General features: G+C 26.2%; 19 protein-coding genes across 19 annotated transcripts in view; 13 read left to right on the top strand and 6 right to left on the bottom strand.

Annotated features, from left to right (window-relative positions):
• Window positions 1–39,250, top strand: part of LOC128953970 (RNA-binding protein Musashi homolog Rbp6-like) — a 156,808-nt gene extending 117,558 nt beyond the window's left edge. Inside the window, exons 8-12 of the mRNA XM_054299519.1 lie at window positions 33,369–33,451; window positions 33,883–33,973; window positions 35,513–35,545; window positions 37,630–37,722; window positions 39,128–39,250. Coding sequence (XP_054155494.1) covers window positions 33,369–33,451; window positions 33,883–33,973; window positions 35,513–35,545; window positions 37,630–37,722; window positions 39,128–39,141 — 314 coding nt within the window. The 3' untranslated portion in view covers window positions 39,142–39,250. The remainder of the gene's footprint in view (window positions 1–33,368; window positions 33,452–33,882; window positions 33,974–35,512; window positions 35,546–37,629; window positions 37,723–39,127) is intronic.
• A 21,784-nt stretch (window positions 39,251–61,034) lies between these two features.
• On the top strand, window positions 61,035–63,506 carry LOC128954092 (poly(A) RNA polymerase gld-2-like). The gene is made up of 6 exons (XM_054299659.1): window positions 61,035–61,287; window positions 61,360–61,480; window positions 61,561–62,109; window positions 62,177–62,320; window positions 62,423–62,551; window positions 62,613–63,506. Exons 1-6 carry the CDS (start codon window positions 61,252–61,254, stop codon window positions 63,470–63,472), a joined length of 1,839 nt encoding a protein of 612 aa, XP_054155634.1. The 5' UTR covers window positions 61,035–61,251; the 3' UTR covers window positions 63,473–63,506.
• Window positions 63,507–63,726: 220 nt separating this feature from the next.
• On the bottom strand, window positions 63,727–64,378 carry LOC128953996 (histone H3-5-like). Its single transcript, XM_054299551.1, has one exon. The coding sequence runs from the start codon at window positions 64,283–64,285 to the stop codon at window positions 63,773–63,775; it is 513 nt and encodes a 170-aa protein (XP_054155526.1). The 5' UTR covers window positions 64,286–64,378; the 3' UTR covers window positions 63,727–63,772.
• Window positions 64,379–64,765: 387 nt separating this feature from the next.
• On the top strand, window positions 64,766–67,173 carry LOC128953882 (rab GTPase-binding effector protein 1-like). The gene is made up of 6 exons (XM_054299417.1): window positions 64,766–65,037; window positions 65,140–65,383; window positions 65,459–66,316; window positions 66,394–66,510; window positions 66,606–66,716; window positions 66,829–67,173. The coding sequence occupies exons 1-6, from the start codon at window positions 64,994–64,996 to the stop codon at window positions 66,994–66,996; spliced, it is 1,542 nt and encodes a 513-aa protein (XP_054155392.1). The 5' UTR covers window positions 64,766–64,993; the 3' UTR covers window positions 66,997–67,173.
• A 1,000-nt stretch (window positions 67,174–68,173) lies between these two features.
• On the bottom strand, window positions 68,174–69,675 carry LOC128953905 (methionine aminopeptidase 1D, mitochondrial-like). Its single transcript, XM_054299440.1, has 4 exons — window positions 69,237–69,675; window positions 69,113–69,153; window positions 68,823–68,986; window positions 68,174–68,758 (listed from the first exon to the last, which is right to left on the bottom strand). The coding sequence occupies exons 1-4, from the start codon at window positions 69,615–69,617 to the stop codon at window positions 68,307–68,309; spliced, it is 1,038 nt and encodes a 345-aa protein (XP_054155415.1). The 5' UTR covers window positions 69,618–69,675; the 3' UTR covers window positions 68,174–68,306.
• Window positions 69,676–75,722: 6,047 nt separating this feature from the next.
• LOC128953903 (protein tweety homolog 2-like) lies at window positions 75,723–79,479 on the top strand. The gene is made up of 2 exons (XM_054299438.1): window positions 75,723–75,994; window positions 78,317–79,479. Exons 1-2 carry the CDS (start codon window positions 75,751–75,753, stop codon window positions 79,360–79,362), a joined length of 1,290 nt encoding a protein of 429 aa, XP_054155413.1. The 5' UTR covers window positions 75,723–75,750; the 3' UTR covers window positions 79,363–79,479.
• Window positions 79,480–83,683: 4,204 nt separating this feature from the next.
• LOC128954067 (apomucin-like) lies at window positions 83,684–86,624 on the top strand. The gene is made up of 4 exons (XM_054299633.1): window positions 83,684–83,821; window positions 83,883–84,081; window positions 85,829–86,142; window positions 86,202–86,624. Exons 1-4 carry the CDS (start codon window positions 83,684–83,686, stop codon window positions 86,622–86,624), a joined length of 1,074 nt encoding a protein of 357 aa, XP_054155608.1.
• Window positions 86,625–92,394: 5,770 nt separating this feature from the next.
• Window positions 92,395–94,662, top strand: LOC128953891 (BTB/POZ domain-containing protein 9-like). Its single transcript, XM_054299426.1, has 3 exons — window positions 92,395–92,445; window positions 92,547–93,082; window positions 93,167–94,662. The coding sequence occupies exons 2-3, from the start codon at window positions 92,620–92,622 to the stop codon at window positions 94,624–94,626; spliced, it is 1,923 nt and encodes a 640-aa protein (XP_054155401.1). The 5' UTR covers window positions 92,395–92,445; window positions 92,547–92,619; the 3' UTR covers window positions 94,627–94,662.
• A 1,044-nt stretch (window positions 94,663–95,706) lies between these two features.
• On the bottom strand, window positions 95,707–97,294 carry LOC128953896 (protein tweety homolog 3-like). Its single transcript, XM_054299431.1, has 2 exons — window positions 96,981–97,294; window positions 95,707–96,749 (listed from the first exon to the last, which is right to left on the bottom strand). Exons 1-2 carry the CDS (start codon window positions 97,252–97,254, stop codon window positions 95,710–95,712), a joined length of 1,314 nt encoding a protein of 437 aa, XP_054155406.1. The 5' UTR covers window positions 97,255–97,294; the 3' UTR covers window positions 95,707–95,709.
• Window positions 97,295–101,545: 4,251 nt separating this feature from the next.
• LOC128954066 (TWiK family of potassium channels protein 18-like) lies at window positions 101,546–105,087 on the top strand. The gene is made up of 3 exons (XM_054299631.1): window positions 101,546–101,894; window positions 103,185–103,299; window positions 104,037–105,087. The coding sequence occupies exons 1-3, from the start codon at window positions 101,546–101,548 to the stop codon at window positions 105,085–105,087; spliced, it is 1,515 nt and encodes a 504-aa protein (XP_054155606.1).
• A 2,809-nt stretch (window positions 105,088–107,896) lies between these two features.
• On the top strand, window positions 107,897–109,489 carry LOC128953895 (serine/threonine-protein kinase Nek7-like). Its single transcript, XM_054299430.1, has one exon. The coding sequence runs from the start codon at window positions 107,941–107,943 to the stop codon at window positions 109,459–109,461; it is 1,521 nt and encodes a 506-aa protein (XP_054155405.1). The 5' UTR covers window positions 107,897–107,940; the 3' UTR covers window positions 109,462–109,489.
• A 1,283-nt stretch (window positions 109,490–110,772) lies between these two features.
• Window positions 110,773–113,187, top strand: LOC128953897 (perivitellin-2 67 kDa subunit-like). The gene is made up of 4 exons (XM_054299432.1): window positions 110,773–110,790; window positions 110,867–111,490; window positions 111,713–112,200; window positions 112,548–113,187. The coding sequence occupies exons 2-4, from the start codon at window positions 111,093–111,095 to the stop codon at window positions 113,135–113,137; spliced, it is 1,476 nt and encodes a 491-aa protein (XP_054155407.1). The 5' UTR covers window positions 110,773–110,790; window positions 110,867–111,092; the 3' UTR covers window positions 113,138–113,187.
• Window positions 113,188–114,919: 1,732 nt separating this feature from the next.
• LOC128953893 (perivitellin-2 67 kDa subunit-like) lies at window positions 114,920–116,894 on the top strand. The gene is made up of 3 exons (XM_054299428.1): window positions 114,920–115,576; window positions 115,687–116,174; window positions 116,240–116,894. Exons 1-3 carry the CDS (start codon window positions 115,053–115,055, stop codon window positions 116,830–116,832), a joined length of 1,605 nt encoding a protein of 534 aa, XP_054155403.1. The 5' UTR covers window positions 114,920–115,052; the 3' UTR covers window positions 116,833–116,894.
• A 239-nt stretch (window positions 116,895–117,133) lies between these two features.
• On the bottom strand, window positions 117,134–118,956 carry LOC128953892 (membrane-associated tyrosine- and threonine-specific cdc2-inhibitory kinase-like). The gene has a single exon (XM_054299427.1). It carries the CDS (start codon window positions 118,891–118,893, stop codon window positions 117,145–117,147), a length of 1,749 nt encoding a protein of 582 aa, XP_054155402.1. The 5' UTR covers window positions 118,894–118,956; the 3' UTR covers window positions 117,134–117,144.
• Window positions 118,957–119,198: 242 nt separating this feature from the next.
• Window positions 119,199–120,920, top strand: LOC128953894 (uncharacterized). Its single transcript, XM_054299429.1, has one exon. It carries the CDS (start codon window positions 119,341–119,343, stop codon window positions 120,877–120,879), a length of 1,539 nt encoding a protein of 512 aa, XP_054155404.1. The 5' UTR covers window positions 119,199–119,340; the 3' UTR covers window positions 120,880–120,920.
• A 1,593-nt stretch (window positions 120,921–122,513) lies between these two features.
• LOC128953899 (DNA damage-regulated autophagy modulator protein 2-like) lies at window positions 122,514–124,224 on the top strand. The gene is made up of 5 exons (XM_054299433.1): window positions 122,514–122,839; window positions 123,027–123,148; window positions 123,301–123,800; window positions 123,898–124,090; window positions 124,163–124,224. Exons 1-4 carry the CDS (start codon window positions 122,769–122,771, stop codon window positions 124,081–124,083), a joined length of 879 nt encoding a protein of 292 aa, XP_054155408.1. The 5' UTR covers window positions 122,514–122,768; the 3' UTR covers window positions 124,084–124,090; window positions 124,163–124,224.
• Window positions 124,225–125,030: 806 nt separating this feature from the next.
• LOC128953900 (40S ribosomal protein S23) lies at window positions 125,031–126,009 on the bottom strand. Its single transcript, XM_054299434.1, has 3 exons — window positions 125,914–126,009; window positions 125,726–125,818; window positions 125,031–125,532 (listed from the first exon to the last, which is right to left on the bottom strand). Exons 1-3 carry the CDS (start codon window positions 125,915–125,917, stop codon window positions 125,198–125,200), a joined length of 432 nt encoding a protein of 143 aa, XP_054155409.1. The 5' UTR covers window positions 125,918–126,009; the 3' UTR covers window positions 125,031–125,197.
• A 376-nt stretch (window positions 126,010–126,385) lies between these two features.
• Window positions 126,386–129,544, top strand: LOC128953890 (uncharacterized). Its single transcript, XM_054299424.1, has 2 exons — window positions 126,386–128,754; window positions 128,864–129,544. The coding sequence occupies exons 1-2, from the start codon at window positions 126,529–126,531 to the stop codon at window positions 129,488–129,490; spliced, it is 2,853 nt and encodes a 950-aa protein (XP_054155399.1). The 5' UTR covers window positions 126,386–126,528; the 3' UTR covers window positions 129,491–129,544.
• A 2,675-nt stretch (window positions 129,545–132,219) lies between these two features.
• LOC128954065 (uncharacterized) lies at window positions 132,220–133,233 on the bottom strand. Its single transcript, XM_054299630.1, has one exon. It carries the CDS (start codon window positions 133,111–133,113, stop codon window positions 132,220–132,222), a length of 894 nt encoding a protein of 297 aa, XP_054155605.1. The 5' UTR covers window positions 133,114–133,233.
• Between the last annotated feature and the right edge of the window lie 10,946 nt (window positions 133,234–144,179).

The raw sequence follows: 144,179 nt of genomic DNA, 5'->3' as shown, positions 1-144,179 counted from the left end.
GTGCTCTCTCTCTCTCTCTCTCTCTCTCTCTCTTGCACTCAATCATAATCCCTGTGTGTGGCTCTCTCTCTCTATACAGAAACATTGACACACACACACACACACTCACACACTCACTCACTCACTCACACTAGGAATGCAGTCCAAACGTCAGGTGCATATAATTTTTTAATGTCACTCCTCATTAATAATACCATTCCCTTTGCCACAAAAATTTACTACTACTACTACTATACTATATTAATATATGAAAAAACCAAACTATTATACTAAAGTCACTTATATATATATACTGAGATATATTGTGTACTATTCAATATATCATACGATCACTGGTATTATAATATACATGTTTGCCTAATTGCGTGCCATCATGTAGAGTATATATATATAYATATCTATATAATTTATATCGGTTGATATTAATGCTGACTTATTGTATGTTGTTGGCACTGTCGGTTTTATATATATATATAATTTTTTTATATATATATGCACTTACCATTTCTATCAGTGCACACCATTATATACTGAATCTCTTTACATATAAAGTACAGTAGAATATCGGATCAAATTATAATACCAGTGCTTTTCTTTTGCTATTATTTCTATTGTCATATATATATATATATATATATATATATATATATATTATATAGGATATGGCATATCATACATATGCATATTTTACAGTAGATATATGGCATATTACAGCATATGCTATTTATATATATAAATATGTATACCGTATATATATATATATATATATATATATATATATATATATATATATATATATATATATGTAGTATATTTGTAATTTATTTCCATGTAATCAAATGGCAAAACTTTTTGTTGTTTGTTGTTTAGTGTGTGTTTGAAACATAGTCAGTGAAAATCAAATGTTTATACTTAGTATTCAAATCTCAGATACATTTTCCTTCCGTATCAACTGTCTGTCCATAGGATATGAGATATACTTTCTACATATGTCTATAGTTTTGTTGGTTGTCTTTGTTTTTATATGTCTGAGCCGGGAATCAAATTGAAATAGTTAGTGAGTGAGTGAGTGAGAGAGAGAGAGAGAGAGAGAGAGAGAGAGAGAGAGAGAGAGAGAGAGAGAGAGAGAGAGAGAGAGAGAGAGAGAGACTAGTTTGATAGTATAACATCATCACAATCAGCACTATTAGGTTAAATTAATAGCTATAAAATACATACAAYAATTATTACATGTACTAMCAGTTAGTATACATTATACTGTAGTTTATATTATTAACATCAACACAAACACACGATAGTACAGTAAAATATACAATACATAGGAGTACAGTATCAATATCTACAAATATTTTATTATAAAAAAAAATAATTAATAACAAACCAAAAAAAAAACATACAGTAACATAATCAACATAAATATACATCAGCTCAATGCTAAACATTAATATAACAAAACAATCTTATATTATAKTTTGTATCACTTATTATAATTATAATTACAATTAGTTTTATGTTTATAAATCTCTTATATATAATCAATACATATATTTTGATATGTAAGTGAGATGATGATGATATATAAGAAACAAACAACAAAAATAATTATTGTTAGTTATATATATATATATATTAAATATAAAAAATAATTATCATATGGACAGCATATGGGGCTCTCTATTTGTCTATAAAACTAACTTTTTCTAGTTTGTGGATCCAGTTTCCTGGAAATGCTCTCTCTCTCTCTCTCTCTCTCTCTCTCTCTCTCTCTCTCTCTCTCTCTCTCTCTTCTCTCTCTTTATTTCTTTAACTAAAGAAACTAATAGTTAAATGAAAAGAGTATCTCATTTGAAGATATTTACTTACATTTTTGTTGTTGATATTATTATTTTTTTATTGTTGGTATTGTTGCTGTTGCTGATGATGTTATACTTATTWTATATATATATATACAGTATATTGTATTAACTAAATTTGTACAAATACTACATATAATACTGTATATATATATACTGTATTTTTATTTTTATTTTCTATGCTGTATGTTATTTACAAATATAGTATTRTATTTAATATACTGTGTGCAATATATTTTATATATTATACTAATTCATATGTATAGTAACCGGTATACTAGTAATGTAATACCTGTGCTAATGATTACTGGTTACACAATATACTGTTATATACTGTATACTGATATACCGTACTATACTATTAAGCATTTTTTTGTAACAAATAAAAGTTAGATATTTATATCTATTAATATATTTACAGTATATATAAGTTTAATATTATCTTATATACTGGTAAATGAAGCATTAATTATTAAAATATTTTTTTATAAAAAATTATTATTAAAAATATATATATTGTTTAGATATACTATAATTAAATCGATCTGGTTTTGTTTAATAAAATTTATTTATGCATAAAATTCAATATTTAAAAAAGTATATATTTTTTATTTATTTAATATTTTCATATAATTTTTTGATCAAAATTTATTATCAAATATTTTTATTTTAAATATTTTTTTTAAAACATACAATAATTTATATTATCATTTATTATGTTAACAACAACAAAAAGTTTTTTTTTTGAAAATWAAACATTTACTTTCACTTATCTATTATGTATTATCTCTCTCTCTCTCTCTCTCTCTCTCTCTCTCTCTCTCTCTCTCTCTCTCTCTCTCTCTCTCTCTCTCTCTCTCTCTCTCTCTCTCTCTCTCTCTCTCTCTCTCTCTCTCTCTCTCTCTCTCTCTCACTTACCCACTCACTCACTCAGTAACTGTCAAACATTGAATAAATTTTTAGCTCAAATCTAATGTCATATAAAATATATAAAGCTTTCAATTTTTATATCTAATATTTATCTGACAWAACTGGTATTCATAGCACAAATACATTGAAAAAAATATCAAACCTTTCGGCAATGGTCTCTCTCTCTCTCTCTCTCTCTTTAATAAAACATTTATTTTTTTTGCTTATATATATACAATATATCTAACGTTTTGTATTACAAAACTAGTAGTATATTCAATACATATGTCTATTCAGATACAGTATAAGTACTGTATGAATGAATGAATGAATGAATAGCATAGTATAACATAGCATAGAAACTGTTAGCAAACACACAYACACWCACACACTCAAGCACTGGTAGATAATATGTTGCAATAGGAGTCACAAACACACAGTCAGTCAGATATAAAATTGTGGCTAAAATGAAATGGATGTGCCATTTGTCTCGGTTCTCATCCATATAAACATACATACAATACATATCACACACACAGTTGTATATTAGAAATGAGAGAGAGATTTAACAAAATATAAAAAATAAAAAAATAAAATAAAAAGGGAAATGGATGTCAATAAATGGTTGGCCACTCTAATAAATAAGCAATGCTTAGGAGATCATAGTGTCAATCAAATAAAACAAAAACAAAAAAATAGTTAGTTTAATACAACGAAAACTGCAAAAATTAATTTATTCAACAAAAATATTTTGTTTTGTTTTATAAAACAATATACAGAGTATATAACTTATAAATAGTTAATATTTTTTTTGGTGTTGATATTTAATTTATAGATAAAGTTTTATTTTWTATTTTAAAACTTWTTTTGATGTTGTGAATCATATTATTTATTTTTTTGGTGGCATCTACTGTACTAATAGTTGYGTTAATATATTTGAAAAGTTAGGTTATTTACTTTTATTTGGTTGACTTTACAAACTTTTATTTAGGSAGGAGGGGTAGTGAGACCCCCCCCCCTCTACTCATAGATAAGCCATAACATTAGCAAATAACTAACTGTCCACACACACACACACACACACACTCAAAAAATAAACATATATAAATTGTATTATGTTGTGTTATTTTATTATTATTATTATTGTTTAGTTAGTAATAAAAAAACCATCAATAACTTATATATATATATATATATTTGTTAACAAATAAACAAACACAATTTCAAGTTAATATAATTATATAATAATAATAATTTTACAGTAATAGATTTTTTTAGTTAATTTAATTTGATTTAAAACTATTGTTTATTGTTGTTGTTGTTGTTGTTGTTGTTGTTGTTGTTGTTGTTGTATTATAAGGTTTATTAAATGCCAGTTATTTTAAAAAGTTTTAAAAATTTATTATATATTTCTCACGCACACAAATTTTATTGTTATATAGATAAATACTAATTTATATATATATATATGTAGTGTATTTATAATTTATTTTATGTATTATATATATCTACTATAAAAGTTATACTGTATATAAATATATACAATATATATATAAATTATATATAAATAGTATTTATCAAATAATAACTTTGTGTATGACTTTTGAAATCATGTATCCAATTACTATAAATTATATCATCTCTGATATATTTGATGAAAGACCTAAAACCAATGTATGTGTTAATACCAGTGCTATGGTTTCACTTTTGATATGATTATAATACTCACAATAATAATAATAATGTATAGGCATTATGTATTATACAGATATATATATATATACTGTATTTATAAATCAGTAATTCATTGAATTTATTGCAATCCGTTATTTTCAATGAAATTGTTTGATTCATATCGTGTGGTAATAAWATATTTCTTGTACACTATCATTGAAATCTATATATATTGCTAACTACTAGTCCTCATCAATACATAACTTGATATAAATAATGATTACTATTTGCTCACTGAATGTGTGTGTGTGTGTGTGTGTATATATGAAAATATCCAAATATATCACCAAATTTATTATTATTACAAATAGTTATGAAACAAACACATAGAAATTTTGTACAACAAAGTTTGTATAGTATTACTAACACACATACAGTATATACAGTACTAAACTAATTGTAACTAAAAGTTATATATATATATAAATATATAAAGAGTTAATATTTAATATCAAATAATAATAATAAGTTTTGTATATATATATATATTTATGTATATATACTTTCATAATGAACTATTTTCAACAAAAATAATTGCTASCTAAATAATTAACATCAAATACTTTAAAMATTATATTAATAATATACAGTATATGACTAAAACATTAAAAATTWAAAAAAAACAATTGTTGTCTTATATACTGTACTATTGAAAATAAAATTGTTTTGTTTTAAATAATAATAAAAATAATAATAAAACACACAATAGTAATACCAGAGATTATCTATAAGATATACTTTACTGTAATTTATATGAAATGGATAATAATTGATAACATAAATACTAAATTTTAGTTTAGATTGTTTKGTATTTATTTATTTTTGGTTAAATTATAATCAKTTTATTAATATTGTAAAATTGTTTATTGAAAATTCAAAGAGTCACATATACAGTATTTGTACACTTTTTTTAAATACAATTTTTTATATAATTATTTTTCTGATAAAAGATATCAATTATATGGTTTTCTCTCTCTAGGATTTACTCTCTTAAGTTATTGTATATTATAAACACTTTTAGTTTTTTTATATAACTACCAGTCCTCCAAAAAATAAACTATTTTTTATAGCTTTATATATATATATATATATACACAYAAAAAATCAAATATATAAATTTAAATATATATTTAAAAATAAAATCTCATTTAATATTCATTATGTGTGTGTGTGTGTGTGTGTGTTTGATATACTGTTTAATATATCATTACACACACACACACACACACACACACACACACACACACACACACACAGCACAGGGATTAAGGCTATGATTTCCCATGGATTAAGAGAGAGAGAGAGAGAGAGAGAGAGACGGTAGGTTAGGTACGCACACATCTAACGGTCCAACGGGTATCGGTTTATAACTATCATATATTTATTATATTTATATACTGTATGTTTATATTGTAAACCAACAATTATTATAGGGATTTATGCGCTTTAAAAGTATTTGTGTTATAATTATGATATATATACTGTATATACTGTATATAATATATTACAGTATAATATAAATAATATGAGATTTCAGGTCTTCTATCATTGTGTGTGTGTTTTAACCGCAAAAGTAGTTAAACTATAAAAAAACTAAAAAATAAAAAACTCATTTTAGATCTCTTATATATATATATATATTCTCTTCAATTATAATAATTTTTATGGGTTTTAAAAACGGTTTTATATAAAATGCATTTTAAATAATGATAATAATAATACTATCGTAAAATAGGATTTAAAAGTTTTTTATTTTTGCTATTTAAGTGAGTATTTTATTATATATATATATATACAGTACTGTATATGTGATACCTTTAAAATTGAAATTCATTCAAGTGTTTCAACAACAACAACGAAATATAGTTTATAAAAAAAAACATTATATTATTATTTTTCAGTAGCAGTGATATATGTATACAAAGATTTTTAGTTTAATATTATAAGATAACGTAAATATATTTTTTTTTTAAATATTTATATTAAATTTTTTTAACAAACAAATAAATATTATTATTTTTTTCAATTATCGCATTRAATGTTAATCAAGTAAAAATTTATTATTATTGTTGTAAATATAAATTAGTATTTCTATATATATATATATATATAATCAATTATCTTCAATTTTGCCGGCTCAGTTATCTTATTTGCTATTTGAGGTCCAACCAAATTAATGGCATCAAAACTATTTGCTCTCTYTCTCTCTTTCTCTCTCTYTCTCTCTCTYTCTCTCTCTWTCTCTTTCTCTCTCTTCTCTCTCTTTCTCTCTCTCTCTCTCTCTCTCTCTCTTTCTCTCTCTCATTCATTTGCCAAAAATTGTTTGTATATATATATATACGGTATATATCAGATCAGATTGTTTTGTACTACAATTTGTGACCACAAAATCTGGTAATTTATCAATTGTTTGAGACTCCCTAAGCTTCATTCATTCACAGCTAACATTACATTATAGTATGTCTATGAAAATAAAACCAACTGTCCATATAATGAGTGTCAACTCTATCTCACTCTTTCTATTTCTCTAAATATTTCTTAAATCCAATTTATTATATATTAGATTAGTCTTTATATATATATATGTTATATAAAGTATATATATATATATATATGCTTTGGTATAAAACTTAATATATATTTGTAAATACATTTATAATTGTTTTTAATCAATTAGTTTGTATTAATATTATTAATATCTCCTACAGTATAATACGTGAATTGAATATTAAATTTTGAAAAACTGATTTAATCAAAATCATATTTGTATATAAAATTTTCACAATTATTTTAATGAAAAAAAATAATATTATCTTTTGTTATTATTAACAATAATAATCAACTTTTTCTATATAAAAAATAATATTTTTTTATCATACAAATTATATATCAAATTTTTAATAMATAAAACTAATTCATAATTTTTTTATAGAAAATTTATGCTTTTTTAATAAACTAGTTATTATACTATTGAATGTAAATTTWAAAAAATAATAATTATTATAAATAAAAAAATAWTTAGAAAATAATTAAAAAAAATAATTTTTTATTGATATATTTTTTTATATATACATTGTATTCAATGTAATAAATTACAATAAATATATTAAATTTATTGAGATTATAATGATTATTATCTAAATGTTTTGTATTTAATTGAATTAGTAATATCGATATTACAATATTAAATAGAAAWTTATTGATTATTTTTACTCAAAACAAAAAAACTAATAGAAAACAACATTAATTAAAAATATATATAACTATAACATTAATTATATTAAATATATTTTTGTTTGATTGAATTTGCCTACCAAAAAAAATATTAATCATACAAAATATAATAAATGAAATATTGTTTGTCTATTCAATGTTTTTATATTAGAAAAAATGATTTTCAATTTTGACAAAAAAACATATATATATCTGATATTAATATATGAAAATAAAACATTTTGTTTTGCTGTTTTTATTTGTTGAAAAAAATTTAATATTAAATTTTGTTTTACATATGAAAAAAACTACACGCAATATATTTGTATAACAAAAATATGTATATACTGTTTGTGTATATATTATTACTTTAGAAATTATTATTAAATATATACTGTATATATATATATATATATATATATATATAAAAATATATCAATTTGTTTGCTACCCCATACAAAAAGTAAAGTAARAGTAAATATACAGTAAAATAAACAAATAGTTTGTTTTTTGATAAATATACTTAATATTGAATTTATGAACAACAAGAAAATAAAAAATACAAATTTGAAATACAAATTGTATTTTGATTTTTTGTGGAAAAAAATCTTATTTATTATAAATTAAGTAATATGTATTGACATATGTGTGTGTGTGTGTGTGTGTGTGTGTGTGTGTGTGATGTTATGTAAATTTATATGTCAATGTTTAACAATTACTAATATTTAAATTAYTAGAAAAATATTTTTAAAAATACATTATAATAAATAAACATATCTATTGGGTTTAACTCATTTTTTTATAGTGGTAATAATAAATTGATTTTATTTTTTAAATGTATAACAATAACAATAAAAACAAATATAAAATTTTGGTTACAGAATATTCTGATTAGAAATAAATCATGAATTTCAATAATATTTAAATTGTTAGTAATGTTTGGATATATTTTTTWTGTTGAAAAATGCCATTCAATTGTTTTGGTTAGTACTGTAAATCACTAAAACACATATTGATATTTATGTAAATTATATACAATATTTTGGGCAATTTTTTTGTTGTTTTAAAAACACATAAAATTRGTTATATATATATATATATATAAATTTTATGTTTACTGGAAAATTTATGCGAATTAAATAGTTTTTTTAAAAGTTAGCCAACAATAAAAATTTTTAATATATTAGACAAAAATAAATTTTWAAATAAATCTTTTATAAATAAATAATATGTATGTATGCGTTGGATAAAACAACCAAAAAATAATAATAGATTTTGAAGTAGCAAAAAARCAATTTAAAATTACAATTTTTATTACAAAAAAATGGATYCCAAAAAAAWCATTAAAACAATTTAATTGAATTTTTTAAACTTTTGCTTTTTAATTAAACAATTGATTTTTTTTGTTGTAAATTTTATGTTTCAGATTTCACAATTGAATTGCACTTTTAAAATACATAGAAATTTATTTCACTTTTGTGTCAATTATTGCACAAATATCTTATATATATAGTAAATGCAAATATTTATAATATATATGCTATATTRAGAGAGAGAGAGAGAGAGAGAGAGAGAGAGAGAGAGAGAGAGAGAGAATGTAATAAAATAAAAATACATTACATTTTTATGGTTGACTTACATTCATAGTCACACCATTGAAGCGATTAAAATGATTTACAATGAGATAGCAATAGTGATTGAAGGGTGGAAAGGGATTGATAGGATAGGGATGGGAAAGTTAGTTAAATTAAATCATGGATCGATAGGASTGTCTGTCCTCTCTCTCTCTCTCTCTCTCTCTCTCTCTCTCTCTCTCTCTCTCTCTCTCTCTCTCTCTCTCTCTCTCTCTCTCTCTCTACCCTTTCCCTTCCATATCCAGTACTCGCCAAAACCAACTATTAGACAAAACAAAAATTAAATACTACAGTATATATACTGTAATACATACATATTGTATATACCAAAGAMAYACATATATACATACATACATTATATACACTATACATAAGATTTTGTCTTTTATTTTATTTAATCTCAAACTCTTGTATCAGTCAATCCCTTTTTAGTTTCCTATTAACTAAAATACAAAACCAATGGTATAGTTCCTATCAAGCGAGCACTGGTAGACTACTTCTAGGCTGTAGACAGTAAAMAGTACTTATATATATATATATATATATATATATATATTTCTACTATATCTTCTACTACATTTTTCTCCATCCCTTTCCCTGCCCTCTCTCTCCCCCATTCACCCAGTTTTGCAAATGGCTATCAATTTAATGCATTTTAACTTTATTTCACTTAATTTTCTTGAGACAATCATTAGTCGGGCGGACATTATTTTCAAAGTAAAAGTCAATCTATAAGACACTATAGACGGGTTGTAATGAATGAATGAGTGAGTGAGTGAGTGAGTGAGTGAGTAAGTGAGTAAGTGGATGAGTGGGTGAGAGAGAGAGAGAGAGTATTTTTGTTAACTAAAACACTATTATTATTATTATTGTAAAACAAACTATTATTATTATTATTATTATTGTATTGAAAGCAAACTTTTAATTCTCTTTCTCTCTCTCTCTCTCTCTCTCTCTCTCTCTCTCTCTCTCTCTCTCTCGCTCTCTCTCTGTTTGTGTGTGCAATAAAATCACAAACAAAATAATGTAATGTATTGCCATTTGGCTATAATAACAATTTACTGGCCTTTCAATTGTTAAACAGCTTTTCTATATATCTTTCTCTTTATCTTTCTCTCTCTCTCTCTCTCTCTCTCTCTCTCTCTCTCTCTCTCTCTCTCTCTCTCTGTTTGTGTGTGCAATAAAATCACAAACAAAATGATGTAATGTATTGCCATTTGGCTATAATAACAATTTACTGGCCTTTCAATTGTTAAACAGCTTTTCTATATATCTTTCTCTTTATCTTTYTYTTCTCTCTCTCTCTCTCTCTATCTTATTATATATAATTAAATTATACTTTAATGGTTGAAAATAACAAATATTACAATTTACTTCAAGAAAAAATAGTCTATATTGCAAACTAATAGGAAAATAAAACAAAATTATATATACGATATATCAATATATATTATATATATACTCTGCTATTATATTGCTACTAATAATGTCTACTATATATGTTTCTATACATTAATCTTATTTATAGTGTTTTTTTTWWWAAAAAATATTATCATTTATTGACACAATTCTCAAATAATATTTTAGATTATTATTATTAACTAWTAAAAATAGRAATAATAATTATTTATTTTTTCAAAAAGATACTAGTTTAAATTTAAATAACACACATTTGTATTTAATGTAAAAATAATRATAAATATTTTTACATAGCAGTTTATTTTGTAGATAAATATTTTTCAGCATGGTTGATTAACTTTTTAAATAGTGTATTACATAATTATAGATAATTATTTGACTAGAAAATTACTTTTATTTTAAAATTTATTAAACTATTAATCAATATTATCTATATATATACAGTATATCCTATATATTTACTCAAATGACATACAGTTAACTAAAATTTTATAGATATATACTGTATCTAACCTTTAGTCTCTCTCTCTCTCTCTCTCTCTCTCTCTACTTACTAGTAATTGTAAATTTAATTGAATTAAATAATCATTAGTCTCGGATAGAGTGGGTGAGTGGGTAAGCACTGATAATCAATTGAGTGTTTTAACTGAGACATACACTACACACACACACACACACAAGTGATTAATTAATTTTGAACCCGACTTTTAGTAGTAGTATCCCATGTATTGATGATATTGTTTTATATATAGGAAACAACAAATTTATAATAAAAAAAATTAATTAATTTACTTTTGACTTTTAACATTACAATATATCAATGTATAACATCACATCAATGACTGGGCAATAATAATAATAATAATAATAATCAATGAGCTGTTCATTAAATGTTTTTACACTACAGTATTTTTAGACCGTATAATATTATAATACTAGTAATAGTAATAATACTGTAATATATTAGTACATTAAATGAAAATACYGTATATATATTAAGTACATATATTGTATCTGATTTAAGTGTTTTAAATATAATAATAGTAAATATAAAACTTTTAATTGTCGTATTAAACAATTTCTTTAAAAAAAGACAATACAGTTAGTTGTTATACATTATATTATCAAAAGTGTTTTGAAAATATCATATATAATATATATAAAAGCGATACAAAAATAAAATAAAACAAACACATTTTCCCAATTGTGTCCCCAAAAAGTTGTTTAATTAAAATTTTGTGTATTTTTCCYTGATTTTAATCAAAAATATAACAGTAATTATAATAATAAACAAAATAAAATAAAATTATGAAATAAGAAATTTATACTAATTTTTCAAGACAAGAAAAATTAATTTCATTTAATTAAAATATTTTATATTATTTATACAAATTATATTTACGACATAAAATAAAATATAATATATATCTGAGATAATACTAGATTATACTAATAATTTTAATAATTAAAATATTAATTAAAAAATGTACAAAACTTATATATATATATAAAATTAAGACACTAATAAATATTATCATAATTAGCATTAATGTAAACTACTATTAGATATTTTAACTTAAATAATATTAATAACTGTAAAATTTTTTACATTTATATTTATTGTTTAATACTATACAATATCTAAATAAATAATATATGAATATAAGTGTCTTAAATAAATTTATAGGATTATACTCCTAAAAATAATACTGACACTTAAATTATATTATTTATTATATATAATATTAAAATATAAAAATATAAAGAGAAATCCAGAGAAAATAATATATATATATAAGCAACAAAAAAATGGGAAATAATTAAATCATTGAAAAATATAGTATAATATTTCCTTATTAATATTATATATCATACAGTATTAGTACTGTACTATAAAAACAATAGTTTCAGTAATAATAATAATAATATTAAGACACAAAACAGAAATTAGTGAAACTGTAATTATAATGAGATATAATATATATATATATTTATATATATATATATATATATATATATATATATATATATATAATATAATTATAAAGAAAACTTAAGAGAATATTCTCTCTCTTTTTCTCAACTCTATTGAGAATATTCAATGTATTTATTTAAAACACTTTATTTGCTTAATTTAAAAGAGAAAAATTGTTATTTCTCTCTCTCTCTCTCTCTCTCTMTATATATATATATATATATATATATATATAATATGTAATATCAGATTTATAAAATATAAATTATAGACATATATATATATAGCTAAATGTATTATATAATTATATAAATACAGTAAAAAATTAAAAAAGATATGCATATATTATGATTAGTATAAATCTAATAAATACTTTATGCATATAATGATATATTTAGTTTAATGTCATTACAGTATTTAATAAAAATGATTTTAATTTAATTAAATCTCTCTCTCATTATTTACAGTATATATATATATATATATATATATATAAGTATTATTTTTTTCTTGCGTAACACTCATACAAGAAAATACTTTATAAACTCTTCAAAAAAAAGTATAATATAATTTATTAAATAAATATATAAATAAATATATAAATAATATATAAATAATATATAATTAGTTTGATTTTCTAGTGAATTGAAATTAAAAAATTTAAGATAAATTTATATTTGATTTTCCACTGAATTTTTATTTATTATTTGTTTACATTTTTATCTGCAATCAAATTACTAATTTTTTAAATCTCTCTCTCTCTCTCTCTCTCTCTCTCTCTCTCTCTCTAAATTATAGTAAATACAAATAAATTAGTGTCAAAATTATTATATTATATATTTACTGTACAATATATATATATATATATACATTATATATTAAATTACATAATAAAATAAATATTTAATACAATATTTATCAATAATTTGTCGTAAATTATATAAGAGTATTAACTATTAACTGTATTATAACTTATTTGTCTCAATCAAACCAAATACAACATAACAGCAACAACAATAAAAAATATATATATATAAAACAAACTTTTGATATAATGATATTGCCATTAGAGGCTGACATTATTTGATATGTGTGTAAATTATCTCATTTAACTGATTACCGAGAAAATAAAGTTATATAAAATAAAAACTAAACAAATAGTGTCAGACATAATATCTTTCAAACAACAAACAAACATAAAGTATTTTAAAATACAAATACAAATATATATACAGTATATACACTGTATGTTACAATAAGCAAACATTAGGGTTATATTTGTGTGTCACAAAAAAAAATAATATATATATATATATAAATTGGACACCAATTTTGTAATAGTAATGTCCAAATATATACTATAAAAAGCACTATTGTGTGCATTTTTTTGTTGAACTATTATTTGTGGCACCCGGGCCACTATCATGATGATGATGATGATGGTTATGATGATAATAATAATAATACTAATAATAATAATGATGATGACGGCGGCGGCAATGGTGGCGATTATGATGACTGTGCCATTATTTAACTGTGCATTATGTGTGTGTGTGTGTGTGTGTGTTTGTGTGAGTGTGAGTGTCCTAACTATATAAAGTCATATATACTGTGTGTATATATATATTTATTTGAGTAGTCCATTAGCCCTGCCGGCAATTTTACATTTACAGTAATAGTATATACTATTTGTATGTGTGTTTAGTATAGAAAATGGACAGTTATCGGTACCGATACTTACCAATATTGTTCACTATTTTTTTAGTATATATATATAGTAAATGACTTATTATTGTTAGTTTTGTAGTAAGTGTTTAGTATTAGTTACTAAATATTATATGTAGTTATTTATACCGTATATAATTTATAATACAGATAATTTTTTTTAGCCACAAAATCAATATACAGTTACTGTATTACAGTATATGCTAAATAGTTTATTTTCTTGAGGGCTTATATTAATATATATATATATATAAATGTTTATATAACTGAATATAGACTGTTGTATAGTTAGTTTTTTAGTTAGTTATCGGAAATATAAAACATCATTAAATGGCAACAATTTTTTTTCTTTTATTATATTTGAAACACACAATTATTATCGTTTTGGTGTCTTATATAACAATATTTTGTTATACAATATATATATATATATATATATTAAATACATAATATACTGTAACTTCATATAATACACGCTAACGAGTGATCACTTAAAGTTAAATGTATAAAAATAATAATTTTATTTTCTATATTATTATTATTATATAATAGTTTTGTCAGTAATTTTCAGCATTCAATGTCTAATACATTAACTTATTATTATTATTATTATTAAAAGTTACATTTACACTGTTTGTGTGACTTAAGTATATTAGCTTAACATATGTTATATAAAAAATATAAAAATAATAACTTATTTTTTCTTGTTTGTTATGTTTGTTAACTATTGATTCAATAGTCATTTAAACCATTATTTTAACCAATTTTTTTCTCACTTTATTAAGTTATTAGTATTTATTATTATTATTATTATTATTATTATTATTATTATTATTATTATTATTATTATTATTATTATAAGTAATAGTAATATTTTTCTAGTGTATAATAACAATATTATTTTTAAAAAACACTTTTGACTATTATAAATCATATACACTATTATATTAACTTAGAGTATATTATAATATCAATTGCGAAACTGTATATTAATGTAATCATATTTATAAGAAATATTATTATCGATATTATTGAACAATTTTATTGATTATTTTCAATAATAATATATATATAAATCTAAATATTTTAACATTATAATGACTATTACTATTATATATACGGTACATGAATATATTTAGTAAAATTTAAAAATATATATTTTGTTATAGCATTGAAATAAATACTGTACAATAAAAATAAATAATAATAATAAATTGTTGGTATATTATAGTTAAGTATGTTTTGAGAGGCCATATATATATTTGTCTCTTACTTATAGATAAATTTATATATAATACATATAAAACATATTATATATATAACTTATATACTCTTTCATCATAAGTAAGACAAATAACTTTCGCTTACAATACTTAGTGAACCAATCAGTCATATCATAAGTAAGTGTGAGTTATATAAAAAATACAGACAAAAAATATATTGAAAGAGAGAGAGAGAGAGAGAGAGAGAGAGAGAGAGAGAGAGAGATACGAAACTTATATATATATATATATATATATATATATATATATAGGAATTACTGATGAAACAGACTTTTTTTGTTAGTAAAGTAATAATAATAATAGTAATCAATGGATAACAACAACAACAACACACATAAAATACTGAGAAAATCAAAGTAAAAGTATTGCAATATATATATAGTATTTAAGAATATTATTTATATATAAATCATATATACTGTACTATCTATTTATTTATATATATATATATCATATTTATATATATTATAACTTATGAGATTAATTTACACATACAGTACAGCATAGTATATAATATATATATAGAATCAATAGTTACAATAAAAAATAGTTAGATTTATATATCGTATAATAAATTTACAGAATATTTTTTTTGGGAAACATTTTGATTAAATCAAAGTTAATAATATATAACATTATAAACTAAATATTTAGCTTAAATGGCTTAAATACTTGTGCAATATATTTATTATTTATGAATTGTGTATTTATTTATTTATTTAAATAATTTATTAGATTTTTTATTTATTATCATACAAAATACTGTATTATTATTGTATATGTTTAAAAATGTATATTTTATCCTTAATATAAATATTTTATTTATTTATTTCAAGCATATTATTTACAAATATATAATATATAAAAAAAATTGTTAATTATTATCACTATTAAAAAAGTACTTTATTAACAGTTTTTTTTTCTTAAACAATACTATTTATTTAGTTAAATGACTTTTTCAAGTAAAAGTCAAGTAAGTGGCAAACCATTCAAAATAATAAATTAAATGTAATTTTTTTCAATAAAAACTTTACTTTTCATTTAATTACATTTTGTTACAGTATTTCCCACTCATTGTGTATTTCCGTTAAGTTAGTGTATTGTATTTGTACTGTCTGTTTGGTTTTGGCAATGTGTTTGTTTGTCTATAACTATTCAATGTATATATAAAACTTTTTTAGTCTATCATATAGACTACTATTAATGTAATCAAATAAAACTATAGAAACTTATATATATAGTTACTTTATAATGTATAAAATGTTTTTTTTCAAAGTAACTAATTCAATGATAAATATCATTTTCACAGTTTGACTACTTTTAATATACACTCTATATATATATGTTGTATACTTTATTTGATGAGAGAAAGAGAGAGAGAGAGACCTATGGCTCCGGTATTTAACTCTAACAATAAATGGCTGTATTTAGTGAATAACATTGAAAACAAAAATACAAGAAAACTTTAAGAGATAGGGATTTCCAACTGGAAATACACACACAAAAAAATATTGACTAAATTGACATCAATTGACATACAATTTAATGCTAACTTTCTCTCTTTCTTTTTTCATGTATATGTATGTGTGTGTGTGTGTGTGTGTGTCTCCAATATTTTATTTTTATCCAATATAATATAATATAATACCAGTGCTCTCAATCTATCTGTCAATTTAGACAACAAGAAAAAAATAAGAAAGAAAGAAATACCAACTTTTGTCGCAATACATATAAATACCGTATATATTGAGCAAAATCACGACTTTCCTCTCTTTCTCTCTCTCTCTCTCTCTCTCACTCATTCTGAGCTTTCACTTTTGTAATGATTTATATTGTGTTATAGTATATATTTAAGAGAGAGAGAGAGAAAGAAAGAAAGATAGAGAGAGAGAGAGAGAGAGAGAGAGAGAGAGAGAGAGAGAGAGAGAGAGAGAGAGAGAGAGAGAGAGAGAGAGAGAGAGAGAGAGAGTATACAGAAAACTAGTCAACTCTTGAGAGACATTAGCCTCAGACAAAATCAGACAACAGTTCAATATTTACTCAATCATTCAATTTGAGCCGTCATTTTGTGGCTGTGAATCACCAGTCCTGGACTAACACACACACACATACACACACATATATACATACATACACACACACATACACACACACACACAAACACACACACATATACATACATACATACACACACACACACAAACACACACACATATACATACATACATACACACACACACACACAAACACACACATATATACATACACACACACACACACACACATACATACATACACACACACACTTAAAAACAAAACTCCTGGTTAGTTGTCGTTATACAAACTTGATATACATATTCAATACATTATAAATAGTGATATACATAAATATTTTTATATAAATCAGTAATAGTATTATTATTTGTTATCAAAACTTATTTGTTATTAAAAAATTACATTAAAAATATATATTATTTTTTAGAAAAAATAATACTTAACAAAATATTAATCAATTTTCTATATATGTGTTATATGTGTGTGTATTTTAAAGCAACTAAAAAAAGTGATGAAAAGGTCTATTATTATTATTGTCATCATTAACATCATTAATGTTTTCAAGACATGACTTTCAGTATTACTATATATATATATATATATAAAATGAGAAAATAAAATAAAAACTATTTTCTATAGTTTATTAAAGTTTTACTATAATTTTATTTTTTGAAGAAAAAGTAAAAACAATTTTTTATTTTGCCTGAAAATGTTCGGAATTTATTTTATTATTGTTTTTTTCTTAACTAAAAAAATATAATATATATTTTCACAAAATAGATGTAATATTTTTTATTATTAATATTATTATATTGTTGCGTTAGTGCCAACACACACACACACACACACACACACACTCACTCACTCACTCACTCACTCACTCACTCACTCACTAACACACTGTAAAATCAGTGAAGCAATTATTAATATTCTCATTATTATTATTATTATTCTCATTATTAGTATTAGGAGTATTACACTACTATTTTGCTAATAAAAAATGCATTTTTCTTTAAATGAAACTTTAATTAAAACTCTTTATCTTTTGAAGAAAAAAATTTCTCTCTCTCTCTCTCTCTCTCTCAAAGCTATTACTCACTTACCCGAGCTTTATCTCATGAAAAATTTAATGTAATTTATTTTGTTAGCTCTCTCTCTCTCTCTCTCTCTCTCTCTCTCTCTCTCTCTTCAATCTCACCCTCTAATAGTTATATATATTTAACAACAAAAACGTTATTTTAATGTTTATAACACATACACATATATACAGTAGGTATAGTAAAAGTTATATAATGTATATGTGTTGAATGTATTAATTATTTTTTTCAACAATAATTACAGTATAATATATATATATATAGTTTATAAAAATAATATATATCAATTTATTTAAATAAAGTTTTTAGATAATGTTTAGAATTATTTTTTTTAAATATATTAAATCAGTATTAATTAGACAATAATTATTATATAATTAGCACTATAAATAAATACAGTATATATATATATATAATAAATCTAATTATTGCCAGATTTTATGTCAGTTATGTACAGTTCCTGTTGTGTCTACCAATAGTAATAATAATAATAATAACTGCAATAACTTGACCTAACCTTCCAATAGCTGGTATACTATACTCTACTGTATGTGTGTGTATGTATGTGTGTGTGTGTGTGTGTATGCGGCAGTATTTCATTATGATTAGTGACATAACTCATGGCTCATACCTACTCACACACACACACTCGGGGATATAGTTTAGTAGTAGTAGTAGTAGTAGTAGTAGTAGTAGTGTTAGTAGTATTCAATCTATTAGACAAATGTCTTTCCCTTCCGTAATAAACTCATTAGTCTATGAGCGAGTGTGTGTGTGTGTGTGTGTGTGTGTGTTTGCTTATGTATGTATGGATGTCTATAGCCTGTAGTGAGCACTGGGAGCTTTCAATCCTTTTCTAGTGGTCATTCATTTTCAAAACTACTACAGTAGTCCCCATGTATTCATTTATTGTTAATCTTTATTAACTATCAGTTATTTGCACAGATAAACACACTTATAGTAAGATTTTATATAAATATATATATATAAGTGATAAATAATTTTTGTTTTCTAAATATTAATATTTACACAAAAATTAATTTTATTTACATATTTGTTGTGTTTTATTTAAAATAAAAAACTTTAAATTATAATCATAAAAATATAACAATAAGTAATATACATATATTTTTCTATTAATTATATAATAATATAGTAAAAAAAATAAATGATAACTAAGATAATAATTTATTTATATTTATATATATATATCAATTTATTATACGGTAATTAAAAACAATAAAAATTAGTATAATTAAAAATATTATTTCTAATTAAAAAGCGGGAAAAAAAACTTTTTCACAAAACACATTACTATTAAAATTATTACAATTAAATGTAATTATTTTCTTTGCCACTTAAATATATATGTAGTTTATATATATATATTAATATAATTTATAAGTAGTTATTTAGTTTATCCAATTAAACAAACAAAAAACTTTATGCCAACCTTTGAGTTGAGATTAACAATACTTTTAGATTTTAGATTATATAATAAATATATTTGTATATATCATATATATACATACTGTATATCATAACTATTGAACAATAAAGATTTCATATTAATTTCTATGTAATCTATTATTTGCACAAATATTTATGGTAATAATAATTATATTTTAAGCCATATAATTTTTAGATATCAAAACAATAATAATTATTATTATTATCATATTATAGATATATTAGCAGTTTCTGTTAAATACATGCTATTTTAAGATTTTCAGAGAAAAATATTAATTAATTAAATGTAATTAATTAGTTAATTGGCTTTGAATGTTTGTTATTTAGCTGAATAAATTTTAATAAGTAATTATTATTAAATTTGAGATTTATTTTTTTTATAGACTATTTATGATGATATTTTTAATAAAAAAAAATATTAATATTTTTCTAAAAATATAATATTTTTATATTACAAAAAAACTATATGACGCATGCATCTTATGAATATATTATAGACAAATTATAATAATAGTAATAATAATAATGTTATAAAAATAATTAGGTTTTATTAATAATTTATTTTTTGTTATTATCATACATTAGTATTTATATATAGCCTATACAGTATATATACAGTCGTATTTAATATACAGTATATTATTAATTTGATATTTTTATGTGTGTTTTAAAAGTTAATTTAAGCGTAAATATTTGTTGTTATTATTTTGTATTATTTTTTTTTGAACGGACAGTTTCAATAATATTTAATATTTGACAATCACACCCACCCGTCCATTAAAGTTAAATAAAACAAAACAAAAATCAATTGTTTTGATTATATACAGTATATATTTTAATGCTAATAAATGTTAATATACAGTATATATACTTTTAAATTGTATTAAAGTTTTGTCACAACAAACATCACACTACTATCCCAAGTGTAAAAATATACAGTATATATATAATACTGTAAATATAATGTAAATTTTGCATTAATATAAAAATCAAGAATATTCTATATATTATTTTGTTATTTTATAGTCTATTGTCATAAAAATTAGTCAACTCTATCAATAAGATTGTAAATAAAATACTATAGTATTGTATATGTTTGTTAATTAGCGTTGTTATACTACTCTTGTTTATTATATAAATTTAAATATATAGTTATATTATTTTTACTTAAAATTTTTGTATACATTGTATAACAAATATCATTTTTTGTTATATAGAAAATAACTTATTGTTTGTATGTATTGTTAAACTAGTGAGATGCCCCAGATTTTAGCATATACGGTATATGTATATATAATGCTAGCTTGATTTTTGCAATATATATATATATATAGGGGTATATACTGTATAATAATACATATATGTATGTACTTTATAAATCTGTTGGGAATTATTTTTCGGCTTTAAATCAGATCCCAGAATAATGCCAACCAATTGATGGGAAGTTTACTTATTTTGCTTTTTATTTCAATGAACAGAATATTCTGTATATACTGTAATAGTAGTGTTGTTTTGATGAATACACAAACAGCGCGATAGTGTGTTAGTGTTTATATTTGCTGTTTGAAAATTACATATAACACACACATATCTATATATATAGTAACATCAGAATCAATATCATAGACACTGATGTTTATCGCATAAATAATATGTAAATATATAGATATATATATATATATATATATATATAAAGTAAGGAAAACACATACAAAATGAGAGACAATTTTGGTGTTTGGGTCACGTATTTGAATAGCTTTTGGTTTGCATTAAATTGATTTTATTTTAGTGCACAGATTTCATAGTTATCTCAAACACATACAGTACTCACCCACCCACCCACTCACTCACCCAGTCTTTTATAGTGTGATAAAAAAATCGCAAATAAACTGTGATTTTTTTTTGTATAAAACTAAAATTGAAAGTTTGCTTACAATTTCACTATCAACATACATATACAGTACTAACCAACAATAAGTCCTCTCTCTCTCTCTCTCTCATCACTATTACTACAGTTAAAAAAATACTACTGTACTAACAATTACACTAACAATGATATTATTTTACTGTATATACATTTGGTGTTTGTTTGTGTGTGTTTGAAAAACAAGTACACAAATGTATTTTTAAAATTTTATATAAAATTTTATATTGTCTTGTATTTTTCTACAATCTAAGCTAAAATATTATTTTACACAAACACACACACACAGAGAGAAAAACCACAAATTTTATAAAAGCATTTAATGGAGCACTGGTATGCTATGGCGTTTGTATATATATGCGGTATGGGTATACCCCCAATGGAATAGCCATACATATGGTGCTTACCATTTATCTTGTCTGCAATGTGATGGGCTGTTAGCTCTCTGAAAGCTCAGTGAGTTTTTTTTTAAAAAAAGAAATGGTTTGTATGCCAGTGAGCGCATACACATCACACTACTAGAGTGAGTTAGAAGAGAGAGAGAGAGAGAGAGAGAGAGAGAGAGAGAAATGCCATTCAATTGATTGCATTTTATGTCACAAATATTTTTGATTGCCATAAATTTGACGCAAACTATGTATTATATTATATGATAAAAAAAATCTGGACATAACTGCGTGTATATGTGGCACAGTTAGCCCTTTCCTTTAGTGTATAATATATATAAGCATTTTATATCATATATAGTACAGTATATATATATATATATATATATATATATATATTATTATATGTCTAAAGTGGCCAAAAAACTTATGTATTCTACAATTCATTTGACAATACAATGGGCTTATGAAACGGCAATTTATTTATTTATATTTTTATCCAAAACGACTTCACATTTATTTATATTATATCCATTAGTTATGTATAATAGTTATATATATAGATAATATATATATATAACATTTATATATACAATTTAAAGCTAATAAATAATGAATAATGTTATGTCTAAACATATAAAAATGTACGTTTTGTTTGTATTATATTCAATATATATATATATTTATATACATATTAGTTGTATAATACTGTATGTAACTTTGACTATATTGATATATATAAATATATCTATATGTGATATTAATATTATGCTTATAAGTTATATAAATACAGTAATTATTATTATTATTTTGTAAAATGTTTTTTTTGGTAGAATTAATCAATGCTATAAATCTAAAATTTAAAATTTTAATTTAATTTTTCACTTAAAATATAGCTAATATAAAGTAAATTTTATTAATAACTATTATATATAATCTATTTAACATATTGTGATATTGCTGAAAATTATTACATAAACAATAGTAAATAAATTATACATAAATCACAAGTGTATTGAAAATTTAATATACATATTTAATTTTTTTTTTTAAAAATACATGTTTATTATACATAAAATCATAATAATTAATTAATTTTTTTTTATTTATTTAGGTAAGTGTATCAAAAAACATTTTCTGGATACTATTTGGATAGACAGTATAAAACGGATATATTAATAGTATTATACATAACAATTAAAATTTTTGTGATAAACAAATTTGCAATCAAACTAAACAAAAAAATAACTGTAAGAAATTGTTTGTTTTTTTCAAAAATATATTTATTAATTATAATATTTTCATTATAAATAAAATAATCTAAATTAATTGAGGTTTTTTAGATAAGTAATAAATAATATTTATTTAAATAATACACTAATATTATTATTATTAAATATTTAAATAATTTCCAACTAAATAAGATTTGATTTATATAAATGCGATACTGAAAAAAATATAATCAAAAAAATAATAATTTATAGTTACCCCACAAGTTATTAGACTTTCAATCTTTTAAAAAATCTATAGCTAAATATATGATAATAATAATAATAAAAAAATATATTTGCAAAAAAAAGTGGCTGTAAATGATGGATAACTGTGTTTGGTTTTGACATATCAATTATGATGCTATCGCACACTGTTATTGTTGTTTATATAACCAAACTATTTTTTATTGTGAACATTCAAATAGCTGGTCATCCAAATACACAGTTAGGTTTTATGTATGTATGTATGTGTATGTATGTGTGTGTGTTTGAGTGTATATTTGTATGAATGTGTATATGTATATGTCTATGATGTTTTAAAACCTTGCGATAATATTGATATATATATACAAATAGTATAAAGTTGTGCATAAATGATCAACAAAAAAATAATATTTTTTAGCTCCCATATTTCACATGTAGACTACAGGCTCTTATATAACTATCAGTATTTTTTATTATTATTATTATTTGGAAAGAGAGAGAGAGAGAGAGAGAGAGAAAAAAAAACTATATAATAGATATAGCTAACTGTCTCTCACTTGACATTAACGTATATATCATATAATATAATATATATATATATATATATAATACTGTATATATATACGGTATATATATATATATATATATATATATTGTTAGGCATACAAACTTATGATAATCATGATTCACAACACGCTCTTTGTCTCAACAATTTTATGCCTTTAAGCCTCTCTCTCTCTCTCTCTCTCTCTCTCTCTCTCTCTCTCTCTCTCTCTCTCTCTCTCTCTCTCTCTCTCTCTCACTCACTTACTCACATACATAACACACACACACACACATTCAATGATATGCATTATAATTTATACACAAAATCCCCTACAATTTTCCAGTAAATACAATACAAACAACAACAATAACACTACAAAAACTTTATATTTATATTCAATGCTAAAAACAGTTTTGAATCAAATATAATGGATTGAATGTGTGTGTGTGTGTGTGTGTGTGTGTGTGTGTGTGTTAGGAAAGTACTTGAATTTCAATATAATATATATATATAACGACTTACATTGTATATATAATATATACTGTATGTGTGAGTAAAATAATTTTTATCTATCAAAGTATTTAAATATTATAAATTGTTTAAATAAAACGAGTAAAATAATATATTTGATCTATTAATTGTGTTTATATACTGTATAGAAAATTTATGTCTACTATTTATAAATTCATTTTGTATAGAATTTAAAGTAATTATACTCTATTTGATAGTACAGTATAATCTTTTTTTTTTAATTCATGAATAACCAAAAATATAATAATAATAATTTAAATCTAGATTTTTGTTGAGAAAATTTACTTATTATTAGTTAGTAGTATTATTTTTAATAATTGATATACTATATACTCTCTATACTGTATATATATTATAATAAAAATGAAATTTAAGTTTTTATTTTAAATTTGTATATTGTAATAATTGAAATTGAAATAAATAGATAAATAAGTAAAATAAATGAATACAGTAAATACATTGTTTTATTTTTATATAAAGCATTGCATGTATGTGTGAAATAAATTTAGTAATTAAATTGTATTGTTTTATGTATAGTATATWTATATAGACATATACTGTAGATATTTGATAATAAAACATAAGGGAATGGGTAGACGACACCTACACTAATGCCTTCAACAACTTGTAATACCAAACCAATAGGTAGTGTCTAAAAACATATTGTCACCAAAATAACAAAACAAATTTTTAAAAAATCAATTCAATTATTAAAACTTTACTTATTATTTTACATTAAAAGATATTCATTATATTTTTATGACCGATTGAAGATTGAATTTCTATTTTATTTATAATATTTTCTGTTAATAGCTATTATTTTTGTAAAATTTTTGTTTATCAATTATTATTATTATATAAATTTTTTATATTGTTTGTTTATAACTGATGTTACAATAATAGTGGCAAACATTGTATCTAAAATCCATATGCAATGCACACACATACATATATATATATACCTGACCTGAAACCTAAATGAGTGTCACAACTAGTGATATAATAATAATAAACTAATAGACAAACAAATTAATACATTATGTATTTATGTAATGTGTGTGTGTTTATGTGTATCAAATTAAACCTTGAATTACATAAATAGTTTTATTTGCAATTTTTTCGTAACATAAATGCAATAAAATCTAAATAACAACAAAACAGTTATTCGCACGTATTTTGATAATAATGTAAAATATTTAATAATATACAGTTATAAATTTTTAATCATTACTTTTACAACTATTAGTTAATTATTTATTAATTAATAATTTATAATAATTATAAATTAATAAATAGCTATTTTTAGTTTCTATACTATAACATAAACTATAAGTTATAAATATCATACTATCAATATATATACAGAATTTTTTTAAACAGTTATCTCAAATATACTGTTAGTAGTTTTTTATGTATAAAATCTAGCAATTTATATATATTAGACATATTAGTAGATATCATGAAATATAATAAAAAAAACAACATTATATCAAAGCTAACAGTCTGTAGACTACAAACGTATAGCACATATATTTTTATATACTGTATTGTATATACATTTGAAATATGATTTATTTGTTTCTATAACTTTAGGCAATCAATCAAATAATTTTCGGCAATTTTTGCAACATTTTTATCCCAATTCGTCTATAATATTGTCTATAATTTGTGTGTTTGTGTKTGTGTGTGTGTGTGTGTGTGTGTGTGTGTGTGTGTGTGTGTGTGTGTGTGTGTGTATTACTGTATATAATATATATATTGTATATAACTTTTGTCTGGTTGGCCCTCAAATAAATTGATGAATGATTTGAAAATGTTTGACTTGAATGCCAGTTAAATATGTTATATTCAGTAGAATAAGGGTATAGTTTTACTTAAACTATATATTGTCTATACGTACAGTAGAAATACCATACTGTATACACAGTAGAAGTACAATACGTTAGCTAACGGCACAGTTATTTTTAAAAAGAAAATACCCGTTCATTATGACCCTCTCTCTCTCTCAATATATATATATATAGTATATCTAGTATTGATTTGCTATTATATGTTTTTTTTTAAAAAAATTAGTTTTATTTTCAAAATGAAACTTTTCTATTGTTTTACTTTCTCTCTCTCTCTCTCTCTCTCTGCCAATGATTTATAGTTTAATTTAAGACACTAATCGTTAACTAAAGAAAAACACATTATATTATTCAATATATCTTTTTGTTTGTTGCAATCAATTAACTTTCTCTCTCTCTCTCTCACTCTTTCTCTTTTTAAAACAATTTTTTATACAAGATTTTTAATGTTAATTATAAATTTATAATTAAATTTTAGGCCTAAATTAAAAACAAAAACAAAATTATCTTTAAAAAGTATTTGATGTATTTTAATAGCCAATTTTTTTGAGGCAATTATATTTTTTTTGGGGTATAATTTTACTATTATTATTATGTATTATTAGTATTATAATTATTAGAAACATTATATCAAAATAAATGATTATAGTTTTCAGTATATATATCATATATATACAGTATATATATATATTAAATTATCTAAATTAATGATCCAATGAGTAAATTAATTGAATATTATTACTGAACAATAAAAACAAAATACAAAACTCAAACTTAATTATAATTATTATATGAAAAAAATATTAAATACTAATTTTTTTTAATATTTTTTTTCTGTAGCAAAAATTAGCATAAATAATTAATTTATTTTTTAATATATATATATATCATTTAATTTTTAAATATATATTTATTATAATAAACATTATAATAATAATAATAATATTTTTATAAACTGTACACATTTAATATATTTGCTTATAAACCATGCCGTAAAGTGTCATTATAGGGGTATATGGGTTATTAGGTACATGTACGTTTTTTAATATGTTTGAAAATTTTAAATTTTTAACAGTAAAAAAAACACAAATAACACACAAACACATTGTGTGTAAATTGTGATTTTTTTTAAGTATAAAAATATTAGTTTTTATAAATTATCATCTATTAATGCTAAGTTTTACACTATATGTTTAGACTCACTCACTATTTATACTAAAAAATTATAAAATAATATATAAAATACAGAAATTTTTTGCTAAAATATATTATTGAAAGAAAACTTTTCCATTTATTTTGTGACAATTTTTTTTCTTATTTATTGTTCACATGTGTAGTGTTGTTGTTGTTGTTGTTGTTGTTGTTGTAAACCTTATATTACAGTATGTCTATGTACTCAACAAAAAAAAACTTTATACACAAAATGTATTAACAATCAAAATATAAAGTTTATCTATAAGTGTGTGTCTATGTGTTTGTATGTTTTAGTTTGTTATATGTATATAAAATTTTATTTGTGTTTTGCCCTGAAAAAAATGTATTTCAAATAATAAATGACACTTAATACTTAAACACACACACACACACACACACACACACACACACACATACACACACACACATACATACATACACACACACACACACACACACACACACACATACACACACACACACACACACACATACATACATACATACATACATACATACATACATACATACATACATACAAACACATAGATATAAGCATAAACAGTGAAAATGTATATAAAATTGCCTCAACTTATTGTGTTATATTTTTGCACATYTCTCTCTCTCTCTATATATATATATATATATATATATATATATATTATACAAATTTTAATACATTTTTAGTTTCATTTTCTTACTTATTGAACACACATTTACACACACACTTTCTTTGTTATATAAGTAACAAAATATTTTTGTATATAAAAAATAGTTTGGCAAATATAATATACAAAAAAAATTCACTCAAATTTTTACGTTAAAAACTGATAAGAAGTTTTACTGTATATATATATATTGCCTCAAATAACAAATATATATATATATATTATAACTACAAACTATAATATTTATTTATACAAATGATTTTATGCAACATTTATGCATAGCTTTTACAGTATTTGTACTCTAAAATCACAACAATCTATATATTATATATAATAGCAAAAAAAAATATTTTTACAAATACTTAGTTTAGTTTACTTTTTTTACAATACAATACTAACAACACATAAATATATAACAAACTCTTTTACTACACACACACACACACACTTCACGAGCGATTGAATATAAAAAATATAAAAAATAATGAAAAATATCTGACAAACAATTGTTAGAATTTATTCTCTATATATTTCTATATGTTTTTGTTATTATATAAATCTCTCTCTCTCTCTCTCTCTCTCTCTCTCTCTCTCTCTCTCTCTCTCTTTCTATATATATATATATATATATAGTTTATATATATATAATATGTCAAAACATTTGCATTTTTAACAATACATAAAAATAATATAAAAAAGTTTAACTTATTTGTTATATACGGACCAACATTTTTTTTAATATTTAACAACAAAAAATGTTTATATGTTTGTAGAGTGTCTTATGTTTGTGAGATAGACATAAACATACAATATATAGATTTTTTTTCATCCCTTTCCCCTTTCAAAACACTAGAAATCTCAACAATGAAAATATAGTGAAAAATATACTTTTTTTAATATATTAGTTGTAAACTAAAAAATATTTATGAAATAAAGTATTAAACTTTTGTTGTGTCGACACTAGAGATAGTGAGTCTCTCTCTCTCTCTCTCTCTCTCTCTCTCTCTCTCTCTCTCTCTCTCTCTCTTTGATATAAAAATTATTTTATACTATTTCTGATGCATTTTATAATACATTTATCATTTATGCTACAAAAATAAATACCAAACAAACAAACAAAAATCACTGACTAATAGTATATATTGTGTTTTTATAATAAGTGTTTTTATAGTTATATACAGTAGTTTATACATTATTTTTTGATTTGTAACAAATTGTAGACAAATTTTTTAACAATTTATTTATTTTTGTTGTTGTTATATACTATGTGTGTGTGTATGTGTTACATAAGTATAACAATTGTTATTGTATATTTATTTACTAATATATTTTTCAAAATGTGCTATTTTTATATTAGTTGTAATGTTAAAAATAAGTTATTTTTTTGAATTAAATCAAACACACAAACTTTATTATAATATATATATTTTTCAAAGTTATCTATTGTAAGATAAAAAGTTTTCTAATATATATATATATATATTGTTTGTCTAAGCAAAATGTGTGCACCAGTGAAAAAAAATCATTTATCTTTTAAACATTATATACATGTATTTTACAACAAAAATAGTATAGAATAATAGCCACCAAAAAATACAGTTAGTTTTTTTGTATACACATAAAAATGTATCAAAAGTTTTCATCAGTACTGTTGTATTGAATTTTTTTTTGTTAATAATTTGTCGGTAAATATTTTTTTTTATTTTTTAATCAATTTTGTTGTCAACGTAGAAAAATTTATTATTATTATTTTTTGTCAAAAAAATACGAAAATATGTTTTTACTTATGTTTGCATACATTATAATAATAATAATAATAATAATACTAATACTAATAATACACAATAATTGATTAAATTTTATATAAATACAAAAATGTATAAATATTTTACTGTATTCATTGAATTCAACAAAAAAAATGTTATTGACGAAAAATAGTAGTAATGTTTATTTAAACACAAACAAAATTAAATTAAATTTTTATATTAAAACTCTAACTTATACAGTACAGTATATTACTAATAATAATATTATTTAAATAATATTTTTTCAATACAATTTTATGTATATAATATATATATACAGTATAAATTATTTAAATAAATTTATAAAACATACAATGTTTACAATAGTTACTATGATTAAAATAATATATTAAATAGGAAAAAATTACAGTAATATAAATAAAATATATATATATATTATAAATATATGCAACAAAATAAAAAAACTTTAAAATATATGAAATCTCATTTTGAATAATATTTTTATTTGTTTTAATAACATTAGTTATTTGCATACAAAACTTAAGTATCTCTCTCTCTCTCTCTCTCTCTCTCTCTCTCTCTCTCTCTCTCTCTCTCTCTTACTCACTCACTCACTCACTCACTTACTCACTCACTCACTCACTCTCTCATTCACTCACCCGCTATTTCTTTAACTTTAAATTTGAATTATTATATAATTCAAACAAATGACTCATAACTAACAATACACAAAACACTGGAAAGATTTATACAAATTTCTAAGTAAAACAACAATATATATGTATAATAAAATACATTTTTATTTTATATATATATATGTATATATCATACATATGTTACTCTTAAAAATCTACAAAATATTAAATATATATATTTAATAACATTATATATATATATGGATATAATTTAATGCTTAGAATACATAAAAAGGAAATACTATTTTGTATTTTCTTTGTACTGTATATTATATATAATATTATTACATATAATAGATATAATAAAATAATAATAATAATGATTTTAAAAGATTTGCTAAAATAAAACTTTAATAAAAACAAATAACAGGAGATTTTGTTTTAAAGCCATAGAGTAAACTAGTTTTTTTACATTATATAAAAAATTATATATATAATACTAAATGGGCGTAGAAATTAAATGATTAAAATATATTTAAAAAAAATCCCAACATATTATATAACTAGTACTATAAAAATATTAATAACTTAAATATACACACAAAAACATAAATATTGAGAGAAATTAAAATAATAGCCATGGATTTTTATTAATACTAAAAATTAAATATAATTATATACAATATCTTTAATATTTTATAATAAATAGTTTACAGGACTACACGATTAAAATATTAATAGGCATTTTAGACACTAAAAATTGTTTATCGTTGTTGTTGTTGTTGTTGTAGCTTTTATAGCTGTGTTATATATATATATATATAATTTATAATTTAATATAACATTTATATACTGATATTATAAATTAATGTTCATAACATAGTTACTGATACATTAATAGGCATTAATATATAAATATTAAATACTATATAAAGTTGTGTTTACAGAATATTCTGTATACATATACAGTATATATATATACAGTTGATATGAAACAATTACATACATATTTGTATTAATTATTTATATTTAAAAAAAAGATATATACATACTATGCTTTTAGATATTTTTATATACAGTTATTTTATTATGAGGTATGATTGTATATATATATATWTRTATGTGTGTGTGTGTGCTTTTACAACATACAGGTGTGGCTCTTAATTGTTTAATATTGTAGCTCCGGGTGTGTGCGAGGAATACGTTATWTATATTTATATAACAAATCTGGTTATTCTCCACATATTTATAATGTGTATAACATTTTATTATTATTTTTTTTGTTTAATCTTCTACTAAACTCTCAGCACATGTAAGTCAATGATGATGATGGCTATGTATGTATGTGTGTGTGTGTGTGTRTGTGTGTGTTTTGTGTATCTATCGGTGCTATATTATGGTTTTGACACACCCAAGTATTCAATGATTTTTTTTTGTGTATATGTGTATAGTAAACACTGTATATGTTTTATATTTAATATATTACTATTTGATTAGTAATATTTCTGATTAATTACATTATGATAATCTTCTATTAAAAATATGTAAATATAATTATTTATATAAATTATTTATGAATATTTATATAAAGTTATATATGCACAGTATAAACTATATATTAACATTAAATAATATTTATATATAKAAAATTTAATATGAAATACTTGATTATTTGTATAATATTTGTATAATTTAATTTAATAATTAAAATTTTAATTAGTTTAATTTTATTTTTAAATTATTATGTATTTATTAATATTAACATTATTATTATTAAATAGCTTATTAAACAGTATAAGTATATATTTTAAAATATAATTTTAAGTTAAATTATGAAAGAATAATACTAAACTACACTAAAGTAAATGATTGCAAATTTGTTTTTTATGGTATTTTTTCACAAAAAAAATATTGTTTTTAAATATTATACTACTATTTAAAGTATTAGTCCACATAATTACTGTAATAACTACTTATTAAATAACAAAAATTAATTAATAATTTAATTAATTAATTAATTAAAAATAGGTTTTGGTTTTGTAACGTTTGAGAGCGAGGATGTTGTCGATAAAGTTTGCGAAATACACTTCCATGAAATCAATAGTAAAATGGTATATAAAAAAAACACAATTATTTTGATTTATAATATTTATTAAATATATATAAACTACTATTAGATAAATTTATTTAGTAATTTTTTTTTTGAATAATCAATTAAATTCAAAAAATTATTAGTATTATTTTGTGTTTATTTTTACTTAATTACACTATCATTAATTTATTTTTTAATTAGTAATTAGTTATAAATTAATTAATTACTGTTTAATAAAATAAAATTACTAATTTGTTATATATATTATTGTATTTTTTTCTACTCATTTTTTTTGCAAACCATGTCAACAATCATCGTTATCAACATTACAACTAAAATAATAATAATAATATTGGAAAAATTAATAATTATTATTATTAATATAACTATAATATCAACCAACCCTTTCCTACCCACACCCACCTACAATGGGTGGACCACTACCAACAGGTCGAGTGCAAGAAAGCCCAGCCCAAGGAAGTAATGATGCCAAACAATGTGGGTGCCCGAGGAGGCCGGGCAGCTGGTAGGGGCGCTTATGGTAACCGTCACAGAATGCTTGTTATACACCACACATGTATATGTCAGGGATGGCCATACTCTCACTATTACTATTGATGATGAGCGCACATACATACATAAATAAAAGCACATTCACTTCACCTTCACCACCACTACCCGGGCTGTTGTTTATATACAGTGTATACAATATATATGCTATTTTATTGGGCTTTTTGAACAAATAAGAGAAAGAGAGAGAGGACAGGGAGATATATATTTGATATAAAGTAAAATTAATTAATTATAGAAGAAATAGATATATATTTTGTATATTTATTTATTTTTGTATATACAGTGAACAGGGATTTTATTCAATAAAAAAAAGTTATCAAGCTCATTTTGTTGAAAAAAAATTTAATTGAGGTAATTTTTTTAAATGATGGCTTTAAATACAATTTTATTTTTGATAGCCGTGTCTATTATAGCTGTGTGTGTGCATTATTAGCACCCATTAGTAGTAACTATACTATCTATAGATAATTTGTTTATATATATATATTTTACTGTAGCTTAATTAAAAATAACTTTAGTAGCTTTAGCTAGCTAAATAAAAATAAAAATCGGGTTTAGTTTAGTTGTTTTTATTTTGTCTACCTGTGCTTATCATTTGGTAACTACCTATCTATCAAATAGTAATTAAAAAAACTGCTTTCTATATAAGTGTTTTAGTTTATATAAATATATAAATTTACAGTAGTATTTAGTTAATTAAAATTTTCGCTAAAATTATGTGCTAGTGTATGTGTGTGTGCTATTATAAATAGATATTAGTGTAACTGTTGTTTTTTTAGTAGATTAAATAATAATAATAATAATAACTATTACTATTATATATTATAATTAGCTTAGTAATAATGGTAGTAGTTAAATATTAATATTTAACTAATTAAAATCATAATTAACTAGCTTAATTTATATATATAGATATATGGTTGTCCCATGACATATATGAAAAAATAAAAAACCAATCATTAAAATTTTTTAAAAAAATTAACACTAATTTTTTTCACACTAGTTATTACTTATTTAATCATTAATTTGTTTATTATTATTGTTGTTGTTTTTATTTATCCAAATAAAAATAACAAACTAACAATACTAGTACTACTACTACTACAACTAACACACAAAAAATATAAAAACCAATTACATATCGATAAGTTATTATTAAAATTATTTTTAAATAATAATAATAATATGTTATGTTATATGTCTTTTATTTTTTAAAAAATGCTTGAAATCCATTAAACATATGTACTGTGTGTGTGTGTGTGTGTGTGTGTGTGTTGTTTGATATTTGTTTGTTTTATATATATATATGTGAATAATTATTTGTATATATATTTATTATTATAAAAAAAACACAATTTTTATAAATTTTTTTCCCATTTTATTTGTTCCAACTCTCATCCCATCATCAATTTCATTCATCACATAACCAACAACAACAACAATCAATCAAAAAACTACCATGAACAATTTATTATTATTTTTTATTTACAACCAATTGATCTGGCAGATTTAGTTTGGCCACTAGGAGCGCTTACCGATGGTAAGTTTTTTTTATAACTAATTTTGGTTTTTATTTAAAAACAAATACATATATCATAAATTTTTAATATATATGTATCATCTAGGTACATTAATTTATAGTGATATTTTCTTATATAGAGTATATAAAAAATAAATAATTAATGGGCAATAATTAATTAATTGTATAATACACTAAATATATATATATATATATCATGATAAACAAAATAAATTGGGGTTTAATAATCTGAAATAATTAATTATAACAAAAATATCAAATGTATATACAGTATATATATAAAAACAATAATATTTATCTTTTTTTATATACTGTATATATATTTTTTTGTTGGTGAAGTACTGTACATGTTTATATATTTTATTTATATACATATATTGTAAACCATATATAGAAACATGTATATAACATGCACTTCACCAACAACAACAAAAATACAATTATAAAAAACAATACAATTAATAAATACTAGTAATAATCTCAATGTTAGAGCAATCTATATGTTATACTGTAATAGTAGTAATATTATTAAATATCATATATATATATATTTTTTTTTTGCTTACAATCTATACTACTATTAGTGCAGTACTGTTACTAAACTACTACTAGTTTAGTAGTTAGTAGTCTAGTACTAGTACTTCACTACTGCACTGTACTAATGCAATATCATATTTTAGTATTATATGCCAGTGATTTATTTTGTTGATTTATTTTATTAATAACTTAATGTCTTTTCTATATATTTAATAGGATTAAGAATATATAGTGTCTACAGTGTATAGTCATATAAAGTATATATATATATATATAKAGAGAGAGAGAGAAAGAGAGAGAGTTAGGCAATAGTACTGAGAGTGCAAGAAATTTTTCTCCATATATATAAATATATATATAATACAATATTATATATATTACTATTTTTGCTCTCTCTCTCTCTCTCTCTCATCAATCAATACAAATAACTGGGACTAAAGTTATAGATTATTTGTATATAAAAAGGCAAAAGGCTTTTCATTCACTTATGTCATAGACTTTTGCTGTTTTTTATATATGCCTTTCCATTTGAAAAAGCTCTCTCTCTCTCTYTYTYTTCTCTCTCTCTYTCTCTCTTGTATTGATTATTACTTTTGAAAGCACACACACACTAAACATAAAATACTAGTCGATTGTATTGATTTGATAAGTGTGTATATAAATTGCTTAAAGATTTCTTTACTTATGACACACATACATACACACATACAGACACATATATATACACACTCATACACATACATACACATACACACACATATACACACACATACAACTATTGGCATATATGTGAGAGAGAGAGAGAGAGAGAGAGAGAGAGAGAGAGAGAGAGAGAGAGAGAGAGAGAGAGATTGTATTAAATATAATGTTAAATACAATAACAACATTGAACTAAAAGTTTAGTATAAATGTATGCAAAATATATAGCAAAAGTCACATTTTCTTTATGCATAATAACAGTGAATATATCAATAGTTTTTTTGTCTATCAATGGTTTCTTATTATTTTAATTCAAAAAACTACTCCATTTTTTTTATTGAACTACTAGTGCTCTTATCTTACCTTATATTCAATAAATATAATTTACTTATAAAGAGATTACTAATATCATATTAAAATAAAATTATTGATTAACACTTTACTATATTAGAAATATTTATYAAAATCATTAAAAAAATTAGAATATATCAAATTATTTTATTATTATACAACAAAATAACTATTTAATAATACAATTTGATAATTATTTAAAAAAAATAAATAAATAAATTTTATATAAGCAACATAAATATAAATTATATCATATTTATCAAATCATAAAAAATACAAAAAACATATTATAAAACAATTATAAATTTTAAACATRAAAATTTTTATATTATAGATTAAATCATAATTATTATTATTTTTTTCTTAAAAATTCTCTAATTYTAATTTTAATTCACTATAAATTATTATATTTCTAAAAAAAAAATTAATTTATTTTTTTTTAAATTACTTGATGATAATAATTAATTTTTATGTTATTTTTTTTATTATTATTGTTGCTATCGGATGTACAGGATTCCCGGCGGCCTACGCCAGCTACGCGGGACGGGGCGGCTACCCGGGCTATCCCGGTTTTGGCTATCCATTTGCAGGTATGAATTTGAATCATATACCCGGCATCTGTATACCATTGGACCAAACCTCACTACTCAACAGCCATATGCATGCTCTACAGCAGCTCTGATGCTAAATATATATATATTTATATATTTAAAAAAAAAATTAAAACAAAAAATTATTACAATTATTATTATTACATTATATTATATATTATTATTATTATTAAATAATTTTATTGATGATAATTATATAGATATATATATATATAATATTACTATGCAATACATACAATATTTTTTTTCTATAAAAAAAATTACATACATATATAAATTTATTATATTTATATTTGAGATATAAACTTTTATTGATATTATTATTATTATTATTATTGATATACATTTAATATTGATAATTTTACGATAATGATTTTTCACTATCTCATAAATTGATCAAGTACATAAGTTATTTTATAATTATCTTTTTTTTCTCTCTCTATCTTTTTCACATTATTGGATATTTTTAAATAATATTTTGAATACTATTATAATTATTACTACTATTACTATTATCTACTATTACTTTATAAAAAAATATATATAAGTGCTATTTTTGAAATTAAAAACTACAAACAACTGTAGTTTTTGTTATTATTAATATTAAATAATATAAAATTTTCTAAATATGTGTGTATATACAGTATATACATTTATATGCATACAACAAATTAAAACCTAAAAAACAACAATAGCTAAATATTTAATGTTAAATATATCTGAATGTTAATAATTTTTATAATATTAGTCACATTTTTATAAAAAATTTATTGATATAAATATTTAATATTTATTATATAGCAATAAAATTGATTTAACTATTAATGAATAATACTATTGATAGCTATAATATAATATATAATTTAAAATGTTTTTAATGTTGTTTATCACTTTTAATTTGTTAATTAATTTTTTATTAATTCAAAATATTGATTTATTACTTACTAATAGTAATTTTTATTTAATAATAAGTCAGTATAAGTTATTAAACTATAAATATCTTATTATGAGATTTAGTTTATTATAAAATTAATAATAGATTATTATTATTATTATTTTATTATTAATATTATTGATAATTAATTAATGAGCTGATAAAATGACATTTTTTAAAATACAGTTTAGAAAATTATTTACAGGTTTATTATTATTAATTGTTTTTTAAAATATATATATTATGCTAATACATATTTGATAAATATATTTTTGTTTTTTTTGCTAATATAAAGAATAATAATAATAATAATAACTATTGTTAAGTAATTATATTATCCATAAATTTATTGCTAATTAATAGACTAAACATTGATTTTTGTTATGAATGATATATACATTTAAATATAAATATAAATCTATACCAATGTATTGTTTTTAATTTTTTAAGGGTTTGTTATATGAGAGGGAAATGCCGTTTTCAGCGAAACAAACAAAACAAAATACAAACAAAAAATCAATACAAAAATTAATTGCCTACCAGTTCTCCTATTATTATTATTTTAATACAAATAAAACATGAAATTAAAATGATTTTAAATATTGATATATATATTAGATTATATATATATTGTTAAAAATATCTCCTAAAACACAATCTCCTAAAAAAATAATCCAAACATTTTAACTACCGGTTCCTCAAAAAAAACATACATATCTCCAGTCTGTCCCACTATATCTATAAGTCTCTCTAATCAATAATAATAACAACAACATCAACAACAACACCAACACCACCAACAGCTCAACAACAACACCACAACAATAGCATCAACAACAACAACAATGGGCACCTACCTATTTATAGATATATTTTATTTTTGTTAACTGTGCAGTAGTTTCCCAATAATTAAATTTTTTTTCAAAACAAAAAAAACAATATTAATATTTTATTTTTTAAATAACAAAATTATGTTATCTTATAAATACTTACTTAAACAGTATATATTTATATACAACAAATAATATACATACAGACACATAAAAAACATATGCAATTATTAGCAAACAAAACACTAATATATATAGATATTCAATATTTTGTAGATTAATCCCAATTAATATCAATTAAATAGCAATATATACTACACAAACATTTGCAAACAAAAAAAGTCAATTATTTTTTGTTTTGTTTTAAATACTATAATTAAGTTGAAAATTAGTATAAATATTTGATTCAGATATACTTTATGTTTATTTGTTTGTTTAATAAATGTATGTAATTGCGGGTGTGTGGCTGTGTGTGTGTGTGTGGGTGTGTGTCATATCTACTAACTTGAAATTTGAGATAAAAATTATTTTTACTTTTTTCTCACTCTTTTACTTATTTTATGAGATATATCTATCATACATATATATACACACAATGAATATGATTGATTGACACTTAAAATTAAATGCTATGTGTCTATCTATATATATAATCTGGATAAACTATCTATCTATCTATCTAGCTATCTATATATATATATATTATATTCACTATAAATTAAAATATTGTTCACCTAAACGTAAATAATAAACATAMGTCTATCAGACTAACAGTAGAAATTTTTTAATAAGATTTTTTTTATCGTATAATAAACAAAAAATATTATTATATTATTTAATAAACTTATATATATATATTGCTAGTCAGTCACTCAATTGACACACACACATCTATACACACACACATCTACACACACACACATACATACACACACACACAACTATACATATATATATATAATATATTTATAAACTTTGAAAACTTATGAGAACTTGTATTGCATTTAATTAAAAACWAAATGTTTTGGGAAACATAAAGCAATAACTATTAAATAATTATGAATTTTATGTCCATTTTTTAAAAAAAGAAAAGAAAAGAAATTGCATTTAAATTTATATAATTGTGTAAAACATTTCTTAATTTTTATTTATTTAAATTTTGTTTTATTTTTAAAAATAAATAATTATATATATAAATGAAAAACAACAAATATATTGCCTTATATAACATATATTATAAAATACATATGAGATATTATATAAACAATTTTTTTTGAAAATATATGATAAAATGTAAAATTGTTATCACTTATTTTAAATATATTATAAATTTATAYATTATTATTATTATTATTATCATTACTTACTTATAATAACTTTGAATGCAAACAAAACAAACCGAATTTTAATTATTATTATTATTATTATTGAAATTTATAATTTTTACTATAAATAATAAATTTATATAAATATTTTAATTTAATAATAATAATTTTTTAATTATTATATGTTTTATCAAATTTATTGTTAAAACAATTTTATTTATGATATTATTTTTATYTCTCTTTTTTTTGTTTTATTTTTAATTATATAAATATATATATCTCTTTCAATACAACACATAAACCTCTTTCTCAGTTTGTTTTTATGRATAATATTTTATTATATAATTATTATGTTTTTTTCATTATACTTATTATTATTATTATTGTGAATTTTATTTAATTATGACATTTTATTGAAATTATTATTATAATTATAAACAAATTTTTATTTCATTTATAAATATAAATTATACACATGTTATATAATTTTGAAAAAATCAAGAAATCAAATAAAATCAGATTTTTTTTCAATATAATTAATTGTTTTTATTTATTATTAAATTAATTTTTTGTTTTTATTTCATATTTAATATATTAATTTGTTTTAATGTTTAAACTTTTAAAAATTTAATTTTATTATATTAWMATTTTTTAATTAATTTTTTTATGAACAAAATATTATTTTTATTGTATTTATTTTTATTAATGTGTATTACAATATATAAACCTATTATATGGATACCCGTATGATATAAACATAAAACAAATTTTTTACAAAACAGTACATAATATTAATGTAAAAAAATAATAATTGATTAGAAAAATAATCACAAAATCTCTAACTTTTTATATGAAAATATATTTGTCTGTCTATTATTATAAACTAGAATATTCTCTATAGGATTATATATACGATTATTTGTGATAACAAATGTATAGCTATATATAAATTTATAAATAACATACAGTTTAATATCAGTAAGTGTAGTGTAGTTATGTGTGCCTTAAATTTATACACATATATATAAATAAAATTTATTTTTTTTTGTATATTCAAAATTGATTTTCTATGCAAAAATACAATACCAAAACATATTACAGTACATAATATACATATCATTTAAATCTATATTTATATATATATAGTTTTTTCTTATACAATAATGTATAATCAATACATAAAGTTTACAATACTTTTGAAGTAAAAAAAATTGAGTTTTTTTAATGACCCTTTTGATGATATGTGTGTATACAGTATAAACTGTATATACAACTATTGAGATATAATTTTAAATTATATTTTTTTGTGTAAAAATAAATATATATTATACATAAAGCTATTGTATAGTTTATGTACATACATACATACACACACACACACACACACACACACACACACACACACACACACACACACACACTAACAACAAAAACAAAAAATAATAAATTGAGTTTTACATAAAACAATTAATTAATGATTTCGTGTACACAAAAAAAATAAATCAATATATTATACACTCACTCATACACATTGAGGATTTAAAAAATCAATTTCAAAAAAATGTCAACTATTATTTTCAAGTGGATAAAAATATATATAAAAGTGAGTCAAATTGAACAAGCTAATTTATTTTTTTATAAATATATATTATTATAAAGTATATATGTTTTAGTTACATTTTAGTTAGTGGTAGGCATGATAGAAACTAAAAACGTACCCCGGTAAACAAAACAAAAATTATTGTCAAATTATTTATATAATATATAATAGTTGCATATTTAGTAAACAGTTTTGTTTTATTTAGTATTTTAAAAACAATAGCAATTTTTTTTTAAATAATAAAATTTATATAGTTGCCTAATGTTGTTGTTGTTGTGGTTATTATTATAATTATTAAAAACCATTTGGTAATGTTGTTGTTGATGTTACTGTTATTGTTGTTGTTGTTGTTGTCATTGTAATGATTAAAACTTTTTTTTTAAAATCAAATTCAAAATTGTTGGTCTGAACTGATTTAGTTGTAAACCTATTAACAACAAATAATTTTGTTATAAAATTATATTAACATTATTAAAATAAATTTAATAAATAACATAAAAATTAGTAGCATATCATTTACTACTAGAAATTGTTGTGTATGTATGTATGTATGTATTGTATATACAATTTTTTTTTAAAAAAACTAGTAGTTTAAAGTAATTAAAAATATTTGTGATAGTAGTATTAGTAATAATTGTAAATAATATTTTTTAGATATTTTACTGTACTTTATAATCTATAGTTTATAGTATATATGTTTAGATATTTATTTAGTGATAAATTTAAATATATATATATATAATAATTAGATTTTAGTTTTGCTATTTGTAGTTATAATTGCTATTTTTATATTAATATCTAATTAACTTTATTTAATCATAGTATTATATAAATAATATTTTAGTATTTTTTATAGTAATATTAATGCTTAAGCTAATTAACTAATAATTATTTAATATTTTACACAAAAAAAATAATTAATTTCTAAATGCATTTATAACTAAAAAATTTTATTTTCTATTTTTTCTCTTTTTCTTCCTATCTATCTATCACTCTATCACACACTATCTATCTATATATATATATCTCACACAATCTATTGATACCCCTCTCATCAATGATATATATATATCACTGAAAATCTCAACAATGACACACATATATATCAATAATTTAAATAAATAAAAAAAAACAAAATCTAACTGTCCCCATCAAACGATTTGTCGACCATTATCATCACCATACTTTTTTTTAAAAATTGATCTAAATATGCATACACACATACACATACCTGTGCCCAACTAAAAACTATATACTATTAAAAAAAAAACAGGTCTAATATGGAGGGATGCACTACCATTAGAGTTGGTACCATAGATATGAAAAAATCACAAATCAATTGGTGTTTTTTTATATTAAGTATCAAATATGTGTGTCAGATAATGAATATTTGAAAACAACAACAAAAAAATTGTTATAATAAATTGATTATAAAAAAACATTTAAAATAATTACAAAAAATGATATTGCACAAAACAAAAAAAAATGTTACAATTAAACATGATAATTAAATATATATATATAAATTTATATATATATATATAATACGTGTATAATATATGGCTGTTTTGTATTAAGTGAGTGTGTGCCCATTATTATGATAAGCTAGCAATTAAACAAACAAATACAATAATTTTAATGATTGTTATTATTATTATTATTATTATCAAAATGAAAAAAAACAATACTTAATACTTCCTGCAAATTGTGTGCTAAACTACTACTACTACTGATACTACTACTGCTAAAAAACATTTAAAATTCTCACAATTTTACTAATAATAATAATAATTAAAATATTAAATGCTATCAATTTTTTGAAGATTATATTAATGATATATTATGCAAATTTAATTATTGATAAATTGATAAAATAAAAGGATAAAACAATTACTGAGAACATATCTAACAATTTTTTTATTGATTTATATTAAATTTGAAATATTTTTAATTTTTATTGTTAAAATTAATGCTAAATATATTTACATATATATATATATAATATTATATTATATATATATATAAATATCTATTTTGTGCCATCTTTGAAATTTTTTAATTATAACTATTATAATTACAGTATTATTATTATTAAATTAATATGATTTAAAATTAATTTATTAATAATAACATCGATATTTTTGTTATTTACAATATTTTAACAACAACAACAAAATTAATTAATTATGATAATAATAATTTATACGTACATTTTTATTGTAACATACAGTTTAAATACATGAGTTTTTATTATTACAGTATGTATATATTTTTGAAATATATTTATAAAAAAAACAAAATAATGATAATATTTTTATTTTGAAAAAGATTTTGATGTTTTACATAATAATATTAATAATACACTATAACACAAACATACAGTACATAATAAAACACAAAAAAACAGTAATTAATTATTTTAAATATAATAATAATATTATTAATAATAATGTTTATTAAGCGCGTGTATGTGTGGGTCGAAAAAAAACATATTTGATTTAATCTTAGTTTTTTATTTCAATTTTTTGTTTGTTTATATATCATTTAGTTTTGTTAGTGTGATTTTTTTTAATAATTTTTTAGTCAAATTTTTTATTAATTTTAAATTGATAACCAAATTGTAAATTATAATATCATATATTATTTATACTGGGTTATACAGTATAAACAATTTTAGCTAGTTAAGTTTTTTTTGGTATTATTAATTAGTGCAAATTAATAATTTTTTTGACATTTTACCAAATTGAATCTCTCATTTATAAAATATGAAATTTTTTAACAATCGTTATACATATTATTATTATTATTATTATTATTATTAGATTAAAGTTAGTTTTTTATGGTAACATTTGATTAATTTGAATAAAAATTTATTATTTTTTATCTCTATCTCTATGCATATCCTAATGAGGATTAACGCCTTAGACATTGATTTTTATTATAATAATAATAATTATTTATTAAATAATTATATCTCTATATACACTGTCAATCAATTGTATGAGATTCAAGATAATATATATAAACAAATGTAAATATTGTTATCTATAAAAAAAATAATAATTTGTTGCTAATATTGTTATTATTTAATCATTTAATTTTCATTATACAGTAATAATACTTAATAATGTTTATATTATATAATAATAATAATAATAATGGGTTTGTTTATTGGGTTTGTTTAATATATTGTATATATTATTAATACATAAAATAATTAAAAGATATCAACTTTGAAATAATTAATTAATTATTTTTAAAAGGGATAAGTGTTTTAGTTCTAGTCATTAAAATACAAATTTATATATTTTTTTCTAGCTAGATAAATCATAAATATTATCTTAAAAATTTATGATGTTTAAGTTTTATTTTAATTTTTTTTCAATATTAAATTTAGTAATTCAATTAAATCAATTTATTTTAATCGAGTCATAACATATTTAATATTTATATATATATATATTTCAATTATTTTGATAAACATTATCAAATAATTGTAGTCTTAAAATGTGTTTCAAAAGCAATAAGCGATTTTAATTTTTTAAAAAAAATTATTATTATTATTATTATCAATACTATTTAGTAGAAGATTTAGAGTTATATGTTATTATTGAGTGTGTTATATAAGTTTATCAATTGTTTTAAATATCAATGTTAAATATAAAATAATAATTATTATTATCAATAGATTTTTTATGTTGCTTTATTAGTGTAAATGTATATAAATAATATACTATACGAAAAAAATTTAGCTTGGTAAAATACCAACAACAAAAACAAAAATCATCAATTTAAATTGGCAACGAAACAATTACATAATTAAAAATTGAGTTTATTATAGTTTAGTATTATTTTTATTTTTAAGTTTATCATTTAATTTTTTTTTTAAATATTAATATAAATAAATTATTTCATTACTGATAATGGGCCCACACATATATGTTATTTAAGCCCTCCTTAAATAAAAAATCATAAAAATAATGGTGCGCAATGTTTGTTTGTTTTTATTTTTTTAATTTATATACAGCATATAAAAAAAATTATTATCAAATTAAAGATACATAATTTTTTTTGTCCATTATAACAAAACATATATAATATATATAATATATATAAAACGCTATTAACATGTTTTATTAAAAATTTTAAAAACATTTTTTTCAAAACTATCAGTCTGTCCATTGTTAACATTTTATTATTATTATTATTATTATTTTTATTATTATTATATCAATTTTTTCACACAAACATACAAATACATACATACAAATTAATTGTAATCAAATACATTGTTTTTAATCTAATGTAAAAAACAATAACACAAACATTATTAAAAAAACAGTTTAATTATATATATTGATATATAAATATATAAAGTTTGTTATACTTAATTATTATTATCAATAATAATAATATTGATAAATTTTTATTATTATTATTATTATTTACAATTATATATATATTAAATAACTATTATATAAACTAAACCAATATCATTGATAATGACATTTAACATATCGCTGGATATACATAAACAAAAAAATTAATTAAATCAAATTTTTAAAATATATTTAAAAATTATAAACAATTCATATCATGTGTTATTATATATGTATAAAAAAACATATATTTGAAAAAAATCAAATTGTTTTACTAAAATGCATGAAAATAAAGTTGAAATTTATTATTTGAAAAAAACTAAACAAAAAAATTGTCTAAATTTTTGTAGATAGATATATATGTGTAGTTTAGTTTTAGACTAGTAGTATTAACCTATAGAGTAGTCTAAAAAAATGTAGCTAGATAAAATTGTCTATTAGTTGTAGTAATAGTAGTAGTAAAAAAACAAGTAGTTATTTTTAGTATTAGATTTTTTAGAGATACCGGTGCTCCAGTTTTTGTATGGATTAACCCCTATCGACACGGAGCTCATACACATCTAGATCCAGGTATATATATATATACATATATGTGTGAGTATCTAACTGTGCCGTCAATCCACACATTGTATGTGTGTGTGTGTGTGTGTGTGTGTGTGTGTGTTCAGTGCTTATTGTTGCCTAACTGTCCACAACCACAAACATCATCATCACTGTCAACAATAATAACAACAATCCATGTGATAATTATTTTAAATCTCCAATAAAAATGATGGATATATTAATTCAAATATCTATATGTAATATATATATATACCTGTGTGTGTGTGTAATGTGGTGATATTATATTGCCAATTGCAAACTACCGGTGCCTATACAATTTAAAAAAACAATTAATTATTATTAATAAAAAAATTATTTAAAAAAATTGGACAAAATATCAGGTACATATGAAAATTATATTTAAATAAAAATATCTAAAATTAGATAACTAACTAACTAACCATTTTTTTTGATAATGTAGTTTAATGTAGAGGCATAGTAGTCTACTGTAGATTACCCATTATTACTAAAAAAATAATTTAAAAATAAATCCAAAACTAAATCCAATAGTTTGTTTTGACTAAAAAAAAATAACACAAACATTAATTAATTTTTATTGTTGTCGTTGTTATGATGTGATATGAAAACCAATTATTTGTAACATAAAAAAAGTGTAAAAAATGTTTTGAATGTTTTGTTTGTGTAATTATTAATGAATTTTTATTGTAGTTATTATTATTATTACATATTTAAAATATTTACTCTCTCTCTCTCTCTCTCTTTCTCTCTTATGTAACAACTATTTACTTAATATTTAATAATGTTGATATTAAATTATTTTATGTGCAATTAATTAAAAATTAGATTAATATATATATATATTAATATTTTTACTATTCTATAGTAATTGTTTTATATGCTTGTTGTTGTTGTTAATTAGCTGTACATAAATAGATTATAATTAGATTTTAGTATTTATTTTTAGTATTTATTTAGTATTTAAAAATATATATGTAATTGTATAATATTAGTTGCATATTTTTATGATAATATGTTTGTGTGGTGTGTTTATGATGTTTGTGAATGTTTATATTGTTAGTAATGTTATCCAAACTATTTATGTTGGGTTTTAAAATAATAATTATTATTTTGTTAATTAGAAAATTTTGTTTTATAATAATAGATAACATAAATAATACTGATAATTATTGTAAAGCATTTATAATAATAATAATAATAATTGTTATGCTATTTGGTCATTGATCAAAATTATATATTTAATAATTAAATATTTAAAAAAATATACAATATTAATTTATACAAGTATCAATTAATAATTGATATATTTTCTACATTAGTAATTTTTTTAGCATTATTAATTAATTAAAAAAATAATATTAATATTTTTATAGTTTATTTTTTTCCATAACATTAATTATACAACAAATATTTATATATTTTTTTCAAAAAAAGCAGATATTTTTTGGAAAATTACTAATAATAGAGTATAACTATAATAATAATTATTTTTATAAAAAAAATCCATTTTTTGTATCTAAAAAAATATTATTAATAATAATACTAATACTAATAATATATTTTCTAACTAATAATCAATATTAGATTCATTGATTCAATCATTAATTTAATTAATAAATAATATTTTTTTTGATGGGATTTTATGACTACAAATTTTAGACGGGGATAATGTACTCCGTTTATTACTCAAGTATTCAACAAACCAGCCAACACAGGCTCATGACTTATGTGGTAAGTGTGTCGCTAAAAACCTAACTAAACAACAAACATACAAACCTCCCGTACCGTCTGAACTATACAATCAAAAATTAAAAATAATTACTAAATACACACTAAAAATATTAGATACAAAACAAACCCCGGTCATATAGCTATTACCTTAATTAGACCCCCCTCAAACAACTAGTAATTTAAAAAAATCCGATTATAGATATTATTGTGTGAATGTTTGTTATGACATAGTATTAATTGTTAGTATAGATTTTTAAAATATTATTTATTAAGTATAATATCATTTAATATCCAAAATAGTTAAGTTAGTAATAATAATAATGACTGTAACCATATTATAACAAATATACTTATATAGCTTATACACCAATAGTCAAACACAGACACACACACATAGACAATGCATATGACTTTTATCCCATTGAAATATACACATACAATATATTGTTATTATTTATATTATAAATAAAAATTGCATAACTGTGCCGATATGATTGACTGTCTTATATAAACTAAACTAAACTAAATGATACTCTAAATTAATTGTTTGCTAAACTAGTGTTACGATTCAAAAAAAAATGAAAACATAAATTAATTTTTTCAACTTTTTTAACTTTAACTTCACTTTACTGTAACTATTTTTTCAATGTTATCAATAGATATAATTTTTTTTCTCTCTCTCTCTCTATCTCTCAAATAAAATGGTTTGCTGTAGTAATAAAATGCATTAATCATTGTATATATATACTGTATATATACTATATATATATATATATAAATATATATTATATTATATCATGTCATGAGTATAAACTGTGATTATATGTCATCTATATATATATATATATTTTATAAATCATATATTTTATTATATATATATTTTAACAAATAACTTATATATCACTTTTTTATTATTTGATATCTATCAATTATATTTTGATGCTGATAATGATGATAATGATTATGATGATGATTTATGGCCATCTCCTGGGTTAATTTTTTTATGTGTATTTGTACTCTATGTGTGTATATATGTGTGTGTGTAATAATGATAATGTTACATTTATTTTATTATTATTATTATTAACTATTACTTGTATTTTGTCTTTATCTTATAGTATATATAAAAACTAATTTTTTGAAAAATTTATTTTGTTTCCAACTATTAATTATTTTTTTTGTGTGTGGTTTGCGCTGTGACTGATTGTGTTATTGTTGTTGTTGTTTAAAAATTTATTTATTTTTATTTGTGTCTTGCATTATATGATACAGTATTTTATTAAACATTTATATATATATATTTAAGATAATAAATTTTTATAAATATATTGATATTTTTAAATATTTAATATTATATTAATACTATGATGTATCTATGATCTATATATATATATACTGTACTGTTAATTGTTTAAATTATTATTATATACAAGTATTTAAATCTATTTTTTTCTATAAATATATATAACTTTTTTATTTCTAATAGTTATACTGTGGTATATGTATCTGTTTAATATATATTTTTTAATATAGTTATGTATTATTAGTGTTATGTTTTCTGTCATCTATTAGTATTATTGATGTTGTTGTTAATGTTAATGTTATGTATATTAAAAAAAAACTATTAAAAATTTAAATATTTGATACTTGTTTAACACACAAACATACACATATACACACACATATATATTAAGATACAAACTATAGTTGACTTGCACTCACTATTTAATATTATTTTTAATGCTAATGTAGATAATAATAATTAACTACTGTTTGTGCACTAACTAACTAACACTATCCTATCCTATCCTATCCTATCCTATCCTCACACATAACTTGCTTAACACACCCACACCTCCTGGCTTACATAGTTTTCCATCAAAACTAATCAAATTGATATACAATTTATAATATATCGATGCTTTCATATACAAAAAATGAATAAATAATAATAAATAAAATATTTATATTTTTTGTTTTCATTTTTTTTTGTATGTATGCTAACCGTATGCCTATTAGTTGAATTGAATGGACAGCAAACATCACCGCCACTACTAACACAAGCCCTATCAGGTGAGTAGGAGTAGTAGTAATAGTAGTAGTGATTATGGCTGCTAACAAAAACATAGCACATATACTTACATCCCTGTGCTCTCTCTCTCTCTCTCTCTTTTACATTAACACTTTTATCTACCATTTCATACACACATACATATATATATATAGCTATCCTAACTAATAAAAACCGAATTTAACACATAAATCATTTTGAAGACAATTATATCGGTTTCACTGATTCACTAGCAATTCATTTTCTCCCAGTGCGTACAGTACATCCCTGTCCTCCTTATCCCACAAATATAATAGTACACACAGACATAAACGCATACATAGTATAACTCTCTCTCTCTCTCTCTCTTTCTCTCTCTCTTTCTCTCTCTTTCTCTCTCTTTCTCTCGCTTTCTCTCGCTTTCCTCTTTTTCTAACAAATGATTGCAAAATCATATCTTGCATTATATCTATATATCATTTATAAACAGTATATACAATATATATATATATATCATATTATACAGAAACTAAGTGCTTATATACCGTATTAGTTATATACTATGTGTTATGCTTTGATATGCTTTTAATTAATCATATCATTCATTTGGTCGCACATTAAAAGCGGTAATAACTGTCACAAGAAATTAATTTTGTGGTCATTAATACCAACACTTTGCACTCACAAAACACATACACCTTATATCTAATATATTTGTCTTAAATATCAATATATAAATATATATATGCCATAAAATATACGTAATATATATATATATATACCATTAGTGATCAACAATTACGGCGCGGCCACCGGCGCCGGCTTTGGTAACGCCAACTCCGGTGTAAACGGCGTACCAAACGGCCACCACAGGAGTCACTTTGCGACGCCTAACAGTCCCGGTCCCACCATTGAGCTGTACAATTCCAGTCAGGATAGTGTGCCCAGTTATGTTCAGGCTACTAGTCCCCAACCGGCATCTGCCTTTCCACCCATTGCTGTCAGTAGGGTAAGTGTACTCTCTCTCTCTCTCTCTATATATATAACATATACCGAAAAATCTATAACATGAATCATACTGTGTACATGGTTGACCATGGTTATTTTTATATATAATTTTACAAAATTAATTAATATATATACAAAGATTTATATTATTATTTTTGATTATTATTAAAACTGAAAATTAACATTTTTATTAATTTAAATTATTTGAAATTTTAAAATATTATTTATTTGCAACCCTTTCACTACACTCACTCACTAATACATTTTTTTTTACAAATTAATAATTATTTTTTAAAAATACATACAAACACTCACTTAGTTACTCATCAATGCTTGAATAAAACTTAATTTTAGTAATAAATTATAATTATTGTTATGATTTATGTTATTGTTTTTTTTCTTAAATAAATAATTTTTTTTTCAATTATTTAATTTTATTAATATATATATATTTATATATTTTTTAATTATAGGGTCCACTAATTGCGGCCGCATTTACTAATGGTTATCATTGAGTGATTGGTTTATTTGTTTGTTGAAATTGTATACGATTTGTATCGACAACATTGTAATAAAATAATAATTATAATTATAATAATAATAATTATTATTATACTAATAATATTAATTTTAATAATTTATAATATTGACAAAAATTAACTGATTTATAACAACTGTGTTAACGTATAATAATATTATTACAGTATTATTGGGATCTCATTTATTAATTCGTCTATTAATTATTTGAAATACAAAATTCAATATTATAAAACTATTAATATCAATATCATCATAATATTATTATTATTACTGATATTGAATGGCAACAAAAATAAATAATCAACAATTTTTTATTCAAAAAAAAAGTTGATATTAATATAATTAAAAGCAACAAATATTTTAAGCAATATATTTATTAAAATTATTATAATTATATGTATTATTATTATTACAATACATTGTTATTTAAATGGACATAACCTACTGGACTGGACTACCTGGCCTACCATCCGTACACCCAATCACTCCTCACATTACAAAACTTTTTTTTGTTGTTAATAATAATAATAATAAATATATGTTTTTAATCACAAAAATATATAAATATTATTAACGGTGTAATAATATCTTTTAAAATTGTTTTTATTATTTAAAAAAAAATCATCATTGATTTTTATTATTTTATAAACTATATAATCATAATATTTATTAATTGGAAAACAACATATAAAAACTAAAGTATAATTATTAAAAAATATATATATTTATTAATTAATAATATATTTATCTATTTATATATATATATAATAATACTAAAAATTATTATTATTATTATATATATATAAATTATAAAATAATATATCATTTTTCTCTTTTAATGTTATTTAATAATTAATAAACAGTATCTATAAATAAATAAATAAAAAAACACATTATTCGCATATTAATTACAACATAACAAAAATTTTATTAATTATGTGAACTAATCATCAATTTTTTTAAATAAAATATTATTTAAATTTTTGTTTGTTTTATATGTGTGTGTGTTTGTGATCATCAAATAAAAAGTCATCATCGGCATTTATCGTTATTTTAATATTCAATAACAATAATATTAATAATTGTTTAAATATTATCATATTTTGAAGAAAATAAAAATTGTTATTTTTATTTTTTATTTACTAATATATAAAAAATAATAATTAATAAAAAAATACTACTACTACTACTAACTAAACTATTACTATCAATATATTTGAAGTTTTAATAATTAATTAATAATATATTTATATATATATATTTATGATATATATCTATATTTTTTGGTGCAATTATTTTTCAAGATTTTTTTTTTGCTTTTTAAAGGTATTTATTATTATATTTCTATTTTAATATCATTATTATAATAACTAATTAAAATTTAGTAGTATAGTATAGTTGACTAATTAATTATGAATACTAAAAAAAATATTTATCACTTTATTTAAAAAGTAATAAATAATATTTATATATTTTTTGACTATTATATATCACAAATTATAAAATACTGATATATATTATAATTTAAATCTTAAATTAACTGTTATTTTATTTTTTTTAAATCATTAGTTTTATTTAAAACATAATATATATTTATTTAAACTAAAATTTAGTATAAAGTGTATGTCAGTAATGATTACTAAATAATTGCTAAGAAATCACTTAAATATTTATTAAATTCAAATCTACTATTAATATATATATACAGTATAATATAAACATGCAAATATATTATTATTATTAATAATTTAAGTTTTATGATTAATGAGACATCACTTAAAATTATAATATTATATTATAAATGCTATGTCAGTGAATAAGTCATAATTAATTGCATTACCGTATAGTACTGTAGATATATAATATATATATACTGTATATATGGTATATATAAATATCTATATATAAAAATAAGTTTATTATAAATGATATGACTATGAAAGTCGACGCAACAAAAAAATTATTTGAATATTTTATTAAATATTTTTTGTTGTTGTTGTTAATATTCATTATATATATGTATATATATATATATATTTGAATCCTTATATAAATTTATAATTTTTTTTATATTTCATTATATTTTTTTTAGTATTCAATGGGCGCCCAAATAAAAACTCTGTGGACTATTGACTTAATGAACTCAATCATTACGATATATAATAATAAACAGTAATAATATTAATAATATCATTCAAAATATAAATCAACAACAAATACAGTATATATATATATATATAAATTTGGATCTCTGGAAAAATAATTAATTAATTAATAAACATTTTCAATTATCATAAATTGTTTTTAAAAATAAGCAATTAATAATAATAATACATACAGTACATACATATATACAAATATATATATATTTACATTTAAATCAAATATATATATATAATATGTATGGATAAATGCAACGAAATATTTTAATATTATCATTAATACATAACGGAGAGGCAAATAAATGTTTACAATAATTATGATAATGATAATTTTTGAAAAAAACTAATAAAAATAATACCATGGCCAATTTTATAAAATTAAAAAAATATATAGTTGGCTAGATTGCAATAATAATAATATATAAAATAAAACTTAATTAATTTCACTGTTAAATTATTACAAATTAATTTTCCTATATTTGTGTTTTTTTATATAAATAATAAATAAATTATTTACTGTAATTGTTATATAATAATTATTATTATTCCTATATAACTAATACTAAATATTAGATAATCATCACTTAATTATTATTATTATTAAGACCAAAAAATATTAAAAATGTTATGAAAATTACAATAAATATTTATATTATAAATTTATGGATACAAATAATATTGTATAAAAAATTAATTTTGTGGCAATCAATGTATGGTTATATGATATTTGGCTACAAAAATCAATGATTAACCAAATCATAAAAATTGTTTTTATAATTTTGTTTTATCTAACATTAAATATCTATAAGTATTAACTGTTTTTTTTTCAATGTATACAAACCTATGTAAACTTATTGAAATATACTAAATAATTATTTATTTATTATTATTATTATCATTATTTAATTTGTACACATAAAATTAATTGTTTTTATATTTTTAATTTTACACAAATTTGTTGTAAACATTAAATAAATATTTTAAAATAATATTAATTGGAGATAAATAAAAAAAATAATATTATAATTGTTGTCAGTTATAATATTTAAATAATAAATGTTTTTATGTTTAGTATGTTTTTTCTAATCAAACAAAAAAAATTACTGTAAATAAATATATATATATTTGTTATTATTAATTTAAATAATTAATTTATTGCATACACACACACAAACAAAATTTTATTATAAAATTACCAATGGCAATATAATAAATTATAAATTAATGTAAAAAAACAATTGACGTATATATATTTATATAAAATATAATAAGTATTATTATGATTATAATTATTAAATATAAATTATATACGATTCATATCAAATTTTCGAGAAAAAAACACATAAAACATTAATTTTATAATTCAATTTTAATTTTATTATATATATATATATATAAAAAATTATAAATATATACAATCTCTATAAATATCCTAACAATGATGGAAATAAATTAACAAATTAATTATTATTTAATCTAAACTAATCTTGATATTAAATAAATGAAAATTTTTAATTCAATAAAAAAACTGTTTTTCAATCAATCAATTAATCACTTACTCTCTCACTTACTCACTCACTCGCTCACCACTGCTCACTGTTTATTTAATTTTAATTATTATTATTATTATTATCAATAATAATAGACTTTAAAATTTTTATGGTTATTAAAAAATGAGCATGATAAATGTATCCTCTAATTGATTAATTTTTTAAAAAAAACTATATTTAATTAGCACATACAGTACATTAAATTTTATTTATTTATTAATTTTATTATTAGTTTTATCGAGTGATAATGATTTATTGGAAATATGCAGGGTATTATACATATTATGTATATGTTTAATTAATTGATAATAATAATAATAATAATAATAAAACAATACAATATTTATAATATCTTTATGTGTAAACATGGTATAACAATAAAGTATCTAAATTAGATAAAAAATAATTGAATAATTGTTATATAACAACATAAAATATATGTTATTTATTATTATTATTATTTCAATTTAATTGTATCATATTTATATTGTATATAATACGGTTCCTATTATTATTATTATCAATGTTGTTTTATGTTGTTTACTATTTACTACACTTATCATTATTATTAATTGCTTTTTAATATTTTTTTGTGTTGAAAAACAAACAATTAATTGTTTTTTAATTAAATATATTTATAAATACATATTGATTATATAAAAATATATATGTTAATTGATAAGTAATTTCAATATTAATTTATTTATTATTCAAAACTCACTTGATGAAATATGCTTCCATGATAATGTGCAATAATTATTAATTAATGATAATAATATTTTTAAAAATTAATATAAAATAATTCAAATCTAATTGTATTATTTTACAAAAAATGACTTATTATAAAACAAATATATATAAATTATTTATATTATATATATATATTTAAAACTTTTTTGAAATTTCATTATTACATAATATTATTATAAATCTCTTTTTATTTATTATTGAAATAAAGTTTGTCACAAATAAATTATTGCTATTATTATTATTATTATTATCTTTATTATTATTAAAAATAAATTTTTTAATAAATTAAAATAATTCAATAAAGTTTATAATTAAAAAAAAATCTATTCATGTTGACTAAATTTATTTATAGTCTGTAATAAATGTTAATTTAGTTTATTCATTTATATAGGTTTTAAATTTTATTTTCAAAAGTTTTATTTTATTAATTCAAATGTTGAAAAATTTTATTAAATTTTGTATTAACAATAATTTTGATTTTATTATTATTTAATATATAAATATTATTATTTACTATTTAATATTATTTGTCAAATATTTAACTATATCTATAATATTATTTATAAATAAAACTAAATATTTCTTTTATAAATATTTATTTTTTTCTGTAATATTCTATAAATCTTAATTTAATAAATAAATAAATTAAACTTTTTTTTATATATATCTCTCATAGTATTCAATTCACTTAAACATTATTGACAATAATAATAATCGTAATAATAATAATAAAACTCTGATTTTACTAACACTTAAATATATAATAAAAATTTATTTCAAATTGTAGTATATGTTTATTTTTTACTTTATCTATAAATGACATTGCCCCATTAAAATGACAATATTTATCGCACCCAATAAATAACCCCAAGTGTGCATGTATATACAGTATGTACTGTATATAAATTTATATGTATGTATGTATGTATGTATGTATGTGTGTGTGTGTGTGTGTGTGTGTGTGTGTGTGTGTGTGTGTGTGTGTGTGTGTGTGTGTGTGTGTGTCTATGTTTGTATGTTTGTTTGTATGCTTTTTATTGGACTTAAATATGGTGTTTTTATTGGCAAAAAATGTGAGGTAAGATGAGGTGGGGGGGAGGGGGCAGACAATAAGCTATTTGTAAATAAATAAATAAATACAGTATATTTATAGGCCTATAATTTATAGCCTATAAATTTTGACAATAATGTTATCATTTTTTTGTGAAAATATTTACAACCGTTTATTTAGTACTTTTTAAAAATGAGAAAATATACTATCATTTACTTAAAGTGATAAATATTTTGTGTAAACATATAGTTTTCTATATACATACAGTATGATTACCTAAATAAAAAAATATTTAACATTTATATATCATCATAAAAAAACATCTACAATTTAAAAAATAATAATTTTTTTTATTACTTACGATAATTTAATAATTTATTTCATTATATATCTTATTGATCGTTAAATGATATTTAATATATTAATATCAGTTATATACTGGTATATATATATATATATATATAATATATTTCTCATTCAAACCAAATATAATTTTAGAAAAATTATCATTAAGTCTATTATAATATAGTATTAATAAATATCTAAAATAATACTGTATATAAATATCATTACTATACCTAAAGAGAAATAATAAAAAAATCAATGCATATATAAATACTATATGTAAAAGCATTTCACTCTCAGTACATAATCAATATAGTATATCATTGTATTGTATATATAAAAATAACTATACGTATAAAATACTATTGTTGTATTCAATAATAATTACTGTAATAAATACATTGTAATTTATTGAAACTAAAATAAAAATCTATACGATATAACCTATATTTATAGTCTAAATTCTATACAGTGTACAGTACGGTATATATATATATATATAGTGTAGACTATATAATATCATAATTCATATATAAATATATATATATATATACAGTATATATATTTCAATATATAGTGTAATAAAATGTATTAAAAAACAGGGTCATTCAATATAATTCGATTACCAATAATTCAATAGTTAATACCCCCCTCCCATTCCTTCCTGTTAGTGTATACCCCCATCACTAACATACCCGTCTAATATTATATTATTATTATTATTATTATTATGTTTTTTTGTCTACAGTAAACTTCTACTGTATTTAGCAAATCCAATGGAAAGTTGTGTTATCATCAAAAAATCATTTCCCATATCGTATCCTTAATACACAAACACACACACACACACACACACACACACACACACACACACCAAACATAGCATACAAAAAAATAACAGCACAGTTATGTCACACTAAGATTTTGTTTTTTATGTGTTGTTGCTATCGATATACTGTACTATTGTATATAATGATAGTATAGATATCACATTTATCATCTCATATACTATACAATCTATATATATATATATATATATATTATCAACTGTCTATCAATTAATTATTATCTTAATTGAATCTAGATTATTTTTGTATTTTATTTTTTTTGTTATTTTAGTTGTTTCGATGCCAATAGTATTAAGTAATAGATATTTATTTTTTATACGAAATAAAACTGTTTAGTTTTTTTTGCTTTATAAATATAATAGTTATTGATAATTAAATTAATGATATATATATATATATATATATATATATATATATATATATATATCATATATTGTATATAATATATTCGGGTTAATTCAATTGAAATATACTATATTATTATTGTTATTGAATTTATTTTCAATCAATATAGATAAAAAAATGATATTTAATTATTTATGTTTTACAATATGAAATTCATTTTCACCCAGTGMTTACATCCATGTCCTCGTATATTAGAACAAAAAAATATTAATATATAAATAATATTTATAATCTAATATCAATTATATACTAAATAATTATAAGCTGTAAAAATCTAAAAACAAAAATTAAATTTAAATTAAATTTCTTTTGAATTTATGATTAAATCAAATTAAAATTGTTTGCAACAAAACATTTATTAATTAATGTTTAAGCTATTACTTTATATATTTAAAATAATTGTAAAAAATATTAATTTGATAACAATTTATAATTTTATATTATTTTATTTATTTATTAGATATTATATGAATTCAATGTACAGAATCATACAATACAGATATCATATATAAATATTTAAATTCATCTYGAATTCAATATTTAAAAAAATATGTATTTGTTTTTGACAAATATTTAAGTTTTAGATTTTAAATAAAATTAGAAAAAWTTTAACYTTTAATATACACTATATCTAAMKTAAAATTTATTATTAATAAGTGAAAATTTTTATTAAAATAATATCCAATATATACTGTAAATGAGYATTGTATATAATTTGTATTGAGTAGTTATAAATAAAATTATTTGCTAATAATTAAAAAAAATAATATATGTCTTAATAATTAATATTTAGTAATTATATGTTATATATTATTTAAATATGAAAATAAAATTGTTTTATTTTTTAAAAAAATTATCAACTATCATTATTTTTGCGTATTAAAAGTTATATTTATTTTCTTTATAACATTAATATAAAATTTAAGTTTAAAAATTACCATTTGGTTAATATTATTAAAATATATATATATATAATAATTACTGKTTTGTTATTAAGATTTACTAATAGTCTAATTAATTTTTAGTATTTAGTAATAATTTATAACTTAATAATATATATATAAAAAATCACTTTTAACTATTAATAAATTGCAAATAAAAAATATAAACTCTAGTGTTTTGACTAGTGTTTAAGTTATATYAATTAAAAAATTTTCACACATTTAACAAAAAAWTTAATATTATAAATATAGACTACAATCATATAGTAGTCCTCATTTGTTTGACAGACACTTTAGAGACCACTTTAACGGAGTTAAAGACATTATTTTATAGTCAATCAGTTTATTAATATTATTATTAAAAAATAAATATTTCTTTTTTTTCTTCAATTTGTGATATCGCTAATACAGTATAATTAATAATTAGTAGTATTAATTATAAAACTGATTTGACTGSTATATTATTATATAACTACTATGGCTTCTAGAAATATGCCCAACAAAAGAGATCGGGTATAGTATAGTATATATAATATATTTAAATCCCTATCCTTTTTTWWACATAACTTTCCACCAATTGTCCAGTTGTCGCGCGAGGTCTGGAAGTTCTTTGAAGACAACTGTCAAACGACTGATCTGTTGACCCGTAAGAAYCGTTTGCGAGACGCMCTCCAAAAGATATTGACTCAAAACTTTGCCAATTATGGTATGTAATGAATATCCACCCGTGGATGTGGTTTGTATGACTAGATTGTTATTATTGTATGACCCACGATGTTGTCGTAGACGTGCAATTGTTTATCGTCGGCTCGACAAACAAYGGTCTGGCCAGCAATAAGTCTGACGTCGATATCTGTTTGGTAATGAACGAAGCGAATCCAGCAGCAACTGCTAGCGGTTCAGCCGCGACGACCGATGACGACCATAAACCGACGACTGATTCGTTGGATACGACAGCAAAAACGGTAGAAACGCCAAAAAGTCCCGAAAAGTCTGGTCATGAAGAAGARGAAGCCAATCCTAAAGTGGTCGTCGATGAGGAAACAAAAGAGACTGACGGGGAAGTCAAAAAAGAGCCAAAGATTAAGGACGTGGATGTGGTGGTGGAGGAGGAAGAGGAGGATGTGGTAAAGGAGGTAACTGAGCTCAATACGTCCATAAAGGAGGAGAAGATAAAGGAAATCTCCAACGAAGAAAAGGAGGACAAAGAGGACGAGTCATCCAAATTGAATCAAACCATCGACAGYATTGAAGACACTAATTCAGTGAACGGCTCGTCCAATGATCCGTCGCTTCCTGTACTGGAAAAAGTGCGGGAAGTTCTCAAAGGCTACAGTAATCCATTGAATAACATCCCTATCCATTGATTTATAATTTTCTTTATATTTTTTTTTTTAAATAGATTTCGTACTCAATATGCAAATAATTATGGCTAAAGTACCGATCCTTAAGTTTGTGGACCGTATATCGGGTATTGAAGTGACACTTAACGTCAACAAACTGGTATCCATACGYAACACCCAACTGATCCACGACTATACCAAATGTATGAGCGTGTATTGAAACAYCCAYCCAGTGTCAGTCACTGGTGATATACCGGTTTSCTGTTCTAACCCACCCTMTCCTCCCTCCCTCCTATTTAATACAGTGGATTGGAGAGTACAGCCACTGGCAATGGTGGTCAAGGCCTGGGCCCGGGATAATGGCATCAACGACGCCTACAACAAGTCCATCTCGAGCTATAGCCTGGTGCTRATGGTCATCCATTATCTTCAATGTCAGTATACCTGTCCTCCTGTTCTTTCGCCTAATAGCTAACCAAATATTAATCATTTTAGACGCCTGTTCGCCGCCAGTATTGCCATGTCTCCAACAATTGGACGCCGGACGCTATCGGACTGATTCTACCATCCAGTCGCTCCGACAGACAGCCAATCGGCGACCAAAACAATGGAAATCAGACAACACTTCATCATTGAAACACCTGTTGCTTGGATTTCTTGAGTACTATTCGTACAACTTTTGCTATACAAAAGACGCTATTAGTGTCCGATTGGCTCACGTATTGCCGAAACACATTGTCCAGCGATACAAATCCGATGAGAATGCTTACGGCCATTGGAAACTGTTGTCGATTGAAGAGCCGTTCAATCGGACCAATACGGCCCGTTCGGTCTACGACGATGTTATCTTCGAGAGGATAACCAGTGTCTTCCGGGTTAGCCATTACACGTTGCGTCGAATCCAGAAGTTATCATCGATTATGACATCGGCCGGCAAGGGTAACGACTACGACAACGATATCAATCAGTATGTAATGTCCAAAAATGACCAAAAATCGAGCGCCAATGTCCACAATAGCGGTGGTAGAGACGCCATCGGCGGCGGCGGCAGTAGTGGTTATGACCGTCATCGCTCAGACAGTCAACGAAGTTATCAACAACAGCGTTACGATCGTTCAGATAGTCAACAAAGTTATCAACGTTACGGTCGCTCAGACAGTCAACGAAGTTATCAACAACAACGCCGCGATCGTTCCGATAGTCAACGTAGTATCGGTAGTCGTGGCCGACGCGGCAGTATCCGACACGACAGCACATCCGATAAGAACAACAAATCGGCGGCAGCCGCTGGCAGCAGTCGGACACCGCAGAAAAAGCCCGACGCTGGCCAACATTATCTGTCCACTACTGCCTAAACACACTGGTGTCTGAGGCTATGACCGGATATTATATTAAATTTATATAATTAGTATTATTATAATTGAAAAACTATTATACAATTGTATAGAAATTTAATTATAGAAATATATATATGATTTAAAAAAATTAAAATAAAATAATTGCATTAAATAATAATTAAAAATGAATTAATTAAATCAAATCAAAGGTGAATGAAAATTATCGATCAATTATTAATATATAAATCAATAAAACAATTATTCGATGTATTTATTGGTGATAAACCCGCCAATCGGCAGCACCGTTGGCCACCACGTCTATCGGTTGCCGGGATCGCCGACACCGCGAATACGGCGTACGACTCGGATATCGCGTGGCATAATTGTAACACGTTTGGCATTGATGGCCACCAGATTGGTGTCCTCAAACATACCAATCAGATAGGCTTCGGAGGCTTCCTGTAGGGCCAACAATGCCCGCAACTGCCAGCGAATCGGATTCGACGGATACATGTCCTGTAGTACTTCGCGTACCAATCGGGCAAACGGTAACTTTCGCATCAGCAGATCAGTGGTGGCCTGAAAGCGTCTAATCTCGCGCAAGGCCACTGTTCCCGGCCGGTATCGTCTATGTGCTCGACCCGATGCCACTGCCGGTAGCGGATTGCCGTCGGCATCGACCCGGCGGCCAGGCTTTTGTTGTTTACGTTTTTTGGCGCCACTACTCGATCGACCGCCAATTGACTTGCGGGCCAACGCACGGGCACCAGTCGGTGTCCATTTCGGCCCACCTGCAGGCGACGAAACCACTTTGGCCGGTGTTCGGGTCATTAGTTCGGGTGATTATAAACAAACAAAAAAAGTGGTCACTGTTTATATCAAATGTATTACAAACACAACAGTCATTCAAAAACACAAAACATTTCAAATAAAATAACAATTTTTATTTTGTCAAACCTATTCACAAACAACATTACACTATATATATACAGTATATTTAGTTCCCTTTTTATATTAAAAATAAATACTACTATTTAATACTAATACTAATAATACAGTAAACATAAAGTACAACAAATCAAATGTACTTTATATTTATGGTAACGTTTAGTATGAATATGTATGTATGCTGTACGCTGATTGGCTATTAATAAAAAAATAATTTACTGTTTATATTATATATCTATAATGTAATACTGTTTGTGAATGTCATCCGATATTATATATGCAATGATATAATAATAATAATAATAATAATATTTATTTATTTATTAATAAATATATTGTTTTAAACAATTTTATTGATAATTAATCTTAAAGTGTCTTAAAGTGGTAATTGATTTCTACATCTCAAGTAAGTAAGTGAGAGACAGACAAACAGATAATCAATCAATCAGTTTGTTTACCAACCGATTTGCATGAGAATAATCATTGAAGAAGAAAAAAAGAAGAAGAATTACAAGAAGAATAAGAAGAAGATATCGTTTATAGATTATAGCAACAGATGTCCACCGATTCAAGACATTAGTGTTAAAAACAATGGGATCGACGCCTAACATACCGGAGACAGTGTTGGACAACAAGTTAGTGTCAGCGATGTCTTAACGCGTCGATGATAGTGATTGTTATACATATGTATATCATAATTGGTTTGTTCTCTCTCTCTCTCTCTCTCTCGCTCTTAGACTAAGAAAAAGGTCTATTTCGATGACACTAAACGACCCGATCATAGCCACCGACGCCACCACTACAACCAGCGATGACATCGCTACTGACGACATCGATATGATATCCGCTACGGTTAAGAACGACATTACCGACAGCAGTAGCAGCAGTGACTACAGTTGTGGCCCCAATCAGCAGACCATCTGCGACGGTGGTGATGGTGGTGGTGATAATGAGGACAACAGTCATATTCATCAACAAGAGGTTTGTTGTTGTCATATTCAAAGGTCATCGTCAGCTGATATCCAATACTTGTTTGTCTTTCCGATTTACATATAGTCTATCGATAGTACCATTAATGCCGACACTCAGAGTATGATATCTATAGCATCGTCGGCGACAACAACAACCGGTCCGAAGCTGAAAATGTCGTGTGAGATGTGCAACAACTATGAGATTCAACTACAGGAGATGCAGTACAACGAAGTGGTTATTAGTCTTCAGCTCGAAGCTCACGAAAAGACCATTCGTGGACTACGAGACGAACTGAAGAAAGAGCAACACTTTCGATCAGAACTGGAGGAAAAGTTTAACGAAGACTTGAAAAACAATGACAAAGAGATACGCGAACTTTGTCTGAGACTCGATGAAAGTCAACGAAATGTCGATTTGTTGAGCAAAAGTCACTCAGAACTGCGCAAAGAGGCCAACGATATTATTGTCAATCTGATGGGTCAGATGGAGGAAACGACCCGCGAAATGGAACGCCTCCAGAAAGACAACGAACATTTGTTAGCCAAACATGTGGCCAAAAGTCAAGTACTGCAGAACGAGACCATTGATTTGCCACAAGATATTAGCGAAATGCAGTTCCAGTGGCTAAAGATCAGGGAAGAACTGATCACCACTTTGGTGGCCAAAGAGCGTAACGATGAGACACTAAAAAGTGARATACTGTTCCTTAAAGAACAGATGGCCGGCGAACAGGAAGCGAAAGATCGATTTGAAGAAGAGTTGTCCCACGAGAATGATATGCTAAGGTCTACGAAAGAGTCATTGGAGATACAACTYCATGAGCTGCGGCAACGGTGTGACCAATCGGATCGGGAGTTACGCGATTCCCAGCTCTACAAGGAGTCTACTCARCAGAAACTTCAGGAGTTGACCGCACAAATCAATGATCTCAACGCCACTAAGGTATGTCTCATCTATTTTTTTCTTGTTGGGATCAATTGGGAACTAATTGTTGTGTTTATTTTTTTTCAATGACAAAGACAAAATTTGAGTCAGATAATGGTGATCTAAGAAATCGTGTCCAAAGCTTACAACAGGAACTGGACAATAGTGAAGCGGTTCAAAAGGATTTTGTTAAACTGTCCCAATCGTTACAGGTATTGTTGTTGTTGTTGGGTTATCTGTTTGATGGACAGTTGGTTTTAAATAAAACTTAATGTATCTTCTTATTTATTCGACAATCAATTACTAGATCCAATTGGAAAAAATTCGACAATCGGATAATGAAGTTCGGTGGCAACACGAGGACGATGTCGGCGAGTGTAATACYTGTAAGAAACAGTTTCACTCGAAAAAAGAAAAGGTCTGTGTTGTCTATCTCCCAGCCCCCACCTCCCGTCTCCTATCTAATAAATGCWCGACTTCCCCCCTCCTTARACGTGATGGTTAACCATTATTTTTACTCAATATTGTAGTCACATTGTTGTCATTGCGGTCGTGTATTCTGTACGGATTGCAATAGCAAAGTCATCTATAGTGGTCCAAAAAGCCGGCCATTCAAAGTGTGCGGTGTCTGTCATACACTGTTGGACAAACAGACGGCCTGTTGGTTTGTCAACGAAGCTCCACAGAGTCCTACGTGATGGTGATGTGATAGTTACCCGACCCGACTGACGCCTAACCTTCTCACCCTTCCTATTGTACGCATGACTCTCCATATCATTCAATGATTGAATGATTGATTATTGTTTGACTTTTTGATAAAAAGTGTTTTTTTGTTACACTTTATTTTTATTAATATTTTTGAATTTTGTTTTTCGCCCCGTATAGATTTTTATTAATATTATTATTATTTTATAAATCTAATAATAAATATTCCAAGTTTATTTATTAACAATTAATTTACCGTACCGGTAATTGTTTTTGTTGAAATTTATTTTTTATGCATAAAAAAATTAAATTAATATATTTTATTATTATTATCTTTTAGCGTCCATTTAATTTGATTTATATTGATTACCGGTATATCAAATTAATTTATATAGTTAATTAGAAAAACAAATAAGCTTGATAATTATTCCAATAATTTATTTATTTCTATATATATATATTATAATATAAATATTTAGTAGTTTTTTTTAAATTTCATTTTGTTTAGTCAATTGATATATTATATATMTGTTTTCAATTTCTCTCTCATAACTAGTCAATTGATATCTAAATTTGTTTACTATTTATTTTTTTATATATACAGTATATTACGGTATATTAAAATTGTTATTAATCTAGAAAAATGATTTGTTATATTATTATTTTTTTTTTGCAATTTTTAAATACTAGTAGTATTTTATACGGTAATGTTATCATTTAAATTGTGTTTTTTTTAATTATACATTGTATATTTGTTGCTAGATAAAATTATTATTATTAAATTTAACTTGTATTGCCTATCAAGGTAAATGGTACAAAAAAAACACATTTGTATATACAGTATATATATATATATATATCATATATAAATTAATAAAATACATTATATAGTGTATAATACAGCTTAATACTGTAAATATGATATTAACTAAAAAAAATACTAATAAAATAAAATTTTTAATTAACTGAGAATTATAATAATATCAAAAATTTGRTAACTTTTTACTGTCTAGAAAATTCATCTTGATAATTATCATATTTAATATATAAAGTATTTAAAATATATGACAACTTTCAAAACAAAATATTTTTTATTTAATTATTAATTTATAATGATATATTATTTATTAAAAAATTGACTCTAAAAAAGTTATTATACATTTAGGGTAATTAATTTTTTTAATTTAATGATTAATAATAATATAGTGTATATAAAACTACTGTAAATTGAATGCATTGATAATTAAAGTATAGTTTTAACTAACAAACAAATTTATATACAAATATAAGACAATGAATAGTTTCAATCAATTTCGGTCAAAATGATAGCCCCGTCTCGTGTAATACAAATGGTGTGCTCGAACTGTACGGTACGGCGATTGTCTACAGTCAACACTGACCAGCCATCTTGCGAATCGGTGGCCACTTTGTCGGAACCTTCGGTAATAACCGGTTCGATAGTTATACACATGTTTTCTTTTAGGGTAAAACTAGATGGATGATCGATGTGCAACACTTGCGGCAGTTCGTGCAGCTGGCGGCCAATGCCGTGACCGCAAAAATCGCCGATTACCGAATAGCCGTACTCTTTAGCTAGCGATTCGATGGTACGCCCGATTGCCGATAGTTTTACACCGTCGCGGCAAACGTTGATAGCTTCGTACAGTGCCAGTTGGCCAACGTTTATCAAATGGTAAGTACTGTCCGACACATAGTCGCCGATCGGGTACGTATGGGCACAGTCTCCGTGAAAACCTGTTAATCAATCATTAGATAACATTAATAGCGGGAAAATAAAATAAAATCTTTATTTATATACCTTTATAATAGACACTAACATCAACTGTAATAACATCGCCGGCCACCAGTTCCCGCCGATCGGGTATACCATGAACGGCCACATTGTTTACCGATGTGGTCACACACTTTGGAAAGCCGTTATAGTTCAGTGGCGATGGATAGCATCGATATTTTTGGCAAAGACTAATTAAAGACAATCAATACAATTGATTAATAAATAAATATAATAACCTGTCATTGGATCAGTTAGAAAGTGATGTTTTTTTATTTAAGTTTAAACAATCAATTAAAGAATATTTGTTACACAACTCGTAAACCATGTCATCGATGTCTTCGCCGGTAACGCCAACCTATTCATAACAAATAAACAAAAAATAATAATGTCTTGAGAGCTGATCCAATGCTAAACACTACACATACGCTGTCCGCTTACCGTTAATTGTTGACCAACTTCGTTGAGTATAGTTTTGGCCACTTTGCACGCTTCGGCGATACCGATCAGTTCGGCTTTCGATTTGATCAAAACGTTCGGATCTTTGGCAGCTACCACACCCGTATCGGCATAATCTGGCCGCTGAATATCGGCTGCAAAGTGTCGCCGATGTGGTGTCCATTCGTGCGGTTCGACCACTTCGTATTGGTCGCCGCCGATCCAACCGCCGTTAGTCAACTGACGGCGTTGGCCGCAACAGGCAATCAACAACGCCGAGTGTTTACGATGGCCGACAATCTGCCTCTTGAGACAACAAGTGACCGCTGTTTTGGTCGCCGATACAGTCGTCGGTAGTATTAGTGATCGCAGACAACCAAACATTGTTTTGTATATTGAATTTGATTGCAGTGTTTGTTATCTAATGTTTTGTTTGTTTATATACTGTGTATAACATGTGTTATAACAGATGGCACTAACAATAGAGTGATAATTAAATAAAAGTTTTAATTTATAGCTTTTTTTAGCTAATTTAATGGGAATTTAATTATTAGTTAATAATTATTATTAAAAATATATTATTATTATTCAATTAAAAAAAATATGTTTAATTATTATATTATTATTTTTTTGTTGAATAACGCAAAAAATATTTGTATATAAAATTGCTATTATTTTTTGAATTTTTTAAATATAATTTAATTGCTATTAAAAACAAGTTTTTAAAAAAAACCAAATATATATTTCATATATTAAAACAAAATAATTACTAAAATTGTTGAAAACTTGAAAACGAAAGATTTAGTTGAAGTGATCATCAAATGTCATGAGATCTTTGTTAACATATTTATTCATCATTTGTTTCGCTTCAAACATTTTGATATCATTTTCGGCCATCGATTTCGATGATATTGTCTGAAAATCGTTTAAAACTTTGGCCAACAAATCGGTAGAGTGTTTGATGTCGACCACCGGTTCGGTTGATAAGTTGTTGTTGTTGTTGTTGTTGTTGGCGGCGGCGGCGGCGGCTGTTGTCTCCATTGTTGCCATCGATGTCAACAATTTGGCCAACAATTGCTGACACGACTCGTTTGTTCGCAAAAAATAGTCATCCATTTGATGGTCAGTATTGCCATCAGAGACAAGAAGTCGATCGAAATATAGTTTAATTAAGTCTTCATTTTGAATGATTTGTCTGATCTTTGATTTGTCTGATATCAGCAACTCTTCACAAAAATCATTTATCAAATTGTTTTTGTCTTCACGTAATTGTCGACGAAATGAATCCAATTCTAAATCATTCAATTGTATTATCTTTTGGTCCATTTGTTTCATTAAATCAATTGTTTGATTAAAATTATCACTCATTTTGTTTGATTAAATCTATTATTATATTTGTGTTAATATATATAGACAGAGATATTTTGCTTTTAAATGGTTTGTTAGGTTTTAGGACTAAATACAGGTATTATATAGCAATCAGTGTGAGTATAGGGCCTATACTATAGGCTATGTTATGATGTTATCAGGGTTGGGAAAAATACATGGTTTTGAATTTTGACTTTGTATATAATACAGTAAAATACAATGTACTGTACATGTATTATAGAAATTTTAAAACTAATATACTGTATATTATGTCAAAAAAAAATTATTTATTTTATAATATTTAGTAAAAATATAATTTCTAGAAAATGCATTTATTATTATAATAATCGTTATTTTCTAAGTTATAATAATCAAATAATTTAAATTAAGAAAAAAATGAAATTCAATAAAAAATAATAATATTGATATCTATATTTATTATAAAACATGATTTACTTAGCTTATATCAATGCTTTTAGCACTAGGTGGCGCTAAATTTTTTTGTAAATAAAATTGGTCATGTATTTTACATTGTATTATACAAACATTTGTTTGTCTCTGCCAACACAGATCATGATAGATTTTTGAATTTAACTTTTTTACGTAGTGTATAATATACAGTGTAATATAAATTTAGTGTATATTATACACTGTATAGTAATGTTAATCAAATACATTATTCATTCAAAAATAAACTTTTATTAATAAAATTATTTTTTTAACCCTTTATAATATTTAGTTAATAGTTTATAGTATACAATACAATATACTGTATATATAGTACTATTTTTGAATTTTTTATGTACGATTTAAATTTATCTATTTGTCAAATTTATTAAAATTTATATAAATATAATGTTAATATATTTATTAATTTTGATTTAATTTTGTTGACACTTACTGTACTGCAAATTATTTTATTTTTTGCTAATATATAGCAAAACAATGTTTCAATCGACAGTGTAGTTAGCATTCAGTGCTATACTCACACTGATAGCAATACATTGCATTTTAATGTTATTATATTAAAAAAAAACCAGTTGAGAATGCTTCAAAAGCATTTCCATACGAACTCCTTAACTTAAGAAAGAAAAAAATAAAAATAAAAAAAATGTGTAGCAGAGTGTGGATTCGAACCTATGTCCTCGTGGGACACCGGACAGACAGACAAATAGACAGACAAATAGACAGACAAATAGACAGACAAATAGACAGACAAATAGACAGACAAATAGACAGACAAATAGACAGACAAATAGACAGACAAATAGACAGACAAATAGACAGACAAATAGACAGACAAATAGACAGACAAATAGACAGACAAATAGACAGACAAATAGACAGACAAATAGACAGACAAATAGACAGACAAATAGACAGACAAATAGACAGACAAATAGACAGACAAATAGACAGACAAATAGACAGACAAATAGACAGACAAATAGACAGACAAATAGACAGACAAATAGACAGACAAATAGACAGACAAATAGACAGACTTATAGAATTCATATACGATCTCATTTCAGGAGTTCGTGAAAATACTCGAATCCCTGTTCAATGAACTACTGTTGCAGTGGTAGTCATCCTCAGTGTTGTTGGCGGTATAAGTATGGTTTGGATACATATACTGGAAAAAAAAATTTTTTTTTATAATTATTACCTATAGTTGCTATAATCAAATCAAATTTGATATTATTATAATTAACAATCAAAATTTAGTTAAGATTATATATATAATTTGCATTTATCATTTTTGTAAAAACAGTAAATTTATTTATTTATTTATTTATACATAGTCATTTACTGTTTTTAGCAATTAATCATGATAAAATATAATATTATTATTATTAAAACATGTGATACTATGTAAATATATAATAAGATATTTATTTATTTATTAGGTGTGAATTGTTTAATTAAATCTTAAATTTATATAAATATTTATATATTGTTTTTTTATATAGCAAACTATATGATTAATTTTGATTATTTCTAAATAAAATTATTTGCCTAGTACCAATTTTATTTATCCATAGTAACACTTACATAATACAAATATTTTGTTGTTGTTGTTGATTGTAAATCATAAGTTGTTATTACTTAAGTTTTTTTTAAATAAAAAATAGGATATTTTATTATTTATTAGTTTATTTATTTATCAGTTATTATATAATATGAGCATGCTAAAAAATGATGACTATAACCACAAAAAAAATAATTAATTAATTAAATTAAAACTTCAATTGATAAGTACTATCAGGTTATTAACAACATTAATAAATTATTATATAACTTACCTGAAATAGTTTTTTTTAGTTATCTATATATCAATGACTCATACATTTTTTTAAAAATAAATAAATTATGGTTATTGTCGTTGATTTTAATGTAATATATTTTTAGTTCAACATTGCAATGTTTTATATATGATTTGGCAATTATTTTATTTTATCTTTTTTTTATCTATCATTGTATGTATGTATGAGAGAGAGAGAGAGAGAGAGAGAGAGAGAGAGAAGAGAGAAAGAGAAAGAGAAAGAGAAAGAGAGAGAGAGAGAAAGAGAGAGAGAGAGAGTTCATATAAGAAAGTTGATTCACTTTAACTAATATTTATAAACAATTTTTTTGTTGTTAATTATATTTACAATTAAGTCGATATCAAAGGTCTCATAAAACTTATTAAAGCGGAACTAAAATATCATAAAAACGTAAACTAATATTAAGTATAATATTTTAATATAAGTGTAGAAATGCATTGCAATTTGGAAAATAATATTAATTGTATTCAATATACATATGAAATGTCATTTTTCTGCTTAATTTTATTGTTGAAAAAAAATTAATAATTTATTTTGATTATCATCACTACTAGTATTAGTAATTAATAATTTATACTTTATTAACATTGATATTAAATCTCTCTCTCTCTCTCTCTCTCTCTCTCTCTCTCTCTCTCTCTCTCTCTCTCTCTCTCTCTCTCTCTCTCTCTCTCTCTCTCTCTCTCTCTCTCTCTTAATCACTCACTTTTTACATATGATTTATATAGATATAAATTATGATAAGCTTAACATAGCTTTGAAGTACAATACCTGTATTTCAAATATACAGGTATTATTAATTAGAAAAAATAAAATAAAACAATAGTGTGTTTCGCTATAAATATGAAACTTTTTTTAGTGATAATAATCATATACTATTGTAGTACAGTAGAGTACAATAGTTTACAAATATTTTTTTTTTTAAAAACTATACAAGCAAAGTTATTAAATTATTTTTTTAAAACTAATTTAACTTTACATTCTATAATTATAATTAGGTGTTTTATAGTAAATATATTTTTTAAAAAGTTGATTAATAAGTTAACCCTTTTATTGTAAACTTTAAATTTTGGTTATAAATAATTATTTATTTTATTTATTTATTAGTAATTTTTTTTTAAAAAATAGCTGAATACCACTCAATTCTAATTATTAAATCAAATTTTTTTAACTTTTAAAATTTATTAATAAAAAATTTACAGTTTTTTCTGTTATCATTTGTAATATACTATAGATTATTAATAAATTGAAAAATAATTTATTATACTATATTTGAATTATTTATGATATAATAAATTTAAAAATTATATATATTTATGGTGATGCCAAAATAAAATAATCTAGTAAAGTTATTTAAAAATTAGTTATTCAAAATTTATTTTTTAATAAATTTAAAATACTAATTATAATTAACTAATTTTTTTCTTAAATATATATATTAATTATATATCGTTTATACTAGTTTATAATTAATGTCAAATTAAATAATAGAGAGATAAACTATTATTTTAATTATTACGGATATTGTTACTATTATCATCATATAGTATTAAAATAAAAATATTTAATAATAATAAAGTATTTATACCTATTAATAATAAATAAAGTATATTATACTACGTTAGACAGACACACACACACACACACACACACACACACACAGTTGCTATCTACAGGTACAGTGGGTATTGATATTTATTAACAGCAACTGTGGTGTAAATGAACACAAAAAAACAATAGTTTTTTTGTAGACATAAAAAATATCTATTTATTATTAATACTGTATAATAATAATAATAATATCATTACGACAGCAACAGTTGCTTTGGGATACACTATGCAATTGTGATTGATATCTGAAAATGAAATCACAAATAAATGTTTTACAGTATTATTATTATCATCTCTGCATTATATACTCATATGTTTTACAATGTTATTAACAAAATAAATGTATTAATTTATTATTATTATTATTATTATTATTATGATAAATATTATATTCATTAGAAATGTAAAAGTTTTTATTATTATTATTATCTAAACTATATATACAGTATATATATAGTATATATTTATAGTTTTTATGAAATATTTATTAATATAAATACAGTAATATTTTTTTACATAACATTTTTCTATCCTATGTTTGTAATATTTATTGTCAACAGAGATATACAGTACAGTTATATATTTAATTAAAAGTTATTTATATTAATATACATTTCAATCATATAATATAATAAATTAAATGTATATTTTTTTCATGTTTGTGTGATATCCAACAATTTAATCCTCATCATATATTATCATTATATTATAAACTAGACATTCAGTAAATAATTCTTTATTATTGAATTAAATAAAAATAAATGAAACTTACAAAACATAGTTTTATATAAATCAGTGAATCAGTATTCAAACAATTGTCTTTAAATTTAATATTATTATTTTTTAAATATACGTTAATTAAACCAAACTATTTTTTATCATTATATAATTATTATTTTGATTAACTATTTATTATAATTAGTAGTATCAGTATTATTTTGAAACTTGTTTAACCAAAAAAAAAAACTAATAATTGTTTTCACAACATTTAAAGTTCAAAAACAACAAAATTAAATTCAAAATATTTTTATAAATTAATAATAATTATTATAATAATAATAATTTTTTAAACAAATTTTGTGTAAATTATATGTGTGTAATCTATTAACATAACTCAACTCATACTTAAAAAAATAGTAAATTATAATAATAATTATTATATTAATTGTAAATTAAAAATATTTAAAATAACTAATTAATAATTAATAATAATGACACAAAACGGTCGCGGCTATGAGATCCTGGACCTGGCCTACAGGTTTCACGAGTTTCGCCATCTAAACTATAAGCTACAGGTGCTTAAAAATAGTACATTTGATCCGACCAGTCAGGACTATTTAACCAGTTTGGCCGTATTTGCCGGTATACCTATTGTAGTGCTTATCATAATTTTGGTCATCTATTTGCTGATGACTTGTATATCATGTTGTTGTTGTTCAAACAAAAAGCGTGAAAGTAAGTAAATTTAATTTATTTATTAGTTATTATTATAGTAGATAATATTGTATTTAATAAAAATTTAATTTAAGAATAACCTGGATACATTATTTATATATAAAAAGTTATATAAAGTAATAAATGTTTGTTTTAATTATTGACAAATAATTAATTAGTCAATCAATTTATCTAACATATAATTAAGTGACAAAATTTAAACTTGAAATTATTTAAACTACTTTTTTATATATATTTTAGTAATGTTTAATAATATTTGTATGCACCCGCATATAATAAAGCTAATTAATTTAGTAATTTAGTTAAGTGACTCATATATATTTTTATTAATATCATATAAATTTTTATTTATATTAGCCTTGAAAATAATGATAATAATATTTTTCATAGTAAATTATTTTTTTTAAATTGATATAAAAATTTATTAGATTTTAAGTAAAATTAATTTTTATTAATTATATGGTTTAATGTAATTATTAGAACTAAAAAAACTATAGCTAAACAAGTTTATCTAAAGTATTATATTTTGTAATATAAGTATTGAAAACGCGTGTCAAACACTAATTAACACTTATATTAATAGTATTTATAATGAAATATTGATTTTCTTAATAACAATAATAAATTTTTTAATACACATATAAAAAATATTATCTATTACAGTGACAGCAAACAAAATGGTAACGAGTTTGATCTTAAATAACAATTATATTAAATTTATTTTAAATTTCTAATAATTTTAATATGATAGCCCATATGTTTAAATATAAGATAATAATTTTTTTAATAAGAAATAGCGCATTCTGTATATCTTATAGAGGAAAGCGCTTCCACTAAGTTTTGACGGTTTTCCACTGCAATTGTTATCATTTCGTTATCATCTTTTTCGGTAATAAATACATTATATTCGGTAGATATTTTACATGAAAATTCATGCCTCGTCATTGGTGACCACTTTTTCATACTTTTATTTACTATATTAGTTTTCATACAAATTTTGTGGCGTAGTTTTAGTAAATGGGTTCTCTATGTTTAACGTTAAGTGCGTAAACTTGCTATTTAACCAGATCTGGCTTAATGTCCAGCGATATTATTTGCGTTAAAAATTATTTTTTGACTATTTTTTATCTTTTTGTAGTAATATACATATCACTGATTATATATTTAACACTTTTTACAATGCATAGTTTTTTAAAATCTCAAATTATCATATAATAAGAATATTGTTGAGTGGAAAAGTAGCGGAAGGGTCACCCACTCCTGATAATGATAACAACACACCAGACATTATATGATACTCAATATATATAAAAAACAGTTTTTTAATAAATATATTACAGTTTGATATATAATTCATATTTTTAAATAATATATTTCAGCTTAAAATTTATTTCAAACTCGTTACCATTTTGTTTGCTGTCACTGTATATTATTATATAAACTTACTAAAATATAATAGATAGAAATTAGTTTAGTTAAAAAAATATACAGTAATCAAAATTAATTAGAGTATATTACATACAATTCTAGCATCAAAATTATAAAATTTAATATCTAAATCGTATATAACAAAAAAATAATAATAATTGAGCTTGAAACTATATGATAATAATTATTATTATTAATATTCAAATTGATTGGATATTAATCTAATAGCTAATATCAAATATTATTAATAATATTCTGTAATATCCAATTGATTTACCTGGCAATGCTACTAGTAAATAGTTTTACAAAAATTAGCAACAACAAAAATCAATAGTTACATAAATTATTTAAATAATAATAACTTTTATATTAATTTCTAGTTAAATCACTAATAATAAAAATTGATAATAAATTTGATTTGATTCCAGTAAATAAAGCATATACATACTATTATTGTATATTGTTGTCAACCACATTAATAAACTAATGTATTAAAAACAATTTTTTAAATATAATAATGATTATAACAGTATTATACCTGTATTAATTTAATCATAATATCTTAATATTATTTATTGTAAATAAAAGTATTAAACAATTGATAATTTGAAAAAATGCAAATATCAAAGTTTAATCTCTAGTTATAATATACAGTATATTATTTTTTTTTAATATTGATTAATTATATGATTATAGATTACAATATAAATTATTATAATATTTATAGACCATATAATTAATAATTTAAATGCATTGACTCATACAGGCACTAATTAAATAATAATTTTAAAAATTTAAAAATAAATTTTTATAAAACTATTTTTACAATTTAGAAAATTATTTAATCAATTAATTATTATTATTAACTATTTTTTTTTGTTTGTTTGTCAACAGCTATACCAATACAATACAAAGTAGTTGTCTTTCTTTTCGGCCTAATATGTGGTCTGAGTTTTATCAGCGGTCTGTACGGCGATTGGAAACTGTACGACGCTGTCAAAGGTGTCCGCGACAGTACTGACGATGCCGTCAAATGGTTCGATGAAGTCGGCGATAATACCAAAGAGTTGACCAGAGCACTGGACGTTTCGGCAACTATTGTTAGTTTAGAGAATAGTATCGATTTGATAGCCGATAAAACCGGTGTCGAAGCTATCAGGACCTATAAAACCAATTGCCAGACAATCAGATCTAATGTAGCGTCGAGTAGAGCACAGGTATCGGCGGCCAGTGAATCGATAGACAAAGCAAATGTCGACTTTATTCCCAAAGCACTGGACACATACGGCCGTATATTCATCATTGTCGTACTGGCCATACTGTTGTCACTGGCCATTGTCGGCCTGCTCTACGTATTTAGCATATGTTGTTCCCGATGTCTGTTAAGTTGTCTAACAGTTTTGGCAGTCATAGCACTGATACTTTGCTCGCTACTGGTCTCCGCATCGCTAGTTTCGGCAGTCGGTGTATCCGATTTCTGTATAGACGCCAAACCGTGGATCAGATCCCAGATGAACAACGAACTGGTCAACGACTATCTAATTGAATGTGTCGGCGAAAATAAAGTGGACAAAGATTTGGCCAAAGCTCGACTACAGTTGGACAAAGCTGAACAGGAAATGAGTCAACTGTCCACTCAACTCAACACTGCCGTCCAGACGGCCTGCAAGACTGGCGGACCAGTAGATTGCGGTACAACACCGGCCGATTTGGATAGGGATCTGAAAAAGCTGGACAATCAGATTGGTATAATAAAACAATTGATGACAAATTTTGATCAGTTGGCCAAATGCGAGCGTCTGAACGGCGATCTTAATGGTGCGCTCAACAGTGTCTGTACCGATGCTGTCAAAGGTGTGGCCTTTATATTAATCAATACAGTGGTCGCAGCCTTTTGTTTTGCATTGTTATCATTTGTCGGCACGTGTGCTCTCAATTAGCGGGAGGAGGGACTCAATTGGTGATGACTCGGGGTTTTCGGTTTAATTACATATTTTTGAATTTAATAAAAATTATTTATTATGTTTTTTAATTACATATTTTTATTTATTGTATTTTTATATTGGTTTGGTTACCGTAAGCATTGTGTTAATAAAATAAGTACTAAAATTATTTTTAAATTTAATTTATTTGTAATTTTTCAATACAAGATTAATTTAATTTACAATATATCCATTATATTAATTATTAATATTAATTATATATTTATGTAGAGATGTATATAATATAATTTCATACATAATTTCTTATATAATTTTTATATATTATGTAAACTTAGACTTCAAAAAACACTAAGAAATTTTCAAAAAAATATGAAAAAACTAAATATCGAAATATTTGTGTATAATTTAAAAAAAACTATAAAAATAATTAAAGATAAGAAATGTATGAACTTAAAAAAATAGATAAATATTAATATATATATACATCCCATTAATTTTGTTTAACAGTCAAAAATCAGTTTTAAGGGTTCAGTTCATCGACGGTTTAGTCGCCGCCAAACCACTCATCAGTTGGTGGTTAATAGATCTGATGAGATCCATAATAGCCTTCACCGCCATATCGAGTTGGCTTTTGTTTTGGTCGGAACCTCGTATGATAACTGTCCGACGGTCCGACCCGTTGTCGCTGGGTTTGATCAGTATGTGTGCATCATTTTGGTCCCCAATTTCTTCTAACTTTTTCGGCATCGAAACCAACAGTTCGTACTGTGATTCAGTAATCTCTACCTGCAGTTCCATTACTACCTGTTCTTTGCCACCCCGATCCCGATGGCCAATGGTCTGGTAGCGTAAGTTTACCGCAGTCGGCATAAACAGAGTGGCATATTTCCATAGATTTTTGGCCATCTCGTCCAGCAAATCGTTATCAAGGCTCTTTAGCAGATCGGAAACACTAAATAGTTGACTAACGTATGGCATCCCGTAATTTACTATTATATATAGTTACTAATATATAGTTGAAAATAAAATATATATATATAAACTCTCAAATAATTTCAGATATAAATGAATTCAATCAATGATTGAAATTCATTGACTTTGAAAAAAAAACTCAGTAACCATTTAAATCATTATTAGTATTTAAAAGCAAATATTGTATCTCTATTTATAGGAAAAAATTAAGGAATATTAAGAGAATTCAATTTTTTCCTTAACTTTGTATACTAATTATTAATTGGAAAAAAACAATTTCCAAAATTAAATGTCATTTTTTCTCATATATCAAACAATTTTTTTATCAAATTTATTTATAAAACAAATTTAATATGAACTTTAAATTAATAAATAAATAATAAGTACACAAAAAAACCATAACTTTAAGTATTAATACTTAATTTTAAAAATAAAGTTTAAGTTACTTTTTCAAAACATTAAAGTATATTACAGTAGTACACTATATGTTAAGTTTTTTAATACAATAGTTTTTAAACTTTAAATCTTTTTAAAAAAATTACTACTATTAAAATTATCATGGGAAATTTCTAGTTATTTACTTATATTAATTTAGAAAAATTTACTAGTATAGTAACAGTTATATACTGGATATAATTAATAATATACTGTACAGTATTATTAAAACACAAACATATAGTTTTAATTTTTTTTTCACCCATTTATAATGTATATTATAGTTAATAATAAACTTTTATGAATAGTTTACTCAATAATATTTAGTATTTATGGAAAAAAAATCTGATTCTTGACTTTTTTCCAGACATATACTCTTTTATTATCTTTTTATATTGTATTTGGTTTTTTATTTTTGCCACAATAAGTTATTTTTTTGGGACAATATTTTATACACTATTTTACATTTTATGATTATTTTTAAATTCATCTCAATTTTTATATTTGTCTCGTGTAATACTAATTAACTATAAATAATATTATAATGTTTTGTATTTTATATATTATGTATTTTTAATTAAATTACGTATAGTTATAACACTAAAACTTATTCCAATAACCAATAAATTTAATTTATAAATTAACTAAAATTTTATAAATATAAATGTTTATTAAATTAATAGAAATGAACTATTTATTTAAAAATCAAAAAAAAAGTTAGAAAACAATATAATATCTTTTAAACCAAATGTTTTGAGAACCAAATTGAAGAGTATTCTTGAAATTTGTATAATTTGTCTCATATTTCCTGAATTTTGCACTATTTTTCTTATATTATCTCTTAATAAATAATTTTTAGTTTCGACTTTTTGTCGCTAATTTATTGCAATTATTATGACATTCATTGTTTAAATTGGCATTTAATCCATTTATTTCCAGTAATTTATTTTCCGATAATGAATTCAATACGTATTTATTTACTCTTCTTTAGCCATCAAATAATGACTTTCAATAATGAGATGGTGTTCATCACCGGTAATACCATAATTATGAAGCACTCGTATGCCATCAAACAAGTCATCTAAAAGTCCATTGCAGTCGTCTTTTGCAAACATCCCTTTGATTAATCAGTTTTTCATTATAATAACTCTTCAGATCAGATGATTGATCATTAAATGCCAATTTGTCGTTCAATTGTTTTAATCTATTATAAGAGGTGTAACACTTCCTCTGCCATTGAATTCACACAATTTATGGTACGACTTGTCATTGCATTTCATAAATTATCTTTCATTAGATTAATTTGAATTAATAATTATTATATAGTCAACAGATATACAATGTTTGAAGCAAACAATGAAAATATCAATTAAATGGTGTTTTCACGAACTCCTGAAAGGAGTACGTATCTGAATTATATATGTCCCGTCCGTCCGTCCGCATTTGATTGAATTTTTAAATTTTGACTTCAGATTTGGATTAAGCATCAAAAATAAGGTATAGGGGATCAGCATTAAAATTTTGATATCTCTTCGGGAACAAAGAGAAAATGGCGGCCAAAGTAAAAAAATTTTAGAAATTTTTTTATTAAATATAGATTTGAATAGAGCATCAAAAACAAGCATAAGAAATGTGCATTAAAATTTTGATATCTCTTTGGGAACATACAGAAAATGGCGGCCAAAGTAAAAAAAATTTAGGTCAAAATTTTTGAGTATAAATTTGAATAAAGCATCAAAAACAGGTATAAGGATTCAGCACTTAAATTTTGTTAGCTCTTTGGGAACATTGAAAAATGGCTTGTAGTTGAGTTTATTTTGTTATACTGAATCATTTGATACCTCACATGTCTATAGTTGAGTTTATTTTGTTATACTGAATCATTTRATACCTCACRTGWCTATAGTTGAGTTTATTTTGTTATACTGAATCATTTGATACCYCACATGWCTATAGTTGAGTTTATTTTGTTATACTGAATCATTTGATACCCTACATGTCTATAGTTGAGTTTATTTTGTTATACTGAATCATTTGATACCTCACATGTCTATAGTTGAGTTTATTTTGTTATACTGAATCATTTGATACCCCACATGTCTATAGTTGAGTTTATTTTGTTATACTGAATCATTTGATACCCTACATGTCTATAGTTGAGTTTATTTTGTTATACTGAATCATTTGATACCCCACATGTCTAAAGTTGAGTTTATTTTGTTATACTGAATCATTTGATACCCTACATGTCTATAGTTGAGTTTATTTTGTTATACTGAATCATTTGATACCCTACATGTCTATAGTTGAGTTTATTTTGTTATACTGAATCATTTGATACCCCACATGTCTAAAGTTGAGTTTATTTTGTTATACTGAATCATTTGATACCCTACATGTCTATAGTTGTTTATTTTGTTATACTTATTTATTTGATACCTCACATGAGTAAAGTTTACTTTGGATAAGGAGTTCGTATGGAAATGCTTTCTAGCATTCTCAACTGGTTTAGTTATAGTTTTTGCTTTATGTAGATTGTTGTCCAGCATAACCACTAAACTACTTTAAGCTAAGCATAAACATAAAAAATATATAAATTAGTTATAACGAGACAACAATGTAAGACCTAAAGTAAAAAATAATTCAAATAAAAATATTTTTATGTAAATTATATATAATTTGGGCTTAAATCTATATTATAGACAGCCAGCAAAAAAAGTATTGAATTTTCTGCAGTTATACATATATAAAATGTTAGTTTTATTATTAATTATTCTTTAGTTAGGTTAGTTTGGGATGGGTGTGAGGTTAGGAAGTGGTTGGGTGGGTGGGGGTGGGTTTGGGGCAAATAATTTTCTATTGGCTGTCTATAATATAGATTTGTTCCGATAATTTAGGAAATACTTGTTATATGAATAGTTCTATTCAGGCTTTACATGCCATACCTGAGCTGAGAAAACACATATCTCAAATAAATTGTAATAAACCGTTACATTTAAGTTTCAAGAAATTGTTACATGAGTTGGACAGTATGACTGATGAGACAAGTGTTGATCCAATAAATTTTTGGCAAACTTTTGCTGAATTTAATTCTTGAATTTCATGATAAGGAACAACACGACGCTCAGGAGTTTCTTAGATATCTCATCAATGGATTACACGACGAGATTAATACAGTTCAGACAAAACCTAAGACACAAACAGACAATCAAATCAATAGTAATAAGGCCTGGAATTACTATAACAAATATGTGGACAACTCATATTTGGTCGACTTATTTGTTGGTCAGTTCAAGTCAACCGTTAGATGTAATTATTGTAAACATGAAAGTTGTTGTTACGAAACATTTTGGATATCTCTCGATATCCATACCAGAAGTCGACCATCAGATCACTATTGTTGACTGTCTTCGCTATTATTTCACTGATGAACAATTGACTGGCGATTCGATGCCCACTTGCCATACATGTGCTGCAAGACGTAGTTCAACAAAACGGTTGGCTTTTAGACGGACACCAAAAATATTGGTAATACAACTCAAGAGATTCTTGAACGACGGCAAAAAAAATCTCGAGTTTAGTGACAATTGAAACCCAAATTACAATCGATGGACTCGATTATAGCATCTTTGCATTGATCACCCATAAGGGACACACCTGTCTGAAAGGTCATTATGTTTGCTATTGTAAAGTTGATGACCATTGGTATACATCATATGATGACGAAGAAATACATAAGCAATTTGAGATGCATTGGGATGACATACCCGGCTCTTACATACTTTTCTATAGGCAAATACCCGGTCCATCCCATCCTATTTAAGGCATAGTTTATAAATATTGTTGCAATTGTTGTATAAAAAAAGATTAAATTCAATTATTATTTATTACAATAATAAACAATAATTATTAAAAATAATGTTTTATTTATAACATTTAAAAAGTTTATTGTATTATTTATTGGGCATTTGGACAATGGTTTAGAAAATAAAATCTAAAGAATTAAAATAATTTTTCAAAAAAAAAATATCAAATGTTTTCTTTTGCAATGTTTTGCGATTGAATGAAATAATTTCTTTCGTTATTTAAAATGTGTAAAAATATAGTTAAACCAAATGATAAGCAAACTATTGATGACAATATTATTATAATCAATGCTAATGTCGACACTTTATCGGTTGACTTTTGATTAATTGAAATTTCAGGATTTTTATCTATTATTAAAATATTTTGTTTAAGACAAATATCATAAAATTGGGAACAATTGTATTGATTGACACTTTCAACGTCATGTTTCTGTTCATTTGCTAATTGATTGCATATATTAAAAGTATAACTTTTATTATTACTATTATTATTATTATTAACGTTGATATTATCGACACAATCGACTAAATCATTGATACAATTATATGTGCAGTCAATGTGTTTGTAATGAAAGCAACAGAATATCGAGGCATTAAAACTATCAATTGATTGATTATTATTTGCGTCAAAACATTGATAACAATTGTATTCATTAGATATGTTTGTCCGACAATTAACATAACAATAGTTAATATATGTTTTATTGATTTTATCAATTGATGGCTCAGAAAATACATTTTGTGATTTAATAGTCATTTTAATCGATGAATTGTCTGATAATATATTATCTTTATTGAATCCTATTATTGTCACATTTGATTGAAAAGTTGTAATTAGTCCACAACATACAGGTGCTAATAATGACAAATTAATTGTCAATTGTATTAAGACTAGTATTAAGACTAGTTTTGTCATTTTATAAGAAACTTTCAATTGAATTGAATTTTTGAATATAATTCGTTAGTAAAATATTGAATTAGTCTCGAATTGTTTGTTGAAGTAAATTAATTGATATCAATTAAAGACATAATTTAAATTTTGAAAATATATAAATCAATAGTGAAAATTGTTAAGTAGTTGAACCGTTAATACTGTTAAATATTTGAGAACAAACCATAATTGTTTGGTCCATCCATTGAGTGAACAGTTATATTGTGATTAATTTAAGACTAAAAACAATAATCAATAGCTATGGGCGGTTGTTGTGGTAAAGGACAAGAAGAAGCACCTCAGGAACAGCCTCAAGAGGGACAGCCAGCCGAAGGAGAAGCTGCAGCGCAACCGACCGGTTCTCAACAGGGAGAGCAACCACCAGCACAACCATTGGTTGCCCCTCAAGAAGGACCGCCTGCGGCGCCGTCGAAATCAGGCTCTAAGGTCGCTCCGTCGGCCACGTCTGCCGCGTCGGCCGCGTCGGCGACTTCGGGTACCGGTGCGGGTTCAGTGTTCAGCAATACATCGCCTCAATCGTCATCAGCCGGTAATTCAATGGGCGGTTCGAATGTCGGATCTACCCTATCATCGATGAAATCGCAGAGAAGTGCATTGCAACCCAATGCTAGCTCAACCAAAGGCTCTGCATTGAAACTGGATCTGCGACCGGATCACAAGTGGCTAATTCCAGTGCTGGTTCAAAGGCCGGATCGGCTGTCGGCTCTAAAGCAGCTCCGGGATCAGCCACAGCTGGCTCTAAGACTGGCTCCAAAGTGGGTTCACAAGCGGCACCCGTAGGTTCTGCGACTTCACCTGCTCTCCCACGAAGTGCGTCGGGTTCCAAGACAGGTGCCACTCCTGGTTCAGCTACCGGTGCAGCGGCTAGTGGTTCAAAAACTGGAGCTACTCCCGGTTCAGCTACCGGTGCAGCGGCTAGCGGTTCAAAAACTGGTGCACCGCCTGCGCCTCCCGGTTCGACAACCGCTACTTCGACGGCCGGATCAAAGACTGGCGCCACCACTCCATCCAAATCGGGATCAAAGACCACTTAAACAGCAAAAGGCCTCAAAAGATATCAAATGTCTGTTTTCACTAATGATCCATAAATTAGTATTTATTTTGTTTTGTTTTCTGTAAAATACGAACAAAATTAATAAAATGATGACTTGAATGCATTTATAGTTTATAGTAAATCATATTTTTTTTAGAGAAACTTAAAAATAATTGATTTTTTAAAATTCAAAAATATATTATCATTTTTTATATTTGTAGAATTTTGAAATTTATTTATTAAAATAGATTTTTAAAAAAAAACAATTTATTTTACTTGTAAAGTATACAATTATATAATAGCAATTATTAAATTTATAAAATTATAACAAAAAAGCATAATTTTTTAACAATTACTGTAAATATTATCTCTACTCTATCTGATGAGTTGTGACGACAAAATGTTTTTTATAAATATAAATTACACGAGATTTAAATCAAATAATAAACTTTTTAAATAATTTTTTACTTTATTGGTTAAAATTATATTTACTGTAATAAAATAAATTGATTAAACTCATCAAAAATGTTTAGTTGGTTGCAAAAATTTATATAAATTACTCAATTATGATTACACATATGAAAATGTAAAGTATAAATAAAACAAATTGAAATTTTTTTTAAATACATAATTGTTATGTTAATTGCGTATAGAATTTGAAACAAACAGAAAATATTGAAAAATTACAGTTAATTAATAAGTATAATGTAATCAATAAACTTATTAAAACTAATCAATTGGATAAATATCGTAAATTATTGCTTGAATTTTTGTAATCAACAATCAATTCAAACATTTGATGAAGTTTTCAAAAAAAGGTTTGAATAACAAATCTGAAAATATTAATATATAAATATATAATTTAATATATAATATTAATTGTCATACGTTTTGATTACGGCTCTTACTCTGAAATATTTAAGGCATTTGATTCAAAAGTAATAATCAAATGGTTGTCTTAAAAGTGATTCGTGCCTTAAGTGGTCAACTAATACAACAACTCGACAATTCAGAGTCGGGATCTATAACTACATTTGAAGATATCTTTAATGAATTTCAGATAAGCCAGTAATTAATATCATAAAAATTAGATATATTTTTTTATTTCAAATATATAACTAATTTTTAAATATATGTTGAATTATATGCAGAACTCTATCGACTCTTAAACTCTTCATCCGTCGACTTTAGTACCAATTGTTTTCCTCGAGTTTTATCAAAGTATTTGGTTTGCGGACAAATACCACAATATTTTAGTGTATCGATAATCCCAACGTTGAGTTAATGCAAATCAAAAACAATTTTCATAATTTGAATACATTTCGTATGTATTATGAAAATTAGTTATTAAACTATTAATTTTTATAATTGCAAACAATTAATTAATTTTAAATACTTATAATAAATCAATAGCTCATGAATATGCTGTAATCATAATGACATTTGGAGGACTGTCTCTATGGAAAGTCATAGAAGTTATACATCTATTTTAAATAAAAAAAAAATAAATGTAACAAATATTAAAACATTTTTTAATTTAAAGGATAAAAGTATAAATGCAAAGCAATTGCTTAGTGTTTTAAGACAAGTCATCATAGGATTAGCTGTGGCTGAGGCCAGGTTTGACTTTGAGCACAGGGATCTTCACGATTCAAATATATTAATTAGTGAAACTAATTGCGATAAAATTCATTTCATCCATAATTGCAAACATTATTATGTTGAGAGTCGAGAACTGAAAGCCACTATAATTGACACAACTTTTTCAAGGATTACAATTGGTTTTATTAAATTTATATAAATATATGAATAAAAATTACTAACAGTCTATCAATAGATAATACAGTTTATTGTAAAGACTTAACAAGTGTTATGGTATTCACGCCAACAACTAAATTGTCGGCTCAGGACAGGACTTATAAATCAATGGTTACTCTAACTAAGTATATGATCATAATTTTCATTTTATAGTTTTATATATTAATTATAATATTTTTTTTGTTAGAAAAAATTGGAGTCAATTTTGTCCAAAAACTAACATTAATTGGTTGTTATTTATATGCAGAAGACTTTTGAAATCTCAGATAATCATCACTTCAAGTGACCAAAGAAGTAGATATCAGATTAAATACATTTATCAAACATTGAAGACTAAAAACTCATTGCAAGAAATTGATTTCATTAAACTTTGAAATTATGATTATTAATGATTATATTATTAAATATTTATCTAAAAATTTCTAACTTGATATCATAGATTATTGTTTAATTTTAAAATACAGTATTTTATGAAATTATATTATTTTATAATAGTCTATATTATTATTATTATTAAATTAAGTCTCAATTATTAATAGTTATAAATTGAGGATTTTGTATATCTCACAGTATATCTAATATATGTCACAAATAATATTATTTTATGCTAAGCTATGCTTTTATTTAATCATATTATGAATTCTTTAATAAAGCGAATTAATTAATTAATTTAGTTAAGTGACTCATATATATATTTTTATTAATATCATATAAATTTTTATTTATATTAGCCTTGAAAATAATGATAATAATATTTTTCATAGTAAATTATTTTTTTTTTAAAAAATTGATATAAAAATTTATTAGATTTTAAGTAAAATATAATTTTTATTAATTATATGGTTTAATGTAATTATTAGAACAAAAAAACTATAGCTAAACAAGTTTATCTAAAGTATGATATTTTGTAATATAAGTATTGAAAACGCGTGTCAAACAATAATTAACACTTATATTAATAGTATTTGATAATGAAATATTGATTTTTTTAATAATAATAAATTTTTTAATACACATATAAAAAATATTATCTATTATATTATTATATAAACTTACTAAAATATAATCGATAGAAATTAGTTTAGTTAAAAAAAATATATAAAAATATACTGTAATCAAAATTAATTACAGTATATTACATACAATTCTAGGATCAAAATTTTAAAATTTAATATCTAAATCGTATATAACAAAAAAATAATAATAATTGAGCTTGAAACTATATGATAATTATTATTATTATTAATATTCAAATTGATTAATATCCAATCTAATAGCTAATATCAAATATTATTAATAATATTCTGTAATATCCAATTGATTATTTAAAATACCAAAAATTTCAATGTCAAGATAACAATATATATTTTGATTTACCTGGCAATGCTAATAGTAAATAGTCTGAACGGTGATCTTAATGGTGCGCTCAACAGTGTCTGTACCGATGCCGTCAAAGTTGTGAACTTTATATTAATCAATACAGTGGTCGCAGCCTTTTGTTTTGCATTGTTATCATTTGTCGGCACCTGTGCTCTCAATTAGCGGGAGGAGGGACTCAATTGGTGATGACTCGGGGTTTTTCGGTTTAATTATATAATTTTGAATTTATTTATTATTAAATTATGTAATTATAATTTTATTTATTGTAAACTTTTATAATGTAATTTTTATATTGATTTGGTTAAGCATTGTGTTACTTATTTTATTAAGTACTAAAATTATTTTTAAATTTAATTTATTTGTAATTTTTCAATACAAGACTAATTTAATTTACGTTATAAGTATTATATTAATTTAATTAATAATTATTCAATTATATATTTATGTAGAGATATCATAATAATTTCATACATAATTTCTTATATAATTTTTATATATTATGTAAACTTATACACTTCAAAAAACTCTAAGAAATTTTCAAAAAAAAATATGAAAAAGCTAAATCGAAATATTTGTGTATAATTTAAAAAACTATAAAAATTAAAGATAAGAAATGTATGAAATTAAAAAAATAGATAAATATTAATATAGATATACATCCCATTAATTTTGTTTAGCAGTCAAAAATCAGTTTTAAGGGTTCAGTTCATCGACGGTTTAGACGCCGCCAAACCACTCATCAGTTGGTGGTTAATAGATCTGATGAGATCCATAATAGCCGTCACCGCCATATAGAGTTGGCTTTTGTTTTGGTCGGAACCTCGTATGATAACTGTCCGACGGTCCGACCCGTTGTCGCTGGGTTTGATCAGTATGTGTGCATCATTTTGGTCCCCAATTTCTTCTAACTTTTTCGGCATCGACACCAAAAGTTCGTACTGTGATTCAGTAATCTCTACCTGCAGTTCCATTACTACCTGTTCTTTGCCACCCCGATCCCGATGGCCAATGGTCTGGTAGCGTACCTTTACCGACATCAACATAGTGGCACGTTTCCACATTTCTTCGGTCATCTTGTCCAGCCAATTGTTATCAAGGTTCTTTAATAGATCGGAAACACTTAATAGTTGACTACCGCTTGGCATTCCCATAGTTTACTATATAGTTGAAAACACAAAAAAAATGTTCAACAAAAATATATATATATATATATAAACTTTCAAATAATTTCAGATTTAAATGAATTCAATCAATGATTGAAATTCATTGACTTTGAAAAAAAACTCAGTAACCATTTAAATCATTATTAGTATTTAAAAGCAAATATTGTATCTCTATTTATAGGAAAAAAATTATGTATTATTGAATTAAGTGAATGTATTAAGTGAATTCAATTTTTTTCCTTAACTTTGTATACTAATTATTAATTGGAAAAAAACAATTTCCAAAATTAAATGTCAATTTTTCTCATATATCAAACAATTTTTTTTATCAAATTTATTTATAAAACAAATTTAATATGAACTTTAAATTAATAAATAAATAATAAGTACACAAAAAAATCATAACTTTAAGTATTAATACTTAATTTTAAAAATAAAGTTCAAGTTACTTTTTCAAAACATTAAAGTATATTACAGTAGTACACTATATGTTAAGTTTTTTAATACAATAGTTTTTAAACTTTAAATCTTTTTAAAAAAATTGCTACTATTAAAGTTTTCATTGGAAGTTTCTAGTTATTTACTTATATTAATTTAGAAAAATTTACTAGTATAGTAACAGTTATATACTAGATATAATTAATAATATACTGTACAGTATTATTAAAACACAAACATATAGTTTTAATTTTTTTCACCCATTTATAATGTATATTATAGTTAATAATAAACTTTTATGAATAGTTTACTCAATAATATTTAGTATTTATGGAAAAAAGTAATTTAATGAATAATTTAATAATAATAATAAAATTTAATAATAATTCATTGAAATAATAGCCTAATTATTATTAACTTTATAAAACATTTTAAAATTATTAATACAATAGATGTCAGTCAATACAAGTTATACAACACACACACACACACACAATGTAATAAAATAATAGATGTAATTAATGTTACAATATATTAAACGCTATGTGGGCGGAGCCTAAAAACCACAAAATATACTACCAGTATACATTACTAGTCAATTCTATTTATAAGTATAGACTGTATATCTATAAATTTCTATAGAAATCTATGACTACTAAACATGGAGTATATGTACTAATATTATCAAATAACTCAATGTTTATAAATAAATTGTTTACTATTTTTTTTATACTTGTATTTTACAATAGTATGCAATCGATTGCAATATTTATAACATAAAACAAAAAACAGTGATTATTATTGTATTATTTAAAAAAATATAATTAAATCATAACAACAAAACAAAAAGTTTATGAATTAAATTAATTGTTTACTAAAATAATTGTTAATAATTAAATAACGATATCATTAATTAATATAACATTTTGTTTTTGTTTATTTTGTTAACAAAAAAAAATTTGATTTAATTTGATTTAATACAAACTTTTTATTTTTATTTTACTTAATTGAAACAAATTTAAGGTAATTTTGAAAATAAACTTTTAATTAAATAATTTACTTAAACAATAATAATATATTAATTAATTAAATGTTTTTATTTTTTTTTTTTATAAATAAATCAGTGATTATTTACAGACACTTATATACTATGGCTTATAATAGCATTTTTGGCGCAAAATTTTGGTCCATTTTCATATGAATGCAATGCTAAGGAATACATTAAAAATGTATAGCAATAAAAAGCGCCGATTTATCGACGGCGGTAGTGGTTGTGGCCAACTACAAAACGGCCACAACTATCGGGCAACCAGTGGTGGTAGTAGTGGTGGCAGTGGTGGTCACACTATTTGCGAGTCGGTAATGAATCTGACCGATGCTGTTATTGCCAACTTTTCGTCACTGTATTTGTCGACAAAGTTTTCCGATGTTACCATCAAAGTAGACACCGAATCGATTGCCGGCCATAAGTCGGTACTCGGCTCGCAATCAGATTTTTTTGAACGACTATTTGAGTCGGAAATGTTAGAGTCGAGTCAACGTGAGATTGAACTGAAAGAAACTGATCCGGAAGTGTTTAAAATGCTTTTGAAGCTCGCGTACTGCGGCCGACTTGATCTGCACGAGTTGGCCGACCAGTCGGACATTATTCGAGTTTTCGGTAAGTGATTTCAGTTGTCGGGTTTGATTTGATTGATTTTGATCAACAATTTGATCCATTTTTTTGTTTTTGTTTGTTTGTCAGGTCTTATCCAACGATACCAATTCGCCCGATTCGAGGAACCGTTTTTAGCCAAAATCAAGTCCTATATCTCTCCGGACAACGTGTGGCTACTGTTGGAGTCATCGCTGGCCGAATGTCTAGTCGATTGTCAACAACTGTGTCTCGACTATTTGGATACAGTAATCAGTACTGACTTGTTGTCCACCAGTACTGCCGACTATTTTATCGACATCAGTGTCCAAACGTTGAAAACATTTTTGATCCGCGATTCGCTTCGTCTTCAAGAAATCGATCTCTTTTTGCTAACCAAAGACTATGTTGACAATAATCTTCATCGACTCGATGAGTCTGAGCGTCAAGAGCTGATCCAATGTGTTAGGCTATCGCTAATCAAATACGAAGATCTGTTGAATGTTGTACTCAACAGTGGTTTAGTGCCGGAGAAGCAAATTATGGATATACTGAAAGATAAGGCAGTGGTCGATACGTGGGATAAAACAAACAGTTTGGTAGCGATTCGCAACCGAGGACTGTACGCACCGAACACCGAACTCTGTAGGGATCAGTTTCGGTTCGATATAGTGTCCGGTTCGGTGGGCAGTAGTATGGATTTGATGTCACCGATGGACATCGAAAGTTTCGATGAATTGGACGGCAACAACAACAGCAGCAACAATAATGTTAACGATTGGCCATTTGTGTTGCGTTTCGGGTGTCCGCTGAACGTTAACTATGTTGAAATAAAATTATCCGATAAACGTGGCGACCGTTTCTCCTATAGACTCGAATACTCGCCCGACGGTGTCGTATGGAAACCGTTGGTCGACTTTACCAAATACACGACCGCTAACTACCAGAGACTGTTCTTTCAGCCGTTTACTGTCCAAATGTTTCGCATGTCTGGCACTCATCAGTTTCGTATGGATGCGACCACCAAAGTGGCCATTCAGTCGATCCAGTCGTTCAGCTGTTGCTATAATCGAAAACAGTATTCCATCGAACGTATCGACGGCTTTATTACCACTCCGTATTGGATCCGCAGTTCAGTTCAACAACGTGTATATCACGACTCGAATAAGGATATCGCTGTCGGTGGTGGTGGTGGTAATGCTGGTGCTGATGGTGGTGATGCCGATCATAATAATCAACATCATCTTCACCATACTATTAAATACTATTCGCGACAAATATCATCGAGTAAGCCGATTCTTGTAGCACTGGATCAGCCGGTAATGATCGACTCGTTTCAGTTTTATCTATGGGATGACGACGGCCGTGGCTATAGCTATGTAGTCGATGTCAAGTCGGGTGACAACGAGTGGACCGTTTTGAGTGACCGGTCACTAGATGTTTGTCGTGCACTGCAGACAATTAAGTTTAGCCGCCGGCCGATTAGTTTGGTTCGGGTTAGGCCTACGAAAATACATAATGTCGAGTGCAATGAGTTTCGAGTGAAAAAGTTTATATTTCCCAAAGAATAATAATTATCATAAATATATTATAAATATTTGTTATATATATATTGTTTATTATTACCGGCACCGGTACTTGAAATTGTTGTCATATATAGAGAGATAATATTAGGTATGACTCATGCCGTGTGAGACAACACATTCAAAAAATATATATTGAGACATACAGGTGCTTAACATTGAAATGTTAAATGTGATTGATTTAGTGATCGATAATAACAAACTGTGTTTTTATATATTTATATTACGTAATAACAAATTAAATATAAATCTATTGTTTTTTTATAATATGTAATTTATAATACAAATTGAATATGAAAATAGTTTTTATTTATGATTTAGTTATCTAATGATATGTTTTTGACTATATTTTCAGTTATTTATTAACAAATTTAATGTTTTTTAATTACAAAAATAGTTTATAAATTTAGAAATTAATTACTAATAAATGCTTTTTTATTGTTATTTATTAATAGAAACTAATTATATAGTTATTGTATTTTTTAAAATTAATTAATAATTAGCAATTTATATAATTATAAAAAATTATTAACTATTTTTTATATAAAAAAAATTCCACACATTTTTATATTGCAATCATAATTATAACTTATGATAAATTTTTTCACTGAAATATTTATTTATTTTTTGTTTATGAAAGTAAATTATAAATAACTAACTTATCAAAAATTATTAATTTTTTAAAAATAGTCAAATTAATAAATTTTAATTATTATCTATAAAATGATCAGAAAATTACCAACAAAAATATCTATATATATATTTAGACATTTTGACTGTGTATATACAGTACTAATGTATTTATAAATAATTTAATTTTAATTTTAATTATATAAAATAATAATACAGTAATAATAAATTATTTTTAAAAAATTAATAAAAAAAAGTACAATAAAATTATATATATATATATATATATATATATATTTCGTTGAATAATCATAATTATCACAATTTAAATACAGTATAATTGATTATATAATTTTTAATTTAAATAATTAGATAGCAATAGTATTATTGATATAATATTAGATAACTTATTAGTCAACACATACGGTATACTACCGGTGATTATCTCAACGCAAGCGTCGACCCGAAAACCAGAGCCGTGTAACCAATGAGTGCGACGACTGAATTGCAAAATATCAATACTACACCTTTGACACCATTGGTACAGATATTGTCCAATACATCGTTCATAAATCCATTGATGTATCGACACTGAGCCAACTCTATCAGATTCATCAATCGGACAGCAATCTGTCCCAATCGGGTGTCCAGCACTTGTAGATCGCGCTGGACCTTAGATGGTGTTTGGCCGCACCTATTATTTGCGCAATTCTTCTTAAAATAATCCATTATTTTCTCAAATTTTTCTTCTTGTTTGACAGCCTCTGCCACCTGATCGCGAGCCATCTTTATGTCACGGGTCACCTGATCACTGGTCACACAGTCGACAAAATAATCCGTAACATCTTTGTCGTTGATCAACGATCGGATCCACGGTTTGAAATCGATACAAAAATCGGAACCGCCGACCGACAAGGCCAACGATATGCCTGTCAAAGCAGTGGTTACTAAGATGGCCAATATGACCAATACTAATAGACAACCTAGTAGACAACGGGAACAGTAGGCATAGGTATAAAATACGGCAACAATAGCCAGTAGCAGCAATAAGGCCAAAATGACTGCGCATATAATGGCACCCGATTTGTCGACAATATCGGGTACAAAGTTGATGTCGGCCTTACTAATAGTTTTGTTGGCCTGTAGTATGCCATCGATGGCATCGCCGGTCATTAACTTAAGTGATTGACACATTTCTATATAATACTGGAGGTCACGCTTCGGTAGGATATGCTGTTTGATAGCATCGTTCAATTGGTTATCAATATCTCCCAGTGAACTGTCAATCTCAGTGAATGCGGTCAAAATGTCGGTTATGTTGAACCGGATTTCGTCGAACCAATGGACGACATCGCCGGACGACGATTTGACTCCTTTGATGGCTGTAAACATGTTGGCGACGCCGACCAGACCGGCAATAAAACTGACGGCACAAATGACCGCTGAGATCAGTATAAAAATTTTGTAAGATTTACTGATATCTAATGGATTAGAATAAAAAAAAATAATTTATATAATAAATTTCAGATAATAATAATTATTATAATTATAAATATTTATAAAAACAAAGTTTTAGAAAAATTATTATTAATAAAACTTGATAAGTTAGTCCCCAACTTAGTCCCCAAAATTAATTTTAATTATTATTTAATATACTGTATATAACTACAGTAATTGTAAATAATATATATATATTTTAAATAAATAAATACTTTGTCTATTTTTAGATGGTTTTCTGAAACAAATACAAACAACTAATGTTGTGATAATATAGACTACAATAACGATGAGCACCGGTATGATTGGTAACACTGCAAACATTATCAAACTGTTTAGATAGTCATTATTGTCCGGTTCAAACATTGGACTGTCTAACGGTTTTAGACGCTGATTGACATGAGTTAGCCGATGAAAATTAAATGCAATGTCCGCTATTGAATAGTTACGTACATAGCCGTCACTGTCCAGGCCATTGGGATCGGACATTATTAGTATTTTTATCGAGGTAATTTTTCAAAAAAATAATTAAATAAATAACTTGATATACTATTTATAAGTATTTATAATAATATAAAGTATAGAATATATAATTTTTCATGAATATTTTATAAATATTTATATATATATTAAAATGATTTTAATCAATATTAATTAATTATTTCGATATTTATATTATTAATTGACTAGATTAATTATTTTATTGTTGTTTATTATTATTTTTAATATATATAAATTTACAACATTTACGATTATTAAGCACTAAAATAATAAAATAAATAATTAATAAATAATTAAAAATTATAATTAGATGTATGTGTTTTGTTGAACAATGTGCTACTAAAAAACAAACAGTTATATTATTTTCTCGGTTATATAATGCTGGAAAAATAAAAAAAATGTTTATAAAATAATTTATGATTATCAATTATAATTTTATACAGTGCAATTAACTATGAAATTAAATGATAATTGTTAAACAGTTTAGTATCGTAGGAGTAGTAGTAGTAGTAGTAGTAGTAGTAATAGTTATATATATATATATAATATACAGTATATATTTAGTAGATTATTAATTATCAACACATGTGAACTTGTATAGGGATAATATTGTATTATTTATGTTTTCAATATGTCAATTATAATTTATAAAAATATAAATTATAAATTTATATATATCTCGTTCAATATAAAAAATAATTAATTAATTGCACAATAATTTAGCATGCAAGTTGATAATTTATTAGTATTATTTCACTCAAAAAAATTAATTAATGTACATAGATACAATAAGACACATTAGTTAAATACTGATAATATCCAAATAATACTATTGTTTTTTTCCTAAAAATGTAATTTTATCAAATAAAATCAATATTAATAGGTAATGGTGCAACAAAACACTTGAGATACAAAAAAACAAAATATATTATTTATAGATAAAATACTTGTGTGGCAATAATGGTAAATGAGCTTGTTGACTTTTAATACAAACAAAAAATTATTAAATTTATATATGTGGTAAAGTTTTTATTACTATACTTATTATGAATTAATTAATTATTAATAGAGTTATACAATATATTATATATATTGTTGTGTCACGGTCAGGGATCTATTGATGAATCCAGCTGACTGTGCCTATTGTTGTTGTATACCGGTAATTAACTATCGGTAAATCAATACACGGTAATGATTAACCGGTCAGGTATGCAGCGTGGGTCGGTATGAGACCAATACTAGACTGTTAATTACTGATACACGGAGTGATATCACCCAATAGGTCTTTAGAGGACTTCTCAGATGATAGGTGTGATCACTGTGCAGCTGTGGTAACCAAGTGGTGGCCAATTGATGATCCAAATCCTTGCACACGACAATCAGGTAGTGATAATACTATCGGTAAGTAGTTATCAATCGGTAAGCGTTGGCGATACTAATCGGTATAATAATCGGTAGAACTCTTGAGGTTTGACAACAATGATAATGAAGTTAAACAAAGTTATAAGTGAAACACTTTTATTGTAATTTAATGTATATTAAAACAATGGTTAAAATATCGGTATATGAATCGGTAAAATATGTAAATGTATAGCACATGTGGTATGAGTACAGTAGTAATGGCTGAGACTGGGCTCAGATATGAGATATAGTGGCACTGACTGTGAGGTATGTACTGACTGACTGACTGGTGTACTGACTGACTGATGAATACAGTAGTTGTACTGTATTTATAGTCATTGGATATACAGGTAATGTTTGGAGGGAAGGGTAGTCATTGGACTGTTTGAATATAAAACGGTTGTATAGATGATGTGTTGGACAGTGAGGTGCCAGTGATTGGTGTCACTGACCAGGAATTACAGGTAAAAGGATATTTAACGGTCGAAATTAATATGAAGTGTAAATATAAGTATTAATACAATGTATAGAAATAGTTATAATAGGAAATAAATACAAAATATTAATCTTAAATTATCGGTAATTGAATGACATATGGATGTCTTCAACAATATATATATTATAAATATAAAACTTTTTTTTTATCTAACAGTTATTAAAATACAGTATAAATTAAACAATAAATCATATTTTTATTATATATTATATAAATTTTTAGATAATAATTGTTAAAAAGCACACAATGATTTTTTAAATACATATATTTAGAAAAATAATTTATTTCTATAAATTTATTATTTCATATTTAGTATAATTAAAGTATTAGACTTATTTATCAATAAAGTAAATATTTATTTTTAAACATATAATTATTTTCTATATTGCTATGATATAATAATTTTCAATGTTATCAAATTATTGATAATCCGTTATATATATAGAATTTATTTATTGCATTAAATAATTATAATAAATAAATCTATTGACTATTATTTATTATTGAGTTAAATTTTATTTTATTTTTCATTGTGATTTCCGATATTATTTTACTCTAATGAAAAAAATATTAATTTAATTATTAAAAATTTAGTTAAAACTTATTAATCAGATCATTTGTTTTACATTTATTGGTTGAATATAGTTAATAAACAAAAATACAAATACAATAATAATAAATGTATAATAATAGAAAAATTATACAAAAAAAATATTATATTGATAATTTAATTAAATAATATATCGATTATATAATATTAAATATATTTTTGTCATATATGTTTTATGGTTTAATATATTTGTTTTACATTTATTTTTTAAATATTAGTAAATAAATAAATTACAAAATAATAAGAAAATTACAAACCATTATTATAATAATTTAATTTAATTTTTAAACCATTAGTTTATCAATTATGTAATATACTGTATAAATTTATATATTTGCTATACAGTTATGCTATTTATAAACAATTTTTTAATATTTTTGAATTTGTTTTTTTGTAGTGTTTTATGATATAAGTATATTAATAGATCATAATTATAAAATGCAAATCTATTGTCAATTATTTATGGTTATTAAAGCGGAGGCAATAAAAAAAAGTGTCACCCATTATATAAGCCAACAAACAAAATACTTGTATAATTAAAACAATAAAAGTATTAATACAAGTAATTCAATAGCTTGTTTCACAACATTAGTTATATTTTTATAATCGCTATTATTAGCAATTATTGTCGGCAACAGCACTGGTATTATTATAATATTAAGCACTTATAGCAAGCACTGGTAATATAGTTTGTTTTTTATATGTCTGTGCTATTAAAAAAAATTTGGTGGTAGTGGTAATCACTGACATATTAAACATATATACACACAAAATAAATAACACAATACTAGTATTAGTAGAGAGTATTATCAGATAAAACAAATTTTAAGACACTTTATATAAGACATGAGACATATTAGTGATTATTAAGTATTATATATATATATAAAGAGTATTCGTTAAGAATATTCTGTAATAATATTAGTGTAATTATAATACATTAAAGTTTGTGTTTTACATTCAAAAAAAAAATAATTTCGTATATAAATATAGTGTATTATAAGTGTAAAAGTTTTTTTTTCAAAAATACAAATATATATTAACTTAAATGCTTATTCACTAAAAAACATTAAGTGAGTTAATGATTATATAAGAAAAAATAAATACTAAAAAAATTGGTTTAAACTTTTTGTTTATTTTTTGTTTAACTAAAAAAATACGATTTCTTTAACTCTCGTTTTTTTTGTTGTTGTTGTGTTGTATTCAATGATTCAAATATAATAATAATAATAATAAAAGAGGTCTATTATACTGGTTATATCATAGTATATATGTGCCGTACAAATGTGTGTATATAATTTATTTTGTTAAAATAATAACACATTTGCTACAAAATAATTTTTTTGAGTAAATTTGTATTATAGATTTTCTAGTGCTATATTTAAAAAAAGAGATACAATAAGTAATATAATTAAAATATATATATATATAAACTTATTTTTATAATATTATATACTAATAATAATAATAATAATAATTTATTTTGTGATTATTTAATTAATTTTATTAAATATCGAAAAAAATTTATTATAATGATAATAATTTCAGTGCAAACATACAGTATAATAAATTTTTTCAATATATTAAATATATAATATTTGGTTATTATTTCTAATTTTATTATTTTTTGTTTTCATATAAAAATGATAATATACTTTAATTTAATTTAACTCCTATTATATTCAACAACACCAACACCAACAACAACAAAACATTATTATTAAGTGTTTTTTATATTGTTTTATATTTATTGGATGTGAACCCCCCTATAAATGCCGGTAACATCACGTGCACACCATCACCACGAATCCCGATTCACCAAATGTTGTCATTATATCCGATCGATTACCGCATTTATCTTTTCGCATATCGGTCTGTGCGCACTGGTATTCGGCTATTCAATGGTCGGTGCGTTTGTATTTCAGGCACTGGAAGCGCCCAACGAACTCAAATACCGGAGTATTGTTGTCCAAGAAAGAGATGATTTTGCCGATCAGGTCTGGACTATAACACAGAAGAGTTCGGTACTCAAACAGAAAGAGTGGAGCGATGAGGTGTCCCGCGAGCTGGAGAAGCTCGAGAAGTCATTGGTTCGGGCATTCAAATACAATGGTTACGATGGTATGTCAAATAAGTTTTTTTTATATAAATGTTTTTTTTTAAACTAAATAGCTATTATTTTTTTATAATATTATAAGATTTAGATAATTAGAATTTATTTTGTAATATATATTATAAATATTAATGAAAAAAACTAATTATCTAATTATTCAAAAAAAGTTAGTAATTTATATACAGTATATTTATATATATATATATATATTTTTATACAATTATTTATATAATTATATTATGTATTTATATAATGGTTACCATTATCTGTTAAAATCTGTTATTATTATTGTCATCATTATTGTTAAGAGTCATATATAAAAATTTTTGTTAGTATTTTTTTCAACTAAAATATTTTGTGTGAATTCAGTAAATTTTTTAAAATAACTTAAGATTTTTATTACTTATTTTTTTTTGGTTTACGTACTAAAACATAAGATATTTAAACATTATTGTTTTTTATGAAAGATATATATATATATTAGCAATGAATACAAATAGTATTTTTTCAAAAAAAATTAGTGATAATTAATGACATATAAATAGCATTTTTCAAAATAAAATAAACAGTTTTTTTTAAATTTAATATTAATATCATAATAAATTCATTATTCATTTACATTAATGATATCTTATGATAAAATCTTTTAAATTTAATATAATTTAATGACACAAAACTAAAGTGTTAGGAAAAAACTTCAATTATTTTTCATTGTTGAGATACAATTCACAGATATGAGACTTCCTGTTCATCACATGTTTTACAATTATTAAGACATTTGAGTTTGGCATACATGAGCTGCTGCTCTGATGATGGCTTAGTGAGAGGAAAGGGAGTTATAATGCAATTTTTTAATAATAAAAACTTGCCATTGATTTATATATAGATATTTTAAATATATATATATATATACTATTGATATTATATTATACTGTACTGTATTTTTTGTTATTAAGTATTAATATTTATAGTTATCCATATAAAATTCACAGTTGTATACATACTGTATATAGTAGACAACATACATGTAGTAAATTTCACTATAATTTACACTAAAACACATTAAACAACTAATTTATTGGTTAAAATTGTTGTAAAATATGTTGTTGTTTTAAAATAGTTGCAAATTATTTTTTTTATAGAGAAATAGATATATATTTTTTGCATAAGCTTAGCAAAATAAAAAATTAGCAATAATTAGCTATATTTATAGATTATAGTTATTTATAGTTTTATAAATTAAAAAAAATAATTAACTCTGCTATTTTTTTTATAAAAAAATAATACAAATGATCCAGGTAAAGATGATATAATCAATGAGAAGTCATTGCAGTGGAATTTTTTTGGTGCTCTACTCTACTCTATAATTGTTATAACGACTATTGGATTTGGAAATATTGCACCAAAAACTAAGTATTAATAATAATTTTTAAAAATAAATTAAAATTTGTTGAAGATATGATACTTATTAAAAAAAACTAATAACCTCTGCATATTTTTTTTTGTTAATACATAATTTTATACATTACTATCATATATACATATATATATACATATATTATCATGTATATACTGTATTATAGATTTTTAACATAATTAGTTTATTTATTTATTTTTTGTTGTTGAAAAATATTAATTAAAATATTTAATAACTAATATTAAATTGAATGATTTGCACTGAATATAATCTTGCATATAATCAAAATATTATTAGTTTTTTTTTAAATGTATGCTAATTAATGTTGTAATGCATTCAATGTATATTACAGTAGTACAGTATAATAATATCAATAATACAAAACAAATATGCATTTTGCTAAACATCTATTATATATTAGCTAACATTTGCATTTTTTTTCAATAAACAATAGAAAATTTTTAAAAATACTATATTTACAATGTATACAACAAATTAATACAACAAAACTGATTGGGAATGCGATATGAATTAATGCCAAAAAATACTACTCCATCATCACTACCTACCAGTGCTCTGCTGCTAATCTATTGTTAATTACAGTATATGTTAGTTTTTTCATCCTCTCTCTCTCTCTCTCTCTCTCTCTCTCTCTCTCTATTATTATTATTATTATTATTTTTTCTTGATTTGATGTATGATCGGGATTATTATATTTCTCGCCTATCGATAGGATCGGCAAAATAGTGACAATACTGTACGCTTTGGTTGGCATACCATTGATGCTACTGTTCCTGTCCAACATTGGCGACGCTATGGCCAATTCGTTTAAGTTTCTCTATTGGAAGGTTTGCTGTATATTGTGTGTCAATCCACGTAAGCATCGACATCAACACCATCGGCGACGACGACGGCGACACCGCAAACAGCGACAACACGTCGAACGGATAGCCCTACAGAGTCTGTCAGCTAATGTCAGCGAACAGGTAGTCACCCATCAGCCGACAATTCCAGCGTATAATACACTTCCCAGAGCTAACAGTCTAAGACATCATACCATAGATAGACCGGCTCACCGGTCGCACAGCGATCGTGACATAGCCAACGTTCCCATCATATGCAACATATATGCCTTACATGACACGGAATTTAACGATACCGGTACTACTGACCTACAAACTAACGGTCCGTTTAATCCATTCATGAAACTAAACTATTCGACACTACCTCACAATATGGGACTGTCGTCGCCGATAGGCAATAATTTTGTACAACTGTCCCATAACTCAGTAGGCTTTGAAAGAGGAGGAGGATTGAGTCCTGGTATATCATCTACCGGTGCCATTACTACGGCTGTGGCGACGACAGTCGATGAAAGCGATGGCGAATATTATTCGGACGACAGTATTGAATCAGATTCGGTAATCCGTAGTATACCTAACGTTCCCATTGCTCTGTGTGTGGCACTGGTAGTTGGATACATATGTGGCGGCGGTTTTCTGTTCCAGTTTCTCGAAAACTGGACATTTCTGGACGCCTCATACTTTTCGTTCATAACACTGACCACCATCGGCTTCGGTGATCTGGTACCGGGAACTGCCGTTTTTTCGCGCGAAGATGCCCAAACTATTTTGGGTATATGTGCACTGTATTTGTTGTTTGGTATGGCACTGATAGCCATGTCATTCAATTTGGTTAAAGAAGAATTTACTAAAAAAATCCGATTAATTGGTACCCGAATCGGTATTCTGGCCAAAGATGATAGCGATTACGATAGCGATTAATATATTATATAAAAAAATAGTTTTGATATATATATATGTTATTCAATGTTTTGTTTAATTTTTTTGTTGAATTTTTTTTTGTTTAAAAAATTTTGTTTGTCTGATGTAAATAACTTGAAATAAAATGTTTTCATTTTATTATTATTAATATTTATTAATTGTGTTTTTTTAATTGAATTAGTTAACTAAAATTAAATAATTTAGTTAATTGAATGTTTTATTTTTTCTATAATAAAATAAATTTAATATAAGATTTTTTCATTTTAAATACTGTATTATTAAATATTACATAATTTATATGTATCGTTTTTAATAAGTTTGTATAACATTTTTTATAATTAAAAAAAATAATTATTGATTAAATTATAAATTATAGTTTATGTTGTTTGTTAATCATCGGTTGAACACGGTTAACCAGAAACCCGTCGGTAAACCCCAAATTCGGGTCACAAAAAAAAACAATGGAGACCTATATTGGATTTTTCAGTTTTAATAATAAAAAATGTTATAAATAACAATTTTTTTTAATTTTATTTTTAAACAATAAGTTAAGTTTTTTTTTTGTAAACACAAAAATGAATTAATAAATTTAGAAAAACAAAATTAATTTGAAATTTCCAAATGAATATTTCCCAGAAAATCGGGTCTCTTTTGAATCGAAAAGAGTCTAGTGGTCAACATGTAGTCGATCCACAATATAGGACACATTTTCTGAGAGACAGCCGAAAACAAGTCAAATATAGAGAATATTATCCAAAAGATCTCAAATATCCGTACGGTATGGCAAAAGGCAGACAGTTTGAAAATGTTTACAAATGGGATGACAAAGACAAACAGTATAGACCGAGAACACGTCCGACTGGCAGAGCCAGAAATATGCCAATCCAAGGACCGGCAAACTGGGATCAATTGTGGCTAACACCGTGGGAAGCAAAAAAAGATGACTATTCTGATGAACGTGAAGTTAGGCCGCCGAGTGTCGAACATGTAGTCGATTCTCGATATCGGTCTCATTTGGCAGATGTCCGAAAAGATGATGGTATTGATTATAGAGACAACTTTCCCCGGTTTCTCGATCCGTACGGTGTGGGCAAAGGCTATGAATTCAATGATGTCTACGATTTTGATGCCCGAACCGGTAGATACAAACGAAAACAAACGGTAACGGCTCAGCATAAAGATTTGCCTGTCATGGGACCGGCCAATTGGGATCAGCTCTGGCCTACATATGACGAAGTGGGCACCGACTATGAAGAGCTAATACCCAAGAAGAAACCATTGCCTGATTTTGCGCTTAATTATCTAAAAGAAACAGAAGGTAGGATTAAATTTCACAAACAACTCGGTAAAGGTATGTACGGAACAGTTTGGAAGGTTAGTGCAGACAAATGGATCGTTAAAGACAACCGACATATCAGGTATTGGTATGCATGCAAAGTATTATTGTTACGCGGTTTCGGTAATTTACACTACGATTACAATATATTAATGGTAGATATGCATCAGCTCCGGTATCTACGGCATCAGTATATTACACGATTGGACAACACTATAGGTATTCCCGATCGGAAAACCGGGTTTCCCTATGCCTTCTGTCTGGTACTGATGGAGTTGTGTGACGGAGATCTTGAACACATGATTGACAGTCAGGTCGACCAGCGTATTGGCGAACAACAGTGCAAACGAGTTGCCCAGTGTGTGGCCAGTGCTGTACAGTATCTGCATCGTAGGCGAGTAGTACACCAGGACATCAATCCGGCAAACATTATGTATCATCGGGCTTCTGATGCCTACAAATTGGGTGATTTTGGGTTGGCTGAATGTTTTCCAGTTGACCGGGCAATGGTGCACACCAACTACTATGTAGGAACTGCCGAATACATGGCACCCGAAGTGGGCAACGCTAATGTTTCGTGTCAGCCGACCGATGTCTACTCTCTGGGTGCAACTATGGTTCACTGTCTACTAACCCATGACATACTGGAACAAAATGAATTTCGTTTACACATTCCTCAGCTCAGACAATCTGATTGTCAGTTACCTAATCCGCCACAACTGAGCGATGATGTGTGTCGACTGATTATGGCTATGACTGAGGAGAATCCTACTAACAGGCCTACTATCCATCAGGTAGTCAATGATCACTGGCTTCAGTAGTTTGTGTAGTAGTAGTAGTAGTAGTAGTAAAATGTTTTTGATATATTCAATGCAAACAAAAATATCTAATATAACATATATACAGCTAAATTATAATTTTGTTGTTAAATAGTTAATTAATTAAACAGTAATTTAGTAACTATTAAAAAATATTATAACTACTGTAACCTTTTTTTAAAACAGTTTTTTTAAAAACTATATCAAACATTTATTTCATTTTATGTATTATTTTCGTCAAAAATAAATATCAATAGATAAGACAAAATTATTAATTTTTTAGGTAAAGTACTTCCCCCCCCACTCGTGAACCATTATGTACTAACTAATAATAATAACTAATTTTGATGTAATGTTTTTTTAAAAATTTCAATAACAATAACTTATTAAAAAAAATATTATTAATTATACAATATATAGATAATAAAAAACAAATAGTATATTAAATTAGTTTCTATTTCGGTCACTTGGCCACTGGTTGTACACCCCAGAAACCCGACGGTAAACAACAAATTTGGGTCAAAAACCAATGGATTTAATATCCGGCAGAACGTGTATTGGATTTTAAAAATTTTTTTATTGTTATAATTAATTAAGTAATTTTATGTAATTTTATTTTTAATTTTAAACAATGAATTATTTTTATTGCAAACAAAAAAGTGAATTAATAAATCTAAGAGAAAAAAATATTTGACAAAAATGGGGAACGCCTTAAATCGAAAACAGCCGCCGCCTGCAGCACATGTAGTCGACCCACAATATAGGGCCCATTATTTAAGAGACAGACGAAAACAAGTCGATTATGTAGAAGATTATCCAAAAGATCTCAAACATCCGTACGGTGTGGCAAAAGGCAGACAGTTTGAAAAGGTCTACAAATGGGATAAAGTAAAGAAACAGTTTAGACCCAGAAAGCATCCGATTGGCAAAGTCAGCAATATGCCTGTCCAGGGACCGGCCAATTGGGATCAATTGTGGCTAACACCGTGGGAAGCAAAAAAAGATGACTATTCTGATGCACCTGAAGTTCGTCCGCCACGAGCGGAACATGTAGTCGATCCTGAATATAGGTCTCATTTGGCAGATGTCCGAAAAGATGATGGTATCGATTACACAGACAACTTTCCCCGGTTTCTCGATCCGTACGGTGTGGGTAAAGGCTATGAGTTCAATGATTTATATGATTTTGATGCCCGAGCCGGTAGATACAAGCAAAAACAAGCGGTTACGGCTCAACATAGAGATTTGCCGATACAGGGACCGGCCAATTGGGATCAGCTCTGGCCTACGTATGACGATGTAGGCACAGACTATGAAGAACCAATACCTAGGAATAGACCATTGCCTGATTTTGCGCTCAATTATCTAAAAGAAAGGGAAGGTAATATCAAATTTCACAAACAACTCGGTAAAGGTATGTATGGAACTGTTTGGAAGGTTAGTCAATGCAAATGGGTAGTTAATTACAACCGGTATATCAGGTATAGGTATGCATGCAAAGTTTTAGTGTTACGTGGTTTCGGTAATTTACACTACGATTACAATATATTGTTGGTCGACATACATCAGCTCCGGTATCTACATCATCCGTATATTACCCGACTGGACGATTGTATTGGTATTCCCGATCGGAAAACCGGGTTTCCCTATGCCTTCTGTCTGGTACTGATGGAGTTGTGCGACGAAGATCTCGAACACATTATTGACAGTCAGGTCGACCAACGCATCGGCGAACAACATTGCAAACGAGTTGTCCAGTGTGTGGCCAGTGCTCTACAGTATTTGCATAGTATGCGGGTAGTACACCAGGACATCAAACCGGCCAACATTATGTATCATCGGGCCACTAATGCCTACAAACTGGGCGATTTTGGTTTAGCCGAATGTTTTCCTAAAGACCGGGCAATGATGCACAGCAACTACTATGTAGGAACTGCCGAATACATGGCACCCGAAGTTGGCAACGCTAATGTTTCGTGTCAGCCGACCGATGTCTACTCCCTGGGTGCAACTATGGTTCACTGTCTACTATCCCATGACATACTGGAGCAAAATGAATTTCGTTTACACATTCCTCAGCTCAGACAACCCGATTGTCAGTTACCTAATCCGCCACAACTGAGCGATGATGTGTGTCGACTGATTATGGCTATGACTGAGGAGAATCCTAGAAACAGGCCTAATATCAATCAGGTAGTCAATGATCACTGGCTTCAGTAATCTGTGTAGTAGTAGTAGTAGTAGTAGTAGTGCAATGTTTTTAACATTTTTAATTAAAAAAATATCTAATATATAGAATATTTTAAATACAGTTAAATTATTTTTTTTTGTTAAAAAGTTTATTAATTAAATAGTAATTTATTAGGTTATAAAAATACCATAACTATTGATACATAAGCTAAGCATATAATAGCAGTTTTATTTTAAAAATCAAACCAAATATTAATCAGAAATAAATATGTATTTTTGTCGTCAAAAGCTGATAGATTGTTAGACCAAAGATTATTAGTTGTAATTTTTTCCCTATAATTAAAAAAACTACTTTTTATATTTTAAGATTATATTTTAATAGTAATACTTATAATTTAATTTTAAATGAAATATTTTTTGAATATATAAAAACTAGAGTATATACTTTACATTTACTAAAAACGGTATAAAAATTAATAAATTAGTTTTTAAGATATTAACTCTCAAACCTTTCATATATTGTTTTGTCTATTAGTATAAATTTTTTTTATTATTTACTGTATATAAAACTTTACTAAATTGTTATCATTTTTTGTTTGTTTGTATTGTTAATAATTTGTTATTTGTTTATAATTTTTTTTACTATATTAGCTAACTTAGTATTTAATCTAATTTTTGTTGTTGTAAAAAATATAAATATATTAAATAAATTATTATTTATAAAACAATTATGATACTCTATGAATATTATTTTAGTGATAACTAATTATTTTTGTAATATTTTTTTTGTAAAACATTTATAATTATACAGATTATATAAGTAATATAATAAATTATCAATAAATAAATATATTAATTTATTTGATGCCAATTGTAGACATTACAATCTTATTAAAAATTATTAAATAAATTAAATAAACTTTTGTTAGTTAATTAAAAGTAAATAAAATTCAACTTATCTTTGGACTCATAAAAAATATATATTTATATACAGTATATTGATATATATATAAATGCTATCAATGTTTTTAATAATTATAATAAACAATTTTATAGCATTTGATAATATACTGAATATATTATACAGATATGAGAGATAATTTTATTTATTTTCTCTTTTAATAAATAAAACTATTTATAAAGTATATATTAAAAAACTAATGATGTAATTGTTTTTTATCATTTATGTATATACTGTATATATATATTATACAATATAATTAACAAGAAAAATTATTATATAAATCTTATATAAAAAAGTATAAATATAAAAGTAAATTTAGAGTAAAAATAAATTATTAATTTTTTGTTTAACAACAATTAATAGTAATAACAAAGAAAACAAAATACAATATATCTGTATTTATTAATTAATTATGAAAGTTATGCTAACTTTTTATTTAGTAATTGTAATTTTATTATTATTAACAACTAGTGGTGGTTATGGTTTACTTACAGCCACACAATGCTCTAATCTAGCACCGGGTGTTAACAGATTACGGCGAGGCATTGACATAACTAAGCTATCGTTTTTGCCATCGGACAAGTCAAACGACGGCGGCTTCAAACGATCGGTAATTGATTTTACCTGTTTGTCCAACAAAACGTGGATCAGTCCGTACAGAACTGATGGTCAATCATCATCATCGGCAGTCTATCAAATGCCCGATCAAATCGAAATAATCAATTCATTGCCCGGCGGACTATTGGACGCAAAGTTACGCAAATATAGAGATTACGAGGAAATAAAAAAGTCAATGGCTAACGATGCCGGTGTCGACTTACTAAACGGTATGTTTTCGGCCAGTTATAACTACCGGCGCCAACAGCACACAATAACCAATTTATCAAAATTTACGGCCGAAATCTATGGACACTTTTCATCGCACGAAGCCGACCTATTTCCCTATTGGGAACTGTCTTCTAGTAAATCAATGACTAGTTTTGTTGAAAAATTTTTACCAAATAATTATGAGACCAATCCGACAGCTTTTCGCCAATTTATTAACCAATTTGGTACACATTTTATGGCCAAAGCCTACTACGGGGGTGTGTTTAAGTAAGTACTGGTTTTTTTTAAAAAAAACATAATTTTGAAATTATTTGAAATTGTTTTTCTTAAACAATTTTATTAGTTTATATTTTTCTATTGGTTTGACACCAGTATATTATAATAAATTTTGACAATACTATAGGAGGTTCTGGTTTTTTTTTCTATGAAAAATAATTAATTTAAAATTATTTAAATTTTTTGTTTGTTTTTTGTTGATTTTTTTAACAGGGTGAATTATGTTTTTGCTAATGAACTAACCAATAAACTATCGGACAATGAAATTAAAATAGATGCCCATGCTACATTTTTAAATGCCCTAAAACTAAATGGCGGAACCACTGGTAGTTTAGTAGAGATTAGCCAAAAGTTTAGACAGTTTACAGAATTTTCCGAATTATATTACGGCGGTTCGACAAATCTTATTAGTCCCGGTCAATGGCTTCAATGGTCGCAAACAGTACCGAACAATCCCTGGTTGTTTAGCGGTAAACTCGAACCGATTACCAATTTGATGCCAATGGGACCCAAACGCGATGGACTAATAAAAGCGATTGGCATTTATCTGGACCGGACCTACTTAGATGACTTGTCCAGATCGGCCTACAGTTACCTGTTTCAGGGCAAACGTGGTTCGGAAAAAGTTAGACAATATATTAATCAAATCGATTCAATGGCTAATCAGTCGATACCCGATCATAACAGTTTGATTAATCTTGGTAAGTTTTACATTACATTTAGATTTTTTTGTTGTTGAAATATAATGGTTCCTCATATCATAATTTAATGTACTATTAATAGCATTACCATTATTACAAATGTACGAGACATACAATTATTTTTATTTCTATCTATTATTTTTATTAATTATTTTATACTATAAAACCTAAATTATTAATTAAAAATAAAATTAATAACACTTAATCAAACAACAATATAGAAGCTAATCTATATAATCTAACTACTACCTAAAAAAAGCTAAACTACATAACCTAATATAACATACATCATATTGTTTAGCCGATTGGCTTAAATTTAATATTTAATAATTTAAATATGATTTAAGGCAATGAATTGATGTCGTATATAACAATTCCCAACTGGTTTTACGATACCAAACTGTGCTATGAATGGTATGCCGATGATAATGCCGGTCAATGTAGTGGTCCATCGAGAAGTCTATGTGCCCAGGTCAATTCACAGACACAGTGGTATAGAGACGATACAGATAAAAGAGCTGGTGGTTGTCGTATGAAATGGGGTCTGACTGCCCATTCAGGAGCACCCGATTGGTTCAATGGGCTTCAGATATGCTTTCGATGGCATCCCGATGGCGACAGTGGCCAGTGTGGTGGCGGAGCCCCGGCTGAAACTTGTGCACCGGTCGGTCAATTTACGGCTATCTATAGAGACGACACCGATAGACGTGGCGGTGGTTGTCAAATGTCGTGGCGTTTGTTACTACCGAACGATTCGCCCGGTTGGCTATTAAACACTAGATTGTGTTTTGATTGGTTTCCCGACGGCGACGGTGGCCAATGTAGCGCACCGTCACGTAATCTCTGTGCCATTGCCAATGAATGGACTGTTTATTATAGAGATGACACCGATAGACGATCGGGTGGTTGTCAGATGTCGTGGAGTATTAAAGTTTAGCATATTTTTAATATTAATAGATTATTAAATAAATTGTATAATAATGTTAAAAATAATATTTAAGATTTTAAAAACTATATTAAATTTTTAACATTATTAATTTGTAATATTATTGTAATAAAATTATAAATATAACATAATATTGCATTACTGTATATTCAAAATATAAAACTAAAATTAACAATGTTAAATAAAATATCAAGTTATTACTATATTTTTATACTTATAGTTGTTAATAGTTGTTAATAACTACATATATGTTGTTTATTTTTATTTAATATAGTAAATATTTAGTTAATTTACATAAGTAAATAATAATAATAAATTCATATTCATTATAACAATATTTAATAATTACTTAAACAAATGGTAATGATAATTATTTTTTAATTTTCAATCAATTAAGTACATTGAGATAATAACCTGAGATATTAATATATATATTTATATTAGTATTTCATGAATATAATAAAATAACAATAAAAATGTATAATAAAATTTTATTTCCTTAATTAAAACTTAATTTTAACTTTACTCTGGTCTAAGATTGTATTGTTTTTTTAAATTAGGTTTTGATTACAATAGTGAGTCCGTTAATAATGATCAAGAAGTGGGACCAACATATTGATCGGTTAAAACTATTTATTGTTTTAAAATAAAAATTGATTAAATTTTAATTAAATCATTGAATACTATACAATTAAAAAAATACTTATATATAAACTATTTGCAAGTTTAACTATAAAATGACAAACATTTTATTAATACAATTTATAATTACAGATAATATAATAACAAACATAATATTAAAAAATAATTTTTTATTAAATCTTATCAATTCAACAGTTAAGTTAAGTATGTGTTGAAAAATAGATAATATATATATACTAATATGTAAACTAAATAAAGTTTATAATTAACGCATTTCAGAATGTTATTAATTTTTTTTATACTTAATCTAATTTTTAAAACAAAATTAAAATAAAATTACATTAAATAATTAAATGTAATTAAACAAAATTAAAATCAAATCTAAAATACTATTAAACAATTTAGAATTTTTTGCATTGGATAAAACAATAACATTATAAAAAAATACGAAACAAGATAACGAAAAAGTAGAAATAAATATTATTGAATCACTTCAACATTAATTACATGTTTTAATAGATTAAATTAAAATAGTTTCCAAACAATTAAGAGAAACTTGAACAAAGTTCAATTATTAAAATATCAGGATAACATTTTAAGTAATCAGTTTTTAATTTTTGTTTGTTTGTTTGACCCCTTCCCCCACCCAATATCCATAATTTAATAAATTTATAGATCTATTGATATATTTTCAAATTTATTAAAAACGAGATTTCCCTGCTTAAACCGAATAATCTCATTTAATTTAATTAAATATTTTTAAATTTTTTTTTATATATTTATTGCAATAATTGCAAAATTATTATTTAGTGGGAAAAACTAGTAACTTATTAAAATATTATTTCAATAAAAAACAATAATAAATTGTAATCCAATTTTTATATATTATCTTTTTTCTTATTATGAAATTAAATATTTAATCAATTTTTAACGTTTATATATTAAATAAGTCATATGATAATTTTACTATTTTTTTATATTAAACAGAAATAAATTATACAAATTCAATATAACAAAATTATATAGAATAATCATTTAATCACTTATAAGTATATACAGTATATATTACATAATATAATTATTTTGCAAAATAGTATAAAAATAAATGTAAAATAAATTATATATTCGGTTCATAATATAATTAAAAATTTGTATTAAAGAGAAAAATGCTATAGGTTATTGTTAGATATAAGCAATATATATTATTGTGAAATATATATTTTGATAAATAAATTTCATTAAATATTAAACAATAAACTTTATCATGCAAACTATTTACTTATTCAACATAGTTTTATTAGTAACAACCAGTGTTCATAAATCATCATCATCACAATGCTCTAATCTAGCACCGGGAGTTAACAGATTACGTCGAGGCATTGACATAACTAAGCTATCGTTTTTGCCATCGGACAACACCAACGACGGCAATGGCTTCAAACGATCGGTAATTGATTTTACCTGTTTGTCCAACAAATTGTGGTCCAAAACTGATGGCCAAGTCTACCAAACGCCGGATCAAATTGAAATAATCGATTCATTGCCCGGCGGTCTACAGCACCCAGTGGCCAATTTTTCGAAATATACTGGTCAAATCTATAGTCATTTTTTAACTCACGAAGCTGATCTATTGCCGTATTGGGAACTGTCTTTAAGTAAATCTATGACTAGTTTTGTCGACAAATTTTTGCCGATTAGCTATGAGGCCAATCCCAGCGCTTTTCACGAATGTATTGAACAATTCGGTACACATTTTCTAGTCAAAGCCTACTTTGGGGGTGTATTTAAGTAAGTGATAGTTTTTTTTTAAATAAAATAATAATATAATAAAATAGTTAATTAATTTATTCTATATTTTGTTGTTTTGATAATTTTTTTTTAAAAATTTCTTTTAACAGAATTAATTATTTTTTTGCTAATGAATTACGCAATAAACTATCAGATAATGAAATATTAAAAAATGCCCATGATACATTTTTTAATTCATTAAAACTAATTGGCGGAACCACTGGTAGTCAAGTAGAGATTAGCAAAGAATTTCGTCAATACTCTGAATCAGTGGAACTATATTACGGCGGTTCGACAAATCTTGTTAGTCCCGGCCAATGGCTTCAATGGTCGCAAACAGTACCGAACAATCCCTGGTTGTTTAGCGGTAAACTCGAACCGATTACCAATTTGATGCCAATGGGACCCAAACGCGATGGACTAATAAAAGCGATTGGCATTTATCTGGACCGGACCTATTTGAATGACTTGTCCAGATTGGCTCATAATTATCTATTACAGGGTAATCGTGGTTCGGAAAAACTTAAACAATATATCAATCAAATCGATACAATGGCGAAACAGGCGATACCCGATCATAACAGTTTGATTAATCTTGGTAAGTTTTTTTATATACTAAATTAGATTTTCATTTTTAAAAAAATTATTCAAATATAATTTAAGGCAATGAATTGATGTCGTATATAACAATTCCCGATTGGTTTTATCGTACAAAACTGTGCTATGAATGGTATGCCGATGGTAGTGATGTCGATCAATGTAGTGGCCCATCAAAAAGTCTATGTGCCCAGGTCAATTCAAAGACACAGTGGTATAGAGATGATACTGATATAAGAGATGGTGGTTGTCGTATGAAATGGGGTCTGACTGCCGATACAGGAGCACCCGATTGGTTCAATGAGCTTCAGATATGCTTTCGATGGCATCCCGACGGCGACAGTGGTCAGTGTGGTGGCGGAGCCCCGGCTGAAACTTGTGCACCAATCGGTAATTTTACTGATGTCTATAGAGATGACACTGATATACGTCCGGGTGGTTGTCAAATGTCATGGCGTTTGCTACTACCGAACGACTCGCCCGGTTGGCTATTAAACACTAGATTGTGTTTTGATTGGTTTCCCGACGGCGACATTGGCCAATGTAGCGCACCGTCACGTAATCTCTGTGCCATTGCCAATGAATGGACCGATTATTATAGAGATGACACCGATAGACGACCGGGTGGTTGTCAGATGTCGTGGAGTATTCAAGTTTAGCATATTTTTAATATTAATAGATTATTAAATAAATTCATTAGTATATTATGAGGTTAGGAAGTGGTTGGGTGGTGGGTGGGGGTGGGTTTGGGGCAAATAATTTTCTACCGGCTGTCTATAATATAAATTTCTTCCAAAAATATATATTGTATTAATAATCAAAATATTCTAATATAATATTTTTTTTGACACTTAATTACAATATCTATACAATAAATAGTATGTAATAAACTTATTATAAACTTATAAATGGGGGGGGGGGTTAAGGATAATAAAATAATTTATAAGACAAATGTTTTCTAATTTGTTTGATTATTGTAACCAAACATCATTTACTACCTGATCAATGGTAAATCTGTCGGATGGATTAAGTTCAGTCATTGCCAGCAATAGATTGATGGCTTCGGCGCTCAGTGTCGGCGGATTAGATAATAAACAATCGGGTGTATTGAGTAACGAGATTTGATAGACATATATATCTGGCGTCAACTCAGTCATTCCCTCTACGATATGTTCGTAACCAAAAAGACATTGCATAAAAGTCATGCCCAATGAGAAGACATCGCACGGAGGGCTCTCCACTGGATCGGGCATATAATCCATTAATTCCGGTGCCTGATAGAATGGTGTACCTGAATTGCTATCGGTCTCCATGGGTACATTGTCCGCGTAGCTAACGGCCAGTCCAAAATCACCTAATTTGTAGGTACTGCTCAGTGGATGCAAAAAAATGTTCAACGGTTTGATATCAAAGTGGACCACCCGTTGCCTGTGCATATACTGTACGGCACTGGCCATACAGTACATCAAATGGCGAGTGTGGTGTTCATCAATGCGTTCATCCGGCTGTTCTTCAAGCATAGTATGAACGTCGCCTTTGCACAGTTCCATCAATATTAGGCACCGGGCATAAGGAAAACCGGTCACTTGATCGGGAATACCAATAATGTCGTAGAACTTCACTATGTATGGATGTTTGAGGTATCGAAGCTGATACATGTCGAGCAAAAGATAATGCATATCGTATGTTAGTCTATTGCCTGTTGACGAATCCAATCGCAATATCTTAACGGCCAACCGTACATTTTTGTATTGTTTTTTACTGTCATCCCAATGGCGAGCTTTGACCTCCCAGACCGATCCGAAACCTCCTTCGCCCAACATTTTTATAAATTTTAATTTATCGTACGCTTCGCCCGATTTCTTCAAATAGTTCAACTGATCTCTATGTAGAGGTCGCGGCACATTCGATGCATTGGGAGTTGGATCCGGTCTCAGATAGTCTTGACCGATATCATCATAGGTTGGCCACAACTGATCCCAATTTGCCGGTCCCTGAATTGGTCGCCACTTCGGAATTTTGATTCGACCTTTTTTACGTTTATATTGTTGAATAGTATCGTCCCATTCGTACAGATCACTGAACGTATTACCCGCTGCCGTACCAAATGGTGCCTGAATTACATTCTTGTCAAAGTCATTACTATAGTCAGCTAATCCTTGGTGTACTTTCACGATGTGATCCCGATATTGTGGATCCACAACATGTGGACAAAAATTAGCATTCAATGCTCTATCACTTAACTGCCGCTCAATAGGACGTCTACTTTGACTATTGGATGCCTTCTCCTGACTTCGGTCCTCTGGAGCCAAACCCGACGCACTGGAAGTTGGATTCGTTTGCGAATAGTCTTGATCATCATCGGTTGGATACAATTGATCCCAATTGGCCGGTCCCTGTATTGGTCGCAATTCCGGTTTATTGGGTCGACCTTTTTTGCGTTTGTATTGTTGAGTAGTGTCGTCATATTCGTACAGATCACTGAACCTATTGCCCGGTGCCATACCATATGGTATTGGATGTACATTCTCGTCAAAGTCGTCCCTATAGTTAGCCATTCCTTGTTGTTCTTTCATGACGTGATCCCGATATTGTGGATCCACGACATGTGGCCAGAACTCGGCTTTCTGTGCTCTCCTATTTAATTGCCGTTGACGACGACGACTACGACGACGACGACCACCACCACCACCACCACCACCACTACGATTGGATGTCATTGACGAAGATATTTGGTTTAGATCCGATCAATTGATGATTGAATATTTTTTTTCAGTAAAAAATATTTTAAAAATTTCAAACATTATTGAAAATTTTAAAGTTATAGATATTAATAGTTTTAAAATTGATTTTTTTGTTTGTTTCATTAATTCAATCCCAAAGTAGATATCATAGGATTTTATTAAATTTATTCATCAAATTATTTGTTTTTTGTTTGTTTGTTTGTAAAAATTATTTCTATTTTTTTTATTTTTATTTTTTTGTCATAAAAATAAAAGCTATTTTATAATAAAAATTACAAAAAAAATTGAAAAAATAGATACACAACTAATTTTTCAGTTAACAGTCTTAAGTGAGAAATATTGTAGTTTTTTCTCCCATCGAGTCATACCATTCCTGAGCATCACTGGTGGCTAAATCATAATAACAACAATAACAACAACATTATGGCTAAAGTGAAGGCAATTCCCGATCCCGAGCGAAAAGGTAGTAAACCGGTCGAAATGCCGGTGTCTATGAATCTAAAGGATCTGCAGATCAAAGGTGTTGGTAAACCAGCGGCGGCTCAGACACCGACTACAGCCAAAGATACTATGCCTAAGCACATACACACTGGTGTACTGTCGGAACTGGTGTTGACTACCATAGATGAGGTGGTACCACACAAGTCATACTATATCGGTAAAGGCGAAAAACGGCTCAACTGTGGACAGGTATTAAAAGTGGTGGCCAACGGTAGCTTTGTTTCTCTGAAAAAGTCCGGCGATGTAGCCATTGAACAGACTGTTCCCAAAAACTATTCAAAGGACAAACAGATTACCATTAAGATTGGCTCCAATCAGTCCAAAGATGCCGTAATTATTGTCGGAGCCAACGGTTGTCTGCTATTGGAAGCCAATTCGCTGGCCGTACTGGATATGCCTGTGTTTGTCGTAGAGCCGACCGGCGACTACTATGCAGCCGAATCGGGACAGAGAAAGTTTTTGTTGGGCCCCGGCATCCATTTGATTGCTTTTACGGACAAATTGTCTATTTTGTATGTACGGGCCATATCGGTGACCAAATCGGACGAGAAGACAGCATCAAAATCTACGTCTAAAGATAGTGGTAAAAATGTTACACCAAAACCACCGGTGGTGGCCAAAGTGGACAGTAATGCATCTAAGACTGCATCGAAAACGGCGTCCAAAGATAGTACCAAAAAAGTGGACAACAAAGATGCCAACAAAACGGTACCGAAAACAGAATCCAAAGATAATACAAAAAAAGTAGCGGCAAAAGTGGACAACAAAGATACCAACAAAACGGTACCGAAAACAGTATCCAAAGATAGTACCAAAAAAGTTGCGGCCAAAGTGGACAACAAAGATACCAACAAAACGGTACCGAAAACAGAATCCAAAGATAATACAAAAAAAGTAGCGGCAAAAGTGGACAACAAAGATGCCAACAAAACGGTACCGAAAACAGTATCCAATGATACAACAAAAAAAGTCGCGGCCAAAGTGGACAACAAAGATTCCAACAAAATAGTACCGAAAACAGTGTCCAAAGATAGTACCAAAAAAGTTGCGGTCAAAGTGGACAGCAAAGATGTCAACAAAACGGTACCGAAAACAATATTCAATGATACAACAAAAAAAGTCGCGACAAAAGTGGACAACAAAGATGCCAACAAAACAGTACCGAAAACAGTGTCCAAAGAGAACAACAGTCAACAACTGACCAAAAAGTCGTCGACACCTAAACTGAAAAGCGTATCATTGATCACAAGTCGTTCGCAGTCATCAACTGGCGATAATTTGCGAGTCCAGTCACGCGATGGTGGTTCCAGAGGTGGCAGAGGTGCCAGTAATACAATGATTGGCCTCATCTATATAGTACTGGCCGTTATCATAGCCTTAGCTATCTTGTTGTTTGTCTACCGGCGCCGCAAACGTCAGTCGTGCGGCAAGTGTGACATTTGCCACAAATATTTCAAATGAATTATTATTATTGTTTTAATTAAGACATAAAAACAAATATAAAACAATTTCGTAGTTATAAATTATTAATTGGTTTTTTTGTTGGCTAAATATATTCAATTAATTATAGACTATATTTTTTTTAAAAATTTGATTTATTAATTCAATTAGTAATTATTTTTTCATATAGTGTTTGAGATCAATATTTTAATCATAACTATAATTTCAATGAAATAGTGAAAAATCTTTTTTTTATTTAAACTTTTTTGTTTGTTTTTTCTCTCAAAATCACTCTTTAATCAATCAATTAGTTAGTTAGTTAGTCAGTCAGTCAGTCAGTCCAGTCGACTCTTTTAATGCGTTCAATAGTTTAACATTTATACCGATTTGTATTATATTACGGGCACCGGGAGATAGATCTACTGTCACTGTCAAACTGGTATTATTTATGATGGCTTTCATGAATGATCGCCACGATTGCCATGAAATGAGTGCAGTCAATGAACGGACGGGTCGTTTCCAATAGTCGGATCTGACCAGTAGTAATGTTGTCAACCAGATGATGGCCACTATTAGCGTATAGATGGCCAACTTGTGGCCAGTGGACAACGAGCCGATCCATGTGCTCAACTGGCAAAACAACTGAGCCGATAGTTTCAGGTCGACACAAGTTTTCATTGATTTTATTTTTTTGATTTTATTTTTCAATTTTTTGTTTGTTTGTTTTGTGTTTAATTTTTTTTAAAGTTTTTAAATTATTGTTAAAACATTTTTAAATATTTGTGTGTGAAAGTTATCGAAACTGTTTTAAATTTTTTTATTATCTAAAATTGTCTAGCTAAAACAAAAAATTTTCGAACATTAGATAATAATGACGTTATTTATGAATATTTTTTAGGAAAACTTTCATTGAAAGTTGTCTGAAAATATTTATTTATATATATTTTTTTCTATCAACAATTGATTGAGTCATACAATACTACATTTATACTGTATTACAAACCCCCAGCAAATCATATGATTTTTTAAATGAGAGAGTGTTTTCCCCAAACAAACAAACAAAATACACTGTAATTTATTAGATTATTAATTTAAACAAAAAAAAAATTATTTGATATATTAAAAAAATGTGAATATTAATAATTATTTGTCCTAGATGAATCTCCAATACAGTATATTAAATAATTGTTGTTATTTTCTGTTAAAATTAATTAATTAATAATAGTTATTAAGTCTATTACTATAGTACAGTATATTTATTATTATATGCAGTTTTTAAATACAATGTAATACTATGCATGCTAAATGTTAAAAATTTTATTTTATTATTTTATTAATTAAATGCTTATAATGTTAAAAATTACTATTAATTTAATACTAATATACGATATATAGACACATGTGTAAATAACATTGCACTTAATTTTAATAAATAATAATTATTATTATTGTCAAATAGTGTAGTAATAATAATACCTCTAAAATAATAATAATAATAATACAATATATTGTGTTTTTTTAATGAGGCGTTAATTTATTAAATGTGATTATAATTATTAATATGTGATATCAGAATAATATATTGTAATAAATTAATTAATATTTATAACAAATAATATCATCTAATATAACCGTATAATGCATTGATAATTGATAGCAATCTATGTATTAATAATAATAATTTAATTGATATTATCTCCAGTGTGTCTGTCTGTGTCTAAAACAGTTGTTTATAAAAGTTTAAACCCAATTATTATTATTATTAATAATAGTTATCAGTTGTTTTGGCATTTATGATATACCCATAAGTTTATAGTCGGTTGCATCGGTTTATGTGTTTGTGATATCAAATATTAATCTTGAGGACATAATTATTACCATAATTATCATCATCATCAGCAAAAACAACAATGGTTTGGACAAACTTGCATTATATACCACTTGCGGTGTTTGTATTACTGCCGACAACTTTCATTACAACGTAAGTAGTAGTAGTAGTAGTAGTAGTAGTAGTAATAGGCCCGGGGTATCTACTCTAGGCTATTGTAAAATTACAATATCATCTATAGGGTATTAGATACCCTGAGATGAAAATTATTTATATTTATTTTTAAAAGTTTTATTTATAATAATCATTATTTATATTAACCTTTATCAATTTTGTACAGATATATAATAGCCATACTGTTGGGTCACGTAGAGGTAGAGCTGCCATACATATCGGACACTGGTACCCATGTGCCCGAGTCCAGCCTATTCGCACAGCTTCTCAATTTTTGTGCATTTTTAGGTATGTTATTCACATCTACCCACCCCACCATTCAATTAAGAAAAAACACAATAATTATTAATACCAAACATATATTCCCTGCCCATACTCCCCCGCCTACACACACACCTACCAAACCGCTTATTAACCAAATTCCGATCTCTAATGGCCAGTTGGTGTGACAATATACGTACGCTACAAACAAATTGAACAATACTATCGGGACAATTTGACACCCGAGTCGACAAAAATATTTTGCCGCAACCGTATCGCTTTCATTTGCGGACTGATCTCATCGGTAGGCCTGTCGATGGTGGCTAACTTTCGCGAACTGGAACTGTTTAAGATACATATGGTCGGCGCAACCCTGGCCTTTGGTTTCGGTGCCATTTACTGTTGGCTACAGACCATCATGTCGTACGCTATGCATCCGTTGGTCAACTCGCGACAAATGGCACACTTTCGGCTCGCCTTGTCTTCACTAATGACCTGTACGTTCACCGTAAGCTGTGTATGCGGTCCGTGGGCTATGCGATACTTTCACGGCAAAGATCCGACCAATTGGAAGCCCGAAGACGGCGCTTTTGGATTGCATTTGGCGGCCACAGTATGCGAATGGATTACCGCATTGGCCATCGATTTTTTTGTGCTCAGTTATGTCGAAGAACTTAAGGTATTATAGATTTTTGCTTTATTTTGTAGTTGAAAATCAATTGATGTTTTGTTAAAAGTGTTTTATTATAATTTTTATTTCTCTCGAAAACTTACAGAAGATATCGATGTCGACGCCAAAAGTCTTGTTCATTATCGAAGAGGACATCGAAAGATTCGGTGACAATATGAGCGAAACAGATGACACGGTAGCCATCATACACGCATCGTTGCCGTCAAATTTGCGATCGTCGCCGGCCACTACCGAAATGGTCATACACTCGAATCCGCCAATAATTCACTGAAAAAAATGTTTGTTTGTTTTTTAGGATAATATATATTTATGTTATTTATAAAATTAAATTTTATCTTTTTTTAAAAAAGCCAATTACCGTAATTCACTGAAATACTAATAAATAGTAATCATAAGTTACTGGAAGTAATGATTCATAACTAACTTATAAAAAAAATAATATATGATTTGTGGCTGTTTTGAGGTACAATTTTTTATATAACAAAAACAAAGTTCAATTTATTGTCTATATATTTATTTTTGATGATAAGGAGGTACCTCCTAAACAGAGCCGATAAATTAGGATAATTGTTTTTGATATATGATTTTTTTTTATAAATATTACATATTAATATTATTAGAAAAGTTTACAATTGTATTTAATTGTGTAATATATATATTTTATTATAATTATTATTAAAAAAAAAATTGTATTTATCTATAGAATATTTGATGACAATCTATGTTAATGTATAGAAACAAACAAAAAATTTGTAAAATTTTTTTATACCAATTATTATTAGTACCGGGGTAAGTTTTATTATCAATACATAAAAGTACTAGACTGTATCATCAATATAATAAAATAATTTTTATTAAACAAATTACCTTAATTATTATCAATAATAAATAAACTGAAACTTAATGTTTAAATATTACTGTAATAATTTTCAAAAAAAATATATAGCAATATTTAAATTGAACAAGGTAGATTAAAGTTATCAAATGATTATCACTATATAGAGGGTGGACTACACAGTAATTACGGGTCGGGTTTTCTTTTGGGGGGATTATCGCGATTCTGGATCTCTAATCTGATCCAATATTTCATTACCAATATTTCCATATTATATAATCAATAAAAAGATAGTATTACCGGTAAAACAAGTTAAAATCAAAGTAATAATTATTCAGCTGACAAACAAAACAATTAAATCACTTATTAATAATAATAAACACATTGACAACAGTTTAATCAATAATCAGATATAAAACAAAACTTATAGTCGAAAAACATGTATTAATTCAAAACATTTTATTATTATTATTATTACAATTTTTAATATATAATAATTAAATCAATTAAATGAATGGATCAATAAATTCTTCGGCGAACCAATCAATCTTTAACTTCTTGGCCGCTCTTTCTTCTCCTTATACAATGCCAATAGTGAGACATTGGCCACTTTGACAATTTTGAATCGGACGCCGGGAATATCACCGACAGCGTGACCCTTACGACCGAAACCGGCCACCAATACTTCGTCGTTCTCTTCGATATAGTTGAGACAACCATCCCGTGGGACAAAGGCCGTAATCTTTTTGCCGTTTTTGATCAGCTGTACCCGAACACACTTACGAATGGCCGAGTTAGGCTGTTTAGCTTCAACGCCAACCTTTTCCAGGACAATACCCTTGGCGTGAGAAGCGCCACCAAACGGATTGGCCTTCCATCGGGTGCCTATAGTCATCGGGAGACACAAACAAATTAGTCAAACAATTATAAACAACACGTGTTGTTGTCTTTTGGATGGATGTGTGTAACAAATGCAGTGGTGGCCCGACAAGTGTTAACACGAGTTGATAGCAATCACTAAGTGGTTACACACACACCGGTCAGTGACCAGTTACGGGTTGGTCGCCGCAAAACATACCCAAATGTGCTTTCTTGTAGTCCTTGTCGTGCCAGCGCTGTTCGCGGCGATGATTACGATGTTTACGTGCGGTACGGAGTCCTTTAGGTTTACCTGTATTAGTAGAGACCGAGAAAAAAGCATTTATTTAGTGTCCACTTATGTAGAAACTACCCGACGGTACGGTGTTTGGCCACTAAAACACTTACCCATGACTTATATATGTTTGTCGACACCGACTGATAGCAAGGTTTCAGAGGAAAAGGAAATCACAAATCAATGGCAACGCTAACCATACAATTTTCAGCGCATGCGCTTTAGACATATTATATTCATTTGTTTAAGCGAGTCATACATGCAGTGCATAGATTACTACCCAAACATATACACACTAATTGATAATTATTTATTAGTTAAGCTCCGCCCATAACTTGTATAAATGTATAGTAGCGTGCGATTAAAACATTTTTCTTTATTATTAATAACATAAACAACGTTTGGAAATAACAATAAAATTTATAATTGCTTTTTCTATGGGTTTATATAACATTAATAGGGAACTGATAACAATGTTGACCCCATACTTATAGTTAGTTTACGACGTATTTTATGAACGTTTGTCTGTCATAACAACACATGTGTTGTCATTATTATTGTGTTTTTGGTTTTAAAAACATATCTAATGTTTTGATATATTTTTATTGTTAGTCAACAGTGAAGTCAACAACTGTCACAACTTCTTGAGGGATGTCCTCAACACCAACAAGTAATTTGGTGTTTGTTTGATGTCTTAGATAGTGATTCATCAGTCATCCGACGACAAGATGGACATTGTCCAAGAGGTATGCGGCCATTTGAAGACAATATCCCGACTGATGACCACCGCTGCCAACAGTAACCGTAAAAATGACGACCAAAACTACAGCTCATCAACTGATGAAACCATTGATGATGTTGTCGAACGAATTGGCCAATTGTGCCGCCAATTGGACGACCAATTCAACAATATCTACTCAATCGTTGCCGAAGATATTAGTTTAGCAATGATGACGTCGATGTCCATCAACGGTGATGATGATAATGATGGTCAAAACAAATTCAAAAGACGTTTGTGGCAATTGATTGACCAACTGATTAAAGCCGTAATCTTGTTGGACACGGCCACACAAAGTGATGGCGAGATGATATCGGCGCCCAATTATATGACAATTAAGCTATCGGTAATCAAACTCGTGTCGATAACAATCATACCGTACATTAGTCCACACTTCCAACAGATCCAACACCTGTTCATATCCATTGATAGCCATTGTCTTAGTGAACAACAATCTGATAGCAAACAAATTTCTCGAGAATTTATCCGACAATTGACCCAATTGTTGGCCGCACTGTTAACAACCAAATCATTTGTTTCGAAGATACTTATTGATGATTGTTTGGCATCACTAATGGCTTCATTGATGACACTACGCAATGACAGCGATTCAGTTGATGACAGACAAACGGTTAACGACCAATTGATGTCATTGTTGTCATCCATGGATCAGACACTAATAATTCGAAATCTGTTACTATTATCGCGCTGTAAAGCCGTCAAATGGGCCAACAATGATATCTCCCGATGTCTGTCCCAATGTTTGACCTGTGATTTGGGACTCGTGGCGCTCATCAATGCTGTCATCGATTGCGATCAAACATCCGAAAAACAAACAACACTTAACCAGAGATATCAAGCCGTCGGTACTATTGTATCGGCTATACCTGTCCTCTACTGTTCATTGCGTGACTATTACCAGCTTATTGGTGGACAAATATTAAGAACACTGTTGTTGAGTTGCAATCAATATCATCAAACAATTGGATCAATAATACTGACATGTCTTGAGAACAGAAACAAAAAGTTGACACAAGAATTAATTATCAACAAAATAGTCAATATATTTGAAGGAACTAATGGTTTACTAACATTAAACAATGGCATAGATATTGTCAATAATTTATTGAACAACAGATACGATGTGAAAAAGTTTGTGCCAATAGTTCCGCATTTATTCTACTGTCGTGTCGTTCTCGAAGAATCACTATCGCACTACAAGACACTGTTGATGAACATTATGGTTGAGATAATGCTTGCGGTTAAACAAAGTGTTTATCTATTGGACAATCTTTTGTACAATAATTGCCATTTGATTAAAAAATTTAAGAAATGTGTGGCAACTGATGGTACGATTGGTGTACAACACCAGCACAAGATTATTAACTCGATTGATACCAGTTTTAGCAATAGTTGTACCAAACCTGAACTTAATGATAGAGTAGATGATGACAGGGAACTGGATCTCAAACAGTGCGATAGTGTTGTGCAGTTTGTTTTGCAATTGTTAGCAAAATTGGGCGATCAGTTCAAAATGGATTTGTTTTCAATACTTATCGATAGGATGTCGTTCCAGAGGCCGTCCCTAATAACCTGTTGTCTTATAGATTCCATACAGGAAGACGTACTTCAAATTATCAATAATTATCCACAAAAAGCAATCGGTTATGTGATTAACACCGTTGAACGTCTGGCCGATGAACAGCGCATGGAATCAGTTTCTTATGAACGCACCGACAATGGTGTGGAAGATGACGGAGAAGAGAATGAAAAAAGTTTTGTATTAATGAAACAGAATTCGCTGACAATATGTTTGCAAATCGTGAAAATATTGCTTAAAGAACGCAACAAATTGAAAGCTGAAGACTTGAACCAACTGAGACAACAACTATCGCCAGCTTTGGATTTATTACAAAGGAATGAGAGGTTTGATGATAGCACTCGTCGGTTGGCATCTGATATGAAAATACAGTTACTATTGCTTGAAAACAATTGCCAGTTGTTTGCGGAAAATGATGGCAAATCAGTTGATAATGAGTTCGAGACGGCAATGACTGAACTCAATGACCCACTGATGCCCGTCAGGGCTCACGCCTTGATTAGACTTAAACGATTGATTTACGCCAACGATCGACAATTGATGGACAACCGAAATCAATTGATTAATGCATTGAAGGTTTGTTAGATTAATTTTTTTGTGGCGATCTATAGACTATCCCCATTGTTAGCTACCGGTAATAGTTTTAATATACTATATATGTATACATATATATATTTGTGTCCAGATGTGTCTTAACGACAGCGAGTCATACATATACCTGTCCGCAGTTAACACACTGTCAACATTGGCCATCAAGTGTACCGATGAAGTACTTCCGGTTTTGACGCAGGAGTTCACAGATAATGAACGTCCAGTTGAAGATCGTATAAAAGTGGGCGAAGTATTGGTGCGATTATCTAAATCTATCGGCGAATTTGCTCACCACTACTCCAAACAATACATCCACTGTTTTCTTACTGGTGTCAAATCATCGGCACCGGCCATCAGGATCTCTAGTCTATCGAATTTAGGCCAGTTTTGCGGTGCACTCAAACACGCACTGAATTCCTATATCGTTGAACTGATGTCCTGTGTAGAAGCCCTACTCAAAACTGATCCCTATATCGAAGTTAAACGATCGGCAGTAATGTTGTTGTGTCTAATGTTAAGAGGCATAGACAGTGATGTCATCGGCGCAGTTGAACAACATCTGAAAGAAATTTACCGATTGCTGAGACACATCTATTCGACAACTATTGACGATATACTTCAGATACACTCGCAGCTGGCCATCGATGAGATCGACCGCATTGCCAGAGATCTGTTTAGGCCAAACAATACTAGTCTCGTACGAAATATTCAAGTGCTATGATTTTTGGTTGTCTTTATTTGATTATAATTACCGGTAATATTATTATTGAAAGTATTTTTTCAAAGATTATATATCACCCAAAAAAATAAGTAAAAGTATTTTTTATGTCATTTAATAACAATAATAATAATAAATGTTTTTAATAAATTGTTTGGAAAAAATCACTGGTTTAGGACCAATGGAGGGGAATAATAGTTATTTTAATGTGTTTTTTTTTCATAAACATTGGCCATAGCTTGACATATAGTGACAGTAATTTTTTTTTTAAGAGACCATAACATATGTTACTGTTCTAACAATACTAACAAAAGTATATAAACTTTAAACCTAACCACAAAAAAATATAGTGGAATTCCTAGTCAATGATGACAACTACTGTATGTAATACATAACAACTATCCTCCCATTAGTACAGTATTAGTGCAGTTATACTAACCAACAATAAAAATTATGACCGTTTCCCATTGGCATCCTGTATGTATAAAAAAAAAATCTGGTTTATGTAAAGCTTGTAGTAGTAGTAGTGAGGGAGTGATATACAGGCTGTTATTTACAGCTCTCAGAGAGATTTTGTGGGATAGACTTGTTTTGCATAAACCAGTAGTGCCAGGAATGTGTGTGTGAAAGTAGTAGTACTGTCCCCCCTCTCTCTCTCTATCACATCATCCAACACTTGACTATGCATTTAAAAAAAAGAAACCAGTACCCAAAAATACGCACAGTCTATATGCCGGAGGGCATCGCATAACGTCTCCATTGGTTGGTGTCTCTATTATTATTGTCAGCGCCTATTATAACGCACAATAACATACCCCCACTGATGTCTGTCCATACTATCGTGCCGTCCACCGTCTGCAGATACTGACCGATACTAAATATCTACCACCCGGTGCCGTACAACTGTCTACTACGACCGCTATCAAACTATGAAGCTTCGTCAAGCGGTGCTGGTCTTCAAAGTCGTTATACTTGTGCTCACGTGTATCACAATACTGTCCGTATTGGTGGCCTACGCGCTTTATATCAAACGACTAGAGGCCAAGGAGGCTAAAGAAAAGCTAACCGGTCAGACTAATCGCGACGCCTACCAGTTGGCCCGTGCGTTAGCCGGTTTTGGCGCTCTGTTGGGTGTGGCAGCCAGAGGTTTCGGATTGTTTGCCGTTTACGGCGAACGTCTTGTCCACTGTCTGCTCTATGGCGCCGCCCTATTGACACTGGCCGTGTGCTGGATTGTCGGTGTGCTACGATTGACTGCCTTTGACATCACAATGCAGTTCATAATTATCGTACTGACCGCTGTCTACGCCAGACTATTGGTCACCGAAGACACGCATCAATCGTATATCAAAGATACGGCAACTCTGCCGCTGTGATTGTCTGTGTGTGTGTGTGTTGTTGTGAATCACTGCCCGAGTAATTAATTGTTACAATTATCATAACTTTAGTTGATCTCATAATTATTATTGTTGTGAATAATTGTGTGTTTTTTTCTGCACTGAATTTTTTGTTGTCATAATTATTAGGATTTGTTTGTTTGTTTGGTTCAACTGAAAAGTACTTTTATTTTTTTTAATCACAACTTTGTTTTTATTATTTAATAATAATAGATAAATCAAAGTTTTTTATTTGCATATAATTTTGCATTGGGTTTCAAATATACAACGAATTATTTTTTATTAATTATTTGTGTTTTTTTCAATTAATTAATTAATTTAAAAACAATCAAATATTTTGTTTTGTTTTTTTAATTATGTTAATTACACAGATAATTATAATAATTATAAACTCATATCACAAATTATTAAAATTGTATAGCATAATTATACTACAGTATATTGCATAAAATCTCGGCTATTTACTACTATCACTAAAAGTGGTATAACTTTAAATATAAAAAATATAGAAAGGGGTGATATATATCATTGGAAAGGTTTTTATATACACTTTCCAATGATAATAAGCACACCATTCCTAATAGTGAGCGCGACCATTGAAAGTCCGCCCGAAAACATGCCAACCGAAAAAAATAGGGGTAGTGTATGTGCTCTACACATAAATCACTGCTATTGCCCCCACCATCGCTAAAATAACCGAAATTATTTACCCGAATAGCGGGCTTACAGTTAAATTTTTTTAATTAATTATACATATTATTAATTATTATATACTTATTTAGTAATTTTAAAAATTATTTTTTTCCTGTGATTTATTTACCGATTTTTATGAGCAGTTAAAAAAAGCCGAGATTTTATGAAATATACTGTATATTATTTGTAATCATTTAGTTAAATTTGATTAATGTTATTAATTATTTAAGATAATAATAATATTAATTAATAGTATAAGTTGTAAAACTATATATAAATATATATTAATATATTATTGATTGTCTATAATTTTTTAAATGTTAGTGGTGTTATTAAAATAAGTTTAGATAATATTATTTTTTTTTTGTTCAAAACTATTGTATTTTTTGTATTATTATATTGATATTTTCTGCTACATTTGATGTAATTATTTAATTTTTTTTTTTTTGAAAAATCAAAACCAATTTAATCAAAGTTTGTTTTAATACAACCAAAAACTTGAAAGTACATAAATAAATAAAAAACACTCATTAAAACATTATACATAAATAAAATAATTTTATACTAAACTATATTCAATACATTGAAATTTTTAATTATCATCAGTGATTCATCACATATCTATACTAAAGTAATTAATAATTATTGGTAGACAACAATACCAGAGTGAATAAGTGTTTCATCTGATCTGATGCGAGTGTTTGGATTTGGATCGAGTAATTGGTCGACCAGTTGTATGACAGGCGGCGATAATCTTTTTCCTACTTTACTATGGAAGCGATACTCGCGATTGCGTTGTCTCTGGACGTGTGCTCTCTGGTTATTGTAGGCGTCGGTCGAGACGGCAAACGGTTTGTCAAAGTTAAGCATTTCAAACAAACAGACACCCATTGAGTACATATCGGCCGCCTTTGCGTCGTACGGACCGAATCGGGTGTCGGCAAACACTTCGGGTGCCATATATGCCGGATGTCCACACATTGTCTCTTTCATTAGCTCTCCTTTATTGGTCTTCGCTAACGTTGCAAAACTAAAGTCAGTGAGCAATGCATCCATGTCTTCGTTGAGAAGAAAGTTATCTAATTTGATATCCCTGTGCGCTATGCCTTTCGAGTGACAATAGGCAAGAGCTCCCAAAATGTTTGAGAACCATCTTTTGGCCAAAGACTCGGCAAAAGGTTTTGCCTGTTTATGAAGTTCCTGATAGACACTACCATTGGGACAGTAGTCCATAAATATGAAGACACTGTTTCGTGTTTTGATTAAATCATAGGTCCTAACAATGAATGGATGCAATACTCTCTTCAATACTTTTAACTCTAATTTCATACACTTTTGTTTCCACATTTTGGGGGCTGACTCGACATCAATCCATTTACAAACTAACTGTTTGTCCTCCAAATCTTGTCGTTTATTATCATTATTTTTTACTTTAAAAATTGTTGAATACATGCCTTTTCCGATCTCTTTCTGTAAACTATAACCCATATCTACAATAGCTTTCGGTAATTCATCTTTTGATTTCATTATAATCATATGAATCCCCACTTATTTGACAAATAAATCAATATACAGGTAGTTGTAGCACAATATCATGTAATAATATACACACACAACAAGTGAGACATGCAATCAAATACATGAAATTCAAATTTTATTCACATTTAAATCGCGTCTATTTTCTTTAAACTATTAAAAACGTGATGCACGCGCCTGTGGTGTGCATCAAACAAAATTACAAAATTAAAAATTATTAAATTAGAAATTACTAGAAATAAAATTAGTATTTAATAATTTTTATTTATAATACAATAATATCCAATTTGATTAATAAACTTTATGATTTAATCTAATTAGTTTCATTAATAAAGTAAAAAAAAATGTTTGTATTATATAAATATTATTATTGTTTATAGTAATGGAAATTATATTTGAAAAAAACAATTAATTTATAAACTATTTTATGAAATTATGAATTTAATAAAATTAAATAATATAGAAATTATAAATATTTTTTTAAATCAATTGTAAATCATAAATAATAATACTAATATTGATAGCTTTTTAAAAAATGATAGTAAGCGAATGGCACCGGTAGTTTAATGATGGTGTGCCCAAATTTTTTAGTAATTCATTTTTTGGTTGATTTTGGACTGTTGGCACCGCCGGTGACTAGTTTACGAGCGGCTGGACTGCTGGCACTGCTTTTGGCCGATGTTTTAGGGGATTGTTTTGGTGTTTTCATAGCCGCCGAGTCCTGTTGTTTGTCACCGGATTTGGACTTTTTTCTTGACATCAAAAACACCAGACAACAGACGACCAACACTACGACAATAACAATGACAACGATGACAATCCATAGCCAGACCATACTGCCACCACTGTCATCGTCTTTACTATCAGCTACCGATTGCGAGTGACCATCAGTTTTGTCATTACTACTAATACTACTATTTTCAGCCGATGTTGTATTTGATGGACAGTCGACCGGATTTTCAATCTTTAAGAAGTCTTTATGTATGTCCAGTTTGTCGCCCCGTTTGCTAACATTTACATAACCGTTATCATCGACTGTCTTTGTATCGATAGTATAGATCTGATAATAGTCTTTGAAAAAGACAAACAGTTCGGCGCTATTGATTGTAAACATACTGTAGACCTTTTCATCAGTTTGTAGCCAATCCTTTACCGGTATCCATGGCATACCGGTTCCCTCGCCGTGAATATGATCGATGCATACATAGCTGCAGTTAACCATTGCCAGTCTATCGCCCATCAAAAAGTACAGATAAAGATTGTTGACGGCGAACATTGCGTTCACTGGTTGGCCACTTGTCCACTCGATATCGGCTTTCGATATACAGTGCTCTTTGCTATAATCTTGTAGTTTATCGATTGACCATCGATTGCCGCTGCTCATAGCCTCCATGGGCAACAAATTGTGTGTCCCATTATCCCATAACCGTACGGTCCATATGCGATGTTCGTTAACATTAATGCCCTTTCCGTTCTCTGTCTGTTTCGATTTATGACATGTAGTCTGTGAATCAATATAAACGGCCGCATCGACAGTGGGCATCTGTGTCGGTAGCTCTATGACCGCGCCATCGCTAACACTTTTGGGAAACATGCATTCAGGATCGCAATTGAAATACCAGAAGTTGGAACCGCTTGTTATCCAAAACATTTTCTGTACTTCTGCATAGGCTATGGCATCGATGGTCGCCTGTTTGCATAACAGATTGTATGTCTCAACGGTGGCGGCGGCGGCACCGGTGTTATCCATGTTTATGATGATGAGCATCGATACTATCGTCATCATCAATGCCAATGATGTCTTCATCAACATCATTGTATACAAAGGTAATACAGGTGCAGATATTATGCAGTACTGGATCTATATATTGGTTTACGGGTTTTTTTTTGTTAAGAAATACAATTCAGTTTTCTATAAGTTAACTGTAATTTTTAAATTTCAATTTCAAATACGTTAAGTATTTTTCTATTTCTATTTAATTTTACGAATTATTAATAAAATGTTTATAATCGCGTGCAACACATGTTTTGTATTAGAGCGAGACTTAATAGAATTTTTTCAATAATGTTCAATAATTTTTCAACGGGTCTCGCGATTGTTATAATTATTAATAATTAATTAATTTAAATATAAATATATATTATTTATGTATTAAATTAAAGAGAGTGTGAGTGAGAGAAGAAAGAGAGAGAGAGAGAKAGAGAGAGAGAGAGAGAGAGAGAGAGAGAGAGAGAGAGAGAGAGAGAGAGAGAGAGAGAGAGAGAGTGAGTGAGTGAGTGAGTGAGTGAGTGAGTGAGAGAGAGAGAGTAAAAATAAATAATCGTATTGTAATTGTAATTTTATTTGTAATTTTGATAAGATAAAAATATGTTATTTTTTTAAACATATAAAAACATATTAAAATGGGAATGTACTAATTATTATTAATATTATTTTGATAAAACCAAAATGTTTTTAAAAACATAAAATATATATTTTGTGTGAGTTTTGCAATTAATTAATTCAAAATTATAATTTATTGATAAAATAATGACAAATCCTATTCATTATCAGACTCTATATTACGATTATAGAAATATTTTGGTCTCAGATATCTACCGAAAACATTGTTGATTATACGGCAATTGGATTCCCGTAGAGTTATCACATCATTCATGGCATTGACATTAGTTTTAAATATGTTTACCCAATCGGTTGACAACTTTGTCATCTCCTGTTTTATCTCAGCACTGGTATGTCTTTTTGATGGCAACACTTTGAACATAGATTTTATAATGCAAATTAGCCATACAATATGTGGGTGCAAGTCATACGGTGACAGTTCATGCATTTTGCTTAAATTGAAACTATTTATAATAAATTTATTAGTACATTAAAATAACTATCAATTAATTAATTATCGATAAATTAACATTAAATTATTAAAAAAATATTAAATAATGTCTAAAATTTTATACCTATTGATAACGATACCAAATAGCTTTTCAACTGTAACGCCGACACTATATATCTCCGATTGTATTGAATATCTGGCAAATCTAATTACTTCGGGTGCCATATATAGTTGTGTGCCGGCATTTGACTGTTTTTCGTTCATATTTTCCAACAAAAAGGCTAACCCAAAGTCACCTAATTTAAGACCGGCGTCGCGATTATCAATCATAATGTTTTCCGGTTTAATGTCTCGATGTATGATCGGTGGCAACAATTGGTGTAAATAGTGGACGGCATCGAGTAATTGGCAAAACAGTTGCCATAAAATGAAAAACTCTGTAAATTTGATTGATTCCTGTGTTTGCCGTTTAAACACATTACTGGCCATTAGATGTATAATACTTTTTAGATTATACTTATAATAATCCATTGATATGTAAAGGTGTTGGTTTTGGACAAACGATTTACGATATTTGATAATATATTTTGATTGAATTTTGGCCAATAGTTGCACTTCATTTAGTGCACGAAATTTATTTGTTTCATCAAAGTCTACAATATAACAAATAAAAAATGTAAATATTATAATAAATTTGTTTTTATAAATTTTAATAATAATAATACGAACTTTTAATATAAAATTTTTTCATTGCCCAGTTATCAACTGCCTGAGCCCCTAGTCGATGCTTAACAAAATAAACGATCCCAAAACCACCTGAGCCCAGTATATATATTTAATTTTTATACGATTAATATGATTGGGAAATATAGCTAAACAATTTGTCAATTTTAATTGTCATTTATTTTTGAATTGTTGAGATTATAGAGAATGTGGGCCATAATATAAAAATAACAATATTAACAATTAATTAATTAAATTCAAATTTAAAAAACAGATGCAATTAACATACAATCATTAAATACTTCGTAGAAATCTTGCGATAAAATTGTCGGTAAATTATTCATATTATCCGAATTATTAAAGTCGATAATAAAAATATTATAGAAAAAATTTTCTTTGTCATAAATACCACTGTAATTGTATTTAATATCCAATTCATGATACCATTGATTCTGATCCAGAATATTCTGTTCATCAAAATCTATGGGTAATAGTCTATTGCAATAAATATATTTAAAACCATCGTATCGGTAGATATTATCGACATTTGTTATGTAGTCATCACTTATGTTATTATCATTAGTGTTAGTATTATCTTCATTATTGTCATCGCTGTCATCATTTGTATCACTATTATCACTATCGCTGTCGACATCATTTGCTATGCCATACAATTGGTTCATCACATGGCGTACAATACCAGTTACTTTCGGTCGACAAGTGATATCCCATGATATTGTATGGAAGCGATTGGTGTCTTCAATACATATTTCGTAGATATATTTGACTATAAGATAATAATCAAATTGACATAAAAAAAATATTTAAATAAAAAAAATAATTACAAAATTTCTTACATTCGTTTAGAAAATCTGAATCAACAAACAGATTATTATTATTATTTTTTTTTTGTTGATAATACAGTTGACAATTGACGACATCAATGGTCATATGTGTGAACTGCCATTTAGTTAAATACACTGAAACTATATTGCTATAGATTGTCGACGTAATCGCCGACGGGTTGTCATCAATGGTGACAAACTTGTTGTCGTATGTAATCAACAATTTGTTGTCCATATATCTCAATACATTGCGTTTATTCAGGTGCCACCTGTCCTGTATGTCCTCAAAATGCAGTACCTCTTGAAAGTAGTCGATGTTATAGTGTGCCTGAGATAACGGATAGTAACCGCAACAAAATACTCGGCCATCGCGGCCAACAAAATATGACTTTCTATTATCGACAGATTTGTAGACATCGACAATATCGGTCAACCGGGCGACTAGTTTTGGTTCCATTAGATTATAGCTAATCTTATCATTGGCCATCTCCCTCATTAATGGGCTGTCCTATTAAATAAAAATGGTCATACAAGATATATTATTAACTTAACCTAATAACATCCCTATCCTTTTTTTTTGAAAAATAACAATTAAATATAAATTGATATAAACCTTATCTGTTGTTTGTTCAGTGGTATAATGTCCTAACTCGTCGTAATAATTTTCGCCCCAACTATAGACCCGGCCATTGCTAGTCAGGGCGTATGATGAGTCGTAATTACAATAGATTTTAACAATACAATGACCCGGTTCAAATACTAATTGAACTGGTCTTCCACAGTATCGTACGGTGTGTCGACACCTGTTTGGCCAAACAGGTTACGACCCCATCCGTACACTTGGCCATCAATGGTCAGTGCCAAACTGTGTCGTTGACCGCACTATATGGCAATTATTTTAAGCTTATCTAGATTATTATTTTTGTTGATAAACATAATAAATTCACTAATAATAAATTTGCTTGTTTATGTATTTGTGAAATGTAGATATATTAATATAATTATATATACAGTATATACCGAAAAATTGAATCCTATTAGGTTGATAAATATGACTCAATTTATCATAATTAAAAGCTTTAGCTAACTGTCCATTTGGATTCTTACCCCATCCATATACCAAACCATCGTGAGTGAGAACCAGAAAAAAGTCCAATCCGTGTGCGAACTGTTTGATATTAAGTCCACACAATTGGCGAACCAGTTGTGGTGATTCGTGTGGTATGTCATTACCCAAACCAAGCGAACCGTTTTCATTGCCTCCCATACCGTAAACCTGGCGCTCGTCGGTCATAAACAGTATGTTTTCGTAGACATTCCGGTCAAACGTATAGTTAAACACATAAAACAATTTGATTTTTAATTTTATTGTTTGCGGTATTTTCTCGCAAATACGAAACGAATCTAATATTGAGGAATACATTTATATTGTGTATTAATAGTATACTAACAATAAGTTTTATAAATTTTAGTTGTTATTGTTATTTTATAAAACAAATAAAACTATTGAACAATTAGTTTTTAGTAGTACTAAAAATACTGTATACTTCAAATAGCAAATAAAATTTATTTTATATAGTATTTAAGTTAAATATAACTAATAATAAACACTCATTGATTAGCATTACAGCATTACTTAATAAAAATATATTATGTTTGTGTTATGTAATCATATCTATGTTTAAAATTTTTTATGTATTTCTTAAAAATGAAAAATACTGTATTTATAGTTTTATTATATAATCACATAAAAATATTAAATGAGGTAATTAATCATGAATTGAATAATTAAAAAAATTGTAAATGTAATTAAAAATAATTAATATACACTTAACCAACAAAACAGTCCACCCCAGCTCTAACTCAACCTAAACATATATTAACTAATTAGTATTATTACAATATTATTATTAAATTTGTTAGTCTAATCTGGGATCAATTAGTTTTTTTTAATCAATTACTATTCAGAAATCTAAATATTATCTCAAAATATAATATTTAAATTCAATTTATTATAATATTACCCAATAATTATATTTCCGTCTATTTTTTTTAATTTTCTCTTTTCTTCGGGTTATTAAATTACAATTATATTTAGATTTATTTATTAGTAAAAAACATATACATATAATGATCACTTCAAACTTTACACACCTGTATACACCTGTGCTCTGTCCTGTCATTGATTAGGGACCCAAATCAGGATAACATTGTCGGTGTGTCTGCAAAAACATCACCCAATGGATCAACGAATCTCTGAGTTCATTGAAATCCATTTGTTCTTCAATTGTAAGATTTGTCGTATCGGGATATCTTTGGTCAATCAGTTCTCTGATTGCGGCCACCATTTTGCGACCCTCTTCGCGCTGTATATATGGAATCGGATCGTAGATAAACACAGATCCCGTTTCGTAGCGACCCGTTTGGCCGTTATAGTCGCGAAACTCGATAAGCGGAACACTCACTTTCGGATCCGACTGTTGGCGCCATTGTCGATATTCTTGGTAATATTCGCGAAGGTCACGAAATAGTACACCGCCGACCAATCCCAACACTGCCGCCGGCAACAGCACCGGCGGTCCATCAATGGTGTCTGGCAGCCAATCCGGTAGTATACGGTACTTGTGAATAGCATACAGAAACGGTATGGACAGTGCCGCAAGTTTTGTTACATCGACCGGTGGCCGCCGATGTTGAATGTATTGCATGAGACTGTTTCGCGGAACTATCCGAATGCGTCGGTCACAAAACGGTTGACGACATACACTGCACTCGCGAATGAGTACATTGTCCGGATGTCGTATGAACTGAACCAGACATCTGTAGTGATAGCCTTCAGTACATCGACACGGATAGCATTTAGGGTCGTCCGGCGAGTCGTGTTTAAACTGACATATAATGCAAGCGCCTCCCTCTTCGCGGTCATCCCTTTCAATTGCCTCTTCCATCTCTCGGTTCTCTTGTTCCCGGCGTTTGAATGCCAAATATTCCTCAATTTCTGCTTTGGAAAAATATCCAGGACTGGTGCCGGGAGGTTCGCGATACGGCTTCAATCCCTTATCCCTGACCTGTTGAGCTAACTGAGCTCTATCTCTGTCCCTTAGATGTTCATGTATTGTTCGACGTCTCCATTGATTAAAATTGTTCATATTTTAGATGATACTAATAATAATACAGTAATAATAATAATACTGATAATTTCTGCACAATTATCTACGAGTGTCTGTCTTAGTATTTTCTATTGATTTTTTAATTTAATTAATTAATTTTCTTTTTAAATATTTTTTTCAAACAATTAAAAAAATAAATCTATTGTTATAAATTTTCAATAATTATTTAAAAAAAAACAATACGTCAGCCCATATAGACATAGACACAAACACAAAGTGAAAAGTAATATAATAATTTCAGTCGTTTTTTTCTGTCCCACAAATTAGATCCCAATACAAGAGAAGTCTTCAAAAATAAAAAAAAAAATAAATAAAAAATAGTAAAAAAAATTTTTGACTAAAATTATTCACAAAAAAAAAACATATAAAACATTTAAATTATTTATTACATATTATATACTGTAGTATTAGATGAATGATTAATTTTTTTTTAATTTTAATGTAAATTTGGGCAAATGTATAGTAGTTAGTTGTAATTACTTATAAAAAGTAATTTTTATTATTTAATAAGTAAATAATATCTTTATAGAGACATACCAAACAACCAAACCAATCAAATTGAAAAATCATAAACATACCGGTGCTATATATAAATATATATATATATATATCAAGGATTGGTAATATAAATTTTAATTTAGTTGTTTAAACAACAAAGTATAAGCTGATTCAATAATTTGAAAAATTTCGATTTTAGTAAAAATTACAAAAATTAATTTTTAGTTTTTATTTTTTTTGAAAATTTTAAACAATATCTTTACAGACACCAAACACCATAAACATCAGACCAATCAAACTCTTGACCACTCAAAGACTTTATATACAGTACATACAGGTTCTCATATGAAATGACCGACACTCAGTCTATAGATCAATGGCTAGACAATGGATATGAACAGCTGAAGCACGTAGGGGTGATAGAGGTAGGAGGGCGTCCATATGTTGATATGTTATTACAAGATGGCAATGCTAATCAACAGGTATCTGTGGCCGGAGTGAATGTTCCTATAAGGCTGAGACAGATAGGACAGATACGTCATGTAAATGTTGAGACAAATAATATGCAGATTGCATGCGAATGGATTGACTACAACGACACCCAGACTTGTCCGGTACGCCAACGCATTGGTAACGCCAACAAACCAGTGCACGCGTACGGACTGATCAGTAATGGCGGTCCACAAGCCATGCTTGTTATCAGTCCGCAACCGACTCCGGCCGGCATTGGACAGCCGATACAAAACAACGAGCGGCTCTATGTTATCGATCCGCGTACGGCACAAGTGATGTCCGATCTGTTGTACAATCAACTAATTATACAAAGACTTATCGATGTCTGCTATAGATTTATTAATGGCGGACGAGAACTGTCCCTCATATATAAGGCCTTAAGAGATCATACAAATCAAATAAATGGGGAAATTGCGAATGAAAAAAGATTACGGTTCAATGCATTGGCATCAATAGTCACCAATAAACTTCGTCTGGCAATGGACATGGAGGAAATCTTGACGCACGCTGTCGAGTATAGGCCCCGGCATTTTGCCAACATCGAGCTACCTGTGCCAGCAATCATAGTGAACGTATCGGACGAGCTGGTATTATTAGTAAGACCGCAAGATTTTCAAACTGGTAACCAAGAGTTGCAACGAATATGCAACTCTATTATTGATAATCCTCATCGGTTATACCAAATCGATTGGCATACAAGTGTATTTCAACTCTACGCCCGGCCCAACAATTCAATTACTCTCAATCAACAGGGATTACAGAACCTACAGTTTGATGGTCAACAACAACCGATTCAGGTAAATGTCGATCCGACACATCCGGATGGGGTTGAGCTACGATCGGGCAGATTTCTATACAATAACAATATCCGATACACTTATTTCGTTAGACAAGTAGACGATCGTAGATTTATATACATGCGTCAAAAGCCATCCATCCAGGTTGTACCGGTTTATAGCAGCGGTATTCACGGCTTACGCCATTGTATTGGTGTCAACGGCTGGCGGGCTATGCCATTACATTTTGATGATGTTGGCAACGGAGAGGAACGGGTCTATTTTGTTAACACAGAAATGGCCGGCCGATTGAGAAGATTGTTCGAAATCTGGGACGTCATGAAAGTCTATCGGTCCTGGTTTAGCAGTCTTATCAGATTTACATCGGTGTTGATTGAAATTCAGCGATTAGCTGACAATCCGATCGCAACCAATCAAGTAGACTTCTGGGACAACTGGCTAAACGATGTTGTTGTCCGTATCAACAATAATTATCAGGCACTGCAAAACCTGCAGCTCCTGTACCGGCACAGTATACTGATTAACGATCCGGATACACCTGCGCCAAGATATGCGCAAATATGGCCAACAGTTAACGAAATTGCAAACCAACCGGTAGTCCATGAAATCGATGACAATACCGATGAGGGTCCATATAATTTTATTAGAGGACTGGATCAACTGTTTGGTGGTTCCGGTGCTAATCAAAACCTTGACATTGATCTTCAAGATCTTACTGACTTTGCTATTCGTATGAATCAGTCGGACACTAGTAGTGGTGTAAGTCCGGCTGCAGTTCCGGCAGAGGCGGCGGCGGCTGAAGTTCCCATTGACTATGCATACGGCGGTGGATATGTAGATTTCAATCAGCCGGGTACTAGTGGTGTCAAAACAAAAAAAACTAATTTATTAGTACCCACCAATCTACTCACTCAAATCGAGCCCATCGGTCCTATGGATCCCATTGATCCCATGGATTTCATCAATCCAATTGGCCATGACCCTATGATACATGAAGGTGCAGTTGGCTATGAAACCCCTATGGGACATGGAGGTGTCGTTGGTCCTGAAGAACCTGTTGATCCTGAAGAACCAGTTGATCATGAAATACCCGGTACTGGGAGACAGGGTAGTCAAAAGAGCCCTCGTAAACGTCACAAGTCGTCAAATGTTACAGAAGAAGATCCATCGACTGATGACGACTCAAATTAGACGGTATTTTTGCACAAAATATTTGAAGACTATTGTAGACCATAAAGGTATGGATAGAAATACTAGAAATTATGTTAGAAATCAATAATAAAGTGATACAAACAATACTATTTGCTAGACTGACCACCCATACAGGTGCCGCCTGTATTATACAGGAATCAAGGGTCTAATACAGGTGACAGGAAAGGGCTAACCTGTATAATAAAATATACAGTTTTAAAATATGTAAAACTAATTGATTAATAAAAGTATAAAATAACTATGAATTAAGTTTTGTTAGTAAAAAATTGCTTGTAATTTAATATACAGTTTAAATATTTCAAATATTTTTTTTAAATATAAAAAATTTATAAATATTTGTAAAATTATTCATGATCAATATAAAATAATTTCAACTTTTTATATAATTATAGTATCTAAATTAAATTTATTTTATAGTATTATAAATATATACGAATATATAGTTATTTAAGTACAGGTTAGCATACAGGAATA

This window comes from Oppia nitens, unplaced genomic scaffold (assembly GCF_028296485.1).
Source record: "Oppia nitens isolate AA-2021 unplaced genomic scaffold, nextdenovo-longstitch-racon4-pilon3 scaffold24_pilon_pilon_pilon, whole genome shotgun sequence".
NCBI classification, from domain to species: Eukaryota; Metazoa; Arthropoda; class Arachnida; order Sarcoptiformes; family Oppiidae; genus Oppia; species Oppia nitens.
The sequence above is the reverse complement of the archived record's forward strand: the minus strand, read 5'-3'. Positions and strand labels throughout refer to the sequence as shown.

What these genes read in the sequence shown, in the direction of transcription:
- LOC128953996 (XM_054299551.1), bottom strand. Translation starts at nt 64,285, where the DNA reads ATGACCCGAACACCGGCCAAAGTGGTTTCGTCGCCTGCAGGTGGGCCG.
- LOC128953905 (XM_054299440.1), bottom strand. Translation starts at nt 69,617, where the DNA reads ATGTTTGGTTGTCTGCGATCACTAATACTACCGACGACTGTATCGGCG. An exon ending in AAGTTGGTCAACAATTAACG is followed by an intron (nt 69,154 to 69,236) that starts GTAAGCGGACAG and finishes TGTTATGAATAG; the next exon opens with GTTGGCGTTACCGGCGAAGA. An exon ending in ATCGATGACATGGTTTACGA is followed by an intron (nt 68,987 to 69,112) that starts GTTGTGTAACAA and finishes GTCTTTAATTAG; the next exon opens with TCTTTGCCAAAAATATCGAT.
- LOC128953903 (XM_054299438.1), top strand. Translation starts at nt 75,751, where the DNA reads ATGACACAAAACGGTCGCGGCTATGAGATCCTGGACCTGGCCTACAGG. An exon ending in TTCAAACAAAAAGCGTGAAA is followed by an intron (nt 75,995 to 78,316) that starts GTAAGTAAATTT and finishes GTTTGTCAACAG; the next exon opens with CTATACCAATACAATACAAA.
- LOC128954067 (XM_054299633.1), top strand. Translation starts at nt 83,684, where the DNA reads ATGAATAGTTCTATTCAGGCTTTACATGCCATACCTGAGCTGAGAAAA. An exon ending in GTATGACTGATGAGACAAGT is followed by an intron (nt 83,822 to 83,882) that starts GTTGATCCAATA and finishes TTTCATGATAAG; the next exon opens with GAACAACACGACGCTCAGGA. An exon ending in ATTCAATGGGCGGTTCGAAT is followed by an intron (nt 86,143 to 86,201) that starts GTCGGATCTACC and finishes ACCCAATGCTAG; the next exon opens with CTCAACCAAAGGCTCTGCAT.
- LOC128953891 (XM_054299426.1), top strand. Translation starts at nt 92,620, where the DNA reads ATGAATGCAATGCTAAGGAATACATTAAAAATGTATAGCAATAAAAAG. An exon ending in GGACATTATTCGAGTTTTCG is followed by an intron (nt 93,083 to 93,166) that starts GTAAGTGATTTC and finishes TTTGTTTGTCAG; the next exon opens with GTCTTATCCAACGATACCAA.
- LOC128953896 (XM_054299431.1), bottom strand. Translation starts at nt 97,254, where the DNA reads ATGTCCGATCCCAATGGCCTGGACAGTGACGGCTATGTACGTAACTAT. An exon ending in ACCATCTAAAAATAGACAAA is followed by an intron (nt 96,750 to 96,980) that starts GTATTTATTTAT and finishes CTAATCCATTAG; the next exon opens with ATATCAGTAAATCTTACAAA.
- LOC128954066 (XM_054299631.1), top strand. Translation starts at nt 101,546, where the DNA reads ATGCCGGTAACATCACGTGCACACCATCACCACGAATCCCGATTCACC. An exon ending in CAAATACAATGGTTACGATG is followed by an intron (nt 101,895 to 103,184) that starts GTATGTCAAATA and finishes CAAATGATCCAG; the next exon opens with GTAAAGATGATATAATCAAT. An exon ending in AATATTGCACCAAAAACTAA is followed by an intron (nt 103,300 to 104,036) that starts GTATTAATAATA and finishes GCCTATCGATAG; the next exon opens with GATCGGCAAAATAGTGACAA.
- LOC128953895 (XM_054299430.1), top strand. Translation starts at nt 107,941, where the DNA reads ATGGGGAACGCCTTAAATCGAAAACAGCCGCCGCCTGCAGCACATGTA.
- LOC128953897 (XM_054299432.1), top strand. Translation starts at nt 111,093, where the DNA reads ATGCCCGATCAAATCGAAATAATCAATTCATTGCCCGGCGGACTATTG. An exon ending in TACTACGGGGGTGTGTTTAA is followed by an intron (nt 111,491 to 111,712) that starts GTAAGTACTGGT and finishes TTTTTTTAACAG; the next exon opens with GGTGAATTATGTTTTTGCTA. An exon ending in TAACAGTTTGATTAATCTTG is followed by an intron (nt 112,201 to 112,547) that starts GTAAGTTTTACA and finishes ATATGATTTAAG; the next exon opens with GCAATGAATTGATGTCGTAT.
- LOC128953893 (XM_054299428.1), top strand. Translation starts at nt 115,053, where the DNA reads ATGCAAACTATTTACTTATTCAACATAGTTTTATTAGTAACAACCAGT. An exon ending in TACTTTGGGGGTGTATTTAA is followed by an intron (nt 115,577 to 115,686) that starts GTAAGTGATAGT and finishes TTCTTTTAACAG; the next exon opens with AATTAATTATTTTTTTGCTA. An exon ending in TAACAGTTTGATTAATCTTG is followed by an intron (nt 116,175 to 116,239) that starts GTAAGTTTTTTT and finishes ATATAATTTAAG; the next exon opens with GCAATGAATTGATGTCGTAT.
- LOC128953892 (XM_054299427.1), bottom strand. Translation starts at nt 118,893, where the DNA reads ATGACATCCAATCGTAGTGGTGGTGGTGGTGGTGGTGGTGGTCGTCGT.
- LOC128953894 (XM_054299429.1), top strand. Translation starts at nt 119,341, where the DNA reads ATGGCTAAAGTGAAGGCAATTCCCGATCCCGAGCGAAAAGGTAGTAAA.
- LOC128953899 (XM_054299433.1), top strand. Translation starts at nt 122,769, where the DNA reads ATGGTTTGGACAAACTTGCATTATATACCACTTGCGGTGTTTGTATTA. An exon ending in CAATTTTTGTGCATTTTTAG is followed by an intron (nt 123,149 to 123,300) that starts GTATGTTATTCA and finishes TCTAATGGCCAG; the next exon opens with TTGGTGTGACAATATACGTA. An exon ending in GTTATGTCGAAGAACTTAAG is followed by an intron (nt 123,801 to 123,897) that starts GTATTATAGATT and finishes GAAAACTTACAG; the next exon opens with AAGATATCGATGTCGACGCC.
- LOC128953900 (XM_054299434.1), bottom strand. An exon ending in CTACAAGAAAGCACATTTGG is followed by an intron (nt 125,533 to 125,725) that starts GTATGTTTTGCG and finishes CGATGACTATAG; the next exon opens with GCACCCGATGGAAGGCCAAT.
- LOC128953890 (XM_054299424.1), top strand. Translation starts at nt 126,529, where the DNA reads ATGGACATTGTCCAAGAGGTATGCGGCCATTTGAAGACAATATCCCGA. An exon ending in AATTGATTAATGCATTGAAG is followed by an intron (nt 128,755 to 128,863) that starts GTTTGTTAGATT and finishes ATTTGTGTCCAG; the next exon opens with ATGTGTCTTAACGACAGCGA.
- LOC128954065 (XM_054299630.1), bottom strand. Translation starts at nt 133,113, where the DNA reads ATGATTATAATGAAATCAAAAGATGAATTACCGAAAGCTATTGTAGAT.